Source organism: Pelodiscus sinensis, chromosome 23 (assembly GCF_049634645.1).
Source record: "Pelodiscus sinensis isolate JC-2024 chromosome 23, ASM4963464v1, whole genome shotgun sequence".
Classification (NCBI taxonomy): Eukaryota; Metazoa; Chordata; order Testudines; family Trionychidae; genus Pelodiscus; species Pelodiscus sinensis.
The window spans coordinates 20,206,869-20,319,049 of record NC_134733.1 but is presented as its reverse complement, the minus strand read 5'-3'; the positions used below and the strand labels follow the sequence as shown (position 1 = coordinate 20,319,049).

The 112,181-nt window shown below is 50.5% G+C and overlaps 4 protein-coding genes across 12 annotated transcripts; all 4 read right to left on the bottom strand.

Annotated features, from left to right (window-relative positions):
- Positions 1-5,597: 5,597 nt before the first annotated feature.
- On the bottom strand, positions 5,598-20,068 carry PRXL2B (peroxiredoxin like 2B). The gene is made up of 7 exons (XM_006124682.4): positions 19,914-20,068; positions 18,338-18,542; positions 16,180-16,231; positions 14,436-14,499; positions 13,628-13,703; positions 10,636-10,754; positions 5,598-5,778 (listed from the first exon to the last, which is right to left on the bottom strand). The coding sequence occupies exons 1-7, from the start codon at positions 19,974-19,976 to the stop codon at positions 5,752-5,754; spliced, it is 606 nt and encodes a 201-aa protein (XP_006124744.2). The 5' UTR covers positions 19,977-20,068; the 3' UTR covers positions 5,598-5,751.
- A 5,636-nt stretch (positions 20,069-25,704) lies between these two features.
- Positions 25,705-41,670, bottom strand: LOC142818242 (tumor necrosis factor receptor superfamily member 14-like). Of its 3 annotated transcripts, none has more exons than XM_075906676.1 (9): positions 40,804-41,670; positions 40,328-40,439; positions 36,917-37,022; positions 34,787-34,912; positions 33,555-33,725; positions 32,165-32,255; positions 30,769-30,953; positions 29,674-29,690; positions 25,705-28,143 (listed from the first exon to the last, which is right to left on the bottom strand). In XM_075906676.1, the coding sequence occupies exons 2-9, from the start codon at positions 40,334-40,336 to the stop codon at positions 28,048-28,050; spliced, it is 801 nt and encodes a 266-aa protein (XP_075762791.1). In that variant the 5' UTR covers positions 40,337-40,439; positions 40,804-41,670; the 3' UTR covers positions 25,705-28,047. The 3 variants fall into 3 exon arrangements, with proteins under 3 accessions (XP_075762791.1, XP_075762789.1, XP_075762790.1); XM_075906674.1 differs by having other exon boundaries at positions 25,705-28,954; positions 40,804-41,665; XM_075906675.1 differs by having other exon boundaries at positions 25,705-28,954; positions 40,808-41,665.
- Positions 41,671-43,518: 1,848 nt separating this feature from the next.
- Positions 43,519-67,132, bottom strand: LOC102455635 (tumor necrosis factor receptor superfamily member 14-like). 4 transcript variants are annotated; one of them, XM_075906672.1, is made up of 9 exons: positions 66,362-67,132; positions 65,886-65,997; positions 58,242-58,347; positions 56,114-56,239; positions 54,880-55,050; positions 53,499-53,589; positions 52,103-52,287; positions 51,008-51,024; positions 43,519-48,706 (listed from the first exon to the last, which is right to left on the bottom strand). In XM_075906672.1, the coding sequence occupies exons 2-9, from the start codon at positions 65,892-65,894 to the stop codon at positions 48,602-48,604; spliced, it is 810 nt and encodes a 269-aa protein (XP_075762787.1). In that variant the 5' UTR covers positions 65,895-65,997; positions 66,362-67,132; the 3' UTR covers positions 43,519-48,601. The 4 variants fall into 4 exon arrangements, with proteins under 4 accessions (XP_075762787.1, XP_075762788.1, XP_075762785.1 ...); XM_075906673.1 differs by having other exon boundaries at positions 66,366-67,132; XM_075906670.1 differs by lacking the exons at positions 65,886-65,997; positions 66,362-67,132 and adding an exon at positions 50,095-50,178 and having other exon boundaries at positions 58,242-61,927.
- A 1,955-nt stretch (positions 67,133-69,087) lies between these two features.
- On the bottom strand, positions 69,088-111,597 carry LOC102454721 (tumor necrosis factor receptor superfamily member 14). Of its 4 annotated transcripts, XM_075906678.1 has the most exons (9): positions 92,820-93,172; positions 84,139-84,244; positions 82,334-82,459; positions 80,841-80,996; positions 79,055-79,145; positions 77,675-77,859; positions 76,580-76,596; positions 75,667-75,750; positions 69,088-74,278 (listed from the first exon to the last, which is right to left on the bottom strand). In XM_075906678.1, the coding sequence occupies exons 1-8, from the start codon at positions 92,826-92,828 to the stop codon at positions 75,694-75,696; spliced, it is 747 nt and encodes a 248-aa protein (XP_075762793.1). In that variant the 5' UTR covers positions 92,829-93,172; the 3' UTR covers positions 69,088-74,278; positions 75,667-75,693. The 4 variants fall into 4 exon arrangements, with proteins under 4 accessions (XP_075762793.1, XP_075762794.1, XP_075762792.1 ...); XM_075906679.1 differs by lacking the exons at positions 75,667-75,750; positions 92,820-93,172 and adding an exon at positions 111,173-111,597; XM_075906677.1 differs by lacking the exon at positions 75,667-75,750 and having other exon boundaries at positions 92,820-93,161.
- Positions 111,598-112,181: the final 584 nt, after the last annotated feature.

Genomic DNA, 112,181 nt, shown 5'->3' with positions numbered 1-112,181 from the left:
CTTTAGAATATTTTTAGTGGCAAAAGCTTGTCGCTTGCTGTAAACAGCAAAACAGTTACACAGGGACACTACTATTTTTAATCCTGGGCCTCTTTATTTTGCTCTAGTCTGCTTTTAAAGATTGGATGTTATTACACTTTTAAAAATGCACAAGTCTTGTTCATTTTTATATAAATAAAAGTTGTATTGCAGCAAACGGCTCAGGCATTGATCTGTAGAAACAGGTCTGAGTTGCTTTCTCTGATGAATGTGAAAATGTCAGAGTAACCACAACCTGAAATGGGCAGCCCTTTACCTCGGACTTAAGAACGGCCATCTTGGATCAGACCCAAGGCCCATCTAGCCCAGTATCCTGTCTGCCGACAGTGGCCACTACCAGGTGCCCAAGAGGGAGGGAACACAATAGGAAATCATCATGTGATCCCTCTCCTGTCATCCATTGCCAGAAACAATCTTAAACAATTTTCACTGAAAATGTTTATTTTGGAGTGTATGTGCCACTGGAAAGCATAACTCCCTTAATTCTTCATAATCTAACATTTGGAATGCTTGTCTTCACACACCTCAGACCAAATTATTAATTTACTTTCTAGCTACTTAATTTATAATTAAGAAAAGCTTTTATTTTTATGGTTTGTGACTTGCATCCAGTGTCAGTCTTGTTTTGGAAGTTCTGTTTTTTAGTGTCCATCTAACAAGCAAGTGTCATTAACAAAATAAACTTAATTCCATCAACTCTTTAAAAATATGATCTTAGAAGAATCTTCAGAAGTAAAGTCATGGAATTAAAAACAAAAGAAACTGATGGACTTCACTAAAGTCATACTTCATTAAATCGGTACTATGAATACTGTGGTAGCATGGAAGGAAATTAAAGTCCCAAGCCAGTAACAGCTTTATATATATAGTGAAAGGTAAGTGTCTAGTTGTCACTGAGATATTTTGCAGTAGTATGGTCTTAGCAAATTAATTATGGGCACGCTTTACATGTTCATGTAAGGCATTACCTTTTCCTGGCCAAATGAAGTTCAACTGCAAATTAATGAGAGCATGTTACAGCTGAGAGCCTGCAATTCATTTATCTTGAATTTCTACATTAGACGAGTTCATTTGATTTCTTATACACACGCCCATTTATAAAACCTATATTATCAGAATCTAATCTCTCTCCTGTGTACCACAAAGTCAAGGGGAATTGTGTACTCTTTGTAGTAACATGCGCAGTTGCCTTCCCTTATGTCCATGAGCTCCTTCGGTCGTTAATTAATGCCTGATCCCCCAGATAAAGTGAAACTGCTCAGCACCATACAGCACCAAAACGGTGGCTATTCACTTGGGCTAGGTCTACACTGGCAGCTTCTTGCACAAGAACATCTTGTGCAAAGTGCTATGCCTTGCTAGAACATCTTGTGCAAAGTGCTATGCCTTGCTAGAACATCTTGTGCAAGGCTTTTTGTCCTACAACTCTTGCACAAGATTACCTCCACACTGCCATGTGCTTTTGCACAAGAGCATCCATGGCAGTGTGGACGCTCTTTTGCACAAGGAAGTTCTGACGACCATTTTAGCCATAGGGCTTTCTTGCACAAGAAACCCCTGCTGCCTGTCCACACTACCCCCTTGCGCAAGAGCTCTTGCACAAGATGGCTTACACTTGATAGAAAAGAGCATAGCTCTTGTGTAAGAAGCCTTCTCTTCCTACGCTTTACTGTAAATCTTCTTGCGCAAGAGCAGGCGGGCAGTGTGGGCGCTCTGCAGAAGAATGGCCATTCTTGCGCAAGAACCCGCCAGTGTAGACATAGCCTTGGGGTTATTCCAATAATTGACGTTATTCCAAAATAACTCTGAGTGTCTACACAGCAATTCTGTTATTTTGAAATAATTTCAAAATAACAGACAGCTTATTCCGTCTTTTGTAAACCTCATTCTATGAATAATGCCTATTCTGAAATAAGGCGAGTGTAGACGCTCCACTGCTGCTATTTCAAAACAGCCCCTCACCAGGGCTATTCTAAGTTATTCCTCCTGGGGTTCTAAATTGAGATAGCACCTCTACATTCGGGGAGCCTGCCTCGGACTCATTTTGAGGCTTCCCTGCAATGTAGACATGCTGTTTCGAAATAATCTATTTCAGAATAGCTATTCCAGAATAACTTATTCCAAAATAACTGTGCAATGTAGACATAGCCATGGGTACTGCAGGAGATCTAAACAAGGAGAGGGTTAAGCTCTTTGTAATATGTGGCTATGCGCTACTTTCAGACTTAGCTGTATTACTTATTGGCCCTCAAACACACGTGGCCATCTGCACTAGAGATGCTTGCACAGGCAGAAGTAGTGAATGCACACCTAAGAATGCTCTCAACTTCTAGTGCTCCTGATTTGGTCTTTATACACAGCCGCTAGAGAGAATGGGGGGTTTAAGACCCAACGTGGTCCAATGCACATTGGAGTATTTAGATCAAAACAGACTGTAAATAAATAGAAGTCCACAACTAGATTCAAGCCACTAATGAGGTTGGTAGAATACAAGCCAGATTTTTAAAGGCATATAAGTGCCTAACTCCCACTGGGAGAAAAAAATCAATGTGAGTTAGGATCCCAAGTATATTTGAGAAGCTGGCCTTTGAAAGCCTCGCCCCATGAGTCTAGAGGCACAGAGCCAGACAGCTGAGTCTACTGACGAGCTTCACTAGTTTTATTTTGAAAGAAAATGGGTCTCTCCTGCCCTCCTGTAAGATGCAGAAAACAAAACCTACATTGAGTCAATGGCCTAAGGGTCTACTTATTGAAATGACAGCTGCAGGTGCCCACCCTGGCTGACAGACGCTCTCTGCAGAGTCCTCTTTGGGGTAGTTTTCAGAGACAAAGCATTTTGGGGCACCCAGCACATCTTCCTATCACCAAGACACTTGGTCATTTTTACAGGGGGGAAGGGCTTAGCTTGGAGGATAATATACTACATGTGGTGAAGCATCTCTGTGTTTATTTGGCAACTTTCAGTTAGCCTTCATGTTAAGAACCTGGATCTCATCCTTGGCTGTTAGATGTTCAGTTAAGTCAAGGCAGATGACTAACCACCAGGAAGGTGGTTTAGTTGAAGAAAATGGGGGTGGATAGCCCCTTGCCTTGTTAAAATTAAGCACCAAGCCCCAATAGCATTGTTTGTTAACCTCTCAGTTAACATACAGTTCTTATGCCTGGTGCATAAGACATTAGTTTCCACTCCGCACTTTGTGACTCTATAGACAATGGGTACCATCCAACATGCTACTGCAGCTAACGTTCAAAAGTGAACCAGACCCCGTACTCTCCCATTTTATGAAGTGCTAGGCCATGTGTTGACCTCTACCAGGATCAAGGCACTGGTATACCACCAGAACCCAGACATCTTCTCAGCTCTGCACTACGACAGCTTGCAAAATATTTTAATTCTCAGTTTAAAAAAAAACAAACAAAAAAACCAACTTGACTGCTTCTTTAAGACTTTGGTTTCTACTCCCTTCACAGCGAGGTGATTTCCTGTTCAGCTGATAAATTAACCTGAAATGCAGATATGATGCAGTATAAGACTCAAGATCGTCCTCTCTTGACAAGCAGGGATGTTTCTAAAAAGATCTGCTCTGCAAATTATTTTGAGGGAAGCCCATGTCTTTAGTTAGAGAGGAGATCAAGATTCCATGATCACACTGGTCTCTTGGAATCTACAGCTAGGCAGGCTTGGCAATTGCTCCTAATTCTGATGTTGTAGCCTCTTCAGGGCACCACCCTTGTCTTTGCAAAGTGCTATGCCTTGCTAGTGCATAGTAGAAATAAAGCATCTCCCCCTTCTTGGCAGGTAAAATGCTGTAGGTTTTGCTGCATACATACCAGGCAATTAATCTACATCATATTTAAGTGCATCATTAGTGTGTATAAGTCAAGCTGGTATTTCTCCGACTGTTCCCTATTCCTGCAGTTTTTAATTAAATGACTAGTTAAAGAGGAGTGTAAGGCACTCTCAGAAAGCAGCTTATCAGCAGCTGTGTATGGTAGTAGACAGAATAATAAACATGAAAATAAAGCAACAATTGTCCATTTTCACCTACATTTTCCAGACCAGGAAGCCTATTGCAATAAGGTCACATAACGAAGAGAACACACACACACACACACACACACACACACACACACGCGTACGTTGAAGGTAAAACTACATCAACATGAGACTCCTACGCTCTTGGGTACATCTCCAGAGAGAATGTTGCTCTTTGAATGGCCCCTGCTGACCCCAAAAGCTGCCTTTGCTCCAAGCCCCTCCGTTAACACGCTCTGACTTCAGGAGGCGGCGGTCGTGAGCAATGTTTTCTCTGGGCTTGGTCATTCTTTGCTCCTCAGAGCTTGGATTCAGTAACCCTAAAAGCTCATGTTCTTGAGCTTTCCTGGGTCGCAAGAGGATTCAGGGCGAGCGTTGGGGCTTCCTCCAGAGGAAGAGCTTGAAGGACAGGTCGGGTGATACGGTAGCGCTCGGCTCTGTGCAAGTCAGGCAGGGCTATAAAGCAGGCTTTCCCCAGCGCCTTCTGAACAACACGGGGGCCTGTGAAACATCATTTACCACCAGTTTATTTCTCTGCATCATTGGGGGAAAAAAACCTCTTGAAGCTGCAACAATTGGATTTGCGCTATTCAGAGCAGATCTGTGTGCGCACAGCCTGGCAAGGGACAAGAGCATATGGTGTAGATGTTGACTCCCCAGGCTAAGGCTAAGCCCCTTGGTAAGGTGAAGGGGCAGCTCTGTGCTGGCAGAAAAGGTGGGGCCTCAGGCAAAAGGGGTGGGGCTTCTGGCAAGGAGGGGGGGGGCTGACGGCAGCGGGCCTTCAACATGACCCAGACCCACCCCCAGCACTGCCTGGAGCATGCCACTCAGTGCCCCCGCTTTCCCAAGGAAGCGCAAGAGCTGCCCTAAGTGCTCTGGTGGCAATTTAAAGGGCTCAGGGTGCTGCTGCAGGAGCAGCTGGGAACCCCGGATCCCTTTTAATCACTGGGGCCCAGGACAACTGCCCTCCCTCCTAGTGGCAGGCTGGGGTTCTTATTAGCTGGAAAAGCAGTCTGTTTGGGGTGGATGCATCAGCATGGTCACTCACTGCCCTTACCCCCCGAGGAGGTGTTCCCATAGCTGGGGTTGGCTAAGGAATAGACTCCAGCAGCCATCGGACCATCCTGACACTGCCCCCCCACTTCAGAAAGGTGGTGTCCAGACACTATGCCCAGCGTCAGTGGCCAGGCTCTGCTGCCAGGCCTTAGAGAACGTGACATTAACACAGCTGGGAAAGGTACATCGCCACCACCTCTTAAAGCGTCCCCGCAGAGCAGGGGAAACATGGGCAGAAAGAGGACTTCTATCCCGGGAAGAAAGCTAACGGGGACGTTTACGATGCGCAGTGGCCATGAGTAAGAGGGGATCTCCTCCCAGAATCCTCAGCGCATAAGCTTAGATCACATGACCAGCAGAGGAACAAATGATCCAATGGGAAAGCCAGCCTATTCGCTGCTATTGGTTGCAGCACGGCGCAACGGAGAAAGCTTTGTTGTGCTGGTCCAAGACAGTCTGACACCAGTTTGCCGAAGGGCGTTTACTCACACGTCAGTGCTTTGGCTATTGTACAAAGGTACGGCTAGATACAGAGGGGTGAGGTTTCAACCGCTACCGAGTGGTAGAACTGGGAAGGTCGTCACGCCAGCTTCTTAAAGAAGTCCTGCTCGTCTCCTGCTTCATCTGGTACAGGCCTCTTCGTTGCACTGTAAAGAGACAGAGAGCACGTTATCCAACTTGCTCCCTCAAGCCCAAGTGGGCAGGGGAGCCACCCAGGAAGTCCTACACACAACTGTTTTGCTACTTTTATTTCTCTGTCCTGGTCCCCCTTTTCTCCTAGCTTCTCTAAATCACCAGGTTAGGCCTCTGTGTCATCTCATGGCCTCCATAGAGGCCCCTGTGCCTGGAATCCACTTGGAACATGCCAAACCTCAAGCCTCAAAAGCCATTCCCACCAGTTCAAGCAAACCCTAAGCAGCCTTCCTGGGCTCTCTCAAGAGCGTAAGAATGGCCATACTGAGTCAGAGCAGAGGTTCACCTAGCCCAGTATCCTGTCCTCTGACACTGGCCAAATCCAGGTGCCCCAGAGGGAATGATCAGAACAGGGAATCATCTAGTGATCCCACCCTGTCGCCCATTGGGATCTAGGGGTCATAGTGGACCACAAGTTGAATATGAGTCAACAGTGTGATGCTGTTGCAAAAAAAGCAAATATGATTCTAGGTTGTATCAACAGGTGTGTTGTAAGCAAAACTCGTGAAGTCATTCTGCCGTTCTACTCTGCACTAGTTAGGCCTCAGCTGGAGTACTGTGTCCAGTTCTGGGCGCCACATTTCAAGAAAGATGTGGAGAAATTGGAAAGGGTACAGAGAAGAGCGACAAGAATGATTAAAGGTTTAGAGAACATGACCTATGAAGCCAGGCTTCATGAACTGGGCTTGTTTAGTTTGGAAAAAAGAAGATTAAGGGGGGACATGATAGCGGTTTTCAAATATCTAAAAGGGTGTCACAAGGAGGAAGGAGAAAATTTGTTCCTCTTGGTTTCTGAGGACAGGACAAGGAGTAATGGGCTTAAAGTGCAGCAGGGGAGGTTTAGATTGGACATTAGGAAAAAATTCCTAACTGTCAGGGTGGTCAAATATTGGAATAAATTGCCAAGGGAGGTGGTGGAATCTCCTTCTCTGGAGATATTTAAGAACAGGTTAGATAGACATCTGTCAGGGATGGTGTAGACGGAGCTTGGTCCTGCCTTGAGGGCGGGGGGCTGGACTCGATGACCTCTCGAGGTCCCTTCCAGTCCTATTATTCTATGATTCTATGATTCCCAGCTTCTGACAGAGGGTTAGAGGCACCATTTCTACCCATCCTGGCTAAGAGCCATTGAGGGACCTATCCTCCATGAATTTATCTAGTTCTTTTTTGAACTCTGCTCAACTCTGGCATGGAGTCCCACAGATTGACTGTTCACTGTGCGAAGAAAAACTTCCCTTTGTTTGTTTTAAACCTGCTGCCTATTCATTTCATTTGGTGACCCCGTAGTGCTTATGTTATGGGAACAAGTAAATAACTTTTCTTTATTCATTTTCTCCAGGCCTGTCATGATTTTACAGACCTCTATCCTATCCCCCCTTAGTCTCCTCTCTTCTAAGCTGAAAATTCCCAGTCTTTTTAATCTCTTCATATGGCAGCTGCTCCAAACCTCTCATCATTTTTGTTGCCCCTTTCTAAACTTTTTTCCAATGCCAAGATATCTTTGGAGATGAGGCGGCCACATCTGTCCGCTGTATTCAGGATGTGGGCGTCCCATGGATTTATACAGAGGCAATAAGCTATTCTCTGTCTTAGTCGCTATCCCTTTTTAAACAATTCCTATCACTGTCTGCTTTTTTGATGGCCGCTGCCCATCGAGTGGCTGTTTTCAGAGAACTATCCACAGTGACTCCAAGATCTCTCTCAAGCGGTAGCAGCTAGTTTAGTCCCCAGAGTCAGGTTGCTTTCCCTCCCCTGAAAGCACAGACACCCTCAAGTTGGGCGCTTCCTTATCCTGCAACAATGGCTGCCCTCAACTTTCGGATTGCCCCTTTCCTGCATGAATTCTGAGTGTACGGGGGCAAACCATGGCAGACCAATCCCTGTCTCCCAAGACCAGCTCCTCTGGCCTGCTGCACAAACAGAGCAAGAGGCAGGTGTCTGACAGCCACAGCAACACTATCCGCCTAGAATTGGTTATGCTAGTCAACAGGACTGATCCCAGAGTGAACAGCCTCGGCCTGTTTCTGCAAGAACACAAAGTAGTTTACACACGTTCCCCTCATTTGCAAGCAAACCCCAGAGTGCTACAAGCTCACAGTAACTCAGGGATGGAGGGAAATTTGTGTTTTGACCAAGGAAGTCAAAAAGCCCCATTTTACAGGCTCGGAAGAGTCTGGACATGAATTTGTCTCTATCATACCCTTCATTGACCCGTGGTAGCAGCCTGGCATCTCAGGAAAGAGCCTTGTTTTCTTGGGACACAGACACTGAAGGGGAAGCGTTCAGCAGCCGTACTGGGCAGGGGGCAATTTAATGGTTGACAGTTTAGTTACTTCAGAATTTAATGATTGTGCAGAAAAGTGCCATTCGCAAGCCTGGCACCCTTGTGACAAGGGATAACGTTAGCACACGCGCCAAGGAGGAGCGCGTGCCAAGGCACCCCGGCGGATGGACGTTACTCCTGCATTTCTCACACGCATCAAGGAAGCCTCCTGCTGGCAGAGAAATCTTTGCATCTGTGAGTTTGAATCAGGGCCAAGCATTCAAGCCCAGGCAGCCTCCCCGCCTCCCTTTTCAGGCCTATTGCTGCTCTGCCCGTCTAAAAGCACTTTCCTCTGGCAATCCGAGGCACTGTGGGCCTCACTGGAGCGGCCATCGTTGACCCTGACACGACGAACCTGTGGGAGGACAGTGGGAGGCTAAGCTGTTAGTGCCGTATACTCCGGGGGAGGCACTAACACAGCCTGATCCTTCCTCTCCTACCCACCCGAGGGAGAGCCCGATGCCTTTGGCAGTCAGGCACCAAGGCTTTCCTAAGAAGTCTCTGATGCGGGGAGAGAGTTGGTGGCACCTACAAATCTCTGCGGCCAGGCAGCTATTTGAGTGAATGTTCTGGAAAGCTGAGGGCAGTTTAGGAGCAGGCAGACTGCATTACGCTGTGCTCGGGTCCCAAAGAGCATTAGCCTTACGAGCCGCCCAGCGATTCGCTAATCCTCTTTGGCAGCAAGCCCACCAGAATCTCGCTGTCCTGGCCCCACCTCGGCCAGAGGGTTCCCCACACACACAGCCGGCGGTGAGAACGCTCACCAATTTTCGCTCCCCAACAGTAAGCGGAGGAAAGGTTATAATGCTGGGCCACTAGCAGTCACTCCAAGTGGAGTGGTGTATTTACACACGCTGTACAATGTTAAATATAAGCAGTCTGAGGGGGACTTGAATTCAGACAAGGAGTGGACGAGTCAACTCCATCAGCCAGATGGAAAGAGGGCCCCTGGAAACGGGGCTGGGGCCTACTCAAAATCACCTCAGAATGTGGGTAACTAACCACAGAATGTCCTAAACTTACAGTTAATTATAAGATGAGCATCGCTCAGGCCGGCACCTCCATGCCTCCCCCTCTCCCCCGTCACACATCCCCAGGTGAGGGGCTAGGAGCTGCCTCCCAGGGGCACTCGCTGTGGGGCAGGGCTGTAGGGGGGCAAGAGGGGTGGGGAAAGCTTATGGGATGCAGGACATTGGGTCCATGTTGAGGAAGGGAGCTGGGAAATACGGGGGGCGGGGGGGGAGAGTGAGGGGCTCTGTGGAGTCTGCATCTGGGAGAGGGTGTCCTGGTCTCTGACCCCCACCCTGCTGCTGCCTCCTCTCCCATTCGGCACCCGGATGTGGGGGAAGGGCGAGGGCACTTGATCTCCCCCAGCCCCCTGGCCGACAGGATCAACAGCTCCCGGAGCCCCATGCTGAGAAGCATCCTTCAGCCAGCAAGATGTGCTCTGCTTTCTCCCCACACAAGTTCTGAAAATGAAAATGCCAGTTGTTCAGTGCTTATCTGAATACTAGCGTGAGGGGGATGTGCTAGGCCACTGGTCCGGTTCCCCACTCCCTGCAGCCTGGCCCTTGACTGCAGTTCTTACAACACTGTGCCCCTCGGATCTCGGCGACAGCTCTGTTTCTGGTAGCGAACGGAGAGCTCAGCTGGTCTACGTGACGCAGCAGCGTGCGCTACAGCCCGTGACTTCGAGAGCGAGCACTAACAGGCGTGTGCCGACCCTGCTAGAGCACGCTGAGGCCCCTGGTGCGTTTTAACGTCCTGTTCAAATTCATCTCTTGGCAAACAGTAGCAGCGTCTACTTGCGTGGTATGAAACAGCACCACGAGAACGCCCAGCCGGGAGCTCACGCTTAGGCTCTGAGCCTTCATTGGCAAAACCCGCTTCTTCAGAGGAGTTTGAGACTCAAGTTCATCTGCAGTGGGTTTTGCCTGCGAAAGCGCAGGATACCATCTCCATTTGTGTTACTCTCCAAGGGTGCGTCTACTCAGCACCCGAAACTCGAAAGAAGATACGCAAATTGCACATTATTTCTATTGTATTGCAAAATTTGGTGCATCTACACAATGCGTTATTTTGAAATTTGGCGCTACTTCGCCACATCCCTCGTGGAACGAGGGTTACAAGGAGGCCGAAATATTTGAAAGTTATTTCGAAATAACAGGCGTGTTTCAAAGATGTGGGATACCTCCGGTATCGTGAAATAGCCCCGCTGTCCAGACATACCCTGAGGTGCCACAGGACCACTCGTTACAGACTAACACGGTTCCCCCTCAGACTCTCAGGCCCTGCAACACTGATCACTTAGCGCACTTCAGCGGACACATGGTGGAGCACACGTTCCTGTCCCCTGGAGACGGGCTGGGCTGGCACAGGGCTCTGAGCTAGAGCTAGGCCAGGTGCGGCGTGAGCTGGTGCCAACGGATCCCTGCGTGTTTGAAGAGGTAGCGCAGTTCCCATCGGAGGAAGCAGCAGCAGCTCTTACCTGAGGTTTCGCGCCCTCTTTAACGCTTGCCGAGATCCCGAGGCTTTTGAGGATGGTTTCCAAGGGAACATAGTCACCAGGGGAATCCTGCGCCAAGTGCAGGAGCAGCTTCTCGCCGCCTGAAAGAACAGGAAGGGCAGAAAGGTCACGACGAGGGACAGCCAGCCGTCAGCCAGGCAGAGAGTGGACACATGCCAAGGAGCCACTGACGGGCAGCCAGGCCCGCCCACTTCCAAAGCAGGGCAGCTCACCTTAGGGACAGGAAAGTTAACTGGGAATGGAGAGGCTTAGCAGGGGGAGGCTTTCTGGTTCCTATGAACCAGTGGGGTCTGGGCAACCCCCCGCCTGCCCAGAGCAGCCCCCATCTGTGGTGGACTCAGGCACATGGCAGGCAGGAGCTGCTCCCCCTGCGCGGAGCAACACCTCCCGTGTTGGGGAGGGGGTCCACTCCAGCCCGGCTGTAGTGGGCTACCCCAACTCGAACACCCCACCACCACCACCTCTTCATCGGCTAAGGATCACATTTAACTGGTTAACCAATGAAATGGGATTTTACATGCCTAGCTCCCGGGCACGCCAAGGAGAGCGAACCAGACAGCACCACACTCCTAGGGGGGCAGATCAGACTGCCTGCCGTGCCCCAATCAAGCCCAGGCAGCCGGTCCCAGGCCACACTAGAATCGCTGCAGCGGCACAGCCTTGCCAAGGTAGCGGTAGTGCTGCTAGCGCAGACGCTGGGCTGACGGGGGAAGAGTTCTCCTGTTGACGTCACGATGCCACCGCGGCTACATCCGTGGGAGACGCTCTCCCCCCCTGCGCACACTGTACCAACTAGCAGGGTGGCTGGGGAAGCGTAGATCACTCCGGGGACACCCGAAGCAAGGATACCAAAGCAGCACGAGTGTGCAGGAACCCCCAGCAAACTGGCCTGACCCACGTGCTCACGTCAATGACAGCTGCAGCCGCTCTGGAGTGGGGAGACGCTGGACGCCCTCTGCTACAGGTTGTAGGAGGTTTCCTGCAACTCCAAAGCCCACATGTCCCTACTGGCTTGGCAAACAGCCCCCCCTTATTGCTCAGCTCCACGCGGTTGCCAGCTCCCCGCTGAAAGGGCAGGAAGACGGCTCTGCTGCAGAATGGAGGGCAGCCGGACAGACAGGTTGAAATTCTAATCTGGACTCCCTAGTCCGGCAACACCCCTCGTCCGCCATCACTGGGGTGGCCCTGTGGGAGTATTCACAGGGATGAGCTGGCAGGATGGGGCCAGGACCATTTCCAGTCTGGAGTGCAGGGGGAAGCAGGGCCTGCTGGGCCAGGACCAGGGAGGTTTAACCTGCAGTGTCACTTGAAACTTCCTCTTCACAATAAAAGCCTTCTACAAACCCGGATGTTAGCCTGGGTCTCACGCCCTGCACCGGGAAGTAAGCCGTTCCACACACCCACGTGGGACAGGTGCACTCTGGATTGCCTGCTGCTTTACAATCCAGCATCTAAATATTAGCAGCAACGGTTTTAGTCCCACAGAAGGGGCAGCATTTTAGCTAGGGAGCGTTTGGGGCTTTGTTAAGACCTTGTTTTAAGGAAGCGTTTGGATGCTTTTTACCATGCTGCCCCCTGGTGGTAAGAACTGGGCCCAGCTTGTAAAAAACGGGAACGCAGCGTTCGAGAAAGCTACAAGAGGTGGGGGCAGCGTCAGCACGCCCGGATCTTAAATAGGCTGAAGGACACTGAGCTACAGACAAATCCCATTGCGAGATAAGCCAGGTGTCAGCATTAGCTGCACTGTCTGAGCTCTTCTGGCTGGAAATTTCCCTCCGAGACCATCCAGGGGTGGGGAAGTCTAAGGCCAGGGGGCCAGACTCAGCCCCCAGTTTGTGAGAGCTGGCCCCCGAGGCTTGGGGCTCTCCCCCACCCCCAGGATTGGGGAGTCCATACTGGTGCTCCAGCCCTGCGGCTGCCCCACAGCCCACACTGCGGCATAACCTGCGAGTCGGAGTCAGGCAAGCCAGAGCCGGATCTGACCCACAGGTTATGCTGGGGCAGGGAAGGGGGGGGGGGCAGGGGCGATGCCTAAGAGTGACAGGTGACATGGAGCCATGTGTGTCCCTGGGGAGCTGTGCCAGGAAAGCCCTCCCCCAGAGCCTCCACCCCCAGCCTGTTCCTGCACCCTCCCTCCCATCCAGACCCCACACTCCTGCTTCCCGGCAGATCCCTCCCACATATTGAACCCCTCAGTTTTGGGCTCATCCCAGAGCCTGGGGGGTGGGGGCACAAAGTCTACTAGCCTCCCCCTCCCCCCTGCAGACTCTGGGGTGCAAGGGGAATGTGGGGAGTATCTTTCTGCTTCTCAGTCAGGGAGGGGTGGGGGTGTTCTGGCGTCTCACTTTTGTGCGGCCCCCTTCCCACACCCAACTGATCTTTCTGGGGGTCAGAGGCCCCCGACCCATAAAAGGTTCCCCACCCTTGAATGCAGCCTCTTGCTAACTGCATGGTTTCAAGACTGTGGAAACCAGATGCATGAACCCCCATGCAGACCTGCCAAGCAGGGCTTGTTGGAGGGCAGATCTCAATTTGTAGGCAGTAGAGACCCTGCTTTTTCCAGGGTCTGAGAAAACCATAAAAGAGACATAACGGGCCTAATGTATTTCCCTACCCGCCCCCTCCTAGTTATCTGGGAAACCTCCCCACCCTCGAACCAGTGGTCTTGATTTCTCTAGGCAGAGGTTCTTTGACCAGCCAAATTGCTCTGAGTGGGTTGTCTAGAAACTTGTGTCCTTCGCGAGCAGCTATAGGGATGTCAAATCCCAGGTACTTGGTTAACCGGTTCAATGTAGCGTTGAAGCAGTTAACCAACGAAGCGGGGCTGGGAGCCAGCAGCCCTGCAGTGGGGCCCAGTGGGGCTGGAACAGCCGTCCACCCGTGGTGAGCAGGGCCCGTTCGCATCCCTAGCCAGTTCCCCGTCGTCTCGATGGAGGGACGCTCCTTTGCTCACCTCGACTGACTACGATCATCCCTCCACTCTGCAAGAGGTCGCCGCTGAAGTTGCCCTGGATGCCGTCTGCGTTCGCCTGAGGGGAAATAAAGCCCGAGTCCCGTGCAAGTGTGACACAAAGGCCTCATCCTGAGGCTGCTCAAGGCCACTCCAGCCTGTGGGACACCAGGGTCCCGCGTGCACCCACAGAAGTCCTGCAAGAGCTCCGCACAGGTGTGGGCAGGCCTTCAGCGGGTGCCTTGCCGCCGGTCCAGCCCAGGGATTACCAAACGATGAGTCGCGGCCCAGCACCGGGTGAGGGAATGCCAGGCCCTAGGTCTCCTTGCTGCAGGGGATCAGGTGAGCAGTGGGAGGGCTAAGGCAGCTCCCCGCCTGTACTGGCACCGCAGGCTGCGCTGGGCCTTGGAAGCGGCTGGCAGCAGGCCCGGCTCCTAGGCGGAGGGGGGAAAGAGCGCACAGGGCTCCCCACCACTAGCCCCACATTCACACTGGCTGGGAACCTGCTGCCGGCTGCTTCCGGGCGCAGCCTGGTCTGCGGTGCCAGGAGAGGCAGGAAGTCCCGTTAGCACCCCCGCTGCACGGCTGACTGGGAGCCACTCAAGGGAAGCCCCTTCTGCCCCAGCCCTGGACCCCCAAGCTGGAGCCCCCTTCTACACTCCAAAGCTCCCGCCCTCAGCCCCACCCCGGAGCCCACCCTCCAGTCAAACTATGTTGAGCTGCAGCAGCAACAATTTTCATCACTTGGGTCAGGAGGGGAGGGGAAAAAAAGGGTTGAAACCCCCCTGGGCTAGCTGGGCTAGTCTCTCACCTTGGTGACGACTTCTCGAACGGGTTTCCCCAGAGCAGCGGGAACGATACTCAAGACATTGTACCTGGGGAGGAGAATGAACGTTCACATTGGCCACCTGAAAAGTTGGTGCAGGGGGAGGAGACACAGCTCTGCCGGGTAATTCAGATTAGTCAATGGAGTTGGGAGCAAATCCTCTGCTGGCATCAAGACTCAAGCCCTCTCAGGGAGATCCACTCGCTTGTTACAGGACGCTGGCTATGGAATGTTGTCACAGACCAACACTGAAGACAGACACCCCCCAAAGACCCAACGTGCACGCTCTATCCTGTCCTTGAGGACCGACTGTTTGGGCATCAGTTAATTCGGACTCCATGGGATGGTGGCAGTGCTCTGCCAACACAATCTGGCTCCGGAAAGGGTCCGCCTGCTGGGAGAACTGTAGGCCATTTCTCTACACCCGCACAGGGCAAGCGGTGTAACGGACAAGCCTGTCCTCTTGGCACGTAGGGGTATAACCAGGGAGACAGGCAGAGCTAGGGCTAGACGCAAGGCTCTGAGAATTCAGAGGTCAGGACCGAGGCAGGTATTAAGCTAAGCAACAAATGCAACTGCCCAGGATCACCTTTTCCACGCCTCCTCCAGCCAGCGCAGCTGAGTGTGTGACAGGCGACTGGCTTTGCATGGGAACGTTGTAGTGAGGGATCAGTAAGGAAGGGAGCCCCTGAACCTCAGGGCTGTAGCCAGAGTAGCTGCCGAGCGACCAGATGGGAGAACGTGCTCGTTAGCCCGAGTCATGCTGCCCCCGGTTGCACAGGATCGGCACAGGCCTTGCACCCAGCCTCTTCCTCCCTTGGGGCAGAGGAGCTGGTGGGCAGGCTGCGTGGCCAGCAGCAGCATGTGCCCCAGGGGAGAAGAGAGTTGGATGTGACAACGCCCCACTGAGCCATGGGACGAGCGAGTTCTAGTAGCCTGGCACAAGGCCAGCCAGAGCCACTGGATCTGGGATCACTCTGGCGTGCCCAGTCACCGAGTTCTGTTTTCCTCTGAGCCCCGTACGTTTGCTCAAGCCACGCAGAGCTGGTTCAGGGCAGCTGCCACAGGCCCTGCAGTCTGGGGAGCCCCACGACAGCCACCTCAATTGTCCTAAGATTGCCGCTCCCACCACCATTCCCTGTAGCATAGGGGCAGGAACCAGAGCAGCCCAGTTCACTCCGCCTCACCGCCCGCTCCCGGCCTGCTGCCGGTGGCATCTCCGCCACAGCAGGAAGCAGGGTGCTCTGGCCCCACGGCGCTCGGTTTCCCACTTCCCTCCCAGCTCAGAGCACAGCAGGCTGCCGGGCTGCCCTGGCTCCAGCCACCGTGGTCAGCGTGCGGGGGGCTGCCCTGTGCCTGGCCACCAGAAATCCCCCAGTCACATGGGGAAGGAGGCAGAGCAGAGGTGGGAAGGGGTATGGTGGGGGCAAGGCCTTTGAGGGGGGACGGGGCTGCCCTGGGTGCCCTGTTCACACATTAACGATTATCAAAGTAATAAAGCAATAGGCAGGAGCTGGCGTCCCAGGTGGGTCTGTGTGGAGGGAGCCTTGAGGTTTACCACAGGGCAGCCCTTTCCCAGACCTACCCTGAATTCAGCTCTGCCCCAGAGCAGGGGGGTGCTGTGTCCTGCTACACCGGGCCCCACCCTCCTTAGCCTCCTTCACGTGGCTCGGAGGCAGGGCTGAGGTCACCTCAGGCCGGGGACAAGAGAACAGTAGGAGCCACCCACCTTTTGAAACCCAGGTCATTGTAGCACTTCTTGGACTCGTCCAGGTAGAGCTCTGGGGGGAGGAACAGGGAGGTTAACAACCCCGCCGGGGTCTCCGCAGTATTTGCGTCATGCTCGGAGAGCTCCGGGACAGCCAGCCAAGCAGCTAGTGGCAACCACACGCCTAGTCTCCAGGCACAGCGCACAAAACACCTTTATCAGGCAAGACCAGGGAACCGACAGCTTCCACAGGCCCCCCAAGCGAGGCGACCCAAGGGCTCAGCACCGCAGTGCTGGGCCCTCCGCTACACAGCCCTCAGAGCCGCCCGGAGCAGTGTGCCCACAGCGATTTGAAGGGCCTGGGGCAACTGCCTGCCCTTCGCCCCTCCCATCACTAGGCCCGAGCCAGATACTGCCTCTAACCTAGTTGCTGCTGCTCCCCGCCCCCTTGGCCCAAGCCTATAATCCACCGGAGACAGCTCCCCTAGGAGCACCCCGGGCGCATCAGCACCACGTGCTGCAAGGCGCACTCCCCAGTAGGAGCTGCCTGAGGATTCGTGGCGCCGTTTTCCACCGGAGGGTGCACTGTGACTGTTCCCCAGGGAATGGACCATTGGCTTGGATTGCAGCCAGGTCCATTTGGGGGTATGGACAGAAAAGCTGCCATCAGAGGGGTGGTGGGGATCCAGGAGGAAATCAGGCCAAGAGTGGGCCAGACTTGCAGCCGCAAGTACATAAGAACAGCCATTCAGGTCAGACCAATGGTCCATCCAGCCCGGTAGCCTGTTTGCGGATAGTGGCCAATGCCAGATGCCCCAGAGGGAGGGAACACAACAGGTAATCCTCACGACCCCTTTCCTGCCATCCATTTCCAGACAAACAGAGGCTAGGGACATCATTCCTACCCATCCTGGCCAATAGCCATTGATGGATCTAACCACCATGAATCTATCTAGCTCTTTTTAGAACCCTGTTAAAGTCCTAGCCTCCACCACATCCTCTGGCAAGGAGTTCCACAGGTTGACTGTGCGCTGAGTGAAGAAAACTTCCTTTTGTTTCTTTTAAACCTGCTGCCTATTCATTTCATTTGGTGACCCCTAGTTCTTAAAATGTGGGAATAAGTAAATAACTTTTCCTTAGTCACTTTCTCCACACCGGTCATGATTTTATAGACCTCTATCCTATCCCCACTGTGTGGGCAAGTCCCCAAGGCCCCCACCTAGCGCAGAATCAGGAGGGCAGCACATCCGGCCGGGAAAGGCTATGCTGGGGCACTGTGGCTATTACCCAGATGACATGGGTCACAGGGGCCACACGCAAGCTAGGGCAGCCCCAGGAGATAGGAGCGCTACCCGCCAACTTGTTTGGACTGTTAGCAGGTAAATTATCTGTTCCATCTCCTCTTTCGCTGCAACACCAACTACCTTCCCTAGAGCTGAACAAGGGCTCCAGGAAGCTCGAAAGCTTGTCCCTCTCTTCAACAGAAGTCAGTCGAATAAAAGACATTACCTCACCCCCTTGTCTCCGATATCCTGGTCAGGTACAGCTCCACCAACACTGCATCTCTCACTTAATTACTTCCCTGCCACTGCAGGAGCCTCAGGCATTGATACACCTCAGCCCCTCCTAGTCAATGCCTCCGGCACGGAGGACATGCATGTGGCAGCCATGTAATCGGTCCTGCACCTGGGCTGTATACTTCAGAACCAGCCTAAGTCCCGCCAAGTCTATTTCTTCACACAACCCACAGTCAATCTATGGAACTCCTTGCTAGAGGAAGCCGTGAAGACTAGGACTTTAACAGGGTTCAAAAAAGAGCTCGATACATTCATGGAGGACAGGTCCATCAATGGCTATTAGCAAGGATGGGCAGGAATGGGTGTCCCTAACCTCGGTTTGTCAGAGGCTTAGAACGGGTGACAGGGGAGGGATCGCTCGATTCCCTGTTCTGTTCCCTCCCTCTGGGGCACCTGGCATTGGCCGCTGTCGGAAGGCAGGACACTGGGCTAGATGGTCCTTTGGTCTGACTCAGCATGGCCGTTCTCATATGAACAAAGGCTCCTGTACTTTGCATTACGGACTGGGTGCAGCATTTCCCCAGCTGTGAGAGCAGAGCTAACAAAGTGCGTAGCAGCTCTTGGAGGTAGAAGCTGCCCCCGTGCACCCTCCCTAGTCCTACCTCCTTTGAAGTAGTTCCCATCGATAAACTCCTGCAGGCCTACGCTTTCCGGCCCGACGCCGACCAGGCGGACATTGTGACCGTCCAGCAGCTCTTTCAGTTTGCTGGTCTCCTTGGCAATCCAGCGGCAAACCTGGCAGCCAAACCTCCGCAGGAAGAAGACCACGCAGGGCTGGTCCCGCCACAGCGCCTGCAGCTCCACCACCTGCGGAGAGGTAGGACCGGTAGCCACAGGCCCAGCCCTGGGAAAGCTTTTTCACCCTCACAGCAGAACTTAGTTTATAGCAACCTCCAATTCCGGGGCCACTGTCCATTGGCTGGCGGTTTGTTTCAGGAGTTCAGAGGAGTTCCCAGGTACAGCAACAGAGGGACTAAGAGCCCTGCGCCACCTGGTGGGTTATGGCTGCGTCGTCTGATTTTAGTGGAGCAGACACACATGGCAGAAGCGACGCGCAGAAAGCCATGACAAGGTGGATACAGAAGAGGCCTAATGATCAAGCACACTCAGCATCCACCCTCGGGGACAATTTAGCAGGGAGAGTTCTCCGTGGGAGCTGGGTGCAGCCAACAACAGGGCCTGTCTGAGAACTGAGCTCTCTTGGAAAACAGGCCAACAGCAGAAGAACTGAGAAGGTTTCTCTCTGAAGGACAGAAGACAGAGTCTGGGGGGGATGCGCTACTTGCCTAGGAGGACAGGCAAGTATAAAAAAACAAGACGGGTTCTTATTACCCCAGCTTGTCCCTGCCACATGGGGCAGACGGAGCCAATCATTATTATTCTGGCAAGTCAAAAACAAAGGCAGGAACCCACACAGCGGTGAAAGTAACTTAAAATTTCTTAAAGGTACTTGTCCTGTTGCAACCCAGGGCCCTGTCATAGAGCTGGAAGAGAGTTCAGGAGGTCATCAAGTCCTGCCCCCTGCCCAAGGCAGAACCAATCCCAACTAAATCAACCCAGCCAGGGCTTTGTCAAGCCGAGACTTAAAAACCACCAGGGATGGAGATTCCACCATCTCCCTAGGTGACCCATTCCAGTGCTTCCCAGCCCCTCCTAGGGAAATAGCTTGGGGCTGGCTTTTGCCAGATCGAACTGGGCAGCAGGACACACCCGCTTCCTTTCACCTCTGCCCTTACATCACACAGGGCACCGAAGAGGACCTGCTGCAGGTATTAGGGACACATCATCACCCGGCCAGAGCGGGATTACTCCTTGCTGCCTGGGCCGCTCGGGGGCTAGTTTTCAGGCGCCTAAGGCAAACAGCTGGCTGAGAGCTGCAGAGGCCTGGCCCAGCCAGACACCCAACGCGGGGAGCACCAGAGGTTCATAGCGTGACCAGGAGCCAGCAACATCTCCAGGGGTCATTCGGAACCGGGTTCCCTTGGCCCGGGTCTGGCTCTTCCCCAGGGGATTTGGCCCGTGCTAGCTGCGGAGCGGCCTCTCCCGGGGGCAGGGGGCTGGCCCCGGCTGCCAGCTCGGGGCAAACCCGGGGCTGCTGCAGGGCGAGGCTCGTGCGCCCTGCTCTGACTCGGGGCCGCCCATGGAGGGGGCAGGGGGCCGACACCCCGCCCCTCTCACCTGCCCGCTCACGGCATGCTTCAGCGGGTTGGCCCCCACCCGGGCGAGATCCACAGCGGCCATGGCTCGCAGCGCCCCGGAGCGATCAGCTGGGCCGGGTCCACATGTGACCCCGCCGGCCGGGGGCACGCCCTTCTCATCTGTATGCAGGAGCTGCCGACCAATCAGCGCCTGCGGTCGGGCGCGGCCCCGCCAGGGGGCGGTACGAGCCGGGCTAGACACAGGCGGAGCCCAGGAGAGGGGCGGGGGGCCCGGAGCAAAGGTTAGTAGCGCAGGGAAAGGCGCCCGGGTTGTGTAACGCGTTGGGGGTGGACTAAGGGGCGGAGGGAGGATCTGGGGGCACAGAGGCTGATCTGGGCCGTGCCCCATGGGAGGCGCGGGAGCTGCCTGGGAACACGATGCGTGGCCTGTTGTGAGCAGCCCCCCTGGGGAAAGGAAATCGGGGTGTGGTCAATGTTGTGTAACGCGCCTTGCAAAAGCCGCGTGGGACTGAATTCGGGGCGCACGTGCTAAGGGGAGTGTTGCAAAGTGGCTGCGTGGAAGGCTGGGGGGCAAGAGAGGGAACCAGTCTGGGGCAGGGCAAAGGGGGTCTGGGCAGTGCCTGGAATATAGAAAGAGCCCCACGCTAGGGGGGTGCAATCCTGAGCTTGGTTCTGGGCGCTTGCCCTGCAGACCACTGGGGCTTGGGTGGAAGTTTCACCCATCTGTGCCCATGATGGGGGAAGACAGCAGATAAAGCTCAGGAAATTCCTTCCTGCAAGCCATGCTCCCTGGCTTCCAGCACCAAGTGACCTCAGAGCCACAGGCATATTGCTCCCTGGGTGGATCTCACTAGGGACAAATTGCTGCTCAGAAGGGCAGTGACTAGCAGCGATACTTCGCTCCTTTCTTTCACTGAGGCTAGTCTGCACTGCAAGGTTTTTGCCCCAAAACAGCCATTTTTGTGCAAAAACCTGCGGAGTGTCCGCATCTCAAATGCGCTTTTGCACAAGTACGTCGGTAGTAATACGGCAGAACAGAGGGCGTTTGCCGGTGTGGGTAAACCATCTTCTGTGAGGCATACCTCTCTTTTGCACTTCAGCTATTGCGCAAGAAGGCAAGTGTGGACGCTCCAGGGGGGTTTCTTGTGCAAGAAACCCCTTTGAGGAAAAAGCAAAGGTGCTCGGATGGCCATTCTGTAAGTGGCCATCAGAGCTTTCTTACGCAAAAGCATCCATGCAGTGTGGACGCTCTCTTGCTCAAAAGCACATGGCTTTTGCGATGCACTTTGAAATGTGGATGTGCTCTTGCAAAAGAAATTTTTGCACAGAAATTCTTGCGCAAAATGTTTCTTGCACAAGAAGCATGTAGTGTAGATATATCCCCCCTCATTCACTGACATTAACCAACCTTCTGGGAGGCCAGAGTAGTTAATAGGGAAAGGCAAAGAATGAGCTGAGACCACACTCTAAAACATCCAGCCAAGTTTACTGCAGTCAGAAGAACCGCTGTGGTGGCAACCCTTGAACTGGTCAGGCCTCTCCCCCATCCCACCCCCACAAGCCCTTATTTGGTTCCCATTTCTCTAGCTTCTCCCTCAAACCAAAACCACCCGCACCCAACCAGTGATTGAGAGGGGAGGCCCATTGCAATGTTATCACCTTTTAGGTTCAAGGCAAATCTCTGTGGTTACTCAGATCACACAGCCAGGGTCCATGTGTCTCTGGGGGGTACCCTGGGTTCCTACTTGCCAAGCCTGTGCGCTCACCTTAGGCCACAGTAACACAATAAACAGCCTTTAGTAGCAGTAACTTCCATGCCTCTAGTGCCCTTCCGCCAAGAGCTCATGGCTCAGATCAACGAGTGTTACTTCAGTAGAGATGAGTTGAAACCCAAACCTCAGCTCTAACGCCCACCAGGCACTGAGGAACCTCCGCTCCAAATCGGATCTTCCTCATTGCCCCCTCTCACAACACAAGGGACTGACCCAAACCCAGGTGCAGATGTGGCGGCTCTGGGCCATCCATGCGTTGGTGCTGAAGAGGCCTTCACCCCGCAATGGGCTCTGGAGACAGGTTGGAGGGAACAGCCTCCCCGACATGCAGAACCGCCATGTTGCACAGCCACCTCAGTTAGTCCAGTATTAAAGATACACTGAGATTGTATCCTGCGCTGTAGCGAAACACTTCAGTGCTCCATTGAGACAGATCCTTGAAGAGACATGCACCTCCTGCTGCACCATATACCTGCCACATGTCAAGGGCCAAAGGAACAGTGAGACTTAAAGTAACGGTGCCGAGTTGTGGAACAGCACAAAAGCTGCAGGAGACACAGCAGTGCAGAGTCACATGCCCAAAGGACACTGAGTGACGATACAGCAGCTGGAGTTTAAAATCATTTAGCACTTTTCCCACTGTCCTACCGACGTACTCTGAGCTAGGGTGCTCACTGGGAGACATGGGTGAAATCCTGGGGCATTGGCCCAACCCATTGTCGTCAGAGGGACCAGGATTACACCCCAGAATTGTCAGCAGGTTACCACCCACTAGGTGTAAAACCCTCTGGTGACGAGTCATGGAAGCAGGTAGCCAGTCAGGTGTCCCTGTGCCTCGGAAAGTCCAGGCACATCTAACCACACTCCTGTCTGGGGAATTACACTCCACGTACCCACATTCCACTCACAATCAACTGACTATTCTAGTCTTTGCTTTCCTTGCCTGCACTGGGAGGGCGCATTGCCCCAGCCTGCCCAGCTTCAGTGCGGCTGATGCCCGAGGGCGGTGCTGACGCTGGGGGCAGAGTGTGGGCAAGGCCATGTGTCATGGCTCCTTCCCCACTCTGGCACGATAAATGCCTAACGGATTTATCTAAACTTTACCCTACTTACAGAAAGGGAAGAGTCTTTTCTTGGAGGGAGATAGAGTGTCTATCCCCCTCAATAGCTGGAGAGAACTGCCCAGAGACCAAGGAGGGGAAAACCAAACGTTCCTTTGTCCTAGTTTGAAATTCCTACCAACATTCCGATTGCTGAATCTACCTGACTTAGGTAAGTTTAACCCCTTAGTTCACAGGCTGCTGGCTAACCTTCATAATCATGACATCATGTCTCACAGTTTGGGCAGGCCTTGCCTTCCCCTGCCTCTTGTACCCGCCGCCCATGTACAGATCTCCTGGGCAGGCCTGGCTTTAGCTCTTTCTTACGGACTGCCCATGAATTTAGTTCCAGTTGCCAACCCTGGACCATCCCCCTCCCCCACAGAGGAGAAGCTGCCTCATTGAGGAACTGGTCACCACAGCCCCCATCTCTGACAGCTCATCAGTTTCTACTGCTGCGGAGGGATTGAAGATGCTCTCCCATTTCCCAGCCCTGTCTGGGACTTTGCTCTCTCCCCCTGGCGCTTCACCACAAGGCTCCTCCCAGCTCACAGGCCCCGAGATGGCTCCAGCCACATCACAGAGCCAGGCCCCCAAGGAAACAGTGTAAAACAATGAGGCGCAGACGCAGGGGCGGCCCATGAGTCTAGGCAAACTAGACAGTTGCCTAGAGTGCTGCTGGCCTGGGCGCCCCGTGATGACTTCCCGGCCTCAGACCACTCCTGCGCAGACACAGCAGTTAGTTCTGCCTGAAACTGTTCAGATTCCAGCTGCACTTTAGCCAAGGATTTTGTGGCTTCCCACAATTCAAGCTCTGGCAGTCGGTCTCCTTCAGGGATTAGGCCTCTCCTGACTGCAGAAATATCTGTACCAGTGTCTCTCCTGGCAGGGACATTATGGCCATTCATCCCACGGCCTTATGTGCTCACTGCCTGGCTGTGCAGTGGCAAACGTTACAAATCCCGGGTGATGAGGGGTAACTGCCTGAGGTGCCCAGTTAGCAACATTCCCAGGAGGTAAGATACCTGCGGCCTGTTCCCACTTAGCACAGAGCATTCGCTCCTCAGGCGCTCAGCGGAATAACAGTGACGGCACCTTCCAGACTCCTCTGTTTTCACACAGATTTAGAGTGAGGACTGGAGAAGTGAACTTGGGGAGGTGAATGCCCAGCATCGCATCCACCCTTCTTCTTTCCATGGGTAAAGTGGGAACCTTGTCTCCTACCAAACTTAAACCTTCTGTCTCGGGTATGGAATTGCTCATATTGAACAGCATCTACTGATTCCACCTTTTTATCCCCTAAATGCTTTTACACCTCATCCGCTAGTATATATTTTGAAGAGTTTTTTTGTGGATTTGTTTCTGCAAAATAAAATCATGCTTCGGGATTACCTCCAGATACCAAATTTTGCATAAGCAACCCTGCCACTTAAATTAGCTGAATGCACTACTCTCATTCATTTTGGTCATATTCTGCTTCTACTTCTGTTACCCAAAATGAGTAAACAGGAAATAAACCAATAACCAACTTGTCTCTTCTCCACCACACTGAAAACTCTCTTAATCCCCCCAGGGTCTCAGAACGACAAGCTCTGCACACTACCCTACTCAACTCTGCCACTGTGATAGGTTGGGACCCCCTTGGAACTATCACTAATGTGCTGCGACCCCACTGGGTCTCCTTCCTCTGACAGCCTGGGCACCCTGTAGTCCTGTCTTCCTGGGCCCAGCTCTCCGGCCTGCTTCAGCACAGAGGGACAGGGCTGCACCCCCCAAAAGCTGCAAACGCCCACGGAAAGTAACAGTGTGAGACCTATTCCAAGCACTTGAGTAAACCAAGCTGAATCGCAGATAAATCTGTCTGCCGTTGTATGGAATTCCACACAGAGTAAGTTAATGAAAAGTTGCAGTCTTGATCAATGCACAGAGATGCAGAGTCCTCACCTCCCCGACAGGTAACAATTATTTACACTGGGATTATTCATAAAAAGTGATTGTTATTAAGTATAAAAGGTAGGGGATTTAAGTGATCATATAATATAGCAGACAGAACAAAGATTACGAAGCAAAATACAAAATGCAAACTAACCCTACTACATTACATGTAATATCTCACCCTAGAAGTTGTTCTAATAATTGTCACAAACCCGACATCCTTCTAACAGGGGCCCAGTCCCTTCCACCACTTCACGCTTAATTGTTTCCAGCAGATATTTTGGCTGGGGTAGCCTGGGAGAACTGACAACCAGGAAAAAAGAATTGCTGGGGAAAAAAAAAAAAAAAAAAACTTTGCTCCAAAACCTGAGCCCCCTCCTTTCCTTCTTGTGGAAAAGTACAGAATCCAAGATGGGTTCCAGCACCAGGTGTCATGGTCATAGAAGCCATTTCTTACAGGTTGGGTTTTTGCAAGAATGGACAATTATAGGAAGGAATATTGGTAAGGCCCAATTAACTACTGGGGTAAAGTTGCCCAAATACCTGTTGGGTCATATCTATATGTCTTACTATAATTATCCATTCTCACATAATCCCTGCCTAGTGGGGTAGAAGGAAGACGCTAAGCTTCCTTCTTTCAGCGTGATCCTGCTACAACCAAGGGTATCCCCACCACCATTCCCTCAGCCACCCGGTTGGAGAGAGGGATGCTAAACCTTTCTCCCTTGCTCAGTTCTGCTATAACCGAAGGTGTGTACACCTTGGACAAAAGCACTCCCCCTCTCACCGACCATGCCTACCAAAGTGGGAGCAAAGAAACCTAATTCTCCCCTCTCTTTCCCAGTAGTTCTATAACCGGGGTGTGTGCACACCTGCATGATCAACTAATTTATACATAGCTATATAGTGTCACAACTGCTTTTAGCAACATTTACCAATAGCCACAGTGCATACCGTTCCTCTTTCACATTTCTCCAACCAAAATGTCATGCTTACAAAGGAGGAAAGGTAATACGCTGTGTTTATTGAAAATACAACATGAAAAGCACCAAATGCATCACACACACAGATCCTGCAGATGATCTTATAGTGACCAGTCTGTTGTGGCTCAAGTCAGAGTATTCCACAGTTATCTGTTGATGGTTATTGTCTAGCTTCCCATCGTTACCAGTTTGTCGTCTCACTCTTGGGGATGTCTGCCTGCTTCTTGGTTGTCTTCAAGGTTCTGACTTCTTTGTGACTATCTGGGCATTTGTGGTGGCTTTCACAATTATCCTTAACTAGGCTCACATCCTCCATTCACTCCAAACAATTTACAGGACATTTCTTGTTAAAAATTTTTACAAAGGATTATATAATTACTAAAGAAATAATTTAAATATCTTATACAACTTAATCTGCATTGCATCCTAGAGGCACAACTTAATTTGTAATGCTAACACAAAGGAAGACCTTATAGTAAACGTTGTCTAAACACCCTGTCTGGCAGGGTGAAAAAGAAGCAAAAACAGAACTTACAAGGTAATCATTATATAGGACTTGTTACCTTCATTATACTTGTATTCTTATACCAAGCCTTTTAAGACTACACTTGAAAGAGAATCCTCTGAACTGTCATTCATGCTTAAATTTGACATTTTACATCTAAGTTTGAATAAAGACTCTAATTATCTTACCCATTACAAAGATAGCTTCCCCAATTATCACCTCTAATATCATTAGCTCACAGACATTTACCTCCCCCCCCATCGCCCTTCTGTTCTGCAATGTGATTTGTCCTTTTCATATGTGTTCATTTTTTTTAATTGTATCCTTTGGTATGTATGGTTGTGACTATTTTCTTCCACTATTTGATCTGAGGAAGTGGGTCTGGCCCACGAAAGCTCATCACCTAATAAACCATCTTGTTAGTCTTTAAAGTGCTACATAGTCCTGTTTTTTGTTACAGTTATCAATAGGGCCTCTTTTGTGGCTGTCGTGTTACTGAACCAAAGTCTTGCTCACTAGGTTACCGGCCAGTTGCTGTTTTCATGTTACAGGCCTCTATGGAGGCCTGCGGACTCCATGTTACTGACCCTCAATTTACTGTATCATCCAGTAACTAAACAGGACTGTCCAAGACATTACTGTTAGAGAAAAGAAACTGCCCCCCCAGTAAAAAAGTTTGGCCAGGCCGCTCTTGCTATAGTGAGCTGCAGTACTCCTTGACAGAAGCTGGCCGCACCCTTCCTGCATACCATTGCCTTTAGAAAAAGGGAAGGTGTGAAAAGGGGAAAATAGCCTCAGACTCTCCCACCCGTCACCTTGGCATGAGAACCCACCTTGGCGTGGGGCTTACCTGGTCGCATGAAACCTGCACAGTTTCGGCCCAACCCCTGGGACACAGACCCCCCCCCCCCCACTTGGTGACCATTGGGCCATATATGGTAATATGCAAGCGCGGGAAAGCGATGTGCAAATTTGGGGATAAATACCCATCACACAGTTCGCTCTAGGAGGTCTTCGCAACACACGTACCACCGTGCGTGTGCCTTCTCGTATACTTCAAAGCGCTGCCGGCCTGATCAACCAACCAGCCACCTCCTCCGACTCTCGGGCGTAACCAAGGCCTTCGTAACCAAACCGATATCTGTGAAATGTTCCGTGTGTTGTGTAAGTTGGTATGTAGGATTTGATTTTTTCTTGTTGTATAAGCTTAGTGTTGTAGTTGTTTTGGGGTAGTACGTAGAGTTTGTAGTTATCACAGTTATTTAATTAGTGTAGCTGGATATTTTAAGATTAGAGACTATTCCTCTTGCCGTTCCCATCCTTATATCTCTGACACGTTTAACTAGAAATCATAGAATAAATACTGTAAATTCATTATTAACACGGTCTATTAAAAATCTTAGAATAAATACTATAAATTCACCACTGTCATAAATAAATATTTTTTACTTGATAAAACTGTCCACCTGGTTCTGTCCTTCCCCCCTTGGGTATTCATTATCGGACCTGTGATTCTTGCGACAATTACACCCAGCAGTATGTGCCTGAGGAAGGCCTCAGCCTAACAAGAAGTAGCCACGGAGACTAAGGTGATGATGATGTTCACTGAAAATCCTTCTTCACTGGATTTTAGAGGCCTCCAGCCACTTACTGTGGGCAAGTCTCTGTCATTCATCACTCAGGTTTCTCTAGAGTAGCTCTGATCCTACAGAAGAGACCATGGCTGGTGCCCATTTCTCGTAGCTCTCTAGTCAGGATTCTCTCTGGTTACCCTCTCCCACTGGCAGGGCTGATGAATGGCTTTCCTGGCTTTCTTCCCCCACTTGTAATGGCTCTCATCTTTGTTTGTTCAGATGCTTCAAGCAGATGATTTTGAATTTACTGTAACCATTTCCTGAACACAAAATATATCAGTTCCATTGGCTTTCAAAGGCTCAGCCTGTTTTTGCTCGTCCTTTAAAATATGACAAAGTAAAACAAAGACATTATGAACTTACAGTTACTGTCAATGAAACAGCTGGTACATTTACCTATCACCTGCTGGAGTTCTGTCCTACAGTATGTTGTTCAATTCATTACAATGGATTATACTTTTTAATGTAGTTCCCCACTTAGAACAAAAGTGTAAGTTACACTGTCAGGCAGTGTCCCTTGTAAGCTGTGCACTTGTCGCTCAGATGAGAGTGAAATGCTGCCCAGCTGATTAACTGAGCACCCACGGCAAGGTTTTCTTTCTACTTGTGGTGCACATTGGCACATGCCTCCATGCACATCAAAATTTATTCTGCACACGGATTGAACAGAGAAGAGGGAATGTTGCAGACATTACCCACAGCAGTGTCTGTGTGAGGAAGGCCTCAGAGTAACAGGAGGTAGCCATGGAGACTAAGGTGACAACGAGGTTCACTAGAATCCAGTGAAGAGGGATTTTCAGAGGCCTCCAGCCATTACACTCGGGGCAAGTCTCTGTCATTGATCACTCAGGTTTCTAGAGTAGCCCTGATGCTGCAGAAGAGACCAGGGCTGGTGCCCATTTCCCGTAGCTCTCTAGTCAGGACTCCTCTCTCTGGTTCCCCTCTCCCACTGGCAGGGCTGACGAATGGCTTTGCTGGCTTTCTTCCCCCACTTGGAACAGTGCATCGGCTCTTGTCTTTGCTTGTTCAGATGCTTCAAGGAGAGGATTTTGCATTTTCTGTAACAGTTTCCTGAACAGGAAGTGTACCAGCTCTATTGTCTTTCAAAGGCTCAGCCTGTTTTTGCTTGTCCTTTTAAAACATGACAAAGTAAAACAAAGACATTATGAACTTTCAGTTATTGTCAATGAAACAGCTGGTACATTTACTTATCACCTGCTGGAGTTCTGTCCTACAGTATGTTGTTCACACTCAGGAATCACACAGCACTTTACAAACAGCCTGGAGCAATCAGGGTCTATGCACAGCCCAGGTCACTGGTTCTGCCATTTTCAGGGCCTTGCACAGCCACAGAATGTGCGTGTGTCAGTGCAGGGGAGGTGGGGGAAGGGGCTCGTTCCTACTGAGTCACGTCTTCGGGAATGTCCCAAGATAAGCACTGTCCCATTTCACAGATGAAGAAAGTAAGGTGCATTGGCCCAGATCCACTCAGAGACCGAAATAGGGAAGTAGTAGAGTCTCCATCCCTAGAGATTTTTAAGTCTCGGCTTGACAAAGCCCTGGCTGGGTTGATTTAGTTGGGATTGGTCCTGCCTAGAGCAGGGGGCTGGACTTGATGACCTTCTGAGGTCTCTTCCAGCTCTATGGTTCTATGATTTAGGCTCCGGGCTCCCACGGACACAAGGAGCCAAAATATTTTTCAGATCTAAGAGGATCGGGATCATAGTGATGAAGTGATTTAGAACCCAGGTCTCAATTTATAACACATACACACTCCCCACCCCCACCCCATTAAGCAGGCCCCTGCTCCTCTTGCTTTATCCCAGTAAATAAAAGAACAGACAACTCACCTCTGTCCCCTGTTTACCTGCAAAGAAAAAGAAACCAGCTCGTCAGAAAACTCCGGTGCACTTTAATACATAAATGTATCAGTTCACTGTCCCAGTGCCATGTCCTGCCCTTAGACGCAGGCCCAGCTGCTCTCTCCGACTCAGGGGTGGCCATGTGTGCGCCTGCACAGAACGGGGTCCCCCCGCACTGTAACCGCTCGCTGCGCTGCACTTAGCAGCAACTTGAGGAAACCCCGCAGGGAGAGGAAGGGGGCTGGTGACGTTGCTAATCCAATGGGATTTGGGGCTCTAACAATCCTTTGCATTTACATAGCGCCTCACCTCTAGGAAACGCAAAACGATTTGCAGACACCGCAGGGGAACTGAGTGACTGGCCAAAATTCACACTCTGGCCATGGCAGGGCTGAGGACACAATCCAGGAGCCCTGGGTCCCAGTCCCAGCTATGCGCAGCAAAGAACATTCCCGCCTAGACCTGAGCACGGTGCCCTTCTCCTGGGAGACAAAGGCCAGGGCCTAGCGGAGGCACTTAGCTCTGAAGCAGGAACAGGTTCTGAACAGGACGCAAACTCCTGCTCCATGAACATCACTGCTCCCCCGGCAAATGGAACAGGGAACTTTGGGAGCAGATCCCCCAGGCAATGGGGCAGATCAGGGGAAGGGGAGAACTGGTCCAGGCTGCTGGGAGGATGTGAACAGCTGGTACTTTTAGCCAATGCAGAAGCTGGCCTGGGGCAAGGGCCAGTGTAAGGCACAAGCTGGGAAGAGAGAGGATCTTCCCCAGATAGACAGGGTCCATGGCCACAGTAGCTGGTGCTAAAGCACAGCATCCTCGCCTGGGATCAGCCAGGTCACCCTATAAAATAGGCCCCATTGAGGGTTAGTGGCTCCTACTGGCAACTCTTCCCAGAAGGGAGATCTGGACTACACTGGGCATCCTCAGTGACAAGAGGCTGTCAGGTAACAGGCTGGCATGTGGCAGGGTGAAACAAAGACCATTGTGCCAAATGCTGACTCTGTCAGTCTGACACCTCGCCCCTCCCCCCGCCATACACCCATTTACGATTTTCACAGGCCCCTCGCTTTTCTGACTTACATGTTACATTATATTTCCTCTTCACTTTCGGCCATAAAAAGTAGCCTCCAGCCCCTGAAGCCGCAAGTAAGACTAGAAGGATAATTATCACAGCTATCACAGCGCCGGACAGGCTGCTTTGCTCACAAACGGCATCAGAAATACGTGTCCCGGCCTTCGCTTCTGTCATCCTTTGCTCTTCGCACCTAGGATGAAGGGCGACATGTTACTGTACACGTCAGTGTGTCCACAGCCATCTGGGTTCACCCGTCGGTCCATCAGCTGAACACCTTAGTATAGTCAGATCCAATGTGATAAGACCCCACCTGGATTCTGGGCCCGAGCCTGCAGTCTAGCCAGGCCAAACTCCCACACATTTCAAGGCTTCAGGAGCAGAAGAAGCCGGGACATTAAAGAATTCAGGGCCCAGCTTGTTAACAGGGCATAGGATTAGGGTTATCAGGGAACGTACACACAATACAGACACAGAACTGCTCTCGGACACTTTTCCTGCCCACACCTCAGCGCAAGGCTCTGTGTTTAGCGCCAGTGTCCCTGCTGTACCCAAGCGGCACAGAGTGGGGCTCCCTCGCTGACTTGGGTGCTCCTCGGACAACCGTCCATTGTGAGCGAACCCTGAGTGAGCCAAAGGGCTAGATTCTCCATTGCTCAACACCCCCTTTGCATGGCTCGGCGGGCAAATGGGCTGTGTGGTGGGATAGGGCCTCACCTGGCACAGCTGGGCCATGGTATGGGGGCTGGCGGTGGCTGGAGATGGATTGGCTGAGGGAGGGGGCTTGGCAAGGATAGCTCAGACCCGCATTAGCGACCCCAACAGGGCCATGACCCGCAGTAGGCCTCAGAACTGACCTAGCCTGTGCCAGGGGCTGCACGGGCCCCAGCAGCCCCTGGCAAGGAGGCAGAAGGTCGTTGGGCCGGGGTGGATAATTGAAGAAGCTGAATGTCAGCTCTTCATTCTACAATGTGCCACGGGTATTTGGAACCTGTGATCTGCCCCCTCCCCTGTGGCCACGGGGCTCTCTGGCCATGGACCAGGGCTGCCCCACTGCCCAGTGGCCCTGCCCCAGTCTGGCATGGGGCCTGGTCCCACAGAGTCTCTCACCATGTCACTGCACTGATGTAGTGAGGCCGGGGCAGAGGGGCCTGCCATTAGAACCCACCAGCCACCCCATGTCAAGTTTTAAAACAGGCCTGAAGCCAATCCAGATCTAACAGAGAGTGCTGGGTACAGAAAGGGATTGCTGGGGATCCTGGGTTGTGCTCCCCAGCTGCTGAATTTCAGGGAATCACAGACCAGGTCTGATGTGGCCCCAAAACTGAGATACAAAGAAATCACCCTGGCTGCAAGAGTGTAAAGTCAGTGCCGGGAAAAGGCCACATGAAGTCGGTCACCTACTTGGTCCATGGCTGGCAGGCCCGGGACATATTGGATGCTGAGAAGGTTCCATCAGGGCAAACCTCACATTGGTTGTCACTGAACTCGGTGCCTATGAAAGAGGACGACAAAACTGGATTCTCTCCCGAATGCGTGGGTGAAGGGAGCTTTGGTTTCAGGAAGCTCTCCTGCTCCTTCTCCCCACTAGCACCCCCACCTTGTTGCACCCCTACCTCGGTCAGTCCAGGAGCTAGCATTTTTAAGAACTGAGCCGCACTGGCATTTTATTCCTGCCTGGCACTTGAATACGTCAGTACTCAGTTGAGCAGAGGCACGTGGAGAAAAATGCATCTCCTGCTGCACCACATATCTGGGCCATGACAGGGACCAGCCTCCTAGGGTTGCCAGGTGTCTGGTATTCACCCGGACAGTCTGGTATTTTTGACTCCTGTCTGGTAAAAACTTCAAAGAATACTGGACACCTGAGATGTCCGGTATTTTCTGAATTTCTCCCTGGCCAGGAGACGAAAATGCCAGGCACCCTAGAAACACTCAGCACCCGGCCTTCCCCTCCCCCTCCCCCGGCCCCCAACACCCCCAGTTCCCTGACCCCAGCCCCTATGCTTACCTGGTTCCCCAAGGCTGCTGGCACAAAATAGCTGCCAGCCAAATGACCTAGGGGAAGCAATGCTTTCCCCTAGGTCTTAATGCTCAACTGTTCCCCTGTTCCTATCCCTGCACTAACTCTTAAAGGGGACATGCTGTTTTAATGATGATTTATTTTAACTTTTTTTGGGGGGGGGGCTTACTTGGAGTCTTTTTTTTTTTTTTTTTTGCTCAATAACTTTGGTCTCTCCCCATCCTTTTTTTCCCCCTTCAACAGAATTTTTTTCCCCTTTTTTGGGGGGGGGGGGGGGGGCGGTATTTTTGTTTCAACCATCTGGCAACCCTAACAGGAACAGTGAGACTCAAACTAATGGTGCTGAGTTGTATAAAAGCACAAAAGCTGTAGGAGACACAGCAGTGCAGGGTCACAGGACACCAAGTGACAATACAACAGCTGGAGTTTGAAATCATTTAGCGCTTTTCCCGCTGTGCTACCGACTTATGCTGGGCTAGGTCAGGGCTCACAGCTCAGCAGTTTGTTTGTGAAACAGTCCCACTTGTCTAGCCAGGCAGAGAGGGAAAGCAGTGTCCTTGGCTACAGCTGTTAACCGCCCATCCAGGTCAGCATGTGCTCTAACACCACCCTGGAGCCGTGCAACTATGTACAGCCTAGCTACTCTTCCAGTCACTTCCCCACCATCACCTCAGCCTGGCCTGGCCCAAGGCTCAGCCAGTTTGCCCTGTTCCACATTCGCCATGGGACCACAGAGCTTTGCGTTGGACTTACAGCAGTTCTGTTCCTTACCAGGTACTTTCAGCCTAGAGCCAGGGGGGCAGACAGTGGAGCGAGTACACATTTCACAGTTCCAGTCTGTGGTGTTCCAGTCTGTGGTGTAACTGCAGAAATGCCCCGGGGCGCAGCCGCACAAAGTCTCCTTCGTATACGTGCATTTCTCATTTGTCGGCAGCCTGGCTCCTGTACCAAAGCAACAAATACCACAAATGGGAGACAAACCGAGCAGATACAAAAAGTAAAGTGCACCCCCCATCCTCACAGATCCACTGCTACATGGCACAGGAGCTAGAGGGGTTTATCATATCTCCACTTAACCAGTGTAGCCATGTAAACAAAACCATCTGGAGCCTGATTCTCAGCCGCCCTGCACCCTGTGTTGTATTTGTATCTCTGCAAAGGGTGCGGGCAAATTGCTCTCAATTCAGCCTTCTCTGCTCAGTTGCAGTTGAAATCCTGCTTTGCACCCACTCTGCCATCATCTGCACAGGTATAATAATGACAAAGGTGGTGGAGGATCAGGCTCCCTGTAGTCACATACAAAGCACGTCACCCTCCAGCCCAGTGGGTCCCTGGAGGAGCAGTCCACTGGAGGGGGACTGTGGGGTGGGGTAGAGCTGTCACAACACCAGCTACACAAACCCTCTTCCTGGCTGCTCTGCTGATCCCCATCTGCTGAGACCAGGCTTTGGAGCCAGAGGCAGCTGGTGCAAAGTAGAGCAGCCTGCAGGCTGTTCCAATTAATGCTGGGGACCACCAGACCCTGCTGGCCCCAGTGGCAGAGGAGCGGCAAGGTGGTGTTTTGTCTCTCCCACCTCCTGAGATAGGCCAGTGCCCCTCGACCACGGCTCTGCATCCAGGCCCTGAAAAGGGAAGTTCTGCCCTTCCCAGGGTACAATACAGGCCCTGAGGGCGCAGCCACAGCGCTGCTGGTCTAGGACAGAGCATTCCATCTGGAATATTATTATTATCTATTGTGTTTGTTCCACTTCTGCTAACTCTACAGACCCACTTTTCCACTGCAAATGAACTCCTGGGAGGATCCCACGGACCTTCATGGAAGAGGTCTTTAAAGTGCAGCACACGGGCTCTTGGACTTCCAGGTGTGTATCCTAATTGGCCCTGCTTTTGTCAGTGTGAAGTGGGCAAAAGGACTCAAAAAACTAATTAAAATCCACCTTCCACACACACACACTCTCTCTCTCTCTCTCACTCTCCCATCCCCTCCTCCCCACTCCTTTTACCTGTGTCGCACAATTCACATCTCTGGCACTCTGTTAGGCCATTGGGATGCTCCGTGTACTTGTCTCTCATACAAGGGATGCAAGTCGTGGTGACTTTTAGTGCACAACGTCTGGCCACTGTGTTCCCTAACACAAACAAAACATTAGCTCCTGAGTAAGCCAAGTTATACAATGCATTAATACAGAGATTGCAAAATTAGGTAATTATATATAGAGTCATAGAACACTAGAACTGGAAGGGACCTCAAGAAGTCATTGAGTCCAGTCTCCTGCCCTTACGGCAGGATCCAGTATTGTCTAGACAATTCCTGATAGATGTCTGTCCAACCTGCTCTTAAATATCTCCAGTGCTGGAGATTCCACAACCCCCCAGGCAACTTATTCCAGTGTTTAACCACCCTGACAGGAAGTTTTTCCAATGTCCAACCTCAACCTCCCTAGCTGGAGTTTAAGCCCATTGCTTCCTGTCCTATCCTCGGAGCCAAGGAAAACAATTTTGCTCCCTCCTCCTTGTGACACCCTTTTAGACACTTGAAAATGGCCCATGTCCCCTCTCGGGCTTCTCTTTTCCACACTAAAGAAACCCAATTCTTTCAGCCTTCCCTCATAAATCCATTTCTTCTAGACTTTTAATTGTTTTTGTTGCTCTTCTCTGGACCTTCTCCAGTTTCTCCACATCTTTCTTTAAATGTGGTGCCCAGAACTGGACACAATACTCCAACTGAGGCCTAATCAGGACAGAGTAGAGCGGAAGACTGACTTCTGGTGTCTTGCTCACAACACACCTGTTAATGTATCCCAGAATCATGTTTGCTTTTTTTGCAACACTGTTGACTCATATTGAACTTGGAGTCCACTATGACCCCTAAATCTCTTTCAGCAGTACTCCTTCCTCGACAGTCACTTCCAATTCTGTATGGGTACATCAAAACTATACCCCTCTGTTGGCAGACGGATGTAAATTAGACGTATTGAAAGTGCAAATGAAGACGGGATTTAAATATCCCACACTTCATTTGCATAATGGCTGCTTTTTTTCGAAACGAGTCTTTTAAAAAATGGCAGGTTAGACGGGGCATTTTCGACAGATCCTGTACTCCTCATTCAAAAAGATCCTGTACTCCTTTACGGAACCCGGTAAGCACCCGGTATTTTCGCCTCCTGGTCGAGAAAAAAAAAATCAGAAAATACCGGACATTTTCTAAATTTTTTTTACCAGACAGGAGGCGAAAATACCGGACTGTCCGTGTCAATAGTGGACACAGGGCAACCCTAACAGAGACAGATCTCTGTGTCCTCACCACCAGTTACATCAGGCCTGGGAAAAATACAGCCCGTGGGCCAGATCCAATCCATGGATACTGCAGGGAATCCCAGGAAGGCTCCCCATTTTCCTTGCCCCATGCTCAGAAACGAGGCTGTGCAGTCGTTTCACTTTAACAACTGAGCCCGGAGAGGAGGGGAAACTTAGATGCTGCTCCTGTCCCCAGCACAATCCCATTGGCTAGTTTAGGTTTCAAGAACAGGCAGCCAAGAAGCACAAGGGGCCCGTAGTTATTCACAGAGCACATGGCTTCAGGGTGGTGCATGGGGGAGGCAGCGAGGCTGATTCAGGAAGGGGCTGCTGGCTGGTAATCCTCCTGGTCAGAACCTTCATCTGGTACCCAAGTCCCTCCCTTCCCCAACCCTCTGTCCCGCTACTCCACATACCCACATCCTCTGCCCCACTTCTGCACCCATACCCCCTCCCAGATCTAGCACCCTAATCCCCGTCCAAGATCACAGTCCCCTCCTGCCCTAGCTCACAACCTAAACCCCTGGACCTCCTCCTGCACCAGGTCACTATCCAACCCCCTGCAACCCTAGTCCAGTGCCCCAGGTTACAACTGACTCATTCACCCAAACACCCTCGCTTACCCCAACCTCCCTTCTTCACCAACCTCCATCCCAGACCACGCACCTCCTCCATTAGTATCATGGAAGAGTGCGGCCCTCGCCCAACGTCCAAATTCTTGGAGTGACCCCTCCCATCAAAAATTATTGACCACCCCGAGTTACATTCCCAGTAGCAGAGGGTGTGTCCTTAAGTGACAGAGTCAACCTTTGGAAAGACCCAGTCACATTACGTACCTCCAAAGCACCTGGGACAGCAGTCAACGGGTACCTCGTATTCATGGGGGTGGCACAGTGGCACTTCCGAATGAGCCAATTGTGTTATCCAGAGAATGCCAAACACCTTAAGGGAGGAAGAGAAGAAAGAGGGTCTGAGCAGCTTTGCGCAGGCTCCCGAGCAGACAGGGCGAGGTTCCTTTGCCATAAGAAGCAGCGTTCACATGCTGCCTGTTACTGCAATAAAAGGGCCCGTGGTCATGTGACACCCTGCTCTCCCCTGACACTGAACTAGGAGCTATTCCAACAAGGAAAACACCATCCCTGCAGCCAGCTAGAGGCTCCCCCGCCCATCTCCTTCCTGTTTCCCCTGCTACCCCTTTAAACAGACCCTGCGCCGTCTCCCCGCTCTGTGTAGCAGACCACAAGTGACTGGGCTAAGGGTGCAACTGGAGGTGGGACTCCAACCGCCATGGCAGCCTGTCTGTGCGAGGGGACAGCAGCTTAGATGTAAGGCTGTGAACTGGTAACCAGTTAACTGGTTGCCCAGTAAGCATCACCCTTCACAGGAGCCCTCCCTGCCCTGCCGCTTCCACCCAGTGTGAGCCTGCAGACACCAGGCCCCGAGCCTGCGCCGCTGGGAGCCAGCAGCCTGTCCGCCCCCACCCTCCTTACTGCCACTTCTGTCCCCAACCCACATGGGGCTACCAGCTCGGAGTAGCTGGGATGGAATAGCCCCCGCCTGTCCCTGTTAAATCAGTTAACCAGTTAAACTTAAAATTTAACAGGTTAACTAATTAAACTGAATTTCCCGGCCCCTGCTAAAAGTCTGACTGAAAGGAGACTAACCTGGAACTGGATTGTTAATTTTGTGATTGCAGAAGACAGAACACCCTTGCTCTGCCACTGCGCCACGGCTCTGCCCCCTGCACCGTCCCTTCCCCAAGATCCCACCCCCACTCACTCCAACCTCCCCCCTCCAATGCTTGCTCCCTCTGGATTCATCTGCTCATTTTCATGAGGCTGTGGCAGGAGTTGTGGGGTGGCACAAGGGAGCTCAGGGCTGGAGTGCAGAGGGTGTTGTGACCTGGGCCAAAGGGTTAGCATGTGGGAGGAGGTGCAGGGTGCAGAATCTTGGTGGCATTTACCTCCGTAAGCGGGATGTTCCTGTAGCTCCAACGCGCAGTGGGCAGCCAGGAGGGCTCTGTGTGCCGCCCCTGTCTTCATCTACCACCCCTGTAGCCCTGCTGGCCTCCAGCTACCTTGGGCCTAACGGCCGCAGGGACATGTCGCTTCTGGGAGCCACGTGAAGCCAGGGGAGACAGGGAGCCTGGGCACTTTTATCAGCTCTCCACCAGAGCTAGGAGGCAAAAGGTAAGCCAAGAGCCTCACAGTTTGTTGTCTTGCTCTGCACAAGGGCCTGGGCATATTGACTGTTTCCTGGGCCTGAGCATCGGCCTGAGCCCCTGAACTGTTTGCTGCCCTGCCTAGACCAGGGCCTGGGGTCATTGTCTGTGTTTATGGGGTGGGGTGGCCAGATGGCCTTACTCACGATCTATTAAAGAACTGGAAACAAAGGTTAGGTATAAATGGTCAGTTTTCAGAATGGAGAGAGGTAACTAGAGGTGTCCCCCAACAAAGTGAATAAAGAAAAGTTATTTACTTGTTCCCATAACATAAGAACATGGGGTCACTAAATAAAATTAATAGGTAGCAGATTTAAAACAAGCAAAAGGAAAATTGTCTTCACGCACTGCACAGTCAGCCTGGGGAACTCCTTGCCAGAGGATGTTGTGAAGATAAGGACTTTAACAGGATTTTAAAAAGAACTGCATGAATTAATGGATGTTACCGCCATCAAAACCTATCCACCAAAATGGGTAGGAATGGTGTCCCTCATCTCTGTTTGCCAGAAGCTAGGAATGGGCGAGAGGGGAGGGATCACTTGATTTTTATCTGTTCTGTTCCCCCCTCTGGGGCACCTGGCATTGGGCACTGTCGGCAGACAGGACACTGGGCTAGTTGGACCGTTAGTCTGATGCAGCCTGTCCATTCTTTGGTATTATGTTCACATTTCAAAGAGGTCATTTTAACATGTGGCCGGTGTCACTGCTTATCCCCATTTCTGTAGTAACAGCACCACGTGCTAGCTCCACATCCTACCTCCCAGCCATAGGACGCATTCAGAGGAGGGATGGCTTGTGTTTGTGTGGAGAGGACACATGAAGAAGCCCAAATAGGAGGTGTTTGCTGCTCACCTGTCAGCCTGCTACTCACAGTCTCCTCATTCCCACTCTCCACAGTGTGGGTCAAACTCTGCTCTCACTGAAACCTTAAATAACTCTCCTGTCCCTCGTCTGCCTAGAATCCTCCTGCACAGCCTAGGACATGATCCACCTTCCCAGAGTCATGTGAGTGCTCAGTTCAGCTTGAGTCTAATCACAGGGCTCACGGTGATGGGCTGGAGTCACAGATGTAGCCTTTCACATTTCAGCTAAAGCCGCCTTCTCTTAGGATTTTCTAACTCCTGCAGTATGAGGGGTAACATGAGAGCCACTTGGAAACCACATTCCATTTTCTAGAGGAACAGTCTCTTCCCCTTGCATGGATGGGACAATTTGGTCAGTACTTACAATACAGTTGAAATTAGCACCTGTTTCAGTTTATACTGTGACCCCCACAATGGAAGAAGTGAAAGATCATGAGCCCTGGAAACCTCCAAAGTGAGCCATAACACCACAGCTTCCATACAGGCCTGTATTGACCTGTTCCCAGATAGATTCAGCGATAGACAGAAACAGCAGATACAAACCAACAAAATATAAGGCTATAGCAGCAACAGATATAATGCAACACACCACAACGAGGTGCTGTCCAGTTAGAATCTTCAAACACTTCCCCATGCAAATGGCAACTTTGGGGTAGGATGATTTGTTTTTCTAAAATCAGTGTCCATTAAAAAGTCGTCTGCCAATCTACATAACCAAAGGTCATTCCACTTAGATCCACCCAGCTCCAGGCTGAGGATCAGCTGATGAGAACAAACCAAAATTTTCCAGCCGTGTGTTTTCCTACTAAGTTAAAGGCAAAAAGTTACATTTGCCAGATCCATTTTTGCTGTGCTTTGCTGTCTCCACCAGGTGGAACCAAACGGCTTCTCAAGCGCAGGTCGAACTTCTCAAACAAAGGACAAAGTCCGACTCAGGCAGGCAACAAGCGTTTCGTCCGAGTCAGTCAAAAGGAGAAATGTAAAAGGTTCAGCTTCCCGAGATCGTATTATCGGTCACAGTCGATTCCCACAATCCCTCCCTTTACCGTCCCCTGCCCCCACATTTGCACCCCAAACCTCCCACGGGATTTCTGTTGTGTGCGCTGGCCAGGCCCAAGCTGGTTGGCTCTGGAATATTTCCGGACTTTTGGAGATCCACTTACCCAGAGCATGGTCCTGGGAACAGACCGAGTGTGTCTGCCTCTGTGCCCCACAGGGCTTGGAGTCTCCAACCTCTACAGCTCAGCGAGGCCTCCGACTCCCGACCATTGCCAGCTAGCACACATAAAAGAATCAATGGACACAAATCTGATATTAGGAATGGCAACATACAAAAACCTGTAAGGGAACACTTCAATCTTCCTGGACACACAATTGCAGATCTAAAAGTAGCCATCCTGCAGCAAAAAAACTTCAGGACCAGACTTCAAAGAGAAACTGCTGAGCTACAGTTCATCTTTAAGTTTGACACAATCAACTCTGAATTAAACAAAGACTGTGAATGGCTCGCTAACTACAAAAGCAGCTTCTGCTCTCTTGGAATTCACACCTCCAGATCAGGTGTTAGAAGTGGGCCTCATCCTCCCTGATTGGCTCCACCTGGTCATCTCCAGCCTGATCCTGGCCTGCATATTTATACCTGCCTCTGGAAATTTCCACTTCCTGCATCTGACGAAGTGGGTCTTTGCCCACGAAAGCTTATGCTCCAACACTTCAGTTAGTCTATAAGGTGCCACAGGACTCCTCGCCGCTTTTGCAGATTCAGACTAACACGGCTACCCCTCTGATACTTGACTACCGCACGTAGTGAGCCCGATGCCACTGTCCTGTCCTCCGGGCTCTGCCCCATGGATCCATCGCCCCCTTCTCCTGGGAGCCCCCTGGGCACTCCAGCAGGACACAATTCCACAGTTCTGGTCCAGATCAGGGTCCAAATCCAAGCCCCACGGCCCAGCACCAGACGAACAGCAGCTCTGACCGTCCCAGCCAGACACCACTGAAAGTGAAAGTGAAAAATGCAACAGGAACTTCCCAGCGAGGCGGGTCTCGGGTTGAATTTTTAAACGCAAAGATCATTAAAATAAACCCGCAGTGCAGCGGGCAGCAGACAGCGTTAGCCCTGCAGGCTCACACCGAGGGGAACACGGCTTGTGCTGCCCTGGGCTTCATTAGGATTTTTAATCCAGGTAATTGTCTCCATAAAAAAACACACCTGCTGCTTGTCCCCAGCAAAGCCCCAGCCGTGTGGAGTTAAGAGCCCCTCAGCCTGTTTTTCTTGGGCCCCGGCTGGCGATGTGAATGCTACAGGCAAGTCCGGCTCAGAGATTCCTGTGGCTCCAGCTCTGTGGGTCAGGGGTGGTGGGATATCCCCACCATAGCTCCACCTCCCCTTGCCTCAGACACATCAGATGTAAGGGGCACTTCTCTTGTGAATCACCGTAGGTGGGGGGTGGCCTGGACAGGATCATGACACAGCCTCTCCAGGACCAGTGGCCTGAGCAGAAAGCTGCAGGCTGGGACTTTCCAGACTGGAAAATCTCCACATAAGACCACACCTGTTTCTCCCCAGCAAAGCCCCAGCCGTGTGGAGTTAGAGCCCCTCAGCCTGTTTTTCTTGGGTCCAGGCTGGTGATGTGAATGCTACAGGCGAGTCCAGCTCAGAGATTCCTGTGGCCCCGGCTCTGTGGCTCAGGGGGTGGTGGGAGCTCTGAGGAGCAAAGCCCCAGGACAGATTGAGCTATGGAGGCAGAGCAGCATTTTGCCAGGACAGCTTGTTTCTCTGGGACATGGGGGGCAGGTTGGGCGGAATAAGCCCCACAGGTAGAAGCGCCTTGTCCCGCGGGAAGGTGTCTCCCGAAGAGAAGTGCTGTGGCCATGTATCCACAGCGTGAAAGCTCTCCCGGCTAACGCCTACATCAACATGGCAAACCCCAGATAACTATCTATACAAAACACACCTGATTCCCTCTAGCAAAGCCACCACCGTGTCATGTGATAGCCCCTCTCAGCGTATGTGTCTTGTGCCCCGGCTGGTGATGTGAACGCTACAGACAAGTCAGGCTCAGGCTACATTTACTGCAGGAGTTCTGGGGTGGTGTTGCTGTCCTGGAACCTGCCAGGGATGCTGGAGCCACCTGCCCTCCTCCCTCCTCAGTGTTCCAGACCCATTACGCTGGAGCCACCTGGCCTCTGCCCTCCCCATGCTCTGGGGCTGAGGAGGCTGGAGCCACATGTCCTCCCTCCTCCCCATGCTCCAGGCCAGGGAGGCTGGGGATGTGTGGCTGTGTGCCTCCCAGTTTCTCCCTGTGGCATTAGGGGGCTGCCCCACCTCCCCATTGTGGGGGGCAGCAGGGCGTCTTGGCTCCCATAGGGTACCAGCAGAAGCGGTAGGGCTGAGACTGGGGGTTTGCCTCCCTAAGCCCTACCTTCACCAACAGCCTGTGCATGCATCCCAGTGCCTTGTGTCACCTTCACTTGCTGAGCCCTGTGAGCAGGTGCCACGTAGCCCTAGGCATGTTGTGAACGTGAAAACCATCCCATTAGTCCCCCCTTTCTTCCCAGATGGCCCTGGCCTCCTGGCTCACTTTCTCGCCAACTTGAGCATGCGTGGCAAGAAGACCTGGATCCTAGCCTTCTGGCCCGTGTTGTGAGCTGTGCGGGAGACACTCCACATTGCTGCGCACCTCCTGATGGGCCTGCTAGCGGAGAACGATGACTTGTCAGATTCGGAAAGAAAAGGTCACAGGTATCAATTATTTACACTGGAATTATTCATAAAACAGTGATTTTTATTAAGTATAAAAAGTTGGGGATTTCAGGGATTGTAAGATACAGCAGACAGAACAAAGTAGGGTACTAAGCAAAATAAAGCACATGAACTAGGCTTACTACACTACATGTAATATCTCACCCTACAAGTTATTCTAATAATCGTCACAAACCCAACATCCTTCTAACAGGGGCCGAGTCCCTTCCTCCTTTGAGTGCGGTCCTGCTACGGCCAAAGGTATCCTCACCGTCATTCCCCGAGCCGCCTGGTTGGAGAGAGGGATGCTGAATCTTTCTCCCTTGCTCAGTCCTGCTACAACCGAGAGTGTGTACACCTTGGACAAATGTACTCCCCCCCCCCCCCCAACCCTTCCACCCATGTCTACCAAAGTGGGAGCAAAGAAACCTAATTCTTCTCTCTCTTTCCTGGTAGTTCTATAACTGGGGGTGTGCATACCTGCATAATCAACTAATTTATACATAGTTACATATTATCACAACCACTTTTAGCAACTTTTACCAATAGCCACAGTGCATACCGTTCCTTTTTCACGTCTCCACCCAAAATGTCATGCTTACAAAGGAGGAAAGGCAATACGCTGTGTTTATTGAAAATACAACATGAAAAGCACTAAATGCATCACACACACATGGGTGCTATGGATGATCTTATAGTGACCAGTCTGTCATGGCTCAAGTCAGAGTATTCCACAGCTATCCATTGATGGTTATTGTTAGGCTTCCCATTGTTATCAGATTGTTGTCTTACTCTTGGGGATGTCTGCCTTCTTCCTGGTTGTCTTCAAGGTTCTCACTTCTTCTGGGCATTTGTGGTGGCTTTCACAATTATCCTTAACTAAGCTCACATCCTGACCAAACAATTTACAGGGAATTTCTTGTTAAATAATTTTAGAAAGGATTATATAATTACTAAAAAAAATAATTAAAAGATCTTATACAACTTAATCTGCATTGCATCATAGAGGCACAACTTAATTTGTAATAACAAGAAGCAAGATCTTATAGTAAACGTCGTCTAATCACCCTGGCTATGTCTAGACTGCAAGCCTCTTTCAAAAGAGAGCGTCTAGACTGCACACGGAATTTCGAAAAAGTAAGCCGCTTTTTCGAAAGAAAGCACCCAGTGAGTCTGGATGCTCTCTTTCTAAAAAGCCTGTTTGCTTTCAAGAACGCCTTCTTTCGAAAGAGCACTTTCGAAAGAAGGCCTTCTTCCTCGTGGAATTAGGTTTACCACCGTCGAAAGAAAAGCCACATTCTTTCGATTTAATTTCGAAAGAACGCAGCTGCAGTCTAGACGCAGGTGAAGTTTTTTCGAAAAAAAGGCTACTTTTTTCGAAAAAACCCCTGAGTCTGGACACAGCCCCTATCTGGCAGGATGAAACAGAAGCAAACAGAATTTACAAAATTAATCCTTATACAGGACTTATTGCCATCATTATACTTATATTCTTAGACCAACAATAAAATACTGCATTTTGGTTAACTAGGCTTTTCCAAACATGAACATACAGTAGATTTGATTAGTCACTATTCCTGACTTCAGATCTAGAAATGATCCATGCATACAAATAGGATAATTATATTCATGATTTCATAACTATTCCATGATATATCAAATGAAGTACAGTATATCGCACAAAGCATGTTTCAGTTAGCTATATTCATAAGCCTATTTCCTGAGGGAATGTCTAAACTAGCCCCCTAATTCAAACTAGGGAGGCTAATGAGGGTGACTGAAGTTGCTAATGAAGCACAGGATTTAAATATCCCGTGCTTGATTAGCATAATCCCGGACGGACGCCATTTTGGAAACTGACTAGCCCGAAGTAACTGCCCGCGTCTACATGTGGCAGAGAAGCGGGATTCCGAGATAAACCCCTTAGTTCGAATTAACTGTTACTCCTCATGGAATGTTGTTTAACAGTTAATTCAAACTAAGGGGTTTATATCATAATCCCGCTTCTCTGCCACGTGTAGATGCGGGCAGTTACTTCGGGCTAGTCAGTTTCCAAAAATGATGACTGGTCGGGATTATGCTAATCAAGCGCGGGATATTTAAATCCCGCGCTTCATTAGCAACTTCGGTTGCCCTCAGCCTCCCTAGTTTGAACTAGGGGGCTAGCGTAGACATACCCATACAGAATATGGAACACCCCTTCGTGGCCACCCTGGTTTAACAGAGATCATCAACCATCTGACACTGACAAGAGTACTACAAAAAGTGGAAACTAAGTCACATTAGAGAGGATGAATACAAACAAATAACACAAGTCTTTAGGGATAAAATTAGAAAAGCCAAAGCACACAATGAGACAAAAGTAGCTAGAGACATCAATGGTAACAAGAAAACATTCTTCAAATACATTAGAAGCATAACATTAGACTTCAGCTGGAGTACTGAGTTCAGTTTTTGCCACCACATTTCAGGAAAGATGTGGACAAGCTGGAGAAAGTACAGAGAAGAGCAACAATAATGATTAAAGGTCTAGAAAAACATGATTTGACAGATTTTTGTTTGGTCTGGGGAAGAGAAGACCCAGAGGGGACATGACAACAGTTTCAGTACATAAAAGTTTTTTACAAGAAGTGAGGAAAAATTATTCTTCTTAACCTCCAATGATAGAACAAGAAGCAATGGAGTTAAATTGCATCAAGGGCTGTTTAGGTTTCGTATAAGGTGGGTGCACACTTACAATAAATTGCCCAGGGAGATTGTGGAATCTCCTTCACTGGAGATTTTTAAGAGCAGATTAGACAAACATCTGTCAGGGATGCTCTAGATAATATTTAGGGCAGGAGATTGGACTAGATGACTCTCAAGGCCCCTTCCAGTCTAGGATTCAGTGAGTGAAATTGCCGCTCAGAAGGTCAGTGAATAGCAGTGATACTTAGCTCCTTTCTCTCCCCTGAGGCGCTTACACTGTGTCATAGCTCTTAACCAAACCACTCCTTCTGCTTGTAATGTCTCTCATCCAATCACTGAATGGCTTAAAAAGCTGACAAAAAAGGTGCTAGGCAGGAAATGTGACTCCATTATCTTCTTCTGTCAGATGCATCACAAGTCGATACATTTATCGTCTCATTTCAGAAAAGATATACTGGCACTAGAAAAGGTTCAGAGAAGGGCAACTAAAATGATTAGGGGTTTGGAACGGATCCCATATGAGGAGAGATTCAAGAGACTGGGACTTTTCAGCTTGGAAAGGAGGAGACTAAGGGGGGATATGATAGAGGTCTATAAAATCATGAGTGGTGTGGAGAAAGTGAATAAGGAAAAGTTATTTACTTGTTCCCATAATATAAGAACTAGGGTCCACCAAATGAAACTAATGGGCAGCAGGTTTAAAACAAATAAAAGAAAAATTGTCTTCACGCACTGCACAGTCAGCCTGTGGTCAATCTGTGGAACTCCTTGCCTGAGGAGGCTGTGAAGGCTAGGACTATAACAGGGTTTAAAAGAGAACTAGATAAATTCATGGAGGTTAAGTCCATAAACGGCTATTAGGCAGCATGGGTAAGGAATGGTGTCCCTAGCCTCTGTTTGTCAGAGGGTGGAGATGGATGGCATGAGAGAGATTGCCTGTTCGATTCGCTCCCTCTGGGACACCTGGCATTGGCCACTCTCGGCAGACAGGATACTGGGGTGGATGGACCTTTAGTCTGACCCATTATGGCCATTCTTATGTTCTTATTATCCAGCCATCTGACTGCTGCTTTGTCAAGGGCAGCAAGATGGTGCATTCACCCTCCAATCTCTACTACGCAAAGGTTTTGCTTTATTTCCAACCCTTCTTCTCACCTGGGATTTTATATTAGCCACTAAGAAGGTTCAAAGCCAATCTGATAAACAAGGGACATTAAAAGTAAAGGGTTAATGTAGGGTGAGATATTAACAGCTAATATTTACTGCGCTACAACACTTGATTCTATAGTCTACTGTCTAGTTATAAAACTAATGCTGTGTATTATATCATTTTGATGATGTGTTTTGTGTTCTCCTGGTTCAATATGGACCAAAGAGCAAAGGGTCCAGGAGAAATTCCTGGATACCAGGAAGTTTTTGTGTCTGGAGAGCCAGCATGATGCCTGAGAAGAAACTTGCAAACATTTTAATGAATAGATGGTTTCATCTGTTGTACTGTCCGTGTCTCAGTGTCATCTGGTCAGGGTTCTCAGGGTTGTCCCAGTGCACTCCTGACCGAACCTCTACTCTATCGGTGATGATAAACTTTCGGCTGCATGCGTCAATGTCAGCACACCCTTTATCTAGAGTGTTAGACCCAGTGTACTTGGGTCAACACAGGAGATCTCTGAGAGCCCTCGGAAACGACAGATGCTGGCAAGGGTAAAATCATGGAGCAGATTTATTATCAAATGCGATGCATTAACAGTTGTTAGCAGAAATTCTCAAACCTAAACCACTGTGCATTTGGCACGTTGACAATGTACCAACACATAGCAGGCCTATTGCCAAATAACAGATATTAACAGCGGCTAGCCAGCGTTCAGCCACTGTGCATTCTGTAAGTGTCGGCAATGACACCTGTCGTTTCAGATGCCTAGTGCATCCCTCTGGCCCAAGGTCGGTCAGTGTTCGCTCTTTGTGGTGCCCTTTTATAGATATGTACAAACTTCTTACATCACTTCTTTATGCACAAGGTTGCCACTCTCTGTTGCCTAGTTACCACCCCTCACCTTACGGAAGGGGGGCTTACTTACTATCCTTCATGCTGTCAATTTCAGCCCAGTCCTGATCCTAGGTCAGTATGTACATTAGTATTTGGGGATTCTTTATACCAAGACATGTCTTATTAAGATGTTCCACTACTCCCCTTAGGCTTACAGTCTGTACCCGGTGCCTCCCTATATCCTTCCATGTTCGATCTAACTTACACAATCACACAATTATCAATAGGGCCTCTTTCGTGGCTGCCGTGTTACTGAACCAAAGTCTTGCTCACCAGGTAACCGGCCAGTTGCTGTTTTCATGTTACAGGCCTCAATAGAGGCCTGCTGAATCCATGTTACAGACCCGCAATTTACTATATCATCAAGTCAGGGCTGACCTGAGCCATTCATGCGCCCCGGGCCCCAGGAGTGTGGCGGCCCCACCCCAGGTGCCAGGCCCATGCGCAGTCCTACCCCCGGGGAACCGGCGCATGCACAGCCCCGCGCCCATCCGGTCCAGCAGCCCCCACGCGGAGTCCCCTACACTGCAGTGTCCTGGGCAGTAGCCCGGTCAGCCTGTAGCTTGGGCCAGCTCTGCATCCAGTAACTAAACAGAAATATCCACGAGCCCACAGTCTGCAGACATTACCCACAGCAGTGTCTGTGTGAGGAAGGCATCAGAGTAACAGGAGGTAGCCATGGAGACTAAGGTGACGATGAGGTTCACTAGAATCCAGTGAAGAGGGATTTTCAGAGGCCTCCAGCCATTACACTCGGGGCAATTCTCTGTCATTGATCACTCAGGTTTCTAGAGTAGCCCTGATGCTGCGGAAGAGACCAGAGCTGGTGCCCATTTCCCGTAGCTCTCTAGTCAGGACTCCTCTCTCTGGTTCCCCTCTCCCACTGGCAGGGCTGACGAATGGCTTTGCTTGCTCTCTTCCCCCACTTGGAACAGTGCGTCGGCTCTTGTCTTTGCTTGTTCAGATGCTTCCAGGAGAGGATTTTGCATTTTCTGTAACAGTTTCCTGAACAGGAAGTGTACCAGCTCTATTGTCTTTCAAAGGCTCAGCCTGTTTTTGCTCGTCCTTTAAAACATGACAAAGTAAAACAAAGACATTATGAACTTTCAGTTATTGTCAATGAAACAGCTGGTACATTTACCTATCACCTGCTGGAGTTCTGTCCTACAGTATGTTGTTCAATTCATTACAATGGATTATACTTTTTACTGTAGTTCCCCACTTAGGACAAAAGTGTAAGTTACACTGTCAGACAGTGTTCCCTGTAAGTGTCCCACTTGTGAAGTCACTCAGATGAGAGTGAAATGCTGCCCAGCTGATTAACAGAGCACCCATGGCTAGGTTTTCTTTCTACTTGTGGTGCACATTGGCACATGCCTCCATGCACATCAAAATTAATTCCGCACATGGATTGAACAGAGAGGAGGGAATGTTGCTCTCAGGCATAATTTTTTCCTATCCAATACTTGCAGAACAGATCTTAGACTTTGTAACTGGCTTTCAGGTCATCTTAAAGTACCTGATATAAAACAGCCGCTGGGCTAGAGATGCCCATTTCCAAACCAAATACGCTGAAAGGCAGACAAGGGAAGAAAGGTCGTATTTTTTCTTGAGCCAACTACTGGGGATGGAAGAGACAAGCTTTTGAACTTCCCAGAGCTCCCTTTCAGAACTGGGAAAAGTAACCCGCGTGTAACAGAAATACAAGGTGGGCCAGATTGTTCAGCGTAGGAGGTTAACAGGTGTTGCAAGAAACCATTTAAACAAAGTGGGCAATGACCACCCTTGTGAGCCACAGGACAATGCAGGGTTAGTCAGTTACACATCGTTGTGATGACCAGTGTAACCAGTATCCCTGCTGTCTCCATGGTTTTTACTCTCTAGCAGAGTGATGCATTATGGGCAAGACTGCACTGGTGGGTTGAGCTGCTGTAGCGCTCTAGTGAAGACCCTACAACCCCTCCAGAAGAGCTCCTGTCGGGTCATTAATCACCCCGAGAGAGCCAGGTGCTGCGTCAATGGGAGCAGCTCTCCCGTCGCCATAGCGCTGTCTGCACACGGGTTTGGTCGGTAGAACTACATCAATCTGCGGAGGAGGCGGGGGGGATTTTTCCCTCCTCAGCGAGGTGACTGTATGGGTGTAAGTTTGTAGTGCAGCCCTTGCCTAAGCTCCAGGTTCGTCCGATGTCGTTTGAGGGCGAGGAATGAAAAGCCAGGGACGGAGTGACTGCTTTGTGACCAGCGGTCACTCATGTGGGTCACAGGGTGTTTTGGTCTTTGATCATTTTCTAGTGCAAGTCCATTCCAGAGTGCCAGGACTGTCAGGTATCGCCCACATGGTTGTGGATGAGACACACCAAAATCTGCCCCAGCTTGTATTTAGCTATGATGCTCCAGTTCCCTTTTCCAGACCTGTAGACAAGCTCTGTGAGGATCAAAACCGTGTCTCTTACCCACAGAAGCTGGTCCAGTAAGAGATATTAGCTTCCCGGTAACAGGGAAATAGCAGTTTGGGAAACAGGCTCCGGGTTGCATGCCTGAGAGATTAAAGGGCCAAAAGAAAAGGAAAAAATCCATTTTAATTTACAGATTTTAAAGATTATTTTGCTTTCAATTGTGCTCTCAATAAAACTGGAATTAAGACGCAGTCAAGCCATTCCTTGCTAAGGTTTATTACATTGTTTGGATTATGGCTGTCCACTTAGTGGGGTCCTTTACCCTGGGGCATGCTAAATGCTGAACTTTGCATTTCTATGATACCTTCCACTCAGGAATCACACAGCACTTTACAAACAGCCTGGAGCAATCAGGGTCTATGCACAGCCCAGGTCATTGGTTCTGCCATTTTCAGGGCCTTGCACAGCCACAGAATGTGCATGTGTCAGTGCAGGGGAGGTGGGGGAAGGGGCTCGTTCCTACTGAGTCACGTCTTCGGGAATGTCCCAAGATAAGCACTGTCCCATTTCACAGATGAAGAAAGTAAGGTGCATTGGCCCAGATCCACTCAGAGACCGAAATAGGGAAGTAGTGGAGTCTCCATCCCTAGAGATTTTTAAGTCTCGGCTTGACAAAGCCCTGGCTGGGTTGATTTAGTTGGGATTGGTCCTGCCTAGAGCAGGGGGCTGGACTTGATGACCTTCTGAAGTCTCTTCCAGCTCTATGGTTCTATGATTTAGGCTCCGGGCTCCCACGGACACCAGGAGCCAAAATATTTTTCAGATCAAAGAGGATCGGGATCATAGTGATGAAGTGATTTAGAACCCAGGTCTCAATTTATAACACATACACACTCCCCACCCCCACCCCATTAAGCAGGCCCCTGCTCCTCTTGCTTTGTCCCAGTAAATAAAAGAACAGACAACTCACCTCTGTCCCCTGTTTACCTGCAAAGAAAAAGAAACCAGCTCGTCAGAAAACTCCGGTGCACTTTAATACATAAATGTATCAGTTCACTGTCCCAGGGCCATGTCCTGCCCTTAGACGCAGGCCCAGCTGCTCTCTCCGACTCAGGGGTGGCCATGTGTGCGCCTGCACAGAACGGGGTCCCCCCGCACTGTAACCGCTCGCTGCGCTGCACTTAGCAGCAACTTGAGGAAACCCCGCAGGGAGAGGAAGGGGGCTGGTGACGTTGCTAATCCAATGGGATTTGGGGCTCTAACAATCCTTTGCATTTACATAGCGCCTCACCTCTAGGAAACGCAAAACGATTTGCAGACACCGCAGCGGAACTGAGTGACTGGCCAGAATTCACGCTCTGGCCGTGGCAGGGCTGAGGACACAATCCAGGAGCCCTGGGTCCCAGTCCCAGCTATGCGCAGCAAAGAACATTCCCGCCTAGACCTGAGCACGGTGCCCTTCTCCTGGGAGACAAAGGCCAGGGCCTAGCGGAGGCACTTAGCTCTGAAGGAGGAACAGGTTCTGAACAGGACGCAAACTCCTGCTCCATGAACATCACTGCTCCCCCGGCAAATGGAACAGGGAACTTTGGGAGCAGATCCCCCAGGCAATGGGGCAGATCAGGGGAAGGGGAGAACTGGTCCAGGCTGCTGGGAGGATGTGAACAGCTGGTACTTTTAGCCAATGCAGAAGCTGGCCTGGGGCAAGGGCCAGTGTAAGGCACAAGCTGGGAAGAGAGAGGATCTTCCCCAGATAGACAGGGTCCATAGCCACAGTAGCTGGTGCTAAAGCACAGCATCCTCGCCTGGGATCAGCCAGGTCACCCTATAAAATAGGCCCCATTGAGGGTTAGTGGCTCCTACTGGCAACTCTTCCCAGAAGGGAGATCTGGACTATACTGGGCATCCTCAGTGACAAGAGGCTGTCAGGTAACAGGCTGGCATGTGGCAGGGTGAAACAAAGACCATTGTGCCAAATGCTGACTCTGTCAGTCTGACACCTCGCCCCTCCCCCCGCCATACACCCATTTACGATTTTCACAGGCCCCTCGCTTTTCTGACTTACATGTTACATTATATTTCCTCTTCACTTTCGGCCATAAAAAGTAGCCTCCAGCCCCTGAAGCCGCAAGTAAGACTAGAAGGATAATTATCACAGCTATCACAGCGCCGGACAGGCTGCTTTGCTGACAAACGGCATCAGAAATACGTGTCCCGGCCTTCGCTTCTGTCATCCTTTGCTCTTCGCACCTAGGATGAAGGGCGACATGTTACTGTACACGTCAGTGTGTCCACAGCCATCTGGGTTCACCCGTCGGTCCATCAGCTGAACACCTTAATATAGTCAGATCCAATGTGAGAAGACCCCACCTGGATTCTGGGCCCGAGCCTGCAGTCTAGCCAGGCCAAACTCCCTCACGTTTCAAGGCTTCAGGAGCAGAAGAAGCCGGGACATTAAAGAATTCAGGGCCCAGCTTGTTAACAGGGCATAGGATTAGGGTTATCAGGGAACGTACACACAATACAGACACAGAACTGCTCTCGGACACTTTTCCTGCCCACACCTCAGCGCAAGGCTCTGTGTTTAGCGCCAGTGTCCCTGCTGTACCCAAGCGGCACAGAGTGGGGCTCCCTCGCTGACTTGGGTGCTCCTCGGACAACCGTCCATTGTGAGCGAACCCTGAGTGAGCCAAAGGGCTAGATTCTCCATTGCTCAACACCCCCTTTGCATGGCTCGGCGGGCAGATGGGCTGTGTGGTGGGATAGGGCCTCACCTGGCACAGCTGGGCCATGGTATGGGGGCTGGCGGTGGCTGGAGATGGATTGGCTGAGGGAGGGGGCTTGGCAAGGATAGCTCAGACCCGCATTAGCGACCCCAACAGGGCCATGACCCGCAGTAGGCCTCAGAACTGACCTAGCCTGTGCCAGGGGCTGCACGGGCCCCTGCAGCCCCTGGCAAGGAGGCAGAAGGTTGTTGGGCCGGGGTGGATAATTGAAGAAGCTGAATGTCAGCTCTTCATTCTACAATGTGCCACGGGTATTTGGAACCTGTGATCTGCCCCCTCCCCTGTGGCCACGGGGCTCTCTGGCCATGGACCAGGGCTGCCCCACTGCCCAGTGGCCCTGCCCCAGTCTGGCATGGGGCCTGGTCCCACAGAGTCTCTCACCATGTCACTGCACTGATGCAGTGAGGCCGGGGCAGAGGGGCCTGCCATTAGAACCCACCAGCCACCCCATGTCAAGTTTTAAAACAGGCCTGAAGCCAATCCAGATCTAACAGAGAGTGCTGGGTACAGAAAGGGATTGCTGGGGATCCTGGGTTGTGCTCCCCAGCTGCTGAATTTCAGGGAATCACAGACCAGGTCTGATGTGGCCCCAAAACTGAGATACAAAGAAATCACCCTGGCTGCAAGAGTGTAAAGTCAGTGCCGGGAAAAGGCCACATGAAGTCGGTCACCTACTTGGTCCATGGCTGGCAGGCCCGGGACATATTGGATGCTGAGAAGGTTCCATCAGGGCAAACCTCACATTGGTTGTCACTGAACTCGGTGCCTATGAAAGAGGACGACAAAACTGGATTCTCTCCCGAATGCGTGGGTGAAGGGAGCTTTGGTTTCAGGAAGCTCTCCTGCTCCTTCTCCCCACTAGCACCCCCACCTTGTTGCACCCCTACCTCGGTCAGTCCAGGAGCTAGCATTTTTAAGAACTGAGCCGCACTGGCATTTTATTCCTGCCTGGCACTTGAATACGTCAGTACTCAGTTGAGCAGAGGCACGTGGAGAAAAATGCATCTCCTGCTGCACCACATATCTGGGCCATGACAGGGACCAGCCTCCTAGGGTTGCCAGGTGTCTGGTATTCACCCGGACAGTCTGGTATTTTTGACTCCTGTCTGGTAAAAACTTCAAAGAATACTGGACACCTGAGATGTCCGGTATTTTCTGAATTTCTCCCTGGCCAGGAGACGAAAATGCCAGGCACCCTAGAAACACTCAGCACCCGGCCTTCCCTTCCCCCTCCCCCGGCCCCCAACACCCCCAGTTCCCTGACCCCAGCCCCTATGCTTACCTGGTTCCCCAAGGCTGCTGGCACAAAATAGCTGCCAGCCAAATGACCTAGGGGAAGCAATGCTTTCCCCTAGGTCTTAATGCTCAACTGTTCCCCTGTTCCTATCCCTGCACTAATTCTTAAAGGGGACATGCTGTTTTAATGATGATTTATTTTAACTTTTTTTGGGGGGGGGCTTACTTGGAGTCTTTTTTTTTTTTTTTTTGCTCAATAACTTTGGTCTCTCCCCATCCTTTTTTCCCCCTTCAACAGAATTTTTTTCCCCTTTTTTGGGGGGGGGGGCGGTATTTTTGTTTCAACCATCTGGCAACCCTAACAGGAACAGTGAGACTCAAACTAATGGTGCTGAGTTGTATAAAAGCACAAAAGCTGTAGGAGACACAGCAGTGCAGAGTCACAGGACACCAAGTGACAATACAACAGCTGGAGTTTGAAATCATTTAGCGCTTTTCCCGCTGTGCTACCGACTTATGCTGGGCTAGGTCAGGGCTCACAGCTCAGCAGTTTGTTTGTGAAACAGTCCCACTTGTCTAGCCAGGCAGAGAGGGAAAGCAGTGTCCTTGGCTACAGCTGTTAACCGCCCATCCAGGTCAGCATGTGCTCTAACACCACCCTGGAGCCGTGCAACTATGTACAGCCTAGCTACTCTTCCAGTCACTTCCCCACCATCACCTCAGCCTGGCCTGGCCCAAGGCTCAGCCAGTTTGCCCTGTTCCACATTCGCCATGGGACCACAGAGCTTTGCGTTGGACTTACAGCAGTTCTGTTCCTTACCAGGTACTTTCAGCCTAGAGCCAGGGGGGCAGACAGTGGAGCGAGTACACATTTCACAGTTCCAGTCTGTGGTGTTCCAGTCTGTGGTGTAACTGCAGAAATGCCCCGGGGCGCAGCCGCACAAAGTCTCCTTCGTATACGTGCATTTCTCATTTGTCGGCAGCCTGGCTCCTGTACCAAAGCAACAAATACCACAAATGGGAGACAAACCGAGCAGATACAAAAAGTAAAGTGCACCCCCCATCCTCACAGATCCACTGCTACATGGCACAGGAGCTAGAGGGGTTTATCATATCTCCACTTAACCAGTGTAGCCATGTAAACAAAACCATCTGGAGCCTGATTCTCAGCCGCCCTGCACCCTGTGTTGTATTTGTATCTCTGCAAAGGGTGCGGGCAAATTGCTCTCAATTCAGCCTTCTCTGCTCAGTTGCAGTTGAAATCCTGCTTTGCACCCACTCTGCCATCATCTGCACAGGTATAATAATGACAAAGGTGGTGGAGGATCAGGCTCCCTGTAGTCACATACAAAGCACGTCACCCTCCAGCCCAGTGGGTCCCTGGAGGAGCAGTCCACTGGAGGGGGACTGTGGGGTGGGGTAGAGCTGTCACAACACCAGCTACACAAACCCTCTTCCTGGCTGCTCTGCTGATCCCCATCTGCTGAGACCAGGCTTTGGAGCCAGAGGCAGCTGGTGCAAAGTAGAGCAGCCTGCAGGCTGTTCCAATTAATGCTGGGGACCACCAGACCCTGCTGGCCCCAGTGGCAGAGGAGCGGCAAGGTGGTGTTTTGTCTCTCCCACCTCCTGAGATAGGCCAGTGCCCCTCGACCACGGCTCTGCATCCAGGCCCTGAAAAGGGAAGTTCTGCCCTTCCCAGGGTACAATACAGGCCCTGAGGGCGCAGCCACAGCGCTGCTGGTCTAGGACAGAGCATTCCATCTGGAATATTATTATTATCTATTGTGTTTGTTCCACTTCTGCTAACTCTACAGACCCACTTTTCCACTGCAAATGAACTCCTGGGAGGATCCCACGGACCTTCATGGAAGAGGTCTTTAAAGTGCAGCACACGGGCTCTTGGACTTCCAGGTGTGTATCCTAATTGGCCCTGCTTTTGTCAGTGTGAAGTGGGCAAAAGGACTCAAAAAACTAATTAAAATCCACCTTCCACACACACACACACTCTCTCTCTCTCTCTCACTCTCCCATCCCCTCCTCCCCACTCCTTTTACCTGTGTCGCACAATTCACATCTCTGGCACTCTGTTAGGCCATTGGGATGCTCCGTGTACTTGTCTCTCATACAAGGGATGCAAGTCGTGGTGACTTTTAGTGCACAACGTCTGGCCACTGTGTTCCCTAACACAAACAAAACATTAGCTCCTGAGTAAGCCAAGTTATACAATGCATTAATACAGAGATTGCAAAATTAGGTAATTATATATAGAGTCATAGAACACTAGAACTGGAAGGGACCTCAAGAAGTCATTGAGTCCAGTCTCCTGCCCTTACGGCAGGATCCAGTATTGTCTAGACAATTCCTGATAGATGTCTGTCCAACCTGCTCTTAAATATCTCCAGTGCTGGAGATTCCACAACCCCCCAGGCAACTTATTCCAGTGTTTAACCACCCTGACAGGAAGTTTTTCCAATGTCCAACCTCAACCTCCCTAGCTGGAGTTTAAGCCCATTGCTTCCTGTCCTATCCTCGGAGCCAAGGAAAACAATTTTGCTCCCTCCTCCTTGTGACACCCTTTTAGACACTAGAAAATGGACCATGTCCCCTCTCGGGCTTCTCTTTTCCACACTAAAGAAACCCAATTCTTTCAGCCTTCCCTCATAAATCCATTTCTTCTAGACTTTTAATTGTTTTTGTTGCTCTTCTCTGGACCTTCTCCAGTTTCTCCACATCTTTCTTTAAATGTGGTGCCCAGAACTGGACACAATACTCCAACTGAGGCCTAATCAGCACAGAGTAGAGCGGAAGAATGACTTCTCGTGTCTTGCTCACAACACACCTGTTAATGTATCCCAGAATCATGTTTGCTTTTTTTGCAACACTGTTGACTCATATTGAACTTGGAGTCCACTATGACCCCTAAATCTCTTTCAGCAGTACTCCTTCCTTGACAGTCACTTCCAATTCTGTATGGGTACATCAAAACTATACCCCTCTGTTGGCAGACGGATGTAAATTAGACATATTGAAAGTGCAAATGAAGCCGGGATTTAAATATCCCACACTTCATTTGCATATTGGCTGCTTTTTTTCGAAACGAGTCTTTTAAAAAATGGCAGGTTAGACGGGGCATTTTCGACAGATCCTGTACTCCTCATTCAAAAAGATCCTGTACTCCTTTACGGAACCCGGTAAGCACCCGGTATTTTCGCCTCCTGGTCGAGAAAAAAAAAATCAGAAAATACCGGACATTTTCTAAATTTTTTTTACCAGACAGGAGGCGAAAATACCGGACTGTCCGTGTCAATAGTGGACACAGGGCAACCCTAACAGAGACAGATCTCTGTGTCCTCACCACCAGTTACATCAGGCCTGGGAAAAATACAGCCCGTGGGCCAGATCCAATCCATGGATACTGCAGGGAATCCCAGGAAGGCTCCCCATTTTCCTTGCCCCATGCTCAGAAACGAGGCTGTGCAGTCGTTTCACTTTAACAACTGAGCCCGGAGAGGAGGGGAAACTTAGATGCTGCTCCTGTCCCCAGCACAATCCCATTGGCTAGTTTAGGTTTCAAGAACAGGCAGCCAAGAAGCACAAGGGGCCCGTAGTTATTCACAGAGCACATGGCTTCAGGGTGGTGCATGGGGGAGGCAGCGAGGCTGATTCAGGAAGGGGCTGCTGGCTGGTAATCCTCCTGGTCAGAACCTTCATCTGGTACCCAAGTCCCTCCCTTCCCCAACCCTCTGTCCCGCTACTCCACATACCCACATCCTCTGCCCCACTTCTGCACCCATACCCCCTCCCAGATCTAGCACCCTAATCCCCGTCCGAGATCAGTCCCCTCCTGCCCTAGCTCACAACCTAAACCCCTGGACCTCCTCCTGCACCAGGTCACTATCCAACCCCCTGCAACCCTAGTCCAGTGCCCCAGGTTACAACTGACTCATTCACCCAAACACCCTCGCTTACCCCAACTTCCCTTCTGCACCAACCTCCATCCCAGACCACGCACCTCCTCCATTAGTATCATGGAAGAGTGCGGCCCTCGACCAATGTCCAAATTCTTGGAGTGACCCCTCCCATCAAAAATTATTGCCCACCCCGAGTTACATTCCCAGTAGCAGAGGGTGTGTCCTTAAGTGACAGAGTCAATCTTTAGAAAGACCCAGTCACATTACGTACCTCCAAAGCACCTGCGACAGCAGTCAACCGGTACCTCGTATTCATGGGGGTGGCACAGTGGCACTTCCGAATGAGCCAATTGTGTTATCCAGAGAATGCCAAACACCTTAAGGGAGGAAGAGAAGAAAGAGGGTCTGAGCGGCTTTGCGCAGGCTCCCGAGCAGACAGGGCGAGGTTCCTTTGCCATAAGAAGCAGCGTTCACATGCTGCCTGTTACTGCAATAAAAGGGCCCGTGGTCATGTGACACCCTGCTCTCCCCTGACACTGAACTAGGAGCTATTCCAACAAGGAAAACACCATCCCTGCAGCCAGCTAGAGGCTCCCCCGCCCATCTCCTTCCTGTTTCCCCTGCTACCCCTTTAAACAGACCCTGCGCCGTCTCCCCGCTCTGTGTAGCAGACCACAAGTGACTGGGCTAAGGGTGCAACTGGAGGTGGGACTCCAACCGCCATGGCAGCCTGTCTGTGCGAGGGGACAGCAGCTTAGATGTAAGGCTGTGAACTGGTAACCAGTTAACTGGTTGCCCAGTAAGCATCACCCTTCACAGGAGCCCTCCCTGCCCTGCCGCTTCCACCCAGTGTGAGCCTGCAGACACCAGGCCCCGAGCCTGCGCCGCTGGGAGCCAGCAGCCTGTCCGCCCCCACCCTCCTTACTGCCACTTCTGTCCCCAACCCACATGGGGCTACCAGCTCGGAGTAGCTGGGATGGAATAGCCCCCGCCTGTCCCTGTTAAATCAGTTAACCAGTTAAACTTAAAATTTAACAGGTTAACTAATTAAACTGAATTTCCCGGCCCCTGCTAAAAGTCTGACTGAAAGGAGACTAACCTGGAACTGGATTGTTAATTTTGTGATTGCAGAAGACAGAACACCCTTGCTCTGCCACTGCGCCACGGCTCTGCCCCCTGCACCGTCCCTTCCCCAAGATCCCACCCCCACTCACTCCAACCTCCCCCCTCCAATGCTTGCTCCCTCTGGATTCATCTGCTCATTTTCATGAGGCTGTGGCAGGAGTTGTGGGGTGGCACAAGGGAGCTCAGGGCTGGAGTGCAGAGGGTGTTGTGACCTGGGCCAAAGGGTTAGCATGTGGGAGGAGGTGCAGGGTGCAGAATCTTGGTGGCATTTACCTCCGTAAGCGGGATGTTCCTGTAGCTCCAACGCGCAGTGGGCAGCCAGGAGGGCTCTGTGTGCCGCCCCTGTCTTCATCTACCACCCCTGTAGCCCTGCTGGCCTCCAGCTACCTTGGGCCTAACGGCCGCAGGGACATGTCGCTTCTGGGAGCCACGTGAAGCCAGGGGAGACAGGGAGCCTGGGCACTTTTATCAGCTCTCCACCAGAGCTAGGAGGCAAAAGGTAAGCCAAGAGCCTCACAGTTTGTTGTCTTGCTCTGCACAAGGGCCTGGGCATATTGACTGTTTCCTGGGCCTGAGCATCGGCCTGAGCCCCTGAACTGTTTGCTGCCCTGCCTAGACCAGGGCCTGGGGTCATTGTCTGTGTTTATGGGGTGGGGTGGCCAGATGGCCTTACTCACGATCTATTAAAGAACTGGAAACAAAGGTTAGGTATAAATGGTCAGTTTTCAGAATGGAGAGAGGTAACTAGAGGTGTCCCCCAACAAAGTGAATAAAGAAAAGTTATTTACTTGTTCCCATAACATAAGAACATGGGGTCACTAAATAAAATTAATAGGTAGCAGATTTAAAACAAGCAAAAGGAAAATTGTCTTCACGCACTGCACAGTCAGCCTGGGGAACTCCTTGCCAGAGGATGTTGTGAAGATTAGGACTTTAACAGGATTTAAAAAAGAACTGCATGAATTAATGGATGTTACCGCCATCAAAACCTATCCACCAAAATGGGTAGGAATGGTGTCCCTCATCTCTGTTTGCCAGAAGCTAGGAATGGGCGAGAGGGGAGGGATCACTTGATTTTTATCTGTTCTGTTCCCCCCTCTGGGGCACCTGGCATTGGGCACTGTCGGCAGACAGGACACTGGGCTAGTTGGACCGTTAGTCTGATGCAGTCTGTCCATTCTTTGGTATTATGTTCACATTTCAAAGAGGTCATTTTAACATGTGGCCGGTGTCACTGCTTATCCCCATTTCTGTAGTAACAGCACCACGTGCTAGCTCCACATCCTACCTCCCAGCCATAGGACGCATTCAGAGGAGGGATGGCTTGTGTTTGTGTGGAGAGGACACATGAAGAAGCCCAAATAGGAGGTGTTTGCTGCTCACCTGTCAGCCTGCTACTCACAGTCTCCTCATTCCCACTCTCCACAGTGTGGGTCAAACTCTGCTCTCACTGAAACCTTAAATAACTCTCCTGTCCCTCGTCTGCCTAGAATCCTCCTGCACAGCCTAGGACATGATCCACCTTCCCAGAGTCATGTGAGTGCTCAGTTCAGCTTGAGTCTAATCACAGGGCTCACGGTGATGGGCTGGAGTCACAGATGTAGCCTTTCACATTTCAGCTAAAGCCGCCTTCTCTTAGGATTTTCTAACTCCTGCAGTATGAGGGGTAACATGAGAGCCACTTGGAAACCACATTCCATTTTCTAGAGGAACAGTCTCTTCCCCTTGCATGGATGGGACAATTTGGTCAGTACTTACAAGCGAAGCGGACAGGGGACTGCAGACAGGGGAGTTGAAGAGGGAGAGCAAAGCGACCCCACCGCCGAAGAGGCTACCCGGTGAGAGTACAAGCTGTGGTGTGAGTGTGTGCCTGTGCCTGTGCCTGACTATTTGAATTTTACAGTTTGAAGTGGTGTGAATTGAGAGTCTGATTCCAGGTGAGTGCTAGCAGTTTCAGTTTCAGCTTCTGTGGCAGTTGGGACTGAGAGCCTGCCATTGTTCCCTTGATTGCCTCTGATTAGCCTCAGGCTCAGCCTTCCCCTGTGTGACTCAGAAGGGGGCAGGCCTGACCTAGGCAAGCAGGCTTTAAAAAGCCAGAGCAGTGCGACCAGGGGAGCGAAGCGGACAGGGGACTGCAGACAGGGGAGTTGAAGAGGGAGAGCAAAGCGACCCCACCAGGCTGGGGGAGACAACCGTTGTGAAAGGTGCCTGCTGGTGGAATCTCTCAGGCAGCAGGTGGGAGAGCTACAGGAGGAGGTGGCCAGGCTGAGGAGCATTCGAAGCCATGAGGAATTCCTGGACAGTATTCCTGTGGAGTCCACGGAGATCACTGTCCTAGGATGTGGGACTGTTGACCAGCCACTTATGGAGGAGGCAGTAGTGCAGGGTGAGCACTGGCAGCTGGTTACTTCCGGCAGCAGGCAGTGTTCCACCCCTGCTCCTAACCCTCCCACTGTGTTGTTACATAACCGTTACTCTTTACTTTCAGCAGGAGACAAGGAGTCACCCCCCACAGTGGAGGAGACCAGGCCTTGCACCACCAAGGTTGAGCAGTCTCCTGCCACCACTGCGAGGAGGAAACGTAGAGTAGTGGTGGTTGGAGACTCTCTTCTGAGGGGAACGGAGGCACCCATCTGTCGCCCTGACAGCTCATCTCGAGAGGTATGCTGTCTGCCAGGGGCCCGTATCCGAGATGTTACGGAGGCATTGTCGAGGATTATCCGGCCCTCTGACTACTACCCCATGCTACTCATCCACGTGGGCACAAATGATACTGCCAGGTGTGACACTGAGCGGATCAAGTGTGACTACAGGGCTTTGGGAGTACGGGTGAAGGAGTTTGGAGCGCAGGTGGTATTCTCTTCTATCCTTCCTGTCAAAGGTAGGGGCCCGGGCAGAGAGAGGTGCATCCTGGAGGTGAATGCCTGGCTGCGACGATGGTGTCGCCAGGAGGGATTCGGCTTCCTTGATCACGGGGTGCTCTTCCAGGAAGGACTGCTTGGCGGAGATGGAGTTCACCTTTCCAGGAGCGGGAAGGCCTTGTTTGGACACAGACTGGCTAACCTTGTGAGGAGGGCTTTAAACTAGGTTTGTCGGGGGCAGGTGAGCAAAGCCCACAGGTAAGTGCTGAATGTGCGGGACTGGGAGATGGGTTGGAAATGGGGGGGACTACGGCCTATAATGGCAAGGAGAAAGGAGGGTCAGGGCACAACAGGGAGGCAAGATCAAATCAGTATCTTAGATGCCTATATACAAATGCGAGAAGTATGGGTAATAAGCAGGAAGAACTGGAATTGCTAACCAATAAATACAACTATGATATCATTGGTATTACAGAAACCTGGTGGGATGGGACGCATGATTGGAATATTGGTATGGAAGGGTACGGCTTGCTCAGGAAGGACAGACAGGGAAAAAAGGGAGGAGGGGTTGCCTTGTATATTAAAAATGTACACACTTGGACTGAAGTGGAGATGAACGTAGGAGATAGCTGTGTAGAGAGTCTCTGGGTTAAGCTAAAAGGGGTAAAAAACGAGGGTGATATCATGCTAGGAGTCTACTACAGGCCACCTAGCCAGGTGGAAGAGGTGGATGAGGCCTTTTTTAAACAATTAACAAAACTATCCAAAGCCCAAGATTTGGTGGTGATGGGGGACTTCAACTATCCAGACATATGTTGGGAAACTAACACAGCGAGGCACAGGCTATCCAATAAGTTTCTGGACTGCATTGGAGACAACTTTCTGTTTCAGAAGGTTGAAAAAGCTACCAGAGGAGAAGCTGTTCTGGATTTGGTTTTAACAAATAGGGAGGAACTAGTTGAGAACTTGAAAGTGGAAGACAGTATAGGGGACAGTGATCACGAAATAATAGAGTTCATGATCATAAGGAAAGGTAGAAGGGAGACCACCACAATTGAGGTTATGGATTTCAGGAAGGCAGATTTTGATAAGCTCAGAGAACTTGTAGGTAAGGTCCCATGGGAAGCAAGACTGAAGGGAAAAACAACTGAGGAGAGTTGGAAGTATTTCAAAGGGACGTTGTTAAGGGCCCAAAAGCAAACAATTCCGTTGTGTAGGAAAGATAGAAAATATGGCAAAAGACCAGCTTGGCTTAACAAGGAGATCTTGCATGATCTCAAAATAAAAAAGGAGTCATATAAAAAATGGAAACTAGGACAACTAACAAAGGATGAATATAGGCAAGCAACACGGGAATGCAGGGGCAAGATTAGAAAGGCAAAGGCACAAAATGAGATCAAACTAGCTACAGGCATAAAGGGAAACAAGAAGACCTTTTATAAATACATTAAAAGCAAGAGGAAGACCAAGGACAGGGTAGGCCCACTGCTTAGCGAGGAGGGAGAAGCAGTAACAGGGAACTTGGAAATGGCGGAGATGCTCAATGACTTCTTTGTTTCGGTCTTCACCGAGAAGTCTGGAGGTGTGCCTAACGTAGTGAATACAAGCAGAGAGAGGGTAAGTTTAGAAGATAGGATACACAAAGAACAAGTTAAAAATCACTTAGGAAAGTTAGATGTCAGCAAGTCACCAGGACCTGATGAAATGCATCCCAGGATACTCAAGGAGCTGATAGAGGAGGTATCTGAGCCTTTAGCTATGATCTTTGAAAAATCATGGCAGACAGGGGAGATTCCAGAAGACTGGAAAAAGGCAAATATTGTGCCCATCTATAAAAAGGGGAATAAGAACAACCCAGGAAATTATAGACCGGTCAGTTTAACGTCTGTCCCAGGGAAGATAATGGAGCAGGTAATTAAGGAAATCGTATGCAAACACTTGGAAAGTAATAAAGTGATAGGGAATAGCCAGCATGGGTTTGTGAAGAACAAGTCATGCCAAACTAATCTGATAGCTTTCTTTGAAAAGATAACGAGCCTTGTGGATAAGGGAGAAGCGGTGGATGTCATATACCTAGACTTTAGTAAGGCATTTGATACGGTCTCGCATGATATTCTTATTGATAAACTAGGCAAATATAACTTAGATAGGGCCACGATAAGGTGGGTGCATAATTGGCTGAATAACCGTAGTCAGAGAGTTGTTGTTAATGGTTCTAAATCCTGCTGGAAAGGGATAACAAGTGGAGTTCCTCAAGGGTCTGTTTTGGGACCCGTACTATTCAATATCTTCATCAATGATGTAGATATTGGGATAGAGAGTACTCTTATTAAGTTTGCAGATGATACCAAACTGGGTGGGGTTGCGACTTCTTTGGAGGATAGGGACATAATTCAAAATGACCTTAGCAAGTTAGAGAAATGGTCAGAGGTAAACAGGATGAGGTTTAATAAAGAGAAATGCAAAGTGCTCCACTTAGGAAGGAACAATCAGTTCCATACATACAAGATGGGAAGCGACTGTCTAGGAAGGAGCATGGCGGAAAGGGATCTAGGGGTCATAGTGGACCACAAGTTGAATATGAGTCAACAGTGTGATGCTGTTGCCAAAAAAGCAAATATGATTCTAGGTTGTATCAACAGGTGTGTTGTAAGCAAAACTCGTGAAGTCATTCTGCCGCTCTATTCTGCACTAGTTAGGCCTCAGCTGGAGTACTGTGTCCAGTTCTGGGCGCCACATTTCAAGAAAGATGTGGAGAAATTGGAAAGGGTACAGAGAAGAGCGACAAGAATGATTAAAGGTTTAGAGAACATGACCTATGAAGCCAGGCTTCGTGAACTGGGCTTGTTTAGTTTGGAAAAAAGAAGATTAAGGGGGGACATGATAGCGGTTTTCAAATATCTAAAAGGGTGTCACAAGGAGGAAGGCGAAAATTTGTTCCTCTTGGTTTCTGAGGACAGGACAAGGAGTAATGGGCTTAAAGTGCAGCAGGGGAGGTTTAGATTGGACATTAGGAAAAAATTCCTAACTGTCAGGGTGGTCAAATATTGGAATAAATTGCCAAGGGAGGTGGTGGAATCTCCCTCTCTGGAGATATTTAAGAACAGGTTGGATAGACATCTGTCAGGGATGGTGTAGACGGAGCTTGATCCTGCCTTGAGGGCGGGGGGCTGGACTCGATGACCTCTCGAGGTCCCTTCCAGTCCTATTATTCTATGATTCTATGATTCTACCACAGCTTCCATACAGGCCTGTATTGACCTGTTCCCAGATAGATTCAGCGATAGACAGAAACAGCAGATACAAACCAACAAAATATAAGGCTATAGCAGCAACAGATATAATGCAACACACCACAACGAGGTGCTGTCCAGTTAGAATCTTCAAACACTTCCCCATGCAAATGGCAACTTTGGGGTAGGATGATTTGTTTTTCTAAAATCAGTGTCCATTAAAAAGTCGTCTGCCAATCTACATAACCAAAGGTCATTCCACTTAGATCCACCCAGCTCCAGGCTGAGGATCAGCTGATGAGAACAAACCAAAATTTTCCAGCCGTGTGTTTTCCTACTAAGTTAAAGGCAAAAAGTTACATTTGCCAGATCCATTTTTGCTGTGCTTTGCTGTCTCCACCAGGTGGAACCAAACGGCTTCTCAAGCGCAGGTCGAACTTCTCAAACAAAGGACAAAGTCCGACTCAGGCAGGCAACAAGCGTTTCGTCCGAGTCAGTCAAAAGGAGAAATGTAAAAGGTTCAGCTTCCCGAGATCGTATTATCGGTTACAGTCGATTCCCACAATCCCTCCCTTTACCGTCCCCTGCCCCCACATTTGCACCCCCAAACCTCCCACAGGATTTCTGTTGTGTGCGCTGGCCAGGCCCAAGCTGGTTGGCTCTGGAATATTTCCGGACTTTTGGAGATCCACTTACCCAGAGCATGGTCCTGGGAACAGACCGAGTGTGTCTGCCTCTGTGCCCCACAGGGCTTGGAGTCTCCAACCTCTACAGCTCAGCGAGGCCTCCGACTCCCGACCATTGCCAGCTAGCACACATAAAAGAATCAATGGACACAAATCTGATATTAGGAATGGCAACATACAAAAACCTGTAAGGGAACACTTCAATCTTCCTGGACACACAATTGCAGATCTAAAAGTAGCCATCCTGCAGCAAAAAAACTTCAGGACCAGACTTCAAAGAGAAACTGCTGAGCTACAGTTCATCTTTAAGTTTGACACAATCAACTCTGAATTAAACAAAGACTGTGAATGGCTCGCTAACTACAAAAGCAGCTTCTGCTCTCTTGGAATTCACACCTCCAGATCAGGTGTTAGAAGTGGGCCTCATCCTCCCTGATTGGCTCCACCTGGTCATCTCCAGCCTGATCCTGGCCTGCATATTTATACCTGCCTCTGGAAATTTCCACTTCCTGCATCTGACGAAGTGGGTCTTTGCCCACGAAAGCTTATGCTCCAACACTTCAGTTAGTCTATAAGGTGCCACAGGACTCCTCGCCGCTTTTGCAGATTCAGACTAACACGGCTACCCCTCTGATACTTGACTACCGCACGTAGTGAGCCCGATGCCACTGTCCTGTCCTCCGGGCTCTGCCCCATGGATCCATCGCCCCCTTCTCCTGGGAGCCTCCTGGGCACTCCAGTAGGACACAATTCCACAGTTCTGGTCCAGATCAGGGTCCAAATCCAAGCCCCACGGCCCAGCACCAGACGAACAGCAGCTCTGACCGTCCCAGCCAGACACCACTGAAAGTGAAAGTGAAAAATGCAACAGGAACTTCCCAGCGAGGCGGGTCTCGGGTTGAATTTTTAAACGCAAAGATCATTAAAATAAACCCGCAGTGCAGCGGGCAGCAGACAGGGTTAGCCCTGCAGGCTCACACCGAGGGGAACACGGCTTGTGCTGCCCTGGGCTTCATTAGGATTTTTAATCCAGGTAATTGTCTCCATAAAAAAACACACCTGCTGCTTGTCCCCAGCAAAGCCCCAGCCGTGTGGAGTTAAGAGCCCCTCAGCCTGTTTTTCTTGGGCCCCGGCTGGCGATGTGAATGCTACAGGCAAGTCCGGCTCAGAGATTCCTGTGGCTCCAGCTCTGTGGCTCAGGGGGTGGTGGGATATCCCCACCATAGCTCCACCTCCCCTTGCCTCAGACACATCAGATGTAAGGGGCACTTCTCTTGTGAATCACCGTAGGTGGGGGGTGGCCTGGACAGGATCATGACACAGCCTCTCCTGGACCAGTGGCCTGAACAGAAAGCTGCAGGCTGGGACTTTCCAGACTGGAAAATCTCCACATAAGACCACACCTGTTTCTCCCCAGCAAAGCCCCAGCCGTGTGGAGTTAGAGCCCCTCAGCCTGTTTTTCTTGGGTCCAGGCTGGTGATGTGAATGCTACAGGCGAGTCCAGCTCAGAGATTCCTGTGGCCCCGGCTCTGTGGCTCAGGGGGTGGTGGGAGCTCTGAGGAGCAAAGCCCCAGGACAGATTGAGCTATGGAGGCAGAGCAGCATTTTGCCAGGACAGCTTGTTTCTCTGGGACATGGGGGGCAGGTTGGGCGGAATAAGCCCCACAGGTAGAAGCGCCTTGTCCCGCGGGAAGGTGTCTCCCGAAGAGAAGTGCTGTGGCCATGTATCCACAGCGTGAAAGCTCTCCCGGCTAACGCCTACATCAACATGGCAAACCCCAGATAACTATCTATACAAAACACACCTGATTCCCTCTAGCAAAGCCACCACCGTGTCATGTGATAGCCCCTCTCAGCGTATGTGTCTTGTGCCCCGGCTGGTGATGTGAACGCTACAGACAAGTCAGGCTCAGGCTACATTTACTGCAGGAGTTCTGGGGTGGTGTTGCTGTCCTGGAACCTGCCAGGGATGCTGGAGCCACCTGCCCTCCTCCCTCCTCAGTGTTCCAGACCCATTACGCTGGAGCCACCTGGCCTCTGCCCTCCCCATGCTCTGGGGCTGAGGAGGCTGGAGCCACATGTCCTCCCTCCTCCCCATGCTCACGGCCAGGGAGGCTGGGGATGTGTGGCTGTGTGCCTCCCAGTTTCTCCCTGTGGCATTAGGGGGCTGCCCCACCTCCCCATGGTGGGGGGCAGTAGGGCGTCTTGGCTCCCATAGGGTATGGGGCCCCAGCAGAAGCGGTAGGGCTGAGACTGGGGGTTTGCCTCCCTAAGCCCTACCTTCACCAACAGCCTGTGCATGCATCCCAGTGCCTTGTGTCACCTTCACTTGCTGAGCCCTGTGAGCAGGTGCCACGTAGCCCTAGGCATGTTGTGAACGTGAAAACCATCCCATTAGTCCCCCCTTTCTTCCCAGATGGCCCTGGCCTCCGGGCTCACTTTCTCGCCAACTTGAGCATGCGTGGCAAGAAGACCTGGATCCTAGCCTTCTGGCCCGTGTTGTGAGCTGTGCGGGAGACACTCCACATTGCTGCGCACCTCCTGATGGGCCTGCTAGCGGAGAACGATGACTTGTCAGATTCGGAAAGAAAAGGTCACAGGTATCAATTATTTACACTGGAATTATTCATAAAACAGTGATTTTTATTAAGTATAAAAAGTTGGGGATTTCAGGGATTGTAAGATACAGCAGACAGAACAAAGTAGGGTACTAAGCAAAATAAAGCACATGAACTAGGCTTACTACACTACATGTAATATCTCACCCTACAAGTTATTCTAATAATCGTCACAAACCCAACATCCTTCTAACAGGGGCCGAGTCCCTTCCTCCTTTGAGTGCGGTCCTGCTACGGCCAAAGGTATCCTCACCGTCATTCCCCGAGCCGCCTGGTTGGAGAGAGGGATGCTGAATCTTTCTCCCTTGCTCAGTCCTGCTACAACCGAGAGTGTGTACACCTTGGACAAATGTACTCCCCCCCCCCCCCCCCCAACCCTTCCACCCATGTCTACCAAAGTGGGAGCAAAGAAACCTAATTCTTCTCTCTCTTTCCTGGTAGTTCTATAACTGGGGGTGTGCATACCTGCATAATCAACTAATTTATACATAGTTACATATTATCACAACCACTTTTAGCAACTTTTACCAATAGCCACAGTGCATACCGTTCCTTTTTCACGTCTCCACCCAAAATGTCATGCTTACAAAGGAGGAAAGGCAATACGCTGTGTTTATTGAAAATACAACATGAAAAGCACTAAATGCATCACACACACATGGGTGCTATGGATGATCTTATAGTGACCAGTCTGTCATGGCTCAAGTCAGAGTATTCCACAGCTATCCATTGATGGTTATTGTTAGGCTTCCCATTGTTATCAGATTGTTGTCTTACTCTTGGGGATGTCTGCCTTCTTCCTGGTTGTCTTCAAGGTTCTCACTTCTTCTGGGCATTTGTGGTGGCTTTCACAATTATCCTTAACTAAGCTCACATCCTGACCAAACAATTTACAGGGAATTTCTTGTTAAATAATTTTAGAAAGGATTATATAATTACTAAAAAAAATAATTAAAAGATCTTATACAACTTAATCTGCATTGCATCATAGAGGCACAACTTAATTTGTAATGATAACAAGAAGCAAGATCTTATAGTAAACGTCGTCTAATCACCCTGGCTATGTCTAGACTGCAAGCCTCTTTCAAAAGAGAGCGTCTTGACTGCACACGGAATTTCGAAAAAGTAAGCCGCTTTTTCGAAAGAAAGCACCCAGTGAGTCTGGATGCTCTCTTTCTAAAAAGCCTGTTTGCTTTCAAGAACGCCTTCTTTCGAAAGAGCACTTTCGAAAGAAGGCCTTCTTCCTCGTGGAATTAGGTTTACCACCGTCGAAAGAAAAGCCACATTCTTTCGATTTAATTTCGAAAGAACGCAGCTGCAGTCTAGACGCAGGTGAAGTTTTTTCGAAAAAAAGGCTACTTTTTTCGAAAAAACCCCTGAGTCTGGACACAGCCCCTATCTGGCAGGATGAAACAGAAGCAAACAGAATTTACAAAATTAATCCTTATACAGGACTTATTGCCATCATTATACTTATATTCTTAGACCAACAATAAAATACTGCATTTTGGTTAACTAGGCTTTTCCAAACATGAACATACAGTAGATTTGATTAGTCACTATTCCTGACTTCAGATCTAGAAATGATCCATGCATACAAATAGGATAATTATATTCATGATTTCATAACTATTCCATGATATATCAAATGAAGTACAGTATATCGCACAAAGCATGTTTCAGTTAGCTATATTCATAAGCCTATTTCCTGAGGGAATGTCTAAACTAGCCCCCTAATTCAAACTAGGGAGGCTAATGAGGGTGACTGAAGTTGCTAATGAAGCACAGGATTTAAATATCCCGTGCTTGATTAGCATAATCCCGGACGGACGCCATTTTGGAAACTGACTAGCCCGAAGTAACTGCCCGCGTCTACATGTGGCAGAGAAGCGGGATTCCGAGATAAACCCCTTAGTTCGAATTAACTGTTACTCCTCATGGAATGTTGTTTAACAGTTAATTCAAACTAAGGGGTTTATATCATAATCCCGCTTCTCTGCCACGTGTAGATGCGGGCAGTTACTTCGGGCTAGTCAGTTTCCAAAAATGATGACTGGTCGGGATTATGCTAATCAAGCGCGGGATATTTAAATCCCGCGCTTCATTAGCAACTTCGGTTGCCCTCAGCCTCCCTAGTTTGAACTAGGGGGCTAGCGTAGACATACCCATACAGAATATGGAACACCCCTTCGTGGCCACCCTGGTTTAACAGAGATCATCAACCATCTGACACTGACAAGAGTACTACAAAAAGTGGAAACTAAGTCACATTAGAGAGGATGAATACAAACAAATAACACAAGTCTTTAGGGATAAAATTAGAAAAGCCAAAGCACACAATGAGACAAAAGTAGCTAGAGACATCAATGGTAACAAGAAAACATTCTTCAAATACATTAGAAGCATAACATTAGACTTCAGCTGGAGTACTGAGTTCAGTTTTTGCCACCACATTTCAGGAAAGATGTGGACAAGCTGGAGAAAGTACAGAGAAGAGCAACAATAATGATTAAAGGTCTAGAAAAACATGATTTGACAGATTTTTGTTTGGTCTGGGGAAGAGAAGACCCAGAGGGGACATGACAACAGTTTCAGTACATAAAAGTTTTTTACAAGAAGTGAGGAAAAATTATTCTTCTTAACCTCCAATGATAGAACAAGAAGCAATGGAGTTAAATTGCATCAAGGGCTGTTTAGGTTTCGTATAAGGTGGGTGCACACTTACAATAAATTGCCCAGGGAGATTGTGGAATCTCCTTCACTGGAGATTTTTAAGAGCAGATTAGACAAACATCTGTCAGGGATGCTCTAGATAATATTTAGGGCAGGAGATTGGACTAGATGACTCTCAAGGCCCCTTCCAGTCTAGGATTCAGTGAGTGAAATTGCCGCTCAGAAGGTCAGTGAATAGCAGTGATACTTAGCTCCTTTCTCTCCCCTGAGGCGCTTACACTGTGTCATAGCTCTTAACCAAACCACTCCTTCTGCTTGTAATGTCTCTCATCCAATCACTGAATGGCTTAAAAAGCTGACAAAAAAGGTGCTAGGCAGGAAATGTGACTCCATTATCTTCTTCTGTCAGATGCATCACAAGTCGATACATTTATCGTCTCATTTCAGAAAAGATATACTGGCACTAGAAAAGGTTCAGAGAAGGGCAACTAAAATGATTAGGGGTTTGGAACGGATCCCATATGAGGAGAGATTCAAGAGACTGGGACTTTTCAGCTTGGAAAGGAGGAGACTAAGGGGGGATATGATAGAGGTCTATAAAATCATGAGTGGTGTGGAGAAAGTGAATAAGGAAAAGTTATTTACTTGTTCCCATAATATAAGAACTAGGGTCCACCAAATGAAACTAATGGGCAGCAGGTTTAAAACAAATAAAAGAAAAATTGTCTTCACGCACTGCACAGTCAGCCTGTGGTCAATCTGTGGAACTCCTTGCCTGAGGAGGCTGTGAAGGCTAGGACTATAACAGGGTTTAAAAGAGAACTAGATAAATTCATGGAGGTTAAGTCCATAAACGGCTATTAGGCAGCATGGGTAAGGAATGGTGTCCCTAGCCTCTGTTTGTCAGAGGGTGGAGATGGATGGCATGAGAGAGATTGCCTGTTCGATTCGCTCCCTCTGGGACACCTGGCATTGGCCACTCTCGGCAGACAGGATACTGGGGTGGATGGACCTTTAGTCTGACCCATTATGGCCATTCTTATGTTCTTATTATCCAGCCATCTGACTGCTGCTTTGTCAAGGGCAGCAAGATGGTGCATTCACCCTCCAATCTCTACTACGCAAAGGTTTTGCTTTATTTCCAACCCTTCTTCTCACCTGGGATTTTATATTAGCCACTAAGAAGGTTCAAAGCCAATCTGATAAACAAGGGACATTAAAAGTAAAGGGTTAATGTAGGGTGAGATATTAACAGCTAATATTTACTGCGCTACAACACTTGATTCTATAGTCTACTGTCTAGTTATAAAACTAATGCTGTGTATTATATCATTTTGATGATGTGTTTTGTGTTCTCCTGGTTCAATATGGACCAAAGAGCAAAGGGTCCAGGAGAAATTCCTGGATACCAGGAAGTTTTTGTGTCTGGAGAGCCAGCATGATGCCTGAGAAGAAACTTGCAAACATTTTAATGAATAGATGGTTTCATCTGTTGTACTGTCCGTGTCTCAGTGTCATCTGGTCAGGGTTCTCAGGGTTGTCCCAGTGCACTCCTGACCGAACCTCTACTCTATCGGTGATGATAAACTTTCGGCTGCATGCGTCAATGTCAGCACACCCTTTATCTAGAGTGTTAGACCCAGTGTACTTGGGTCAACACAGGAGATCTCTGAGAGCCCTCGGAAACGACAGATGCTGGCAAGGGTAAAATCATGGAGCAGATTTATTATCAAATGCGATGCATTAACAGTTGTTAGCAGAAATTCTCAAACCTAAACCACTGTGCATTTGGCACGTTGACAATGTACCAACACATAGCAGGCCTATTGCCAAATAACAGATATTAACAGCGGCTAGCCAGCGTTCAGCCACTGTGCATTCTGTAAGTGTCGGCAATGACACCTGTCGTTTCAGATGCCTAGTGCATCCCTCTGGCCCAAGGTCGGTCAGTGTTCGCTCTTTGTGGTGCCCTTTTATAGATATGTACAAACTTCTTACATCACTTCTTTATGCACAAGGTTGCCACTCTCTGTTGCCTAGTTACCACCCCTCACCTTACGGAAGGGGGGCTTACTTACTATCCTTCATGCTGTCAATTTCAGCCCAGTCCTGATCCTAGGTCAGTATGTACATTAGTATTTGGGGATTCTTTATACCAAGACATGTCTTATTAAGATGTTCCACTACTCCCCTTAGGCTTACAGTCTGTACCCGGTGCCTCCCTATATCCTTCCATGTTCGATCTAACTTACACAATCACACAATTATCAATAGGGCCTCTTTCGTGGCTGCCGTGTTACTGAACCAAAGTCTTGCTCACCAGGTAACCGGCCAGTTGCTGTTTTCATGTTACAGGCCTCAATAGAGGCCTGCTGAATCCATGTTACAGACCCGCAATTTACTATATCATCAAGTCAGGGCTGACCTGAGCCATTCATGCGCCCCGGGCCCCAGGAGTGTGGCGGCCCCACCCCAGGTGCCAGGCCCATGCGCAGTCCTACCCCCGGGGAACCGGCGCATGCACAGCCCCGCGCCCATCCGGTCCAGCAGCCCCCACGCGGAGTCCCCTACACTGCAGTGTCCTGGGCAGTAGCCCGGTCAGCCTGTAGCTTGGGCCAGCTCTGCATCCAGTAACTAAACAGAAATATCCACGAGCCCACAGTCTGCAGACATTACCCACAGCAGTGTCTGTGTGAGGAAGGCATCAGAGTAACAGGAGGTAGCCATGGAGACTAAGGTGACGATGAGGTTCACTAGAATCCAGTGAAGAGGGATTTTCAGAGGCCTCCAGCCATTACACTCGGGGCAATTCTCTGTCATTGATCACTCAGGTTTCTAGAGTAGCCCTGATGCTGCGGAAGAGACCAGAGCTGGTGCCCATTTCCCGTAGCTCTCTAGTCAGGACTCCTCTCTCTGGTTCCCCTCTCCCACTGGCAGGGCTGACGAATGGCTTTGCTTGCTCTCTTCCCCCACTTGGAACAGTGCGTCGGCTCTTGTCTTTGCTTGTTCAGATGCTTCCAGGAGAGGATTTTGCATTTTCTGTAACAGTTTCCTGAACAGGAAGTGTACCAGCTCTATTGTCTTTCAAAGGCTCAGCCTGTTTTTGCTCGTCCTTTAAAACATGACAAAGTAAAACAAAGACATTATGAACTTTCAGTTATTGTCAATGAAACAGCTGGTACATTTACCTATCACCTGCTGGAGTTCTGTCCTACAGTATGTTGTTCAATTCATTACAATGGATTATACTTTTTACTGTAGTTCCCCACTTAGGACAAAAGTGTAAGTTACACTGTCAGACAGTGTTCCCTGTAAGTGTCCCACTTGTGAAGTCACTCAGATGAGAGTGAAATGCTGCCCAGCTGATTAACAGAGCACCCATGGCTAGGTTTTCTTTCTACTTGTGGTGCACATTGGCACATGCCTCCATGCACATCAAAATTAATTCCGCACATGGATTGAACAGAGAGGAGGGAATGTTGCTCTCAGGCATAATTTTTTCCTATCCAATACTTGCAGAACAGATCTTAGACTTTGTAACTGGCTTTCAGGTCATCTTAAAGTACCTGATATAAAACAGCCGCTGGGCTAGAGATGCCCATTTCCAAACCAAATACGCTGAAAGGCAGACAAGGGAAGAAAGGTCGTATTTTTTCTTGAGCCAACTACTGGGGATGGAAGAGACAAGCTTTTGAACTTCCCAGAGCTCCCTTTCAGAACTGGGAAAAGTAACCCGCGTGTAACAGAAATACAAGGTGGGCCAGATTGTTCAGCGTAGGAGGTTAACAGGTGTTGCAAGAAACCATTTAAACAAAGTGGGCAATGACCACCCTTGTGAGCCACAGGACAATGCAGGGTTAGTCAGTTACACATCGTTGTGATGACCAGTGTAACCAGTATCCCTGCTGTCTCCATGGTTTTTACTCTCTAGCAGAGTGATGCATTATGGGCAAGACTGCACTGGTGGGTTGAGCTGCTGTAGCGCTCTAGTGAAGACCCTACAACCCCTCCAGAAGAGCTCCTGTCGGGTCATTAATCACCCCGAGAGAGCCAGGTGCTGCGTCAATGGGAGCAGCTCTCCCGTCGCCATAGCGCTGTCTGCACACGGGTTTGGTCGGTAGAACTACATCAATCTGCGGAGGAGGCGGGGGGGATTTTTCCCTCCTCAGCGAGGTGACTGTATGGGTGTAAGTTTGTAGTGCAGCCCTTGCCTAAGCTCCAGGTTCGTCCGATGTCGTTTGAGGGCGAGGAATGAAAAGCCAGGGACGGAGTGACTGCTTTGTGACCAGCGGTCACTCATGTGGGTCACAGGGTGTTTTGGTCTTTGATCATTTTCTAGTGCAAGTCCATTCCAGAGTGCCAGGACTGTCAGGTATCGCCCACATGGTTGTGGATGAGACACACCAAAATCTGCCCCAGCTTGTATTTAGCTATGATGCTCCAGTTCCCTTTTCCAGACCTGTAGACAAGCTCTGTGAGGATCAAAACCGTGTCTCTTACCCACAGAAGCTGGTCCAGTAAGAGATATTAGCTTCCCGGTAACAGGGAAATAGCAGTTTGGGAAACAGGCTCCGGGTTGCATGCCTGAGAGATTAAAGGGCCAAAAGAAAAGGAAAAAATCCATTTTAATTTACAGATTTTAAAGATTATTTTGCTTTCAATTGTGCTCTCAATAAAACTGGAATTAAGACGCAGTCAAGCCATTCCTTGCTAAGGTTTATTACATTGTTTGGATTATGGCTGTCCACTTAGTGGGGTCCTTTACCCTGGGGCATGCTAAATGCTGAACTTTGCATTTCTATGATACCTTCCACTCAGGAATCACACAGCACTTTACAAACAGCCTGGAGCAATCAGGGTCTATGCACAGCCCAGGTCATTGGTTCTGCCATTTTCAGGGCCTTGCACAGCCACAGAATGTGCATGTGTCAGTGCAGGGGAGGTGGGGGAAGGGGCTCGTTCCTACTGAGTCACGTCTTCGGGAATGTCCCAAGATAAGCACTGTCCCATTTCACAGATGAAGAAAGTAAGGTGCATTGGCCCAGATCCACTCAGAGACCGAAATAGGGAAGTAGTGGAGTCTCCATCCCTAGAGATTTTTAAGTCTCGGCTTGACAAAGCCCTGTCTGGGTTGATTTAGTTGGGATTGGTCCTGCCTAGAGCAGGGGGCTGGACTTGATGACCTTCTGAGGTCTCTTCCAGCTCTATGGTTCTATGATTTAGGCTCCGGGCTCCCACGGACACAAGGAGCCAAAATATTTTTCAGATCTAAGAGGATCGGGATCATAGTGATGAAGTGATTTAGAACCCAGGTCTCAATTTATAACACATACACACTCCCCACCCCCACCCCATTAAGCAGGCCCCTGCTCCTCTTGCTTTATCCCAGTAAATAAAAGAACAGACAACTCACCTCTGTCCCCTGTTTACCTGCAAAGAAAAAGAAACCAGCTCGTCAGAAAACTCCGGTGCACTTTAATACATAAATGTATCAGTTCACCGTCCCAGTGCCATGTCCTGCCCTTAGACGCAGGCCCAGCTGCTCTCTCCGACTCAGGGGTGGCCATGTGTGCGCCTGCACAGAACGGGGTCCCCCCGCACTGTAACCGCTCGCTGCGCTGCACTTAGCAGCAACTTGAGGAAACCCCGCAGGGAGAGGAAGGGGGCTGGTGACGTTGCTAATCCAATGGGATTTGGGGCTCTAACAATCCTTTGCATTTACATAGCGCCTCACCTCTAGGAAACGCAAAACGATTTGCAGACACCGCAGCGGAACTGAGTGACTGGCCAGAATTCACGCTCTGGCCGTGGCAGGGCTGAGGACACAATCCAGGAGCCCTGGGTCCCAGTCCCAGCTATGCGCAGCAAAGAACATTCCCGCCTAGACCTGAGCACGGTGCCCTTCTCCTGGGAGACAAAGGCCAGGGCCTAGCGGAGGCACTTAGCTCTGAAGGAGGAACAGGTTCTGAACAGGACGCAAACTCCTGCTCCATGAACATCACTGCTCCCCCGGCAAATGGAACAGGGAACTTTGGGAGCAGATCCCCCAGGCAATGGGGCAGATCAGGGGAAGGGGAGAACTGGTCCAGGCTGCTGGGAGGATGTGAACAGCTGGTACTTTTAGCCAATGCAGAAGCTGGCCTGGGGCAAGGGCCAGTGTAAGGCACAAGCTGGGAAGAGAGAGGATCTTCCCCAGATAGACAGGGTCCATAGCCACAGTAGCTGGTGCTAAAGCACAGCATCCTCGCCTGGGATCAGCCAGGTCACCCTATAAAATAGGCCCCATTGAGGGTTAGTGGCTCCTACTGGCAACTCTTCCCAGAAGGGAGATCTGGACTATACTGGGCATCCTCAGTGACAAGAGGCTGTCAGGTAACAGGCTGGCATGTGGCAGGGTGAAACAAAGACCATTGTGCCAAATGCTGACTCTGTCAGTCTGACACCTCGCCCCTCCCCCCGCCATACACCCATTTACGATTTTCACAGGCCCCTCGCTTTTCTGACTTACATGTTACATTATATTTCCTCTTCACTTTCGGCCATAAAAAGTAGCCTCCAGCCCCTGAAGCCGCAAGTAAGACTAGAAGGATAATTATCACAGCTATCACAGCGCCGGACAGGCTGCTTTGCTGACAAACGGCATCAGAAATACGTGTCCCGGCCTTCGCTTCTGTCATCCTTTGCTCTTCGCACCTAGGATGAAGGGCGACATGTTACTGTACACGTCAGTGTGTCCACAGCCATCTGGGTTCACCCGTCGGTCCATCAGCTGAACACCTTAATATAGTCAGATCCAATGTGAGAAGACCCCACCTGGATTCTGGGCCCGAGCCTGCAGTCTAGCCAGGCCAAACTCCCTCACGTTTCAAGGCTTCAGGAGCAGAAGAAGCCGGGACATTAAAGAATTCAGGGCCCAGCTTGTTAACAGGGCATAGGATTAGGGTTATCAGGGAACGTACACACAATACAGACACAGAACTGCTCTCGGACACTTTTCCTGCCCACACCTCAGCGCAAGGCTCTGTGTTTAGCGCCAGTGTCCCTGCTGTACCCAAGCGGCACAGAGTGGGGCTCCCATGCTGACTTGGGTGCTCCTCGGACAACCGTCCATTGTGAGTGAACCCTGAGTGAGCCAAAGGGCTAGATTCTCCATTGCTCAACACCCCCTTTGCATGGCTCGGCGGGCAAATGGGCTGTGTGGTGGGATAGGGCCTCACCTGGCACAGCTGGGCCATGGTTTGGGGGCTGGCCGTGGCTGGAGATGGATTGGCTGAGGGAGGGGGCATGGCCAGGGCAGCTTAGAACCCCATTAGTGGCCTAGTAGTAGGCCTCAGAACTGACCTAGCCTGTGCCAGGGGCTGCACGGGTCCCTGCAGCCCCTGGCAAGGAGGCAGAAGGTCGTTGGGCCGGGGTGGATAATTGAAGAAGCTGAATGTCAGCTCTTCATTCTACAATGTGCCACGTGTATTTGGAACCTGTGATCTGCCCCCTCCCCTGTGGCCACGGGGCTCTCTGGCCATGGACCAGGGCTGCCCCACTGCCCAGTGGCCCTGCCCCAGTCTGGCATGGGGCCTGGTCCCACAGAGTCTCTCACCATGTCACTGCACTGATGCAGTGAGGCCGGGGCAGAGGGGCCTGCCATTAGAACCCACCAGCCACCCCATGTCAAGTTTTAAAACAGGCCTGAAGCCAATCCAGATCTAACAGAGAGTGCTGGGTACAGAAAGGGATTGCTGGGGATCCTGGGTTGTGCTCCCCAGCTGCTGAATTTCAGGGAATCACAGACCAGGTCTGATGTGGCCCCAAAACTGAGATACAAAGAAATCACCCTGGCTGCAAGAGTGTAAAGTCAGTGCCGGGAAAAGGCCACATGAAGTCGGTCACCTACTTGGTCCATGGCTGGCAGGCCTGGGACATATTGGATGCTGAGAAGGTTCCATCGGGGCAAACTTCACACTGGTTGTCACTGAACTCGGTGCCTATGAAAGAAGACGACAAAACTGGATTCTCTCCCGAACGCGTGGCCTAAGGGAGCTTTGATTTCAGGAAGCTCCCCAGCCCCTTCTCCCCACTAGCACCCCCACCATGTTGCACCCCCAGTCCGGGGGTCAGTCCGGGAAGTAGCACTTTAAGCACTGAGCTGCGCTGGGATTTTATTCCTACTTGGCACTTGAACATGTCAGCACTCCATCTAGCACAGGCACGTGTAGAAAAAGGCACCTCCTGCTGCATCACATACCTGGGCCATGACAAGGGCCAAACTCCCAAAGGAACAGTGAAACCAAGTAACGGTGCCGAGTTGTGTAATAGCACAAAGCTGCAGGAGACACAGCAGTGCAGGGTCACATGCCCAAAGGACACCAAGTGACGATACGGCAGCTGGAGATTGAAATCATGTAACGCTTTTCCTGCTGTGCTACCGACTTATGCTGGGCTAGGGTCAGTGCTCACAGCTGAGCTGGTGCTCACTTGGAGACATGGTGAAATCCTGGGGCATTGGCCCAATCCATTCTCTTCAGAGGGGCCAGGATTACACCCCAGAATTGTCAGCAAGTGATGTTACCACCCAGGAGCTGTAAAACCCTCTGGTGACGGGTCATGGAAGCAGGTAGCCAGTCAGGTGTCCCTGTGCCTCGGAAAGCCCAGGCACATCTTACCACACTCCTGTCTGGAGAATTACACTCCACTTACCCACATTCCACTCCTAATCAACTGACTCTACAATTCTTCCCTTCCTGATCTAGCGTGATGCAAGGCTGGGTTCTCTTAGCGAGCTGCCTTCTTCCATCCCCAGATCTCAGGCCTGGACAAAGCGATTCCTGAACAAGACACAGCAGCTCCTGCTTTTCAGTGCATTTCACAAAGTGCGGCTTTGTGAGGTTTTCTGAAGGAGGGCACGTGGGTCTGGGGAACTGGACTAGCTGATCTGTGAACAGTGAAAGCTCTGTGATCTGGCACTCTGTTCACCGCAAAAATCTGTTAACCGAATTGTCCCCAGCCACAATACTGCCGTGTATTTATGTGCTTGCGCCTGACTCCCGCCTGTGCAGCCAGCTGTTGTGGGGTTTCTGACAAGCGGTACTGTTGGCTGACATCATCAACAGCCACGTTCTTCCCCCTCTGCCTGCCTCAAGCTGCTGGGAGCCGGATCTGTGGTAGGGGGCTGGGCAGAGCAATAATCTTTGTGATCCGGCACATTCACTTAGCCGGCAACCCCCATTCCGCAAGAGTGCCAGATAACAAGGCTTTCACTGTACATATCAAGTCAACTTACAGCCACCCCAGCACTTACCTCGGCGGTGCATGTTTACACAACTATGCCCGGGTCACTGGTGCACGTCCTAACCAGGAGCGTGTCTACCCACCCAGGAGGGCAGTGTGGGGAGCTGAGAGCCCAGGCCCTTGACTTGGGTGACAACTCTCTGCTTGATTCAGACTAACACGGCTACCCCCTGACAAGTCTTTGCTTGGCGCCTGGCTGGCTGTGCAGGTGTGTTACACGTGGCAGTCACCTCCTCAGTGTGGGGAGCCCATGTACAGCCCAGCAACTCTTCCATTGCTACTGCCCTGGCTCACCTGCCTCACCTCAGCCTGGCCTGGCTTTGAACCGTTTTGTCCTGCTCCACATTCGCCCTGGGGCCACAGGTTTTATTACAGCAGTTTTATTGCCTTACCTGGTACCTTCACCCTAGAGCCAGGGAGGCAGACAGTGGAGAGTTGGCACATTTCACACTCTCCGTCTCCATGATGAACACAGAAATCCCCCAGTGCGCAGCCGCACACGGTGTTCTTCGTATACGTGCATTTTTCCTTTATCGTCAGCCTGGCTCCTAAGGCAAAGCAACATGCACCACAAAGACGTTTATACAGGAAACAGATCGAGCAGATACAAAAACTAATGTGCACCCTCAGTCCTCACGGATCCACTACTACACGGCACAGGAGCTAGAAGGATTTGTTATGACTCCGTTTAACAAGTGTTGCCATGTACACAGATCCATCTGGAGCCTGATTCTCAGCCGCCCTGCACCCTGTGTTATATTTACATCTCTGCAAAGGGTGCGGGCAAATTTGCTCCCAATTCAGACTTCTCTGCTCAGCTGCAGTTGAAATCCTGCTTTGCACCCACTCTGCCGTCATCTGCACAGGTATAATAATGCCAAAGGCGGTGGAGAATCAGGCTCCCAGTAGCAACATACAAAGCACCTCACCTCTGGCCCAGTGGGTCCCTGGAGGAGCAGTCCACTGGAGGGGGACTGTGGGGTGGGGTAGAGCTGTCACTGCACAGGCTACACAATCCCTCCTCCTGGCTGTCCTCCTGACCCTCATCTGCTGGGATAGCCCTATGGGGCCAGAGGCTGCTGATGGAAATAGAGAAGCCTGCAGGCTGTTCTAATTCAGGATGGGGACTTGGTCTTGGTGGCCCCCAGAGCTGAAGAGCGCAGTGGCGGTTTGCAGTCTCGTGTGTCACTCCAGCCCCCAAGAGGGGTGTGTGTTCCTCGGCCACTGCTCAGGATCTGTGATACAGAAGGGAAGGTTCTAACCACCTGCCCTGAGTAGAACACAAATCCTGAGGATGGGGTTGCTGCTGATCTAGGACAAGGGACAAAATCTGAAATATAACCAGGAGTCCCGTGGCTCCTTAAAGATTAACATTTATTTAGGCACAAGGTTTCGTGGGCTGGAGCCCACTTTGTCAGATACATCAAGTAGGAAGTAGAAGTTTGCACGTCATGCAGCTGAGGAAACTTGTGCCCAAAGAAATCCACCCGTCTTTAAATTGACACAGGACTCGTCTTTGCTGAAACAGACTAACACGGCAACTCCTCTGAGTCTAATCTGAAATATTTTATGATCATTGTCTATTGTGTGTGTTCCACTTCTGCTCACTCTAGACCCACTTTCCTCCTGAGAACAGTCTCCGGGGAGGACCCACAGACCTTCATGGAAGAGGTGTGACTAAGTCCCAGGCTCTGTGCAAGAAATCCCCATTTCGGTGACTAGCCCATGGTTGTCAGGGACTCAGTAAAAGAGCAGTGAGCAGCACGCAGGCCCCTTGACTTCCAGTCCTGTGTCCTATCCCGGCCTGCTTTTGTGGGTACGAGCCAGGGGAGACAACTCAGAAAAACTATTCAACCCCCCTGTGCCTGAACAGCTGCTTCCTTACCTTTATCGCACACTTTACATCTCAGGCACTCTGTTAGGCCATTGGGATGCTCCGTGTATGTGTCATGCACACAAGGGATGCACGTCGTGCTGACATTTGATTTGCAGTGTCTGACCACTCTGCTCCCTGAAGCAAACAAAACAATTCGCTCCTGTGTAAATCAGGCTCATGCAGCCAATGCAATAATACAGAGACTGCGAAAGCTGGGTGTTAGTCTTGGCAAATACACACCTTCCGTGTATGGATTTTATACGTTGCTCCCACTACCCCTAGAAATAGACAGTAAGGGTATGTCTAGACTACATGCCTCTGCGCAGGCATAAGGGTTCGGTCGACAAAGGCTTTCCTCGTTGACTGATCCACATCTTGACTGCCGCATTGTGCTGACGATCAGCTGAGCCGGCACAGCGCGGTGGCCATTTTTATTTTAATGAAGCGGTGGATATTTAAATCCCCGCTTCATTAACTATGTCGGTAAGTCTAATTTACATGCCCCTGCCGGCAGAGGCATGTAGTCTAGACATACCCTAAATGTCCCAGGAATAGATCGCCATCCCCGAAATCCTCTGTGTCTGCATGACACAGGTACAGCATAGACAGGAACAGTATCATTAGCTCACACCCACCCTCCCTTTCCAGTGTATTCTTAGCACAGTCGTGCTTAGATTCTGTGACAGGACATGGGACCTTGGACAGATGCTTGTGTCCCCACTGTGCCTAGTTGGGACCTTGGCCCTTTAAAAGAGGCAGTTCTGAGTATTGTCCTTCCTACACCTAGAAGGATGGAGACTCCACTGATGAGGCAAGTGACAGAAGGGATCCTACGACTAGAAAGGGCCAGGGGACAACGGAAGTCAGGTGGCTGCCCACGGCTTTTCTGCCATTAGGCTCAGTCTAGACAGCCTCCTCTTTCAGCAGAGCCCTTATGCCTCGTGAAACAATGTACACAGGGCTCCACAAAAGAGCGCGCTTGCTCTTCCATGAAAAAAAGAGGAAGAGCAAAGGCGTTCCTTGGATGCGGCAGGATTTTTGCGGGATACCCCAAAGTCTAGACGTAGCCCAAGGGAGCAGGCCGGCAGCTGCTCCTCGCTGGCCTGGCCTCTGAGCCCTGGTCTACACTAGGACTTTATTTCAAAATAACTCCCCTTAAGTCAAATTTATAAGTGGAGTATCCACACTACCAAGCCTGTTTTTACAAAATAACAGGCCGATTATTTCAATATCTCTACTCTTGTTTTTCACAGGGAATAATGTTAATTTCGAAATAGCGGTAGTGCGGATGCTCTGGTGCCGCTATTTCGAATAACTATTCCCCAGGGTCATTTGCACTAATTACTCCCCAGTGATTCCTAGGGCTCTAAGTCGAGGTAGAGCATTAACGTTAACGGAGCCTGCCTCCTACTCATTGTGAGGTTTCCCTGTAGTGGGGACATGCTAGTTCGATTTTGTATGATCAGGAGTGAGTAAGTCAAATTTAGTTATTTTGAAATAATTTCCTAGTGCAGACATGCCCTGAAAGGCCTCCCCGGGCGAGGCAGGGAGGAGCTGCCGGGACAGTGACTTGCCGGAAGTATCACAGAACATCTCCCGGATCTCCTGTGTCCCAGGCCTCAGAAACCATCCTCTCTACGTCCCCCCCCGTCCCCCCCCCGTCCCGGTGACAGGTGACGTAAGAGCCCTGTTTGTTTGCAGCTCAACCACCAGTCCCATTCTCAGCAATAGGGACGAGGATCCTGGAGGAGGCCAGACAATTGGTCTCTCTAGGGAAGGGTCTTGATTTTGAAAAGAAGCAAACGTGCACCTACCAGGACTGCACATGGGGCAGCACTCGCCGTTTATTTCGTATTCGCCTGGGAAGCACTGCAGAGCGGCCAGGTGAGGTAGCTGTGTTATGAGGACAATGCAGAAAATCTTTAGGGAAGAAGAGAAGAAAGAGGTTCTGATTTGCATCACACGCAAGTGGGGCCTGGATCCCTAGGAATCCCCAGGTGCCAGGCAGGGATTCAGCAGTGACGACACTCCTGGAAAGGTCTTTTCTCTGCCCTGGACGCAGTGAGGATCAGGCCCCTACGCGTCTTTGCCATAGGGTTCTCATGCTGCCTGTTACCGCGATCACTTCTGGGCCCCGGGGTCATGTGACAAGCTGCTCTCCCCTGAAAGTAGCTAGGAGCTATATGAACAAGGAAAACACCACCCCTGCGGCCAGATAGAGCCTCCTCCACCCATTTCCTTCCTGGTTCCCCTGCTACCCCTTTAAACAGACCCTGCGCCCTCTCCCCGCTCTGTGTAGCAGACCACAAGTGATGGGGCTAAGCGTGCAGCTGCAGCCAGGACTCCACCCGCCATGGCAGCCTGTCCGTGTGCGGGGACAGCAGGCTGGAAATCAGACTGTGAGGAGAGGAATCTGGACTCTAAAGGCCTTTTCTGCAACCTTGGAAGATCCAAATCTGAGGTCTCACTGAGGTCATGAGCTTTGCTGTTGATTCCAGTGGGACTTGAGAGGCTCAGTTCCAGGCTGTTGCTGGCAAGAGTAAGTCTCAGGTCCTACACTGGGTTCTCAAAGTACAAAAACACGCTGCACAGGTATCTGCCAAACACAAGCAGTTTATTTTCTGACCACTATCAGCTGCGCCCCTTAACTAAAGAACATGATAGGAAAAGTGGCATCTTACATCTCTTCTGAGAGCTGGGGACCCCGTTTCAGCTGCGGATGAAGCTGGAGATCATTTAGCACAAAGTGTCGTGCTCTGGTGCTGCTTTAAATACGGTGTCTCTACTTTCTTTGGCAGTTTGGAAATTTCCAGGAGTTGCTCATCACTTGTTACAGTCTGGCTCAGCTGTACTGCTTGTCCTTAGACTTTGTTTACATGATCAGTACATTTGGGTAAACAGGATTGTTACTTTCCTGCCCTTATCTACAATTCGTTCTTGCTACAGTGGCGTATGTTCCTAGAGGCTTGCTTCTGGCTCATCAGTAGCAGGGAAGGGGAGGAGGGGGGAATGCCGGCCTCACCACCCCTATACTTCACACATACAGAGTTCTTCCGCAATTAATCCCTACACAGGCCAGTAACTGGGCAGTGACTCTCCAAGAAGTGCTATGCCTGGGAGCTCAGTGTGTCCACCCTGCACTCCCCACCCCCTCTGAGATATTATCGGAAAGCTGAGCTCACGTGTGGGTGGGTGATGATGTGCAGCTGTCATGTGGTGCAGTCAGCTGGCAGGACAAGTGGAACACTGGCACCACGAGACAGTTTGAGTTTTTCCACCATTCCAGACACACTGTGACATAACTGTGACTTCAGCGTTTATGTTTATTTCCATTCCCTAGTGTACCGGCTGTTGGTCGAAGCTACTCTACGAGATTGTCTTCAAAGATCTGCATTGGCTTTGAATGAGCAAGGACTTTTTTCCAGCAATGATTAAGATGTTTAGTAAGTACCAAAAAGGGCAAATATCACCATTTTATGGTATGAAATCTCTCCACATTGCACAGTCTCGGGCCCATCGATAGGGGGAGGGGCAAATGGGGCAACTGCCCCAGGCCCTAGAAATTCAAAGATGCCCAAGGCTCCAGCACCACCACGGCTGCATTAACAATGCTGGATGAAGCTCCAAGACTTTTAAATCGATGTTGAAGCTCCCCACAGGAGCACCAGGACACAAGACACTGGCTGGCTCACTCACTCGCTCCTTCCTTCTTGTCAGTTTTCACTCCTTGAGCACTACACAGCAACCGACTGCTGCTTTCTGGTCTCCAGTGCCTTTTATATGTCCTTTCTGGCCCCCAGTTGGCTGCTTCCCCTGCACCCACCCTAGCCTACTTGGAGGACCCTCTCTATTGCCTTTTTTTTTTCTGGGGGCAGAGTGTGGCAGGATCACAAGGTCTTCAGCAGGATGCCTCAGGACCTAGTTTACTCTGTCAGGGTGTGTCTAGACTACACCTCTCTGTCGACAGAGAGATGTAGATTAGGCACATCAAAATTGCCAGTGAAGCTGGGATTTAAATATTCTGCGCTTCATTAGCATAAACATGGCAGCCTCGTTTTTTGAAACTGAGTTGTTCAAAAAAAAACGGCAGTCTAGATGCAGATCTATCAAAAATAAACCATTTTTCGACAGATCCTGTATTCCTCAAAAAATGAGGTTTACAGGATCTGTCGAAAAAGGGTTTATTTTAGACAGATCCGCATCTAGACTGCAGGTTTTTTTCGAAAAAAAACTCGGTTTCAAAAAAGTGGCGGCCACATTTATGCTAATGAAGCGCATGATATTTAAATCCCGGCTTCATTAACAATTTCGATGAGCTTGATTTGCATCCCTCTGTCGACAGAGGGATGCAGTCTAGATGTAGCCTCACATGGACACAATACTCCAATTGAGGCCTAAGCAGCGTGGAATAGAGCAGAACTACTTCTTGTGTCTTGCTTGCAACACTCTTGCTAATCTCAGAAGGATGCCCACATTATTTTGCAACAGTGTCATGCTGTTGACCCATATTTAGCTCGTGATTCACTAGACCCCCTAGATTCCTTTCTGCAGTTCTCCTTCCTAGGCAGTCATTTCCCATTTTGTACATTTGCAACAGAGGGAAGTCTAGACTACAGGGTTTTGTCAACAAAAGTGAACTTTTGTGGACAAAACTATACCTGCGTCTACACTACCGCCGAGTTCTGTCAACATAACATCGACAGAACTCAGCAGTTTTGCCGACGGTTGAAAACCTCATTCTACAAGGAATAACACCTTTTGTCAACAGAGTTATGTCGACAGACGGCGTTATTGCATCTCCACTGTCCTTTGCATCTACACTCTCATGTCGACAAAGCGGCTTGCTTTGTCGACAGAACTGGATGTAGTCTAGACGCTCTTTGTCGACAGAAGCTTTGTCGATGGTATCTGTCAACAAAGCCTCTGTTGACAAAAGCCTGTAGTCTAGATGTACCCTGATTGTCCATAGTGAATGTCACCCTAGTTACTTCATATTATTTCTCCAGTTTCTCCAATTTGTCCAGATCATTTTCACGTTTAATCCTATCCTCCAATGCGCTTACAACCCCTCCCAGTTTAATATTGTCCACAAACTGTATACATGTACTCTCCATGCTATTATCTCAATCACTGCTGGAGATATTGAACAGGACCAGACCCAGAACTGATCCCTGCGGGATCCCACTTGTTATGCCCTCCCTGCACGACTGAACCATTGATAACTACTAGATGTCTGCATTTCCAAGTAAAATTTACTAACCAGATCGGTCTCACACACAAGGCTGGTCACCTCATTACCAGTAGCCAGGTAAAAGTAGAAAAACTACTACGGTTTTGCAATTTCATTCCATATGCAGCATGGGCACAGCAAGCCTGCCCTGGTTCTGTGCAGCACAGTGCTGGTAGCTGATGCCACCAAAGCTGCCAGTCATCTGCAGCAGGAACGGAGGCATCTGAGTGTTTTGTAGATGTTCTTCTGGCAAATGAGCCCGATGATCCACTTTCAAATGAACAAATGGTTTTGAGTAATGTTGCTCCAAACTTGGGGTCTGAAATAGCCAAAACGGAAGCCGCAGACTGTTACCCTGAGCCGGGGGATTGTAGTTTGCAGAGATCAGCTACTTTTGTGCCCTGTCAGTGCTGAAGTTTGTCCGTTGGGTGACTGATAAGGAGGGATGGAACTCAGTCAGCACTCAGCATCATCCTGCCGAAGACACCCAAAGAAGTTGCCTCAACTGCAGAGCGCACAGTGTCCTTCGGCACCCCAGTGATCACAGCACCAAAAGAAACCACGAGCCAAGAGCATGCAGCAAAGTAACCGCAGTGCACATCAGAGATGCCGGGGCGGTCACGTAATTGATGGCTGGCGACCAATTCCGCACAGTGAATTGGCGACTGAGCACCTGAGGAGGGTCCTAACACGATTTGACAAACTGATTCTGTAACTCGGTGGTTCTCAAGGTGTGGCCCATAGTCCATTGTGCAGGTGGGCTGCAGGCTCAGAGCTCCCCCCCCGCAGCATGGATCTTATGCTGGCACTAAAACCACACACCCATCTGCACGGTTGGAGCCCCTGTGCTGAGTTTCTCTCTGTGGGGGCGTTCGGGAGAGCCCTGAGCCTCACAGGCTAGATCCTAAACATGGGGGGAGGAAGTGGCTCCACGTGCTGCCACTGCCTCTCCCTGCAGCTGGAGGAATGGCAGCATGGGAAACCACTCGCCTGGAGGCTTTCCCTGCTGCTCCCATTGGCTGGAATTGAGGCCAATGGGAGCAGCAGGGAGTGGTGCTTGGGAACAGCGGGAGTTGCAGAGGCAGGGAAGCATCCCATCCATCTCATGCCCAGACCCTGCAACCCCACTGACTCCACGCACCCCCTCTTGGTGAGGCCCTGCCCCCATCTCACTTCTGGACCCTCTCTCCTGCCCAGACCCACCCCACCCCAGCCTGCTCCTGCACCCAACTTCCTGGACACACCCCTCATCTCCAGCCCTCTCCTGTACCTCCCTGCTGCCCAGACCTCACACCCTCAGCCCTCTCCTGGACCCATTTTGTCATCGTGGGTGGTTGTCTTGTGGTCTGCGGAAACATTTGCATTGAGCAGGGTGGGACGTGGCCCAAAAAGTTTGAGTTCCACTGCTGTAACCGAAGCCTCTGAACAGAAATGGCAACAGTGACTCTGTGAAAACAGAAGAGACGGGCTCTAAGGCTGGATGCAAGAAATGCCCTCTGAGTGGTGGGTGCCCTCTGCCTCCATGGAAAACGTCTTTAAATGTGGCATCCAATAAGGCTTCACTTGTAAAATTCCTCTGTGAATATATAGCTCAAGATGCGCCTAAAAGTGTAGGAACTCACCCAATAATAGGGATGTTTCATTTAGATTAATGGGCTAATCGAATAGTCGGTGCAAATTGCATCGACTATTCGATTAGTCAATGAGGGCGCCTCCCTGGGACTGTTGTGACGCTTCAAAGGCGAAAGTGCTGCAGGGAGTACGGGGCCAGCAGGGGACTCAAGCAGTCCTCCGCTAGCCCCATACTCCTGTGGAGTTCAAAGCAGCAGCACCGCATGGAGCCCAGGGTCAGCGGGGAGACCCTGTCTGACCCTGGCTTTGAAGCCCCCCCTTTTCCCCTCCCCTTGCTGCCTCTTTCTGATAGAGGCAGCAGGTGGTGGGGGCGGAGGGGGAAACCACTACTCGACCAATGTGTCGACTATCCGATAAGCATTTGCTTATTGGATAGTCATCTTGTCAATTATTTGTTCACATTCCCACCCAGCACAAATGCCCCTTCATGCTGGAGGCGTTTCCAGTGGTGAAGTAGCAAAGTCCATGACCAGTGGAGATGCTGAAGCAACCCAAGACTCCTACAGCTCTCAGAAGGAAGCCGGCACAAGGATGATCTGCAGGCTTTGTGTGTGTATATGGCTTGTGTGTTTCTTGGTGTCCAAGGAACTGGAGTAATTAGATCTCCTGATATGGATGTTTTGCTCCTTGCTGTTCACTGTTTACCAAAAAACACAAACACAGACAACCTAGGCATTGAAACAGGCACCGATACCAGCAAATCTGCATCGCTTTAGTCCTCTGCATGCAATTTGTGACACACTTATTCCTGATTTCTGCAACAAACCCCCTCCTGTACACGCATTAATGGGATGTGTGGTTGTGTAATCCTTACTAAATGAGTGTGTGGGGGGGGGGAAATCTGTGTTTAATGTCATCAGAACAAAGGGAGCGTAACACTTCAAAGGTCTTGTCAAACTGGGAGAGGGAGGTGGACAAACTAAAATTTCTGCAGGAAGGGAGTTTGTAGCCAGGGCTGTCCTTCGGATTTATGGGGCCCTTCGCAATACTATTAAACTGGTGTCCCTGTGCCTAATAGCAGGCGGGGGGTGGTGGGGAGATGGAGACAATTCTTTAGAGATGTGATTTAAAATCTTCAGCAACACGGTAATGAAATAGTTTTAACACCAATTTTAAACTCAGGTCCTGTGGACTCTCAGTAAATTCAGAAACTGGCTTCACTGCCACTTGAAAGGCTCTTTCACCGGTTCGATGTTCTGCCAATAGCTCTGGCAGGCTGTTTACACTTCTAAGTTCATTAGATCCTCTCTGGAGGAAACAGCCGTGGAACAGGGATAGGAGGAGGCAGTGGTGCCCCAAATTTTCAGGTGCCCTAAGTAACCAGGTATTCAGCATATGAGTACGGACGGCCCCGTTCGTGTCCATGCTCTCTAACCAGCATGAGAAAGAAAAAGGGACACACAGACAACTGGATTATTTGTGCCTCAGTCTCCCATCACAAAGGACAAGTCACTGGCCAAACTCCCGCCATATAAGGACAGTTTTGAGGAGGAGGTCAAAAGAGCATCTTGGCAGACAAAGATCCGGATGCCTTCTTCTACACGTAATCCAGGTATCGGACCATTATTGCAATGCAGATGATAAAATGTTCATGACAAACTACTTGCAGTTCAAGGTCCAGAAGGCATCTTCACTCCACCAAGGCTTTATCTGTGCCCGTACCAGCAGGGGCTGTTGCACAGTCAACTGTGTCTGTAGTCAGACCAGTCTTCCCTGGACAGAAGTGTGTTCAAGCCAAGACAAGGAAGACCCTGGTCGTGCAAGCACCTTCAAAGGAGGCCATAAAGATGCAGAAGGTGATGCTAACGATGCTGACTAGAAGAGTTACCAGTGATATGACACTTCCATGACACCCGTACAAGTGTATTATCGAACATTAGGCCCGCAGCTTGACTGGATCGAGCCGCCAACGCTCAGGGTCTCCCCCAGTATTGGGGAGCCAGTGTTGGTGCTCCAGCTTCCCTGCTACCCCACTGCAGGGCTGGAGCAAACAAAATCCACCAGGCTGGGCCCCCCTAGGTTCTGGTGCATGCGGAGTGTCTTTTTCCTTCTCAGGGGCCACATCAATTGGAGGGGGCTTCCTCTCACTTCTGTGCAGCCCCCGACTGATTTTTCTGTGGGTCAATGGCCAACCCAAAAAAGCTTCCTGGCCCCTGCTTTAGTACATTGCTGGGATGCTTTGGAATTACAAAGAAATCCAAAGTTATGTTTTGAAATAATGAAACCATAATCATTAATAATAATAATTTAAGTCATTAAACAAACAGAAACAAATTTAAATTTCAAAGTGCTCATTTTAAAGGGATGATCGTGTCATTATTTCCCCCCATTTCTATAGTAACAGCACCACTTGCCAGCTCCACATCCTACCTCCCAGCCATAGGATGCTTCCAAAGGAGGGATGACGTGTGTTTGTGTGGAGAAGGCACATGAAGAAGCCCAAACTGGAGGCATTTGCTGCTCACCTGTCAGCCCGCTACTCACAGTCTCCTCATTCCCACTCTCCACAGTGTGGGTCAAACTCTGCTCTCACTGAAACCTTAAATAACTTTCCTGTCCCTTGTCTGCCTAGAATCCTCCTGCACAGCCTAGGACATGATCCACCTTCCCAGAGTCATGTGAGTGCTCAGCTCAGCTTGAGTCTAATCACAGGCCTCAAGGAGATGGGCTGGAGCCACAGACCTGGCCTTTCACATTTCAGCTAAAGAAAATCCTAAGAGAAGGTGGCTAACTCCTGAGGTATGAGAGATAACTTGAGAGCCACTTGGAAGCCACATTCTATTTTTCTAGAGAGATCTCCTCCTCTTGTACCCATGGGACAGTTTTCTGAGTGCCTGGAATACTGTTGAAATTAGCACCGGTTTCAGTTTACACTGAGACCCCCACAATGGAAGAAGTGAAAGATCACGAGCTCTGGAAAGCCCCAGTCTGAGCTACAGCAGCAAAGCTTCCATATAGGCCTGTGCCGACCTGTCCCCAGATAGAGTCAAACATAAACGGACACAGCAAATACAAACCAACAAAATATGAGGCTACAGCAGCAACAAATTCAATGCAACACACCACAACGAGGTGCTGTCCAGTTAGAATCCTCAAACACTTCCCCATGCAAATGGCAACTTTGGGGTAGGATGATTTGTTTTTCTAAAATCAGTGTCCATTAAAAAGTCGTCTGCCAATCTACATAACCAAAGGTCATTCCACTTAGATCCACCCAGCTCCAGGCTGAGGATCAGCTGATGAGAACAAACCAAAATTTTCCAGCCGTGTGTTTTCCTACTAAATTAAAGGCAAAAAGCTACATTGGCCAGATCCATTTTTGCTGGGCTTTGCGGTCTCCACCAGGTGGAACCAAACGGCTTCTCAAGCGCAGGTCGAGCTTCTCAAACAAAGGACAAAGTCCGACTCAGGCAACAAGCGTTTCGTCCGAGTCAGTCAAAAGGAGAAATGTAAAAGGTTCAGCTTCCCGAGATCGTATCATCGGTCACAGTCGATTCCCACAATCCCTCCCTTTACCGTCCCCTGCCCCCACATTTGCACCCCAAACCTCCCACGGGATTTCTGTTGTGTGCGCTGGCCAGGCCCAAGCTGGTTGGCTCTGGAATATTTCCGGACTTTTGGGGATCCACTTACCCAGAGCATGGTCCTGGGAACAGACCGAGTGTGTCTGCCTCTGTGCCCCCAGGGCTTGGAGTCTCCAACCTCCACAGCTCAGCGAGGCCTCCGACTCCCGACCACTGCCAGCTACCGCACGTAGTGAGCCCGATGCCACTGCCCTGTCCTCGGGGCTCTGCCCCATGGATCCATCGCCCCCTTCTCCTGGGAGCCCCCTGGGCGCTCCAGCAGGACACAATTCCACAGTTCTGGTCCAGATCAGGGTCCAAATCCAAGCCCCACGGCCCAGCACCAGACGAACAGCGAGCTCCGACCTCCCAGCCCGACGCCACAGAAAGTGAAAGTGAAAAATGCAACAGGAACTTTCCAGCGAGGCGGGTCTCGGGTTGATTTTTTAAACGCAAAGATCATTAAAATACCCCCCAGTGCAGTGGGCAGCAGACAGCGTTAGCCCTGCAGGCTCACACCGAGGGGAACACGGCTTGTGCTGCCCTGGGCTTCATTAGGATCTTTAATCCAGGTAATTGTCTCCATAAAAAAACACACCTGCTGCTTGTCCCCAGCAAAGCCCCAGCCGTGTGGAGTTAAGAGCCCCTCCGCCTGTTTTTCTTGGGCCCCGGCTGGCGATGTGAATGCTACAGGCAAGTCCGGCTCAGAGATTCCTGTGGCTCCAGCTCTGTGGGTCAGGGGTGGTGGGATAGCCCCACCATAGCTCCACCTCCCCTTGCCTCAGACACATCAGATGTAAGGGGCACTTCTCTTGTGAATCACCGTAGGTGGGGGGTGGCCTGGAAAGGATCATGACACAGCCTCTCCAGGACCAGTGGCCTGAGCAGAAAGCTGCAGGCTGGGACTTTCTTTCCAGACTGGAAAATTTCAGTGGGGGATGTGGAAATGCCCGTAGTGATCCTGAGTGACGCGGCCTCCCCCTTGCAGCCCTGGCTCATGAAGATGCACTTGGACAGTGGAAGGAGCAGTTCAAGAACAGGCTGAGCTGCTGCTGACTGGTTGTTGAATGTGCTTTGGACGACTGAAAGGATGATGGAGGTGTCTCTATGGCAGGCTGTGCCTGTCCCCAAATGCTGCTGCTTACACAATTTCTGTGAGAGCAAAGGTGAAGTTTTTGCCTGTGGGGGAAGAACCGAGGACAGCACTTGGACACACAGTTTGAACAGCCTCTAGACCAGGGCTACTCAACATGGGGCTTCGGACTGCATGCTGTCCACGGACTGTTTGTGGCCCTCGGTGCAGTTTGGGTTCATGCGGGACTTAACACACGGCCCGTGGGTGGGATCCTTTGAACGTGGCCTCCACTGGGAACACGCTCCACAATGGCGAGGCATCTCCCAGGCGGGATGAGCACTGAAAGACGCAAGCAGACGGGCTGGCTGGAACAGACGGGCACAGAGAGTCAGCGTTTCTAGCAGCTAGGGACCATGTGCTGGGAGCGCTGGGGCATTATGGGAAATGCTGGCTGCTTAGACTTGTGGGCAGAGCCTGAGAGGTGCTGACTGACTCAAACTGGCCACCTTTGGATCTGGCCCCACAGCTTAAGGCTTAAATTTTGTATTCATGTCTGTCAGTGTGAAATAAGCTATTTGTATGTACTTTGCATGTATATGCAACCACACTTAAGGAGTGCATAGGGTGGCCACCCATATCAGGGAAGCTCTGAGGGGCCACGCTGATAATGGGGGGGCCAGACATTTCTGGGCGGGGGGGTGAGTTGCTCACCTGCCTCTAAGTGAGACGTTCCCATGGATCCAAAGGGTTAAGGCCAGAGCGATTGGTGTGGGTTGTTTAGTGCAAAATAAAAACTTCTGGGGAAACACACAACATTTGTTTTTCTTTGTTTCCAAAAACCTCACAGCTGTGCTAACGGCCACCTGCTACAGCTGCTTCCCTGGGGAGTGACATGGAAGGGGAAGAAACCATTTCTGGGTTGTGGAGGTAGAGGAAGGGTTGCCGGATAGAGAATTGGGCTTTTGCAGCCATGAATCAGGGCAGGGAGGGGATAGAGGGATGGCTGCTGGGAAAAGAATTCTGATGGGAGGCCTTTGGTTCGAGTCGCTGTTATTCATTAGGGCTATGTCTACACTGCAGGCTTTCGGTGCAAAAACGGACATTCTTGCTCAAAAACGTGCGGCGTGTTTACACTGCACGTGCTGTGGAACAGAGGGCATCTTGCACAAGAAGGTGGTGTGGATGGGCAACAGAAACCCCGTATGGCTAAAATGGCCATCAGAACTTTCTTGCACAAGAGAGCGTCCACACTGCCATAGATGTTATTTTGGCCTTGGAAAGGGTTCAGAAAAGGACAACTAAAATGATCAGGGGTTTGGAACAGGTCTCATATGAGGAGAGACTAAAGAGACTGGGACTTTTCAGCTTAGAAAAGAGGAGACTGAGGAGGGATATGATAGAGGTCTATAAAATCATCAATGGTGTGGAGAGGGTGAATAAAGAAAAGTTCTTCATTAGTTCCCATAATATCAGGACTAGAGGACACCAAATGAGTAGCAGGTTTAAAACTAATAAGCGAAAGTTTTTCTTCACACAGAGCATAGTCAACCTGTGGAACTCCTTGCCAGAAGAGGCTGTGAAGGCTAGAACTATAACAGAGTTTAAAGAGAAGCTAGATAAATTCACGGAGGTTAGGTTCATAAAAGACTATTAGCCAGGAGGTAGAAATGGTGTCCCTGGCCACTGTTTGTCAGAGGCTGGAGACGGATGGCACAAGACAAATCGCTTCATCATTGTCTTCGGTCCACCCCTCCTGGGTACCTGATGCTGGACACTGTTGGCAGACAGGCTACTGGGCTAGATGGATGTTTGGTCTGACCCAGTACAGCCATTCTTATCTTCTTATGATGCTCTTGTACAAAAGCACATAGCAATGTGGGCACACTCTTGTGCAAGACCTTTTGTGCGAGAACTCGTGCGCAAAACAGTTCTTGCACAAGAAGCCTGCAGTGTAAATGTAGCCCAAGACTATACTCCGCAGAATGCCACTTTGGTCCTGAATACGTTTTACATCCCTTTTTGCTGCACTCTTCACACCTAGCATGTGAGCCGGGCCAGGTGAGCAATTGTTTGACTGAGGGATTTTCTCCTTCTCCACCACTGGGACGGATGGATTCCTTCACACAAGGCACCTTGGTAGGGTCAAATCCTGAGGGGAGGGTTCCCAGGACTCCACCCCACAAACGAACAGTTAGTGCTGCTTTACCTCCTCCATTTTGTGCCTCTGCTGCCTGGGTGCCGGTCCCCTCGATGCTGCCCTTGAGTCTCCCCCGTGAAGATTATCGCTGGTCGGGGCAGACACACTCGAATGGGGGGCAGCAGACAATGGATGAAGTTCAGCTTGACTGAAACACAGAGCGGCTGATTCTCCTTGTGCCTGCTGCAGCCATTGGGGCAGAGGGTGACACAAGGTTCTGGCCCTTTGAACAAATCCCTGCTGATTAGTTAGTATCTGTGCTGTGGTATCACCTCGGGGTCCCAGTCATGCACCAGGGCATGGTGCAAGGTGCTGCAGATACGGAACCCACAGAGTGTCCCTTCCCCCACAGGGCAACAATCTAGGCAGGAAACAAGAGGCACCAGATACAGACGGATGGACGGATGGATACGCAAAAGGGAACACTGAGACAATACCGGTTGGCGTGATGGGCTCTGGTCTTACCACGCCAGCAGCCTAATCACTGTCAATCAAGATGTTTGTCAAACCGACAGCGATTTTTGACACGGTCTTTGTGATACGGCAAAGGCGAGATTTGAGATGGGAAGTGTCTCAACAGCATGATCCTCACAGGCTAGCGAGGGAAACATGTGATGACATGGAGACAGTGATTTGCCAGAGATCACTCAGGGTTTTTTCGACTGTGGAAAACCTCGTTTTACAAGGAAGAACGCCTTTTTTTGAAAGTCCTCTTTTGAAAAAAGGCGTTATGTCATGCAAACTGTGCTTTTTCAGAAGAGAGCATCCAGACTGCATGGGTGCTCTCTTCCAAAAAAGCGGCCTGCTTTTTCGAAAGTACTGGCTGCAGTCTAGACACCCATTTTCGAAAGAGGTTTGCAGTCTAGACGTAGCCTCAGCAAGTGAGTGGGAGAGCTGGGAACAGAGCTTTGGAGTCCCAGCTCCCGCTGCCTTGGCCGATTCCTTATGCAGCACACAGAACTGAGGCCCCTGCAGGGGTCACTGATCACAGCACGGGCACACAGGATCCTCATTAGCGTCCTGCCTCTCCCTCGGCTCCCACCTTCACCGGGGCATTCAGGGTCTGTCTACACTACAAAGTTAATTCGAACTAATGGACGTTAGTTTGAATTAACTTTGATAGGCGCTACACTAGCGCTCTGCAAGAGGCGGGCACTCGCCTGGTCCAGTGCAGACATCGTGGACCTTGTCCACGACCTCCGCACTAGACACAGGAAAGTGGCCGGCTAGGGAAGGAGAGCTGCCAGCCTGGCCACCCAGGAGCAGGTTTGCATGAAAATCAAGGTGGTCCACTGAGACACCCGACCCTGAGCCCTGAGCTTACAATGGCCATACTGGGTCAGACCAAAGGTCCATCTAGCCCAGTAGCCTGTCTGCCGACAGTGGCCAACCCTAGCGACCCTGGAGGGGATGGACCGAAGACAGTGACCAATCCATAGATTCTGTGGAACATATTGATTCATTTAAGATTTTTACTTCATTTGATTCTACATTTTCTTTCACATATAGTGCCACTCCCCCCACCCACACGACCTGTTCTGTGCTTCCGATATATTTTGTACCCCGGAATGATTGTGTCCCATTGATTGTCCTCACTTGTTACCAGATTTGCCCAATACTCTGGGGTATGCTCATTTGTTAGGGTTACTCTGATGGGGCTGCTTGTGCTTACTTGTGCTCTCCTATGGAGCTGACTCTCCCTGCTTCCAATTCCCCCTCCCACTGGAGCTCTCCTGCAGGAACTATGTTCCTCAGGATGTGGTTCTTCCCACCTTAGCAACACTCACATCCACTAACAGAGCACGCCTGAGAGGACTGAATATTCAGCACTCCCAACTGACCCCTCCTTTGTCCCCGAACTCAGGAGGCTGGTTTAACAGCAATGCCACACTGCGCCCTCATGTGCCTTTGGACTCAGCGGGCTGGATTAAACAGCACTTTAAACTGCCATCCTCCTATGCCCCCAGATTCAGCACTTCCCTATCCCCGCTTTCACAGCACAGTCATTCACTGGTAAACCACACAATGAGCAAACCCCACCTGATTTTGGGCACTACAGGGATCTTTAGCTTGGGTACAAGAAACGTTGTTGCAGAGCGAATGGGGAAGCCAAAACAACAGCCCTTGAGGAAAAGTGAGCAAAAGAGAAAGAAAAAGAGAGAAGCAACCAGCTTAATAATGAAAGCTATTTATTTCTGGGCAGTGAATATATATATAGAGACAGACAGACAAACAAACACACAAAACAGTTACAATATTAAATCTAAATTGAAACGGATTACAAATGTTAGGGCTAGCTAACCATATAACAGTTTACATAGGGCAGAGTCAGGACGCTATGCTTGGGGGGAGAGGGGTCCAGAGGGCAGGAGACAAGCAGAGCAGAGCCTTCAGCACATCAGACAGGAGATGAAGAAGTCTCAATGGTTACAGTTTAAATCCAGGTATCTGTAGCCAGACAGGAACCCCCCCTTGTAACATCAATTTTTGCTTGCCTGGAGCATGCAGGGCACACAGAGCAGAAGGCCCAGGCTGCTGTGACCATGAATGGCTGTAAACAGAGATACGCCAATTGCTGACCAAGAGGCTGCCAAGGAGTGCCCTTGACTCAAACCCATATTGATACAAACACACAGCCATCCGCGGGGGGAGGAATCTCTCGCCCAGTAAAAAAATGTCTAGTACACACAATTTAGTTATCTCTCTTGCAAGTGTAAATTAACTTGAAACTTGCTTGTAAGAACTGGCGCCACAAAACGGACCAGTACAATTTGGCATCTTAGATAAGAAAGAGGATACGGGCCCCCAGGGCATATAGATGGGTCCAGCAGCGCATTTTCTCTGAGTGTCAATCTACCATGTATCTGCTGGTCGGGTTAGGTGTTTGATCTCCAGAGGTTCCAAAGGGGACGCCCACCTCGTATTCGTCTTTCCTAGGAATTGAGAGACCGGCCCTGGCCTGACACGCTGGAGTCGAGAGGCACAGAAAGGGGTAAAAATTGTACCTGGATGTGGTCCTTTGTTTAAGTATATATATACATAGTGTTAGAGCTCTTTAAAGATTAAGCTGTCACTTGGTACCATTATTTCTATTTTCTATCTTTACCTTTTTCCTGTAATCATTGTTAAGACATATATATATATATATATATATATATATATATATATATATATTTGCTAGCATTTAAGAAATAGAGCAATAGCCATTGTAACCATATGATTTATAAGCTTCTTTAATAAACCTGTAACTGTTTAAGCTTTAACCTGACTCCTTCAGTTGCTGTAATAGAACCAAGCACAATTTAAAAGAACTTCAGCCGGTCATAAAGGGACAGACATAGGGAGAGCTTGGGCGTTTGGATCTGTGTCACTCCCAGGTGACAAGATCCGTTGGGGCACCTTTTCAGCCTTTCCTAGGCTGCCCGCTGCGAAGGAACCCCTGTGTTCTAGCAGCTAAAATCTAAGGTGTAATAAGCTCTTCCTATATAACAGGGCGTCTGTTGGCCTGCTGGCCACCCTCTGCGATGGGACCCCGGTCCTAGCAGTAAAGACACGGACGTTAAACCTTTTCTCAGAAGCATACACACACACACTGCCCTGACCGTCGGCTGACAGAATCAGAACACTTTCTTGGGCAAGGGTAGGAGTTTTTGTAGGGATAGGACAATAGTTTGAAGAGAACACTGGATTTGTTTATGGGTAAACAGAGGCGAGACAATAGAGACTGATCACATCTGGTGATGGGTAATGTTTCTTGAAGGAGCTCACAAAGCCACAGTTTCAGTATTTTGGATGTCAATAGGATCCTTTACTAGAATTGGTCTGATAATGACTAATTTGGGTGTGAGCAGGCCTGGGTTCATTAGCATCTGGAGCAGAGATTTTCCATCAGTCAGTGCTTCTGTGCTTTCAGTATCCCATAGTTCAGTGCAGTTCCTGCTTTGGAAGAGCTGGTCTCCATTCTGTATGCTAATGGAGATGACTCTCGGTTCTATCTTCAATGCAGATGAGGCTGGGGTGTTTCCTTAATTCTATCACCCTTGTCTGAAGCAGTTTAGGTGGGTCTTCCCCGGCCCTTTCATTGCTTTGTCTTTGATTCTAGCAGAGGCCTGGGGGAGGGAAATGGTTTTCCATGAGTGTCACTCCCTGGCTCCCCAAGAGCTCAGGGCTGGTAGGTAACACACTCCACCAGGTTTCTGTGATGCCTGTTATATCAGTATCCTCCTTTAACACAAGGCACTCTAGTTCACCCGTCTTATTCCTTAGACTTCTAGCATTTGTATACAAGCACTTTGTCGCTGTTTATTTGTCTGCCCTTTTCTGATGTGTCAAATTCTTTTTCATGGGAATGTTTTTTGTCTGATCTGGCCCATACTTTATCCTCTTCCATCCTCTGAGTCCTTCCTGCACCCAGTTACCTTCCAGACTTTGCACCCCAACCCTGAACTCCAGCCCTAAGCCCACTCCAGCACCCTGACTTCCTCCTAGACCCACGCCTCATATTGCATCCTACCTCCTGTTAAGTCCCCCACCGCCTCTTGCCCTGGGGCACTTCTTCTATTCAAAATACTGCCCAGACCCTACAATCCCACCCCAACCTCCTCTCCTGCCTGGTCTCCCTGCCCCCGGCCTCGGGTCCAGCATGGAGCCCCCTCCAGCACTCCAAACACCTCATCATCACCCCCAACCCAGAGCCTACAGCCCCAGTCGGTGCCCTTACCCCCTCCCGCCTCAACCCACAGCCCCCGCCCGCACACTGAACCCTCCTTTTTGTCCCCACCGTGGAGCCTACGGGGCCCCACAATGCTAATTAGTATCCCCAGGGCACTAGAAGAGTTAATCCAGCCCTGTCTGGCGATGATGGAGTACAAGAGAATCCGTGGCACCCGACAGAACCTGCCAGTCAAGCTACCGTTCAGGTGAGCGGGAGGTCTGGGTAGGAGGCTGGTAAGAAAGACCCCAGGAATCCTCTGGCAAAACCCTTCCTGCCCGGAACGCTGGGAACCCAGAGCGCCAGCCAGAGCCTGCTACTTCTCTGCATGTTTCCTTACGCACACATTAACGGCACCTTGTGCCGGCAGTGGCAGGGTCGCTTGTGGCTTCTATTCGGGTTTCATGCTCCAAAGTCCAGTTTTGCTGCTTGTTTAATACCCAGTTACAGGCAAATAACCGAGAGCCCTGAGGGAGGGGATGGCTGGTCTTTGGTTACTGCACGTCCCTCTGCCAGACTCTCAGGGGTTGAGTAACACGAGGGCACCGTGGAAATACCCATGAGGGGAAGGGGAAGGTCATATGTTTCCAGCATTTTCAGTTTTCTTTTCAGAATGAGAACTGCGGGGGCAGGGGATTTCCAAGTACCTATGGGCGGGGGAGGGGCGGATGATAGGCATTACATGTGAAAAGACTCTGGGGGGATACAGGGTGTTTCTATGCACTGCAGCTGCCTCAGCTTCGCACCCCTTCATGCCGCCCTGCTGGGAGGTGGGAGCCCAGGGAAGTAGCAGGGCCATTTGCTGCAAAGAAAAGCTGCCGGCTACCGTGAGCTTGTGCAAACAGAGAGGAGCTGGGCTTGTGCAGCCCTGCCCTGGTCAGATTCCAGCTTGCATTGATGAGCCAGGGCTCGCAGCCAGAGGGGCTCACGCCCCACGCCACACGCCGATGTTCTCCTGTGGCTGGCGGGATTCGCACCTCCAATCCCCTTCGCACGGATCGCTAAGTCAAGTCGTTTTCAGACAGGAAACCGGCCCGTTTTCTACCCCGGGGAGCCACTGTCGATGGCTCCTGGGGAGGTAAAGGGAGTGCCCAGGTTAACGTGCAGCTCACGGTGCAGACTGGGAGCAGTCTCTGGGTAAGGGGGCAATGGGATGGGCTCCCGTTTCTCCCCCATGGCTACCAAGCTGCAAACAATGCCAAGCTGCTTCCATGCCACCGTTCATCTACATGGCCTTCCCTCCGACGCTGGCCTGCCCAGCCCCTTGGAGCGGAGCAGCCTGGGGGCTGCTGTCTGTTACCCCAGCTCTCCCAAGGCTGGCAGCTCAGGATTTCACAGCGGTGCAGACCGCCCTTTGAAGTTAAGGCAGGGTTGGGCTGACAGACCACGCAGGGAGGAGCCAGCCACATTCTGGGAACCGCAGATGAGCTGAGATAATTCAACGGATTAGCTGCTGCCTAAGCATGAACCTGGCCAAAGTTCACCAGCAAACAGCCAGGAGCACGGGAAGACCTGGTGCGTGAAGCCTGCCACTGGCGCACGGAGCCTGACTGGCAGCCCGCTCCTGTCCCTTCTGCATTCCTGGAGAGGGACCCGCCTGCCTTGGGCCACGCCTGAAAAGTGCCCTCGGCCTGGCTCGACTCATTGTGACAAACCCCGACCTGCACGAGTGGTTTCAGCTGTTGTGACTCAGTCAGCCTGGAACGTGCAGTCCCCAGAGGGCAGCAGCCAGTTGTGTGTCTGCGAGAGCACGGGGGTGTCTTTTGGGACTTACAAACCGCCTGGCACCTCCTGACCGCAGGCGCCCGCTCAGCCAGACACGCACGGCCAGGGAACCGTGGCACGGGAGGAAACTGTCACTGGGGTGATCCTGCGGTTATGTCGGGGGCAAGGTGCTAGCCTGTTGGAATCCCAGGGGATGGTCGGGGGCTAATTGGGTCTGTGTAGGAACAAAGAGCTGGGCTGTTCGTACACGGCAGGGGAAGTAGTGACTCGGTAAGAGCCCTGGTGGTCATGGCAGATAATCACCCGCACGTGAGCTCACCATTCAGCACTGCTCAGAGGGCCAACGTGCACACAGGGCCGTCCTTAAGCTTTGTAGGGCCCTACAAGGAGTAGGGGCAGCCACACAACATGCTGGACGGGCCCGTGTTGAGGGCTGCAGGGACAGGAGTAGAACAGGGAGTCAGAGACGTGGGAACTGAGAGCAGTACTGCAGCACCCCACGTTTTATGTGGGGTCCCAGCTGCCACCCCCTTTGTGCCTGAGCTCCCAGCTCCAGCCCGGGGTTCTGCCACTGGGCCCGCCCCAACTGTGGCCCCAGCCTCAGCCGCCCCCAGCTCTGTCCAGGTCCTCCATCCTGGAGGCATGGCCCTGCTCCTGGTCCCAGCGAGGCAGAGCAAGTAAGCAGCAGCTGGATGCAGTCTGTGGAGTCCAAGGGATGGGGCCGCCAGAGCCGGCGCTGCCTACCTTACCTGCTTAAGGTCTCCTCCGGTGGTGGCCGTGGGCCTATGCAGCACAGGTCACAACTAAATTTGGGGCATCAATTGTGCCCTATGCTGCACGTGCCTAAGAACAGTGTCAAGGCCCCTTTCCCCACCCCGGCACTTCGAGTGCACAAGGTGGCAGCCCACGAGACTGTACAATACTTTGCCACTGACGGCTTGTGTTAAAACTCCCCAAGCTCACAGATCCCCTAGCTGTGGCCTAGTACAACCCAAATGCAAAACCCCTTTGAGAACCCCAGAAGATGTACCTGGGAATTCCTTCCTGTGAGGTGCCCTCAGTTTCTCTTACCCGCCCTCTGGAGGAGACTAAACCCAGCTGCAGAGCTAAGCTGAAAGTGGAAGTTTGGTTTCTCTCGGTAGCGTGGCTGTGCAGTCTAAGGCATGTGCACACAGAAGGCAGGTGGTTCTAGGACACAGCAATCAGATTATGTTCCTAAAAGAGTGATTTGTATTTGAAAAAAAAGAGAACACACTTGGTAAAACGTTGCGGGGTGTTACAGAGCAACTGAAAACAGGATTAAAAACACAGAATTGCTTCCCTAGGATTCTGTCTTGGGGAAGTAAGATGTGCTCAGCCCAGAGAAGTGAAAACAATCCCCTAAAAATAAAGAATAAACCTGGCTGCCTGACTAAGCAGTCCCTATTCTACTTATATAGCTGGGCTACATCTAGACTGGCAAGATTTAGCGCAAATACTCTAAACGCAAGAGTTTTTGCGTTAGAGTATTTCAGTAAGAGAGCGTCTATACCGGCATGTGCCTTGGCACAAAAGATTTGCTTTAGCGCAAAAGCATCTGTGCCAGTGTAGATGCTTTCTTGCGCAAGAAATTGATGTTACCTGTCTACACTGGCCTCTTGCACAAGAGGACTTATCCCTGAGTGGGAGCGTCAGAGTATTTGCGCAAGAACCACTGATTTCATACAGGAGAACGTCAGTGTTCTTGTGCAAATACTCGCAGCCAGTGTAGACAGGCGGCAAGATTTTGCGCAAAAGTGACCACTTTTGCACTAAATCTTGCCAATGTAGACACAGCCGAAGGGCTGCTGCTTCCAATGTCCACACTCTGTTTTCATTGGCTCTCCTGGCATCCTGCCAACTTACTTCCTCCTTCCCTCTCTTCCTGGGGTGTCTCTAGGACTCACTGTTTACAGGCAAGTCAATTTGGAATTAGGTTCAGAGAGTTAATTACTGAGGAAAGATTTTAGCTAACTGAATGGCTGTAGTGTCCAGAGACATGGTGTCCTCCCCATTCACCACAGCTGGCAGAGAGGTTATTTTACCTCACTATCGGTCACTGGTGCGACTGTTGCTGGAATAGCGTGTCTAGTTGGGGTGCTTACAACACAACGGTATCGATAAACTGGAGAAAGTTAAGAGAAGGGCCACAACAATGATGAAAAGATTAGAAACAAGCCTGATGGTGACCAAGCTCCTTTGGTCTCTCTATTCAGCTTCAGCAAGAGGAGGCTAAGTGGTAACCTGACTACAATCTATACAGACTGTCATGAAAATTGGCATAGGAATATGCCTATCTCAAAGATGCTTTAAGCACAATGCATCATGTAACATCATTTTTAAAGTTAGAATATAAACATTCAGCAGATTCTATTTGTGTGCATGTATCATTCTTGTATGTGAAGTTAGAAATATGAAGTGTGAGCCTCATTTATTAATCTAAAGTCTTCTAGTGAAAGCCATTAGTGGTACTTAATGAAACTTAATGGCCCAGTGCTCAAGAAAATAATCTGTAAATGGTTTTTTTCCCCGTATGTCCAAACTGTGGATGGTCCTAAAAAAACATGTGACCATGCGACCATGCCGCCTGGTGCTGGAATCCATCTTGAATCTGGTATTTTTCCATGGGGATGAGGAGTGTAAAACAAAGGATTCCCAACATGGGGGAAGTCTGTTTAAGGAATGGACAGAAATCAGTCTTTTGTCTTCAGCTAGCTTTTGACATTGCCTCCCTACCCTAAGAGGATACAGATGAAGAAACCTGGAAATAAAGAACTCTAAAGACATAAAGAGCTGTAGACCAAGGCGAGAGAAAAAATCAATTCTGTCTTGAAGCATTTTACCAGAAATAAGGATAAGAGTGAGTCATATATTTTGAGAAAATTTCTCTTAGGCTATATCTACATTACAGAGTTTTTGCACAAAAACCCATGGAGCATCCACACCTCAAGCATGTTTTTTCACAAGAAAATGTACAGTAAAACACAACAGAGGGCTTTTTGCGGTGTAGGTATACCTCTTTCTATGAGGAATAACTCCTTTTTGCGCAAGAGTTGTTGCACAAAAAGGCGTGTGTGGACGCTCAACAGGGGTTTCTTGTGCAAAAAGAGCACAGGTACTCTGATGGCCATTCTGTGAATGGCCATCAGAGCTTTCTTGCGCAAGAGCATCCATGCAGTGTGGATGCTCTCGTGCACAAGAAGTTTTTGTGGAAGATCTCTTCCTCAAACAGCTTCTTGTGCAAAAAGCCTGCAGGGTAGATGTAGCCTTGGTGTATTAGGCTCAGGGGAGCCAATAGCCATGCTGGGCCCCTGGGCAAGTTGGGGGGCAGCTCTACACTCCCAGAAAGGGCAGGGCTTCAGGAAGAAGGGGTGTGGCCAGCCCTCAGTGCTGCCTAGACCACGGCACCCACCCTCCAGTCCTGCCTGGAGCACGCCGCATGTGCCCGTACCTCCCCAGGCAGCCCTTATAGCTGCCCAGGCATTGCCATGGTTCTCTGGTGAAAATTTACTTTGATCTGTCTGTTTTTACTTGTAATCATGTAAATCCTACTTTTTATACTGAATAAAAACATTTTCCTTTATTATCAAACCCGGTGTAGATCCACCGTGCATCTTTCCCTTGCACTGACAAACAGGGGCTGTGTCCAGACTCCATGCCTCCTTCGACGGAGGCATGTAGATTAGCCACATCGGAAGAGGGAAATGAAGCCGCGATTAAAATAATCGCGGCTTCATTTAAATTTAAATGGCTGCCCCGATCTGCCGATCAGCTGTTTGTCGGCAGATCGGGAGAGTCTGGACGCGATGCCCCGACAAAGAAGCCTTTCTTCATCGACACAGGTAAACCTGGTTTCACGAGGCTTACCTGTGTCGATGAAGAAAGGCTTCTTTGTCGGGGCATCGCGTCCAGACTCTCCCGATCTGCCGACAAACAGCTGATCGGCAGATCGGGGCAGCCATTTAAATTTAAATGAAGCCGCGATTATTTTAATCGCGGCTTCATTTCCCTCTTCCAATGTGGCTAATCTACATGCCTCCGTCGAAGGAGGCATGGAGTCTGGACACAGCCAGGGTGAACTTATGAGCTTGCTGTGTAAACCGTCCACTCAGAGGAAGACGGATTTATTTCAGGGCTTGGTGCTCTTGGGGCTGCATTCCTGGTGCTGACAAAGCCCCACAGCGGAGCCCTCCCTCAGCTGAACTGGGTCTGTGTCCGTGTGGTTCTGCTAAAGGCCTGCTACCCCAACCCTGTGCTTTGCTGGGGAACGCCGGAGCTTCTGGCCCAGCAGGACAGAGTGGTGGGGAGTCCCAGAGGGCAGGTAGGCAGCTCAGTGGCAGGACGAGCAGCACACTGGGCGACAGCTCCAGGGGGACTTGTCACAGGGTCGGTATGCCCGCCCCACTTGGAAGCGGACAACATGGCCTCAGACCCTGTGAGTGGGACTCAACCCCACACAGGTTACCAGGCCCCGTCTCTGTCCCCGTCCTTACTATCTGGATAACCCAGCCAGGGCGCCTCAGTCGCTAGCAAAGCCTCACTTGTCTTGCTTGTCCAAGGCCACCCAGCCTTGTCAGTAGCCTTGTCAGGAGCCAGAGTCAGTAGCAAAACCTACTTCCCCCAGGGCCGTGTGGCCCAGCAGCCAGTCGACAGGGTAGCGTTTGGTCACGGGGCAGTGTGGCCTAATGTCCCATGCTGAGGGACTGTTGTGAGAAGGGGGTGGGGTGGCAACCCCAGGAAGAGGGGCCCAGTCCCACCCAATTCCACTGGGCCCCAACCTAGGGCTCTATCCGTGGTGGAGTGATCCACCACTAGCTCAGCCGGGAATCGCACTGAAACACGCCAAGCTCACTCAGGTGGGAGATATCACTCAGACACCCTCCCTGAGTCACTTCCTACTGTCCCTGACAGCAGGGCTATCCATGAAGCTTTGGGATCCTCAGGCTCCGCAGCACAAGTCACGCCATGTGGCTCTGCCAGCTCAGGAGTTTCCTCCCAGTCTCCTGGATCTCCAGCTCTGTTAGGATCTGTGGCTGGTCCACCTTTCGCGCTCCTACTACTGGTCCTCCCAGATTGAGCTGAGCGGCTTCCCTTTATACGAGCCCAGCACTTCGCACATGCTCAGTAAAGCCAGAGGGGCGGGACTTCCTCCATCTATAGTGTATTGCTACCCCCTTCCTGCCCAGTGCTGGGTATGCTTACCCTGTCAGAGGACTCCAGTGATCCAACCCATCCTATGTACCTACACAGAGACCATGTACTTAACGAGCTCGTCAAGCTAGCAAAGAAAGGTGTAACATGAACCGCTGACTGGCTGTAGAAGCTGGACAATGACAGACTGAAGAAAAAGGTTTAAGTTGTGAACAGTGAGCGTGATTAGCCATTTGGAAGAAGAGTCATGGTGGAGTCTCCATCACTGGCAATTTTTAAATCAAGATTGTCTGTTTTCCTAAAAGCTCTGCTCTAGGAGTTATTTGGGGAGTTCTCGGGCCCGCGTTATACAGGAAGTAAGAGAGATTATCACAATGGTCCCTTCGGGCCTTGGACATTATCTGTCTAGGTTCTTCTGTTCCCAGCTGTGTCATGGTCACACACGCTTCGTCCCTCTGTGTCTTCCGTAAAACGGGGAGGATCATATTCTCTCTAGCCACTGGATCGTGTTCACTCGTATTTTGTCTGTCTTGTCTCATCAGCCTGCAAGCTCTTTGTGGGGCAGCCTCTTTGTATGTGTTTGTGCATCGCCTGGCACAGCAGGCTTCTGATCTCAGTAGGGTGCTAAAGATCCTGAAATACCAATAAAATATGGGAAGTAGCCTGACAAACTCTGAAAAAAAGACTTACGTTTCCAGAGATTGGTCTGGTGACTGGCCGTAGTCCTTGGAAGAGAACTGGTGTTTGGAAATGGCTTGTTAAAACTCGTTCGAGTGATTTCAGTTTGAAGCTGGATTTCCCCAAGACACACTATCAGCCTCTCAAACTGCAAAAGATTCTTGCATGTGCACCATGAGATTGATTTACCTGCAGATGTCTGTACCGTCACCTCACCCACACAGGAAACGTGCATACTTCACAGAGGTGCAAAACAGGCTGCAAACACTAATGCGAAGGCAAAGGCTGTATTTCTGGGGCTTCCTTTGGGGTGTCTTTGATGGCGTGTTCTTCAGGTGCATGGCAGGAAGGCGTGCAACTGACTGCCGTGTAGGAAACCAAAGGCAAAGCTGATCTTCAAAGGGCCAATCCAGATTTGTGTCTGAGCCCCAGGCTCAAAGGCTCTGAAGTATAGCAACAGCCCTTGAGGCTCCCTTCTTGACTAACTGAATAGTTGATGCAAACTGCGTTGACTATTCGATTAGCTGATTAATCTAAATTTAACATCCCTACCCCTCAGTCCACCAGCTTGCAGAACTTTATGAGGCAGATGCCTCCTGCTCTGCTCACTGCAGCCAGATCATGATGGGGGAGGGAGTAGTTAGATTTGTTCCCTTGAGTGGCTGGCAAAGGATTGTTCCAGTCTAGCCCAGTGCAAGCCTGGATCCCATTTACTCATTGTGTAACCTGTAGTCAAAACCTGATTTGCTGGTCGGGGACTTTCGCCCTTGGACAGCGGAACTGGCCCCACAGACTGGAGCAGAGCTCGCTCTGGGAGCCGACTCCAGCTCTCTTTTCCATCCTGATTCCACAGCTCTCAGGACTAAGGATGTTTGTTAGTACTAACAAAGCCACCCATGGGCGCCCGTCATTGTGACTGTGCTAATACTGGCCCTGACACTGACACTCCCTGCGGCCTTGGGCAACTCGTTTAGCCAGTCCTCAGTTTCCCCATCCAGAACTGGTGATTATCAGAGAAGAGACGTTTGAATTGGTTGTGCCAAAGGCAACTGGAAATGGGCAGCCTGTTTTGATTTCAACATCTCTGTTCTGCCCACTACAACCGAGATCCCTAAGGCCAATTGTGCCCAGGGAATAGCACCCAGCAGAGACACAAGCAACATCTCCACCATTTTGCTTTCTTCTCCTCCTTCCCCGCCCACCCTCACCTTCGTCTCTGGTTCGTTATGATGTGGATTAACACAGTGCCTAGGGCAGCAATGGCAACTCAGGCTACTGAGTGGGCCGCATGAGTAGTCTCCTTCATCTCCGTGGGCCACAAGATTGTAACCAAGACAGTCTCCTGGGATAGGGCCGTTTTGCTCACTGCGCTTGCATGCTACAATTAGCAGAGGGAACCGCAGCCGCGCTGTGATTGGCTGCAGAGGGAGCGCCTGGCTCTCACAGTCAGCGTTGTGTGCAATCAGCACACAGCTCACTTCACTGCCCTGACTTTATGTGCTGCCCAGAGGAAGAAAACGATATGGATGGAAACCAGCGGAATCTGGCAACCCTGCACGTGGGCAACGGTAAACACGATGTCTCCCGGGCCACACATAGAACTTGCCCATCACAAGTTGCCCATCACTGACCTAGGGGCTAATCATGACCCAGTCCCTTCATGCCAGGCGCTGTATAGGCTGGGAACACACCAAGCCACCACTGGTCACATCGGCTGAGTCCCACTACACAGAGATGGACAGACAGATGGCAAGGGCCAAGGAAGCCATGAGACAATCAGAGGTGACAGGGTTGAACTGCAATCCTAGATGTTATACATCCAGCCATGGCAAAACCACCCTCCGCAAGCACCCCCAACAATGGGCTAGCTACTCTGCCTAGCAACAAGTCTCCTCTAGCCAATCAAAAAACCACACTCGGTTCCACCTCCTCTGCCAATTACAGCACCAGAGGAAGAGTGGTTTGTCGAGGTGCAACTCGGCCTCCCAATCACAAAAATACAGCAATAGGAACTATTGGGTTGGGCCTGCTCACCTTACTGTCATGCCTAGTCACACCTCAATAAGGCTACGTCTACACTGCATGGCTATTTTGGGATACCTCTGGTATCCCGAAATAGCAACCCCGTGTCTTAACAAGTCACCTGTTATTTTGAAATATTTTTCAAAATAACATGCGCACAATTTCAGCATCCCTGTAATCCTCGTTCCATGAGGATTAAAGGATGTCTTGAAATAGTGCGTTATTGCAAAATTTGCCATTGTATAGACGCGCCACATTTCAAAATAAGCTATTTCGAAATAGATTGAAAATAAGATACGCAATTTGCGTAGCACAGATTGCCTATCTCATTTCGAGTTTAGGGTGCTGTGTAGATGCACCACAAGTACTAAGACCTGGTAAGAACAGGATAGATGTAGCCCATCCAGGAGGCAAGTCAGGTGATTGACAGGCCAATATTAACTCTGCGAGGACTGAGGTGCTGCAGGCTTCCTGCCTTTCGCCTGACTCTGGGATGAGATGCAGAACCAGAGACTGAGGGTGAGAAGAGAGAAGTCACATGACCGCCAGCTCAAGGATGGGGTTTAGCCCTCCCCTCTCCGACTTTGGTCCACGAGTGGTGATCACCAGCTGGACGGCACAGGTGAGAGAGGTTGCACAGAGCCTTGCGAGCAGAGACAAGTGTCCGCTTGGTACAAGGGAGCCCGTGACATGATGAGGTCACACTCACACTAGGGAAATTCTCTTTGCAGTGGCAGCAGCAGAGCAAGATTGCATGACAGCACGCCCAGCCTGTGCCCCTCCTACCCTGTGCAACTCACCAGAGTCAAAGCACCACCCCCAGCATCCCTATTGAATAGGCCTTACCTGCTCCTGGCTCTAGCTGGGCACACAAGGCTGCACAGCTTCTCTGGGGAGTAGGCGAGCAGAGACATCCTTCCTCACTTGGGCATTCGGCTGTGTTTCCAGGACCATCACAACAACTGGCCAAGCAGCACTTCCCGCAGCTTCTTCCTTCTAGCTCTGCCCCAGGAGCATCTCTCCAGCCAGGCTTGGATTCCAGGAGGGGCTTCTGGCTGAGTTCCTCACAACAGCACAAATACCAAACATGCCCTGCCCTGCAGCCTCCATGGACAAGGAGCCAGGCTCTCACAACAGCAGCTTCCGGCTGCGCAGATACATCTTGACTGAAAACTCACCAGCCCTTTCTCGAGAAAGGCAAGAAACGGACAGGAAAGGGATATTCCCGAGGCGTGAGTCACTTTCCTGTTTGGGGAGCAGGCGAGGGAGGAGAGAATGAACCTTCTCGATGCAGAACGGCTGCATTCTGAAATACCGGCCGATAGCAGGCGCCGAGGAATAAATGTCTAATTGCACATCGCCAGGGAGGGGTTTGCTGGAATCCACTGTGTGCTGCCCAGAGACAGCCCTTACATGTGTGTGCTTTCGCGCTGCTATTTATCGACCTAGCAGTGCCCTGTCCCAGCCAAGAGTTGGAAGTGCTTCACACACACTGATGTACACGCCTCTCTCTCTCTCTCACACGCGCGCACACACACACACAGGCACAGGAGGAAAAAGGCCTCAGGCAGATAGGAATTCACTATAACAAGTGTGGCCAACCTGAGCCTGAGAAAGAGCCACCGTTTACCAATGTACACTGCCAAAGAGCGACAGTAATTTGTGAGCAGTCCCCCATCAGGTGCCTCCTCTCCCCTCTCCAGCATCTTTTGCCCACCAGCAGCCCCACCGATCAGCACTTCCTCTCCCCTCCCCACACCTCCTGCCCGCTGCAGTCAGCTGTTTCATGGCCCTCAGGAGGCTGTGTGGGGGAGGGAAGGAGCATGGAGGAGGAGGTGGAGCCAGGAGTTGAGCA

What these genes read in the sequence shown, in the direction of transcription:
- LOC142818242 (XM_075906676.1), bottom strand. An exon ending in ATGTGAATTGTGCGACACAG is followed by an intron (nt 33,726 to 34,786) that starts GTAAAAGGAGTG and finishes GCTTTGGTACAG; the next exon opens with GAGCCAGGCTGCCGACAAAT. An exon ending in CTCTAGGCTGAAAGTACCTG is followed by an intron (nt 32,256 to 33,554) that starts GTAAGGAACAGA and finishes CCTCTTTCATAG; the next exon opens with GCACCGAGTTCAGTGACAAC.
- LOC102455635 (XM_075906669.1), bottom strand. Translation starts at nt 58,428, where the DNA reads ATGGCAAAGGAACCTCGCCCTGTCTGCTCGGGAGCCTGCGCAAAGCCG. An exon ending in CTCTAGGCTGAAAGTACCTG is followed by an intron (nt 53,590 to 54,879) that starts GTAAGGAACAGA and finishes CCTCTTTCATAG; the next exon opens with GCACCGAGTTCAGTGACAAC. An exon ending in GCCTGCCAGCCATGGACCAA is followed by an intron (nt 52,288 to 53,498) that starts GTAGGTGACCGA and finishes CCTTCATCCTAG; the next exon opens with GTGCGAAGAGCAAAGGATGA.
- LOC102454721 (XM_075906677.1), bottom strand. An exon ending in CTGCCCCATGTGCAGTCCTG is followed by an intron (nt 82,460 to 84,138) that starts GTAGGTGCACGT and finishes TGTTTGCTTCAG; the next exon opens with GGAGCAGAGTGGTCAGACAC. An exon ending in GCCTGCCAGCCATGGACCAA is followed by an intron (nt 77,860 to 79,054) that starts GTAGGTGACCGA and finishes CCTTCATCCTAG; the next exon opens with GTGCGAAGAGCAAAGGATGA.
- PRXL2B (XM_006124682.4), bottom strand. Translation starts at nt 19,976, where the DNA reads ATGGCCGCTGTGGATCTCGCCCGGGTGGGGGCCAACCCGCTGAAGCAT. An exon ending in AATGACCTGGGTTTCAAAAG is followed by an intron (nt 14,500 to 16,179) that starts GTGGGTGGCTCC and finishes TCTCCTCCCCAG; the next exon opens with GTACAATGTCTTGAGTATCG. An exon ending in TTCGAGAAGTCGTCACCAAG is followed by an intron (nt 13,704 to 14,435) that starts GTGAGAGACTAG and finishes ATTTCCCCTCAG; the next exon opens with GCGAACGCAGACGGCATCCA.